This window comes from Schistocerca nitens, chromosome 2 (assembly GCF_023898315.1).
Source record: "Schistocerca nitens isolate TAMUIC-IGC-003100 chromosome 2, iqSchNite1.1, whole genome shotgun sequence".
NCBI classification, from domain to species: domain Eukaryota; kingdom Metazoa; phylum Arthropoda; class Insecta; order Orthoptera; family Acrididae; genus Schistocerca; species Schistocerca nitens.
Genome location: NC_064615.1, coordinates 1,174,877,015 through 1,175,021,193, shown reverse-complemented (window position 1 = coordinate 1,175,021,193; position 144,179 = coordinate 1,174,877,015). Strand labels below are relative to the sequence as shown.

General features: G+C 43.1%; 2 protein-coding genes across 2 annotated transcripts; both read right to left on the bottom strand.

The window, feature by feature from the left end:
• Positions 1-30,382: 30,382 nt before the first annotated feature.
• On the bottom strand, positions 30,383-61,714 carry LOC126234818 (cytochrome P450 6k1-like). Its single transcript, XM_049943563.1, has 4 exons — positions 61,537-61,714; positions 47,295-47,516; positions 41,840-42,091; positions 30,383-32,681 (listed from the first exon to the last, which is right to left on the bottom strand). The coding sequence occupies exons 1-4, from the start codon at positions 61,673-61,675 to the stop codon at positions 32,518-32,520; spliced, it is 777 nt and encodes a 258-aa protein (XP_049799520.1). The 5' UTR covers positions 61,676-61,714; the 3' UTR covers positions 30,383-32,517.
• A 10,519-nt stretch (positions 61,715-72,233) lies between these two features.
• On the bottom strand, positions 72,234-98,509 carry LOC126235636 (cytochrome P450 6k1-like). Its single transcript, XM_049944350.1, has 4 exons — positions 98,402-98,509; positions 88,201-88,427; positions 79,685-79,923; positions 72,234-72,533 (listed from the first exon to the last, which is right to left on the bottom strand). Exons 2-4 carry the CDS (start codon positions 88,418-88,420, stop codon positions 72,234-72,236), a joined length of 759 nt encoding a protein of 252 aa, XP_049800307.1. The 5' UTR covers positions 88,421-88,427; positions 98,402-98,509.
• Between the last annotated feature and the right edge of the window lie 45,670 nt (positions 98,510-144,179).

The following is a 144,179-nucleotide window of genomic DNA, read 5'->3' as shown; positions in this document are numbered from 1 at the left end:
AATTTCTCGTTTCTCACGTAAGTACAATTGGTGCCTATAGTTAATTTCATATAATATACTTTTGGAGTATCCTACGATGGGTGTCAGTGCCCTTTTACAACATGTAAGCACATTACCTGCTCCTGAATTCGGCCCCACACGTTTGCAATACCATGGACACTGCTTTCACAACACAGAGCTGAGACCGAACATAAAACCATTAGAAAATAGCGCGTAATATATGTAAATTGTATTCAAATATATGTGTATTTGAAATACCCTGTATATTGACTAAAACTACCACATAGAGGCACAGATCAATTAATACACTGGTACTGAAGTGAGTGGCAAAGCGTGCTTAAACTATACAGATTCAACTGGTCATTGCGCTGCCTTGGTCAACTGGAGAAAATTGCCCCTTAATAAATACTGAAATTTGCGAGAAAATGAATTCCTGCGAGAGTGTGGAACTCTGAAATATTGCTACGGTGGCACAGCTTTTCGTGATACCTGAGCGGCAGCGTGGATGACTTCGACGCTCAGCTGAGGCCGTAAGTCTGAGCTAGTATCGTGATATTTACTAAAAAAGCGGTCGCGATGAGCGAGTAACTAGGTGCTCAGACAGTCTGCTCGTCGAAAAGCGGTAACCTTCTTTGAACTGCTGAGGCTTCAGAACTTAGCGACAATGATACAACATCGCTCCTAATCTATGGGACATTTTGACACAGAGGTTGGAAGTTTTCAAGTTCCTACAAAGACTTGTTTTTAATGGGAATCTTCATCTTGACAATAATTAGTAATTCTCTAGTGCGCATGAATCATCGGTATCTGTTATCTCACGCCACGCTCTCATCACATAAAACTGAAATACTAATTTGTCCTCTCATTAGCATCTGGAGTTTCTGAATTAATTTTTAGTCTCACCTGTTTCATTTTATATAGTCCAAAACTTGTAAAAAAAATTTATCACCGTTATTAGAAGATGTGGCATGACAGCGTAAGTTTTGGAACTAAAGAAAAATATTCACATTCACCACTGAAGAGCAAAAAGTCATGCAAAACTCAAACAAAAGTGGCAGACGCTTACACAAAATCAGCAAAAGTCGCTGAAGTTGACAGCGAAGTAAGCAAAAATCTGTGCCAGATTCGTAGCTCACAAAACGGGCGATGAAAGGAATTCATCATAACAAATGATTTCATTTACATATTACTTCCAGATCGTGATAACAATTAAATATGGACTAAAGTGGTCGATCAACACGATCTCACTGCACAGCTGCCTATACATGTTGGTCACTCATTTTTATTTTCAGTAGATTACGTTCCATCCATTCTGAAGGTGGCAGGGGTAAAATACAGGGAGCGAAAGGCTATTTACAATTTATACAGAAACCAAACGGCAGTAATAAGAGTCGAGGGACATGAAAGGGAAGCAGTGGTTGGGAAGGGAGTGAGACAGGGTTGTAGCCTTTCGCCGATGTTATTCAATCTATATATTGAGCAAGCAGTGAAGGCAACAAAAGAAAAAATCGGAGTAGGTATTAAAATACATGGAGAGGAAATAAAAACTTTGAGGTTCGCCGGTGACATTGTAATTCTGTCAGAGACAATACAGGACTTGGAAGAGCAGTTTAACGGAATAGATAATGTCTTCAAAGGAGGATATAAGGTGAACATCAACAAAAGCAAAGCGAGGATAATGGAATGTAGTCAAATTGAGTGATGCCGAGGGAATTAGATTAGGAAATGTGAACTTAATGTAGTAAAGGAGTTTTGCTATTTAGTGAGCAAAATAACTGATGATGGTCGAAGTAGAAAGAGTATAAAATGTAGACTGGCAATGGCAAGGAAAGCGTTTCTGAAGAAAAGAAATTTGTTAACATGGAGTATAGATTTAAGAGCTAGGAAGTCGTTTTTTAAAGTATTTGTATGGAGTGTAGCCATGTATGGAAGTGAAACATGGACGATGAATTGTTTGGACAAGAAGAGAATAGAAGCTTTCGAAATGCGGTGCTACAGACGAATGCTGAAGATTAGATGGGTAGATCGCATAACTAATGAGGAGGTATTGAATAGGATTGGGGAGAAGAGAATTTTGTGGCACAACTTGAAGAAGGGATCGGTTGGTAGGACATGTTCTGAGGCATCAAGGGATCACCAATTTAGCATTGGAGGGCAGCGTGGAGGGTAAGAATCGTAGATGGAGACAGATGAATACACTAAGCAGATTCAGAAGGATGTAGGTTGCAGTAGGTACTGGGAGATGAAGAAGCTTGCACAGGATAGAGTAGCATGGAGAGCTGCATCAAACCAATGTCAGGACTGAAGACCACGACAACAAACAACGTTACATCCGGAAGTCTCAATAATAGAAGCAGAGCACTTACTAGTCAAACATAGTCACATTCAAATGTGAACTTACTCACAATTCTTTCCACAAGTCATTTCTGAAACCAGATACATACACTGAAGGTGATGGACTGTCAATGATGCAGACTTTCAAAAGAAAGGGCCAGCAGTAAGAGCCACTCTCTAGTTTCTATGGATAGTCATGCAGACCCTGTTCCGCCAAAGAATTGGTACAGTATAAGCGAACCCAGATATCTTGTAACAGAGGCCAAGTTACTTACATAAAGTTCTCAAACACTACCCATGAAGCTCAAATTACGTGTGTTGGTGAGATTGCTGCCACTAGATTTTTCTTATTTGGTACTCGTCCGTCTCACGATACGAATTGTTCAATATTGCCAGCGTCACTGCTTTGATTGGTATCGACAGAGGCCTTCGCTGCCAGTTTTACTGGCTTCATAATGCTAAAGACATTCCCTGTCCAATAATCGTATTTTATGTGTATCTCCTGTTTTCTCATAGTTGTGTGGTTGTTCACCAAATTTACTAGACGAACTTTGATTACAATATTTGTGACTAGTACACTGTTCCGTGAATCTTTGGTAGTTACCTACCACTGTATGAGGATGTTAAACCAATGAACATATTTTACAGATAATAATGCATTACAGCTATCGTATTAGTTATAATATAAACTAAAACGTTAATCTGCATAATTTCTGGGAAAATATTCTTCAATTAAGTACGAGGACTTGGCCAACAGAGGGTTCTTTAACATGGAATTACAATTCACCACCTATCTCGTACGACATTTAAAATACCTTGGAGAGTTAGTGAGCACTTTCCTGCCTGAATGTTTTCACTTAAAGTCAGTGTAGAGGCCGCTTTTGGTCGTGGTGTTAAGTTCATGCTTTGCAATATTTCTTTAAAAAAACATAAATTTAAGAAGTTCAAAGAACACTATTGAATAGAGAGCTGTAAGTTTTTTAAGACTCTACAAATACAAAAACTATAATCCTCATGGAAAGCGACTGTCCTTTAAAAATGACATCCCCTAAGTTGAGTTTCTCCAAAAAATTATCCCATATTTCATAACTGTGCGAAAATAGGCAAAGAAAACATGTTTCGTTGTTTCGAAACGGCCTATAGTCATGCTTCAAATGTGGTTGAACTGAAGTACTTCAATAATTCTATTGTGTGGTTTCTTCAGTTATGATTGCGATCCCTCTGTAGCCTCAAATTTAGCTTCCCATTACCTATATTTCACTATGTAGATTATTTTTATACGTTATAGAGTTCTTGGAGGTATAGTGAATTACTAAATGAACTGAGTATTCTCAAAATGCAATGACGTTCTATTTTCTTTGAAATATATGTCGATGTTCTCAAAAACTTCTATAGTTGCCATTTCTGTAAAAGGACTGGAACTATATTATAATGTATGACGTGCAGAATTATAGTATTTGCTGTGTTCTATGGATTCAAACTGAAGATCATGGATGTGTCTGAGAAACAACAAAATATCCTAAGCATAAATCTATGGTATAACACGTTAAATGACTTCAGTGCATGAGTCCATATACTTGTCTGATAACAACTGAACTGAGAGACATTAATTTCTGTCAGTCAGTAACGACGAAAAGCTGGACCAATTGTGTATCAGTTCCAAAATATTTTAACTTTTGCATGAATTTTTCATGATATGCACCATTTGCAGCATTTGTGATAATTGTAATTATTGAGACAAATGTAAATAATTCAGACGTCTAACTTTGTTGAAATTCAGATTGCTGTATAGGACATTTCTATGTACTTTGTGTAAAGAACTGTTGATGTACATTACCGTGTCGAATTTTTTTAAAATACTGAGTATAGCGAAAATGGTCTGTCAAGAGTTACTCATGTATTGTATTCTGTTGAAATGCGTGTGTGAAAGACAAATTATACTCTTAAGGTAGTACATGATAATGTTGAGCTGAATAGCATTTATTCTGCTATAAATTTCATGATTACTACTGGAACGTTTATTTTCAACACATAACCACGTGATTACTAAATTTGTGTACCTATAGAGAAACGCTATTTGTGTTTTATCTGTAAGGTACCATCCAAAGTCGTATATAGTGCAGAAGATGAAGAAAACATACAAAAGTTTGCAATGTTTATTTCTTGTAGCTGTTACAAACCGTGAAATATTTATATAATGTTCGAAACATATATTTCTTATACAACACATTTGAGGGTATTGTGAGTCACAGCCACTACTTGGTACTTTTGAATAAAGCGGATCCATGGAGGATAGTGAGTCGCGCAATATATATTTTTGGATGAGTCTTGCATGTGTGAACGGTTTTAAAATTTAAGCAAATTAATGGTGTATCTACGAGCACAATTTAATACTATTTCAATGAACAATTTAAAATTGTTAAATCTGTCCATAACAAGCAGTCTACCTAATTAGTACACATAATTTACGACATATTTCTACAGAACCACATCTCAGACGCGTCAGATCTCTTCTTTTGTGGCTTTCCCACAGTCCATGACTCACTTGCACACAATCCAGGAATCCAAACGTACATTCTCAGAACTTTCGCCTTCCGATTAAGCATGAAGTATGATACTAGTAGACATCATTTGGCCAGAAATGCCCTAGTGTTCTTTTATGCCTTCTTTGTTTCGTCCAAGGTAGCATAATTTCTTCGATTCGTATTCCCAATTCTTATGTTAAGTTTATTGTGTCACATTTCACATATTTCTGACTACTTCTATCTTCCTTCGGTTTATTGTCAATGCCTTGTGAGTGCTCATTAAACTATTCTCTCCATTCAGTATGTCCTGCAATTCTTCGTGACTTTCAACGAGTGTAGCGGTGTCATGTGCCATTCTTAACATTTAAAGCTGTCACCCTGAGTTTTCGTTCCACACCAGTAACTTTACATACGTCATTGCTTCTTAGATGTATCGAGTGAACTTTAGGAGCGAAAGGCTATATACCTGTCCTGTACCCTTGTTAGACTGAACGCTGCGATTTTGGTCTTATATTTTTATTGTTTCCTCTTCGTTCTTGTACGTGTTGCATATCACTCGTTTTTTCCCCGTAGATTACACCCATTTTCATGGGAATTTCGAACGTCTTGCACCAATTTATATTGCGTAACGCATTTTATAGGTAGTCAGATCATAGGAACGTGTCAATTACATGTTCATAAAAGAGGTGTACATGACCTGAGAAAAGGAGGAGGCTGATGAAGTACAAGTAATTGGAGTAGAACAAACATGGACACCTGGAGCAAACAATAATTATTGTAAAAAGTAAGTAAATATATAGAAAAAACATTCCATTGAGGGTAGTCTGCTGCACAGAAACCCATCTCTTGGGTTGTACGAAGCTCATCACAATCGCAGTACTGGGTATTTTCGATGTTGTTCCCATCTGCAAAATTTCATTACTTTAAAGATTTTTTGATAGCCAGGGGCTATTTCACGGATTGTTCCATGCAGAAAAGGTCTTCTGAACTTGACCACATCTCAACTTCAATTTAGTGTTCGTTGTTCTGGTGTGTTCTGAAGAAGGTGTTTCTTGTTTTTACCGCTGGGTAACCGGTCAAATGCCGTTTGGTTGGACGTGAACTTCATAGTCTCTTTGTGGGCAGTCACGGACTGTCTACTTGTCGTTGGAGCCATTTTCTGAAGGTGGTGGAGAGTATTTGAGGGAGTACGTTTAAGACAGCAGTTAATGAGGATGTACGTTTCCTTTTGTGTGACATCATAGTACTTACCGTGGACAGATTTATGCTAGACGAGACACGAATATTACAAGGCATAATAGCGAATTGTCAGTGCTGTTGCTTTCACCATTTGCGGATCACTCTTATTTTAACCTCGATTTTTATGTGGTATCTTGTTTTGCCTCTGACGTTCATTATGGTGATGGAGCAATCCTATTTATAACTCAGGAAATTGTCCACAGTAACGGTGTTGATGTTGAATGAAAATCAAGAATATTTTATTAGGTATTTACAATAACTTAAGGTGCCTAATATAGTGCACCTTCTATTTTCTTTATTTACTTGCCAGATTAGAATCGGGGCAACGCCCCTCTTCATCTGCATCTTTATTACATAAGAGAAAATGCGTTCGACAACATGTTTATTTATAGCGAATAGTGTTTCATAAGAGCTAATGCGCCTGTTGTCGTTCTACATATCATAATCGTACTTGCCTTAAATACACTATTATCAGTTTAATAAGTCACAGCTGCAAAATACTAACGCGAATTCTTTACAGACGAATGGAAAAACTAGTAGACGCCGACCTCGGGGAAGATCAGTTTGGATTCCGTAGAAATGTTGGAACACATGAGACAATACTGACCCTACGACTTATCTTAGAAGCTAGATTAAGGAAGGGCAAACCTACGTTTCTAGCATTTGTAGACTTAGAGAAAGCTTTCAACAATGTTGACTGGAATACTCTCTTTCAAATTCTGAAGGTGTCAGGGGTAAAATACAGGGAGCGAAAGTCTATTTACAATTTGTACAGAAACCAAATGGCAGTTATAAGAGTCGAGGGACACGAAAGGGAAGCAGTGGTTGGGAAGGGAGTGAGACAGGGTTGCAGTCTCTCCCCGATGTTATTCAATCTGTATATTGAGCAAGCAGTGAAGGAAACAATAGAAAAATTCGGAGTAGGTATTAAAATCCATGGAGAAGAAATAAAACTTTGACGTTCGCCGATGACATTGTAATTCTGTCAGAGACAGCAAAGGACTTGGAAGAGTAGTTGAACGGAATGGATAGCGTCTTGAAAGGAGGATATAAGATGAACATCAACAAAAGCAAAACGAGGGTAATGGAATGTAGTCGAATTAAGAAGGATGATGCTGAGGGAATTAGATTAGGAAATGAGTAGTAAAGGAGTTTTGCTATTTGGGGAGCAAAGTAACTGATGATGGTCGAAGCGGAGAGGATATAGAATGTAGACTGGCAATGGGAAGGACAGCGTTTCTGAAGAAGAGAAATTTGTTAACATTGAGTATAGATTTAAGTGTCAGGAAGTCATTTCTGAAAGCATTTGTATGGAGTGTAGCCATATATAGAAGTAAAACATGGACGATAAATAGTTTGGACAAGAAGAGAATAGAAGCTTTAGAAATATGGTGCTACAGAAGAATGCTGAATATTAGATGGGTAGATCACATAACTAATGAGGAGGTATTGAATAGGATTGGGGAGAAGAGAATTTTGTGGCACAACTTGACTAGAAGAAGGGATCGGTTGGTAGGACATGTTCTGAGGCATCAAGGGATCACCAATTTAGCATTGGAGGGCAGCGTGGAGGCTAAAAATCGTAGATGGAGACCAAGAGATGAATACACTAAGCAGATTCAGAAGGATGTAGGTTGCAGTAGGTACTGGGAGATGAAGAAGCTTGCACGGGATGGAGTAGCATGGAGAGCAGCATCAAACCAGTCTCAGGACTGAAGACCACAACAACAACAAAATCGAATGTATAATTTCATTTCTAGTTTGTTTTATGTGGGTTAGTGTGATATCTAAAACAAAGGAATGTACTTAAAGAAAAAAAGTCTAAGGGAATAGCGATTAAATTTGCCGTGACAATTTTTGGTTTTTAGTTGCCCCTGTTCATTGAAAATAATGTCAAGATGTGACACCATGCATGTGAAAATTCCTATTTCCTCTAAAATATATAATAGGCTGTCTTTTCCATGACTGGTGATTATGACTGACAGGCACTGCTTTATGTCACGTGTGTGTCCTCTCTTTTAGTTACGAAATAAATGAATATGTGGCGCTGCCAATGAGATTCAAGTTTTCTCTAAATCTTGCTTTCAGATTTCTTCCGGTGTCTCTGATACGTGTTTTCTCATACTCGCTGTAATTTAACGTATAAATACTGCAAAAGGAAAGTTTGTTAGATTATTCAGTGGAATCACAAAGTTGTGATCGTAAATTGCTGTGCGTTCTTAAGCTCATGTTCAGGTCGATTCTTTCAAGTTCAAATTTGTTCTTATCTGAAAATTTTCCCGAATATGTTGAGACAGTGATTTGAGATTTATTGTTATCGCGTGGCTTTACTATGGTATCGACGTCTTTAAATTTGTTTTCATTCGAGTATAGTTCTTTTATCTAAATTTCATTGACCACAACTGTTTTGCTACTTCTACTAGAGTTTCTAGTTAACCTGCTACTTTTTCTTTCCTTAGTGGATATTTCATTAGTGTTCGTTAACAATTCCGAAAAATCCTGCTTTATGTGATTTTGGTTAGCAAGAACTATTTTGAATTATGCAGTTCTCGACTATATTTTCGAGAAGATCCTGATTAGATGCACTTTGTTCATTTTGTGACTTCAAGATAAAGAAAGAATAAAAGTGTATATACAAGATGAGTGTGAAGTACCTTTATTATTTTAGACCTTAATACCTTAAGAACCGATTTAGATAATAACAATCGCTTTTCAACATGTGACAATATAACTCGTAACGTTTTGTTTCCTCATACATATAATTCAGGCTATGCACCAGCAGTGACACGGACAACGCCCATTTTGTATTCTGTTGCTCTCCGCGTACGCTCTAGGAAGTCCTTAGTTTTGGACATCTGATCGTTTACACAACGCCATAGGTAAAAGTCTAGTGGTGTGAAGTCAGGCAACCTTTCTGGCCACCAAATCGAACCATCTCTTCCATTCGAATTATTCGGACACTTTCTCTTCAGAAGCTGATAGATAGTTAGGGGTGAATAATGTGGACAGCATGCTGCTAAAATATGACGTGGGGTGGAAGGTGTTCCAATTGTGGCACGGCAAAATCCTGTGATATATACAGATAAACATCTGTGTTGACGGTAGACTCAACGAAATGGGAACCCCGTGTTGCACTTGTGCATAACTTCATACCACACACTGACCTTGGGACTGTCCCTTTCCGCTTCGAGCAGAGTACGAGAACACTTTGAATCGTAGATGCACACGTTATGACGATTCAGCTTTTCTAGATAGGCCTACATGAAACGTTGACGCATCAGAAAAATGAAAATATTGTTTGCTTTAATGTTGGCTACCACATCCACTTTAAACGTCACGTCTGCTATGCAGCGAGCTACGTTAATTTAAGTATTAACTGTATTTTTCTTACTTGTCATTTTTTCTTCCGTGTGTTTTTGCTTTTAGGAAGCTTTAATTGTCGAGTGCTAGTAACAGTGTTCCATAGATTTCGTGTTTGTTTTGGATATAGTCAGAGAGAGTCCCTTTAGTCAGACATAGTGCCAGTAGTGCTAGTGTTTGTTTTGAATACAGTTCAGAGACAGGTAGTGCTATTTTCATTGTTTTCTATAAGAAGTGTCTAGTAACCACAGTTTAGTCAACTATCAGCCGCCTTTAGTGAATTAGCAGTCTAGTTAAAAGTTGATTAACTCTCTACAGTAAATTGATTTCTTAGGACGGATAGGATGTGTGACTGCTGTGTAGGGACGCAGGAGGAGCTCGCCACTGTTCGCGAACAGCTGAACGTGTTGATGGTCGCGGTCAGCCGTCTTCAGGCTGCTGCCTCGGAGTGTAGCGGCAGTGGGGAGTCTGGTGCGTCGCATGGTACACCCCAGGTGTTACATGCTTCACCCACTGTCCCTGCTATCGAGACATCTCCGCGGGTACCGGGCGCGGTTGGGCCACTCTCTCCCCAAGGGGAGTGGCGGGTTCAGCTGCGTTCGAGGCGCACGAGGCGGAGGGTCAATGTGGAGGCTGGCCGTGTGGCATCGCCCGCTCTGCCTGTGAGTGGACATGTGGCCGCTCCTTCAACAAGGTCCGAGCAGGCACACGGGGGGAGGGGTTTATTAGTGATTGGGAGCTCCAACGTTAGACGAGTGATGGAGGCCCTTAGGGAAATAGCGGAAAGGTCGGGGAAAAAAATGGTTCAATGGCTCTGAGCACTATGGGACTTAACATCTATGGTCATCAGTCCCCTAGAACTTAGAACTACTTAAACGTAACTAACCTAAGGACATCACACACATCCATGCCCGAGGCAGGATTCGAACCTGCGACCGTAGCAGTCCCGCGTTTCCGGACTGCAGCGCCTAGAACCGCACGACCACCGCGGCCGGCAAGGTCGGGGAAGAAAACCAGTGTTCACTCTGTCTGCTTGCCGGGGGGGGGGGGGGGGGGGGGCTCAACCGAGATGTGTAGGAGGCCCTGCCGGCGACGATAGAGAGCACTGGGTGCACCCGACTGCAAATTGTTGCTCATGCCGGTCGGAGTGGTGTGCGGTTCTAGGCACTACAGTCTGGAGCCGAGCGACCGCTACGGTCGCAGGTTCGAATCCTGCCTCGGGCATGGATGTGCGTGATGTCCTTATGTTAGTTAGGTTTAATTAGTCCTAAGTTCTAGGTGGCTGATGACCACAGAAGTTAAGTCGCATAGTGCTCAGAGCCATTTGTTGCTCATGTCGGCACCAATGACTCCTGCGGTCTGGGTTCAGAGGTCATCTTCAGTTCATGCAGGCGGTTGGCGGAGTTGGTGAAGGCGGAAAGCTTCGCTCGCGGGGTGGAATTTGAGCTAACTATTTGTAGTATCGTTCCGAGAACCGATCGCGGTCCTCTGGTTTGGAGATTAGTGGAAGGCTTAAACCAGAGGCTCCGACGATTCTGCGGAGATCTGGGGTGCAAATTTCTCGTCTTGCGCTATCGCGTGGAGAAATGTAGGGACCCCCTGAATAGTTCAGGCGTGCACTACACGCCAGAAGCGGCTACAAGGGTAGCGGAGTACGTGTGGAGTGCACAGGTGGGTTTTTTAGGTTAGAGAATTCCCTCCCTAGGCCCGACAAAACGCCTCCTGTGACGTGGCAAGGTAGGAGCAGGCAAAATGCAACAAGGAATAACAATATTAATGTACTAATAGTAAACTGCAGAAGCGTCTATAGAAAGGTCCCAGAACTGCTCTCATTAATAAACGGTCACAATGCCCACATAGTACTAGGGACAGAAAGTTGGGTGAAACCAAATGTAAACAGTAATGAAATTATAAGCTCAGACTGGAATGTATATCGCAGAGACAGGCTGGACAGTGAAGAGGGAGGCGTGTTTATAGCGATAAGAAGTGCAATAGTATTGACGGAGATCCGAAATGTGAAATAATTTGGGTGAAGTTCACGGTTAAAGCAGGCTCAAACATGGTAATTGGATGTCTCTATAGGCCCTCTGGCTCAGAAGCTGTTGTGGCAGAGCACCTGAAGGAAAATTTGGAAAATATTTCGAGTAAATTTCCCCACCATGTTCTGGGTGGAGATATTAATTTGCCGGATATAGACCGGGAGACTCAAACGTTCATAACGGGTGGCAGGAACAAAGAATCCAGTGACATTTTCTTAAGTGCTCTATCTGAAAGCTACCTTGAGCAGTGAAACAGAGAACCGACTCGTGACGATAACATATTAGACCTTCTGGTGACAAACAGACCCGAACTATTTGAAACAGTTAACGCAGAACAGGGAAGCAGCGATCATAAAGCGGTTACGGCTTCGATGATTTCAGCCGTAAATAGAAATATTAAAAAAGGTAGGAAGATTTTTCTGTTTAGCAAAAGTGACAAAAAGCAGATTACGGAGTACCTGACGGCTCAATGCAAAAGTTTTGTCTCAAGTACAGATAGTGTTGAGGATCAGTGGACAAAGTTCAAAACCATCGTACAATATGCGTTGGATGAGTATGTGCCAAGCAAGATCGTAAGAGATGGAAAAGAGCCACCGTGGTACAACAACCGAGATAGAAAACTGCTGCGGAAGCAAAGGGAAATTCACAGCAAACATAAACATAGCCAAAGCCTTGCAGACAAACAAAAATTACGCGAAGCGAAATGTAGTGTGAGGAGGGCTATGCGAGGGGCGTTCAATGAATTCGAAAGTAAAGTTCTATGTACGGACTTGGCAGAAAATCCTAAGAAATTTTGGTCTTATGTCAAAGCGGTAGGTGGATCTAAACAAAATGTCCAGACACTCTCTGACCAAAATGGTACTGAAACAGAGGATGACAGACTAAAGGCCGAAATACTAAATGTCTTTTTCCAAAGCTGTTTCACAGAGGAAGACTGCACTGTAGTTCTTTTTCTAGATTATCGCACAGATGACAAATTGGTAGATATAGAAATAGACGACAGAGGATAGAGAAACAATTAAAATCGCTCAAAAGAGGAAAGGCCGCTGGACCTGATGGGATATCAGTTCGATTTTACACAGAGTACGTGAAGGAACTTGCCCCCCTTCTTGCAGCGGTGTACCGTAGCTCTCTAGAAGACCTGGTAGCGTTCCAAAGGATTGGAAAAGAGCACAGGTCATCCCCGTTTTCAAGAAGGGACGTCGAACAGATGTGCAGAACTATAGACCTATATCTCGAACGTCGATCATTTGTAGAATTTTGGAACACTTATTATGTTCGAGTATAATGACTTTTCTGGAGACTAGAAATCTACTCTGTAGGAACCAGCATGGGTTTCGAAAAAGACGATCGTGTGAAACCCAGCTCGCGCTATTCGTCCACGAGACTCAGAGGGCCATAGACACGGGTTCCCAGGTAGATGCCATGTTTCTTGACTTCCGCAAGGCGTTCGATACAGTTCCCCACAGTCGTTTAATGAACAAAGTAAGAGCATATGGACTATCAGACCAATTGTGTGATTGTATTGAAGAGTTCCTAGATATCAGAACGCAGCATGTCATTCTCAATGGAGAGAAGTCTTCCGAAGTAAGAATGATTTCAGGTGTGCCGCAAGGGTGTGTCGTAGGACCGTTGCTATTCACAATCTACATACATGACCTTGTGGATGACATCGGAAGTTCACTGAGGCATTTTGCGGATGATGCTGTGGTATATCGAGAGGTTGTAACAATGGAAAATTGTACTGAAATGCAGGAGGATCTGCAGCGAATTGACGCATGGTGCAGGGAATGGCAATTGAATCTCAATGTAGACAAGTGTAATGTGCTGCGAATACATGGAAAGAAAGATCCCTTATCATTTAGCTACAATATAGCAGGTCAGCAACTGGAAGCAGGTAATTCCATAAATTATCTGGGAGTATGCATTACGAGTGATTTAAAATGGAATGATCATATAAAGTTCATCGTCGGTAAAGCAGATGCCAGACTGAGATTCAATGATTAAATCCTAAGGAAATGCAATCCGAAAACAAAGGAAGTAGATTACAGTACACTTGTTCGCCCACTGCTTGAACACTGCTCACCGGTGTGGGATCCGTAACAGATAGGGTTGATAGAAAAGATAGTGAAGATCCAACGGAGAGCAGCGCCCTTCGTTACAGGATCATTTAGTAATCGCGAAAACGTTACGGAGATGATAGAGTAACTCCAGTGGAAGACTGCAAGAGAGACGCTCAGTAGCTCGGTACGGGCTTTTGCTGAAGTTTCGAGAACATACCTTCACCGAGGAGTCAAGCAGTATATTGCTCCCTCCTAAGTATATCTCGCCAAGAGACCATGAGGATAAAATCAGAGATTAGAGCCCACTCAGAGGCATACCGACAATCCTTTCCACGAAAAATACGAGACTGGAATAGAAGGGAGAAACTCAAGGTACCCTCCGCCACACACCGTCAGGTCGTTTGTGGAGTATGGATGTAGATGTAGATGTAGAAACGGTTCGTGCTGGGTTTGTCCATCGGCTTTAGTGCGTGAAACAGACGCACCTTGCGGCCATTAAGACATGACCAGATTTTGTGCACTAACAATCACAGCATTTTTAGCTCCTTGCACTGATTTTGTCGTACTTCTTGCATACGCTTGTCGTACCTTGTCCACGTTGGCAATCTGCCCCATTTTTATGTAGAAAACTACCTGTTTCATTAGGTCACCTAAGCTAAGGTCAAATAGTTGTTCGGGATAGTGGTTTCCATGAACACTCTGCCCCAGAAGTTTAGATCTGATTTAGTGTCGGATTTTGTCTCGATCAACAGTGAGTTCAGTCCTGTGGTAGCCACATTATTCTTGCCGTCTTTGGCAATGGAGAAATAAAAAGCCGGTTGCGTTATCTTGTTCTATGTTGAAAACTAGCTGTTATTATTGAGTGTAGTTTGAATACTACTTGTGTCTAAAGGTGTAATGATAATTTATGGACACTTTATATTTATAATAACATAATATTTTGCACACAAATATTTCATTTGGAAATGTAACTGAAAATTCGTTTTGCACACAAATATTTCATTTGGTAATGTAACTGAAAATTCGTTTCGCCATTTACCCTCGGATAGGAGGTATGTGCTAATTAATTTAATCCTCTACTGGAAGCAATGTACTTAGACACTCCGTTAATGAAATATTGATCTGCTTGTGCCCCACTGCCAGGCTGGGAAAATTCGTCAGGTCGTAAGTTTCTTAATGGCATTAGCGAGGAACTTCGATTAATAGGCCAGCTGCTATTGAAACTCATTTACTTCTTCTGTGTCTTTACTAGCATGGAAATGTCACAGATTCCCATGCCAGTGAATCACACAGGTCTAGTGCAGGATTTGCTGTATGCATACAGTTGTAGTGCCCACGAACCTCCCTTTTCTCTGTTTCTTTACGTGACTGCAATGTAGCAGTGCTGACCACAGTTCTTGGCCTTAGTTATCTTCCTGGGCAACATATTCTGATGAACAAGACGTGGTGGTATCACTGGTCTCTGCTATCTGTGCCTACCTGCACGTTACGTCAATAACTGTCAGCATTTCAGGCTTCCTGCATGACATTATTGTAAAAATAATGAAAATGCTTGCTGATATTCAGAGTGTTGATATTGTGCTTTTGAAATATGCACAGCGACAAAACCTGAAGACCAAAATCTTCTCCACTTCAGCTCTGTCCTTCATATTTGCAGGTCACTTTGGAATCATCACCTATAAAACTAATGAATTGAGCACCTCAGTAATACACCCGTCCCGAGGGGCGCTCAAGAAATAATGCAGCACATTTTTTTTCTTGGCCAATTTCTGTTGAAAAGGTGCGGAATTTGTTGTGGGACATCGTGGAATATTCCCACTTCAGTCCCAACAGTTTCATGAAGTTGAGATCGGTGACGCCGCAACGCGTAACACTCAACACGTCTGTAACGTGGGTGCGATCCAAGTAGAAAGCTTTAATTGAAGTTTTTTTAGCGAAAACCCTCCATCGCAGATATTCAGAGGCGCTTGCGAAATGTCTACGGAGAGCTTTCAGTGAACAAAAGCAGGGTGAGACGTTGGGCGAGACGTTTGTCCCCATTGCAACAGGGTCGCGCAAACATGTCCGATCTCCAGCGTGCCGACCGGCCGCACACAGCCGCAGGAAACTGAAGATATGACTTCAGAGTGTTCGTCATCACAACAACGGAAACTAACTTCTCCCTCTCCGTGTCATCGCAAGGCCCCACACAAGTCTGTACACCCGAGAGGAGCTCAAAAAACTTCATTGGACTGTTCTTCCTCATCCTCCCTGCAGCCCAGACCACGTACCTTCCGACTTCCATCTGTCTGGCCCAGTGAAGGATGCACTCACTCTGTGGGAAGCAGTACGCGGATGACGGTGAGTTCATGAATCCATCAAGACGCTAGCTCCGACGTCTGCCAGTACAGTGGTACCACGTATACAGGTTCTCCCAGTTAGGTGGAGTAAAGCCGTCGCACTGAACGAAGATTGTTGTTGTTGTGGTCTTCAGTCCTGAGACTGGTTTGATGCAGCTCTCCATGCTACTCTATCCTGTGCAAGCTTCTTCATCTCCCAGTACCTACTGCAACCTACATCCTTCTGAATCCGCTTAGTGTATACATCTCTTGGTCTCCCCCTAATGTAAAAAAATATACGGGAGAAACCAACGTTTCGACCGCGGTTGCAGTGGCCTATTTCTGGGTCTACTAGTGTAATTTGGCTGTACAGAGTCACATACATTATTGTTATTACTGCTCACTGAGCGTGACATTACGTCGCTGTTTTAAAACATCGCTATTGTGACTGGTCTGCTGAGGGGCAAGGAGCGGGAACCTTGTTACAACAGGTTACTATGTTCGAGGCAGTGGGGATCTGCTGCCGTCTATTGCTCCTTGCATTGTGTGCGAATGATGCGTGGGCTCCCGCTTTCCCCCTGCGGGACGCATCACGCGTTGTTGGTGCTGTCTGTTATATTATGAGGCTGGAAGTTAGGATGGGGCAAGCCTGTATCCATCCTCTCTGTCCATGTTGTTACGATGGTTTAATATTTGTTTGACTTTTCTGATCTTGCGATTTATCAAACCAGGGTGCTTTGCAAGTACGCAAGTCTTTTTTAAATTTTATTTCCTTACCGCAATTCCGGTGGAAACGACCTTGCCGCAGTGGATACACCGGTTCCCGTCACATCACCGAAGTTAAGCGCTGTCGGGCTGCCGTTTTTCTGGGTGCACTCAGCCTGGTGATGCCAATTGAGGAGCTATTCGACCGAATACTAGTGGCTCCCGTCAAAGAAAACCATCATAACGACCGGGAGAGCGGTGTGCTGACCCCACGCCCCTCCTATCCGCATCCTCGGCTGACGACGACACGGCGGTGGGATGGTCCCGATGGGCCACTTGTGGCCTGAAGACGGAGTTCTATAGGCCGCAATTCTGGTGGTGTTCGTCCACCGCAGACCTGCTGTGTTGCTTTAGAGTAATGTAACGCCCGTGTTCCCACACGTGCATTATTACTGGCTTGCCAGTCGCACCGATGTACACTTCTCTACACAGACCCCGTGTTTACATGCAGCCTTTAAAGCAGTTATCTTGTGCTGAATCTTGCAGATTCTGTGGCTGACAGCGTGAACACACCCACCCGGCGAAGATGTACGCTCAGTAAGATGTTTTTATCATCATTGTTAATACGGTACCAGTATATCTGTACAACTGACTAAACAAATGAATATTTCTATCGGACTGGGACACGAACCCGGATATCCCCCTTTATGTGAGTGGTCGTCTGAATCGTCCGGGCCGGCCGAAGTGGCCAAGCGGTTCTAGGCGCTACAGTCTGGAACCGCGTGACCGCTACGGTCGCAGGTTCGAATCCTGCCTTGGGCATGGATGTGTGTGATGTCCGTAAGTTAGTTACGTTTAATTAGTTCTAAGTTCTAGGGGACTGATGACCTTAGAAGTTAAGTCCCATAGAGCTCAGAGCCATTTGAACCATTTTGAACCGTCCGGCTACCCTAGCACGCTTCAGGGACAGACGCAGACTTCCATACGTACCAACGTACCAGTGTCTGCTTCTCGCAGTGCTCGTGGAACTGCTCCACGCCCTCACAGGGAGGCAGATATGTCCGAAGGAACATCGCGTCGAACTTGACTGACACTGTCAAACACATACACTGCACTAATGTATGAAATTTTTCACAGTGGGTAAAGGCGCTGTTGGCTACAGTTTCTAAGAAAAAAATGGTTCAAATGACTCTGAGCACTATGGGACTTAACATCTGAGGTCATCAGTCCCCTAGAACTTTTTTTTTTTTTTTTTTTTTTGTCATCAGTCTACTGACTGGTTTGATGCGGCCCGCCACGAATTCCTTTCTTGTGCTAACCTCTTCATCTCAGAGTACCACTTGCAACCTACAGCCTCAATTATTTGCTTGACGTATTCCAATCTCTGTCTACCTCTATAGTTTTTGCCCTCTACAGCTCCCTCTAGTGCCATGGAAGTCATTCCCTCATGTCTTAGCAGATGTCCTATCATCCTGTCCCTTCTCCTTATCAGTGTTTTCCACATATTCCTTTCCGATTCTGCGTAGAACCTCCTCATTCCTTACCTTATCAGTCCACCTAATTTTCAACATTCGTCTATAGCACCACATCTCAAATGCTTCGATTCTCTTCTGTTCCGGTTTTCCCACAGTCCATGTTTCACTACCATACAATGCTGTACTCCAGACGTACATCCTCAGAAATTTCTTCCTCAAATTAAGGCCGGTATTTGATATTAGTAGACTTCTCTTGGCCAGAAATGCCTTTTTTGCCATAGCGAGTCTGCTTTTGATGTCTTCCTTGCTCCGTCCGTCAATGGTTATTTTACTGCCTAGGTAGCAGAATTTCTTAACTTCATTGACTTCGTGACCAACAATCCTGATGTTAAGTTTCTCGCTGTTCTCATTTCTACTACTTCTCATTACCTTCGTCTTTCTCCGATTTACTCTCAAACCATACTGTGTACTCATTAGACTGTTCATTCCATTCAGCAGATCATTTAATTCTTCTTCACTTTCACTCAGAATAGCAATGTCATCAGCGAATCGTATCATTGATATCCTTTCACCTTGTATTTTAATTCCACTCCTGAACCTTTCTTTTATTTCCATCATTGCTTCCTCGATGTAGAGATTGAAGAGTAGGGGCGAAAGGCTACAGCCTTCTCTTACACCCTTCTTAATACGAGCACTTCGTTCTTGATCGTCCACTCTTATTATTCCGTCTTAGTTGTTGTACATATTGTATATGACACGTCTCTCCCTATAGCTTACCCCTACTTTTTTCAGAATCTCGAACAGCTTGCACCATTTTATATTGTCGAACGCTTTTTCCAGGTCGACAAATCCTATGAACGTGTCTTGATTTTTCTTTAGCCTTGCTTTCATTATTAGCCGTAACGTCAGAATTGCCTCTCTCGTCCCTTTACTTTTCCTAAAGCCAAACTGATCGTCACCTAGCGCATTCTCAATTTTCTTTTCCATTCTTCTGTATATTATTCTTGTAAGCAGCTTCGATGCATGAGCTGTTAAGCTGATTGTGCGATAATTCTCGCACTTGTCAGCTCTTGCCGTCTTCGGAATTGTGTGGATGATGCTTTTCCGAAAGTCAGATGGTATGTCGCCAGACTCATATATTCTACACACCAACGTGGATAGTCGTTTTGTTGCCACTTCCCCCAATGATTTTAGAAATTCTGATGGAATGTTATCTATTCCTTCTGCCTTATTTTACCGTAAGTCCTCCAAAGCTCTTTTAAATTCCGATTCTAATATTGGATCCTCTATCTCTTCTAAATCGACTCCTGTTTCTTCTTCTATCACATCAGACAAATCTTCACCCTCATAGGCCGGCCGTGGTGGTCGAGCGGTTCTAGGCGCTTCAGTTTGTAAACGCGCGACTGCTACGGTCGCAGGTTCGAATCCTGCCTCGGGCATAGATGTGTGTGATGTCCTTAGGTTAGTTAGGTTTAAGTAGTTCTATGTTCTAGGGGACTGATGACCTCAGATGTTAAGTCCCATAGTGCTCAGAGCCATTTTTCACCCTCATAGAGGCTTTCAATGTATTCTTTCCACCTATCTGCTCTCTCCTCTGCATTTAACAGTGGAATTCCCATTGCACTCTTAATGTTACCACCGTTGCTTTTAATGTAACCAAAGGTTGTTTTGACTTTCCTGTATGCCGAGTCTGTCCTTCCGACAATCATATCTTTTTCGATGTCTTCACATTTTTCCTGCAGCCATTTCGTCTTAACTTCCCTGCACTTCCTATTTATTTCATTCCTCAGCGACTTGTATTTCTATATTCCTGATTTTCCCGGAATATGTTTGCACTTCCTCCTTTCATCAATCAACTGAAGTATTTCTTCTGTTACCCATGGTTTCTTCGCAGCTACCTTCTTTGTACCTATGTTTTCCTTCCCAACTTCTGTGATGGCCCTTTTTAGAGATGTCCATTCCTCTTCAACTGTACTGCCTACTGCGCTATTCCTTATTGCTGTACCTATAGCGTTAGAGAACTTCAAACGTATCTCGTCATTCCTTAGTACTTCCGTATCCCAATTCTTTGCGTATTGATTCTTCCTGACTAATGTCTTGAAGTTCAGCCTACTCTTCATCACTACTACATTGTGATCTGAGTCTATATCTGCTCCTGGGTACGCCTTACAATCCAGTATCTGATTTCGGAATCTCTGTCTGACCATGATGCAATCTAATTGAAATCTTCCCGTATCTCCCGGCCTTTTCCAAGTATACCTCTTCCTCTTGTGATTCTTGAACAGGGTATTCGCTATTACTTGCTGAAACTTGTTACAGAACTCAATTAGTCTTCCTCCTCTTTCATTCCTTGTCCCAAGCCCATATTCTCCTGTAACCTTTTCTTCTACTCCTTCCCCTACAACTGCATTCCAGTCGCTCATGACTATTAGATTTTCGTCCCCCTTTACATACTGCATTACCCTTTCAATATCCTCATACACTTTCTCTATCTGTTCATCTTCAGCTTGCGACGTCGGCATGTATACCTGAACTATCGTTGTCGATGTTGGTCTGCTGTCGATTCTGATTAGAACAATCCGGTCACTGAACTGTTCACAGAAACACACCCTCTGCCCTACCTTCCTATTCATAACGAATCCTACACCTGTTATTCCATTTTCTGCTGCTGTTGATATTACCCGATACTCATCTGACCAGAAATCCTTGTCTTCCTTCCACTTCACTTCACTGACCCCTACTATATCTAGATTCAGCTTTTGCATTTCCTTTTTCAGATTTTCTAGTTTCACTACCACGTTCAAGCTTCTGACATTCCACGCCCCGACTCGTAGAACGTTATCCTTTCGTTGATTATTCAATCTTTTTCTCATGGTAACCTCCCCCTTGGCAGTCCCCTCCCGGAGATCCGAATGGGGGACTATTCCGGAATCTTTTGCCAATGGAGAGATCATCATGACACTTCTTCAATTACAGGCCACATGTCCTGTGGATAAACGTTATGTGTCTTTAATGCAGTGGTTTCCATTGCCTTCTGCATCCTCATGTCGTTGATCATTGCTGATTCTTCCGCCTTTAATGGCAATTTCCCATCCCTAGGACAAGAGAGTGCCCTGAACCTCTATCCGCTCCTCCGCCCTCTTTGACAAGGCCGTTGGCAGAATGAGGCTGACTTCTTATGCCGGAAGTCTTCGGCCGCCAATGCTGATTATTTATCAAAATTTAGGCAGTGGCGGGGATCGAACCAGGGACAGAAGACGTTTTGATTATGAATTAAAGACGCTACCCCTAGAACTTAGAACTACTTAAACCTGACTAACCTAAGGACATCACAAACATCCTTGCCCGAGGCATGATTCGAACCTGCGACCGTAGCGGTCTCGCGGTTCCAGACTGTAACGCCTAGAACCGCTCGGACACTCCGGCCGGCATAGTTTCTCAATTTTTTGCCTAGTTTGCTTCCTTTTGTTAGGTGAATCGTTCGTCTCTTTCGATTTATGGCTGTAACCGTTAGTCAGAAAAGTTGTACGTACCCTTTTGAACTCGTGTATTCTGTTTTGAGCATCGCTTAGGCGCTGAAGATCGGATAACTACACTTCTGACCGTTAAAATTGCTACACCTCGAAGATGACGCGAAATTTAAGCGACAAGAACAAGGTGCTGTGATATGCAAATGATTAGCTTTTCAGAGCATTCACACAAGGTTGGCGCCGGTGGCGACACCTACAACGTGCTGACATGTGGTAAGTTTCTAACCGATTTCTCATACACAAACAGCAGTTGACCGGCGTTGCCTGGTGAAACGTTCTTGTGATGCCTCGAGTAAGGAGGAGAAATGCGTACCATCACGTTTCCGACTTCGGTAAAGGTCGGATTGTAGTCTATCGTGATTGTGGTTTATCGTATCGCGACATTGCTGCTCGCGTTGGTCGAGATCCAATGACTGTTAGCAGAATATGGAATCAGTTAGTTCAGGAGGGTAATACGGAACGCCGTGCTGGATCCCAACGGCCTCGTATCATTAGCAGTCGAGATGACAGGCACCTTATCCGCATCGCTATAACGAATCGTGCAGCCACGTCTCGATACCTGGGTCAACAGACGGGGACGCTTGTAAGAATGCAGCGGCAGCACTGTCAGTTCGGTGACCATGGCTGCGGTTACCCTTGACGCTGCAGCACAGACAGAAGCGCCTGCGATGGTGTACTCAACGACGAAGCTGGGTGGACGATTGGCAACACGTCATTTTTTTCAGATGAATCCAGGTTCTGTTTACAGCTTCATGATGGTCGCATCCGTGTTTGGCGACATCGCGGTGAACGCACATTGGGAGCGTGTATTCGTCATCGCCATACTGGCGTATCACCCGGCGTGATGGTATGGGGTGCCATTGGTTACACATCTCGGGTACCTCTTGTTCGCATTGACGGCACTTTGAACAGTGGACATTTGAGATGTGTTACGACCCGTGGCTCCACCCTTCATTCGATCCCTGCGAAACCCTACATTTCAGCAAGATAATGCACGACCAAATGTTGCAGGTCCTGTACGAACTTTTCTGGATACAGAAAATGTTCGACTGCTGCCTTGGCCAGCACATTGTCCAGATCTCTCACCAACTGAAAACGTCTGCTCAATGGTGGCCGAGCAACTGGCTCGTCACAATACACCAGTCACTACTCTTGATGAACTGTGGTATCGTGTTGAAGCTGCATGGGCAGCGGTACCTGTACAGGCCATCCAAGCTCTGTTTGACTCAATGCCCAGGCGTATCAAGGCCGTTTCTACGACCAGAGGTGGTTGTTCTGGGTGCTGATTTGTCAGGATCTATGCACCCAAATTGCGTGAAAATGTAATCACATGTCAGTTCTAGTATAATATATTTGTCCAATGAATATCCGTTTATCGGCTGCATTTCTTCTTGGTGTAGCAATGGCCAGTAGTGTATGTTCTTCTGCGGTGGGTTGGCCCACCGTAGTAATACATTACAATAAAGTTCCCGCTCCATCCGTTTGAGAGAGCAATCGCAGCAACGATCTTTTAGAACTGTGATGTAATGTCATGCTCAATGTGCAGCAATAATGAAATCTAATGACTGCACAGCTAAACTATTAAACCCAGAAAAAGGCCTATGTAACCACTGGTGTCTCCAGTATAACTTTTTACTTTATGAAGGGCTACCAAACGCGGAAAAGTTTTATGTCAGCAGACTCTGCCGCTAGAAGCCCACGTAATTATATTTGGCTACATGATCTGCCATGTCTGAACCTTGCGCAGCTATGCCAGGGTGCCTACTTCGAACTGAAACTTGCAGAGATGCTCCGTCCACTACAATGTGTCACAATTCTGTATGTCTTGTCATTTACTAGCAGCCGTCTTCTGAAATCCTGGAGGTACGTATGAATAATCGTGCAGAGATAATGTTTGGCCACAGAGTACGTAGCGTCGCATAAGACACCTCCAGCATTTCTTACGTTGCGTGTGGTCTACTGTTTTTTCCCTAACTCATGCCAACATTTAGTATTTTTCCGTGCAAACAAATGTTTCTGCTAGCTTCTCTATGTGATGACTCCTTTCGCTTAGGTGGTTTGCCGGAAAAACTGTTTGGAAGCGTTCCTAGCTCCACGGCGCTATCGAACGTACAATGGTGTTCAAAATTAAAAAAAACAAACAATTACTTCCCCGTCCCGTGTCTAATTTAGGATATAATCATACAAACTGTCAAAACATGTCCCTACGACCGTGTTCTTCACGGAAGATGGCACTCTGGCCAACGGACACCACGCCAACGACGACGTCAGGGCATCTGGCAAACAGGATAGTGTTTGCCGGGTAGTCCCACATCCACAGTCACATGGTGCAGCAAGGTTCAGAGAAGACGCCTGCAAGACTGTCTGTGCTGGAGGGCCCAGGAAAGATGAGAGCACAGCAGTCGCAAACAGATGTGGCCCGATCGCTTACTGTGAATCGTTCCGTTGTTTCTAGGATGTGCCGACAGTTTATGGAGACCTAAACTGTATCCCTGACACCAGGGCACGGCTGACCACGTGACATCAGAAAGAGAGAACCGTTATTTGGCTGTAAGGACGCGACAGTACTGCCTTGCCACTACACGGCACCTGGAATCTGACCTCGCTGCCTCGACACTTTGAATCGAGGCCAACGGTGAACAGAAGGCTTCGGCAGAGTGGCCTTTTTTGTCGGAGACAAGCTGTATGTGTATCTGTGACTCATCCTAACAGAAGGGAACGTCAAGGGCGGAGTTGTCAACGTACCATCTGCATGGTCGAACAGTGGGCAAATGTTCTTTTTTCACGGATGATTCCCCGTTTGGTCTGGAGAGTGATTCCCGACAGATTCGCATCTGGAGAGAACGTGAAACATGAGTTTGGGATTCAGACATTGTGGAAAGAGGCCGATATCGAGGAGGATCCTAATGGTGTTGTCAGGCGTTCTGTTGGTCACTCAAACACCTCTTCATGAGAGGAACTGGCAAGCTTTAACTGCTGTCAGGTAACGTGACGAAGTCTTGGGATATCATATGTGGTTGTCGCGAGGTACTGTGGGACCAGACTTCGTACTGATGAACAATAACGCTCTGCCTTACGGGATGGCTGATGTTTCCTTGGAAACAGAACATATTCCACTCATTGTGTGGCCTGCTCGCTCTCCCGGTTTGAACTCCATTCTGGGATGCACTAGGGAAGCAGGTTGCATCACGTAAGCATCCACAACCACTCTGCAAGACTTGCGAACAGCTCTGCAGGAAGAATGGGCATTATTGCCTCAACATGAAATTGAAGACATCGTTCACAGCATGCTCAGTGGTTGTCAGGCCTGTATTGTTGCCAAAGATGGTCACTCGCCATACTGACCACGTTAATCAGTTGTTGGAATGTGTATACATATCCGTTAAGCTGAAAGAAAACGAAGAACATTTTTGTCTACAGGTATGCATGTTGGAATTATTATTATTATTATTAGCGAATGTCCCCATGGGAGAACGATAAGCAGGTGATTAACATTTCTTAATGTTCTTCTTATTTTCCCAGTATTTCTTCATTGCCTCCCCAAAGGCCTTCTTCCTTTCTTCGGTCCACTTTGGTCGGAAAGGTTTAGATTCCGTCTCTGGAGTAAACTTCCACTTGTCGATTTTTCTTCTGAATGTATCCCGGTCTGATGTGTTTGTTATGTCAATTTTTGCCTTTTTCAAATCCTTCTTAACTTCAGTTACCCAGGGTATTGTTGCCTTAAGTGATGTCATATAGTCCAATAGACGTTTAGTTAACCTGTTTCCAGGTAATCTGTCTATATGTCCATAAAACTTCATCCGCCTCTTCCTGATATCTGCCTCGATGTTTGATATTTTTTCGGTTGTCTCGGTAGTCTGCAGCCTGTATCCATCTTGTGTGTATCGTGGTCCTAGGATTTTTCTAATAATTTTTCTCTCTACTTTCTTAATTTCGTGTAAATCTAATTTTCTATTCAGGGAGAGTGTTTCACTTGCATATGTGACTGTTGGTTTGATGACTGTGTTGTAGTGTCTGATTTTAGTGCCTTTTGATAGACATTTCTTGTTATATATATTTTGAATAAGTCCGAATGCTTTCTTGATTTTCTGTAATCGGTTTTTTTGTGCTATTTTCTCAAGTCCTGTTGGTTCAATAACTTCACCGAGATACTTAAAGTGCTTGACTCTAGTTATTTCACCATACTTTGTTTTTAGTTTCGAAATATCTAATTTTGAGCAGATGAATTCTGTCTTCTCAAAGGAGATTTGCAGGCCAACCTTCTCAGCACATTCTTTAAGTGTCTCAATTTGTTTTACTGCTGTTTCTTCACTGTCAGTTATAATTGCCAAGTCATCTGCAAACGCTAAATAAGGGATGTTCAATTTTCCTTTACCTCTTCCTAGTTCAATTGGCTTCCACAAGCTTTGTTTCCTTAGTGTTACTTCCCACTCTTTCATAACTTTGTCCAAAACTATATTGAATAATAGTGGTGAGATCCCATCTCCTTGTCTTACTCCTGTTTTAATTGAGAATGGTTCCGAAATTTCCCCTCTGAATTTAATTTTTGATTTGGTTTCTGTTAGTGTTTGTTCAATTAGTTTTCGGGTTTTAGTGTCTAGGCCTCGTTCTTCGAGAATGTGACATAGAGACTGTCTGTCTATGGAATCGTATGCCTTTTTGAAATCAACGAATGTGCAGATTATTGGTTTTGACCTGATTGCTTTAATCTTTAAAATAGTTTTAAGGTTGAATATCTGTTCCGGGCATGATCTATTAGGACGAAAGCCTGCTTGGTAATCTGAAATTGTATGTTCTAGTTGTTCTTGTGCCCTCTTTAGGAGACATGCAGATAGAATTTTGTAGGTAACTGGTAAAAGTGAAATGCCTCTGTAGTTGTTTACGTCTGATCTCTCTCCCTTTTTGTGCAATGGGTGAATTAGTGCACACTTCCACTCCTCTGGGATATTTTCTGTCTGCCAAATTTCTTGGATGATGCTAGTGATCTCTTTTAACGAATTTGGACCAAGGTACGGCGGAACTGGCGGAAGAGGCAAGCATTATCAACAAGATAAAGCATATTGAAAAGCCCAGACACGTCTGTGTGGCAACCACCGGTACTCTGGCCAGCGTCTGTTCACCATGTGAGGTGCGGCTGAACACCAAGCTCCAGGAACTAACAATCCCTGGTTCTAACTACCCAGCATTAGCTGGAACTTAATTACAAGCAGCATGTTGGAATTATTTATGTTCAGTATTTTTTACACTGTTTCTACTTTACTATCACCTCTTTATAATACACTGAAGCGCCAAAGGAACTGGTATAGGCATGCGTATTCAAGTATAGAGATATGCAACGGGCAGAACACGGCACTGCGGTTGGCAACGCCTATATAAGACAACAAATGTCTGGCGCTGTTATTAGATCGCTTAATGCTGCTACAATCGCAGGTTATCAAGATTTATGGGAGGTTTTAACGTCCTGCTACAGTCGGCGCACGAGCGATGGGACACAGCATCTCCGAGGTAGCGATGAAGTGGGGATTTTCCCGGACGACCATTTCACGAGTGTACCGTGAATATCAGGAATCAGATAAAACGTCAAATCTCCGGCATCGCTGCGGCCGGAAAAAGATCCTGCAAGAACGGGACAAACTATGAAGGTTGTGTGTGTGTGTGTGTGTGTGTGTGTGTGTGTGTGTGTGCGTGTGTGTGTGTGTGTCTCTCTATTTACATTATGGTCTGAAATTCACATTAAACATGATATTCATTCTCTACCATGTAGACGTTAGGTTGAACCACAATATAGTCAGGAATGGCGACATATAGAAACTCTATCACCAGTAACCTTTCTTATACTAGTTATTTCTTTCTAGTGACGAAACAAACGCTATGTCGGGTCACAGGACACTTGTTACATCTTTTATTTGAGTTCTGTATGTCGATAAAACTGGTTCTGAACTGGGAAAGCAACTCAGACCGCCCTTAACGCGACAATACAGCTCGACTACAATTTTTCTTTGTTCAAAACTGCAGAATCGTCAACATCTCCACACAATGCGCGTGAATGTGTTCGAATCCTGGCTCGGCAGTAATGTTTTCATTATGTATTATCAAGCTCTAGCATGAGAACACCTATCTGCTGGTGGATAATAATTTTGATTTTTAATGTATTTTCATTCGTTGTCAGCATTAACGATATCTGACGTTTTTGACTCCCAGTGAGACACAGAACTATTTGCGAGGTCACTGTGAGTTCAAGGATGTTATTCCGAGCTGCTGATGGAGAAACAGTCAACAACGATATGTGTGGGGTTCGATTCCCAGTCAACACTGAACTCTTCGTCATATTATTTGTAGTTCAAACATGCTCACATGTCGCTGCTGGTGTTACCCATATTTAACGTTCGGTTTCTGTAGAATGTAACAGCACTAGGTGCCGGGTTGGAGTCGCGGGAAAGAAAAAATTAATGTTTCGTATCGTCATTCCAGTTAAAACATCTACCTACTGCCGAGAAAGTCCGATATGCCGCAGTTGATTGTGCTTCTATAATAATCCGATTAGGTTCTGGTTTCGAATCCCTGTCCAACACAAAGCTTTACCTCACGGCATTTCAAGTAAGTTACTTGTGAAGAAGAAATACTTAACATCTCTCGTAGTTCGTTAACAAGGTAGCAATTGCCGTCCGTTAAAAATGTTTACGTTTAGTAATTTAAAGTTGATATTTAGTAACGCATACTGTCTAAAATCGAAGTATATATCTCTCTATATGGCTAATCAGGAATGACTGTTAGTTTCCATCAGTCACGAGATCTTCGATTAGTCTGCATGACCTGGGTTTGAATCCATATGCAGAACGAGACGGTTCGTTGTGTTATTTGAAGCTCATACATATTCTCAACTAGCTGCTCGTGAGTAACTAATATTTTTAATGTCATTTGGTGTTAAATAATAAGTACGGTATGTTACTTTGAAGAGGAAACCATGAATACGACGAACTTACTACGTGCATTACCTATCTGACGTAATAATGGGAGTGGTAACATTTCAGGTAAGTCATTTATTGTAATAAATGTGAGTTTACAAGCCTTAAGGACAGTCTTATCTGTGATAAGGTGTTACTTGATATTTGTAGTATCGTGGTATTACTTTACATCTTGAGTTATTGCAATACAGAGCAGTGTTTTCTAGTGGTGACTTGTTGGAACCATTTTCAATAGTCAAACGACTACCCAGGAGCGATTAGAAGACCTGCTAGACAGTGGCGTAATGCGGATTGCAGGCGAATAAGGCGAAATGCAATTCAGGTCGTTCGGATACTTTTGAGCACGACTGTACATAACGCAGTAGGTCACTATCGTGCACATCCTGTAAATTGCATCGAGCATCCTTGAAACTCGTTTTTGTATCAATTGCGCCTTGTCCTCCCTGAATATCCATAGTTTTTCTTACGATCTACACGATCTTACTGCTGCGGATTTATTCTAAATCTGTTCATAATTGTTTTTTTATTATTCTGCGAATGATATTCCATGTGCTTAACAACGATATCCCTTGACAGTGTTTCACTGAAGACGGGATATGTGGCTCCTTGTCAGACGATGATGGTCAACTACAGAGCTCGGCACTTGTTTCAAAATAAGTTTCACTTGTTAAGCACGTACCGTCATCATTGTACTACAACATAGTCCGCGCAATCGATTGTATATGACGCTACACATTTCACTGACTCGTCTTGTAGAAAAGCCAGTATTTCATGTGTCACTCCTTTATAACTCTGTGAAATTGCTTGGGTTCCTTTCTGACGAATTGTCAACTTCAGCTACTGCTGTTTCAGATATAATGTAATGTTTTGTTTATCGTTGACATTGCTCTGCTTTGTATCAGCACCACTAGTACTGTAGCAGTGTTGCGAGTTACTCGTTGAATCAGCAATTCAACAACACTCCGTAGCTTCATGTTGTGCTCCATTGGATACCTCCAGTCCCACCCCCTGCTGCCATAGCGGCTATTATTGTGGTCTCACGGTAGACAATATGTGGGGCGTCGAATGCCATATTCATCATTGGCCTTTTGCTACCATGTATTGAAGAGGTTACTTGTAAGTGTCCTTCCCCTACATGACGATATCGCAACAGCCTGGTCCACTCCGCCATGAGGAGATGGCCAGACAGAGCTGTCCGCAGTGTGTTCCACTGACAGCTAGTCTGCTACTTCTAATATTACCACCAGGCCATAGTCGCCTGTCTCTGAGACTAATTATGTTGCAGACTGTTACAACTGACGGATATGGTGAAGGAATTTTATTTGCTGGAAAGATCTAGGGTCATGTGATGGTGGCATTAGTTTCGGTGCTGCAGTAATAGGTGAATTTGACCCCACATCCGAAGTCATTGATGCATACAACACTGTTGCAGCACTAACAACGAGCAGCGACCTATCACTTCAGGCGATGCCACTTCTGTATGAAGTGACGACCGTTATGCAAAGTCACATTTGAAGGATTATGGTAAATACACGTTAAAGAATCAGTTTTTCATTTTCTTCTTTTAAACTTATATTTTCTTTATTTTTTACCCAATACACACACAAATATTCTCTCAATTAATATTGCCACCAACACATAATATTTTTGCTTTTACTAATCCTTATGACTATTGCCATTGTTATTATTACTTTATTCTAATTATTATTGTGCTGAAAAGTAGTAAATTGTAAAAGCAAGTGCTCTAGACACGACCTGTTACACAAATGTATTCAGTAGATCAAAAGTAAAAAAATATTATTAAAGTAACTACAGAATGGGACGTCCTATTGACATGTAATTAGTGCTGTCATTGTCAGAAAGGAAACGAAGGAATGGATTTTAATTCTAGGAGTAAAGAAATAGAACAAATAACAAGAAATCATTTTGTAAAAGTGTCAAATGTAGAGTGTGGTATCAAGTATGAAACTAGAAAACAACATAAATGGAACTGTATTGAGTTTTCAACTTTATTTGTAGTTTCTTTTATTTAGTTATTTATTTATTTTTTGAGTCCTCAGCTTTCTGATTGGTTCGATGAGGATCGGCACGAATTCCTTTCTTGTACCAAGTTTTTCGACTAAGAGTAACAATTGCGCCCTATGCCTTCAGGTATTTGTTGGCTGTATTCCAGTCTCTGTCTTCCTCTACAATTTTTAATCTCTGCAGCTCCTTCTAGTACCACGGAAGTATGGGGAGTTCGTAACGATCAATATCGACTGCGCACACATTCACCTTAGACTGACAAGTTTTCTTTGGTGTGATGATCCATCTCTGCTATTAAAGAGCGTCTGTCAATGTCCTCCGTATGTGACTTACGTTAACTTGCCTCTACAACTGTCTGCAATAGTCGTAATAAAGAAATACAATTTCATTCTCTCAACCGCAAACATTATTCTAGACTACACCAATTTCGTACGATAGTTATTCCCTGTCCTCTTAGCACACATACCACCATCCTGTCCCTCCATCATGTCATTACGTGTTCAATTCATGGGTCCAAATGCTCATTTTACTGCTTCTGTAATTCATTTAAACTTTCAGAAAGTGCTTCTCATTGTTGTGCATACTTAACACTCTCTCTCGGATCGCCACGGCAAGCTGCTGTGTTTATTATTGTTATTACTGTTATTATTAACATTTTACCTACAATAACAGTTATTGTATGGGTCACACACATTTTACTGAGTCACAGATGTATGTAATGGGCAGACGACTGAAAACTAGATACAACGAAAAAAAGTAAGAAAATTGTTTACTATTTCATAACCAATCACCCTAGATGTTAATACATTTATCAAACCGTGAGAAAAGACGGTGAACGCCTTCGTGGAAAAATGTTAGCGATTGACCAAGAGATCTTAATTGCACCCAGGCGTGTGCCCCGTCGTCGAAGCAAATCGACGGCCGCGAATGTCATTCTTCAGGGCTCCAAAAGTGTAGCACTCGCATAGGGAAAGATCATAATTGTATGGCGAATGTGTAAGGTCTTTCCAGCGAAACTTCTACAGGCATGCTTGGTCCGAGAAACTCACGATGACCATTTATTTTCTTTGGGTACCACGACCGACTGTTGATTAACTTTCTGGAACATGGAGAAACAATCAACACACAGCGGTACGTGGTAGACGGACACCATTATGTTTCAGGTTAATAATACCCGCTCACATGTTGCCAAGACTGTATCGACTGCACAGCAGAAGTTTCGCTGGGAAACCCTTAAACGACTTCCATACAGTCCCGATCACTCCCGATTTGATTTCCATATTTTTGGATCCGGGAGAAGGACATTCGTGGCCGTCGGCTATTTGCTTCGGACGAAGTGGTGGACGCCTGGGTTCAATCAGGGCTTCGTAGGCAACAGCAAACATTTTTCAATGAGGGTATTGACCTCCTTGTCTCACAGTGTGATGAATTTATGAACAGTTATCGCCATTAATTTTGAAATAATGAACAGTTTACTTACTTTTTCAACCTCTCACCTTTTCATTGGACTGCCCTTATATAAGAAGTAGTTTTTAGAAGCTACACTGGTAAAGCTTGGTATGGTTGAATGATGGATACAGCAGTCTTATCTGATGCAGTTAACTAAACCGATAATATTTTTAGTCACGGACAGGTGAGTTGAAAACATTGTGTACTCATGCAAAAAGTTGCAGTTTATTTCCAGAATGGTACAATCTGCTTGTGGAGGCAGAGAGAAAGTTCAGTGATCTGAATACGAGAGTTGAGCCTGCGTTGAGCACTGTGCAGCAATCACTGTAAGCTTTGGCGACACTGTCCGTAATGGGAGGAGCAATATAAATGTGTGAAAATGGCTTTGTAAGTGTATTTTATTATTAAAAACAGTACTGCTGCAAAGTAATCAGACGATTCAGCCACAGAGTGTCTTTAAGATTCTGGCTGGCTGGTACTGAATTTCCAATCATCGTTTCACAAATTTCAGTTCGATTTCCTTTGTGGGCACGAGCATTAGACCCCTGCTGTTGTAGGTGACGTGCCTGGTCGTCCTCTCCGTAGGTCGCACGCTGCACTTGGACAGGATGTTCACAAGTCCCACTTTGGTCTGCAGCAAACCGAGTCTCTTACCTGCAAAGTGAAAAGAGAACGTCAGATCTGTTTGCCTATAACTTTCGTCAGATTAAGATTCCAGGTATCTGGATAGCGCATGGGATTTGACAATGAAATAATTCAAATACATGTTTTGCCTTTGCTCTTCAGGTACTTTAGAAATATGAAAATGTGTACAACTTTTAAGTGCATTAATCATTCTGAAAATTGCAGAACTAATAAGAATAAATGTGAGTGAAGCGAACATGCAACTAGGAATTAGGTACAGGAAAATACAAGTTATTAGAATTACAGATATGTGCATGATCCGTGATTTTGGGAACTTAGAACTATATTATGCCCCGTGTTGTAGATTATATCTTAGGTACAGTTCACAGGAAGAGATTCTCATGATCTTGCCGGTGATTTTCCTACGACATCATTTGTATACGAGTTCAGAAACTATCGAAAGTTGTTGATAAAGCATTAAACCTTTCGACCAATACGATTACTCAGTGAACATAAAAACAAACGGAGGTCGGCCCCGAACAAGCTGAAATACTAAATTCACCGACACGAAATACACTAAGATTCCGCTGTCAGTACTGGTATGAAAACCGAAATAATATTTATTGAGGTAAGTGATCGTAGAATAGCAAATCAACTGATAACGACCAACAGTGGAGGAGCCATTGGGCTTGGTGAAGTAGGCTGTTGTGCATTCGTCGTTTATAGGTATGGCAGGCCTATCAGGAGCCAACCTCCAGCCCTTGTAAACAGTTCCCACAAGATGTTACCTCCCACTACGTGCATACGTGGGCCCTTGTGGCAAGGGGGACGGCGTTCGAAAATATTCGCATCCTGCCACAGGGCAGATGAAAGGTTCAAACACACATGCGCACGTCCTGATGCAGATTTATGTACGTCTCCCGAAACTGACGGAAAAAATAGCAACACCAAAAACAATTAATGTACAGTAATGAAATTTTTGGAACACATTTGTCTATGTAACGTATTTAAGTGCTTAACATTGCATGATCACACGTTCATATAAGCGATAGATATGCCACTGCAAATGTGAAATGCTGGTACAATAATACCCGGCGTAATCGTCAGAATGTTGAATGCAAGAATGCATGTATTGTGTTGTACAGGTGCCGGAGTCAGTTTGTGCTATAAACTTCCATGTCCGTTGCACTTGAACTGTCAGTGCAGGGACGGTTAATGCTGTTTGTGGATAACGCTGAAGTTGTTCGATGATGACTCATATGTGCTGTATTAGAGACAAATTTGGTGATCGAGCAGGCCACGGCAACATGTCGACACTCTGTACAGCGTGTTGCTCTACAGCAGCGGTATGTGAGCGATAGTATCCAGTTGAAAACCCCGTGGACTGCTGCTCACGAATTACAGCACAGGCTGGTTGCAGATCCTCGACTGGTCTCCTTCCGACATAGAAACAGCCATCAACGGCACCGATACAGAATCAGCTTTCATCGGGCCTCTACCCTGCCCTCGAATCAGCTCTCTATTGACACCAGTGAAGCCACAAGTGGCGCCGATTTGGAGTCAGTGCAACGTAAGCTACAACGCGTCTGGCTCGAGTCTGTCCTTGAAGAAAATAGTTTGTAACAGTTCTTTGTGCCACTGTGATGGCAACTGCTGCTCAGATTTCTGCTGCAGGTACAGTACGATGCACCAGAGCCATACGCCGAACACGATGGTCTTCCCTCTGCGTAGTGCTACATGGGCTTCTGGAGCCTGGTCTCCTTGCGCCCGTACATTCTCGTGACCGCCGCTGCAAGCAATCATGTAACGTGGCTACACTCCTGTCACGTTTTTCTACAATATCGTAGAAGGAACACCCAGCTTTTCATAGCCCCACTACACGGCCGCATTTAAACTCAGTGATGTGCTCAGAACGGCGTCTTTGTCGCCTGAAAGGCATACTTGACTAACATCAACCCACCACGTCCAACCTCAAAGGTAACTGACACTCACGACTGTTACAGTGCGCATTTAAAGCAAACCTGATTTTCATCGTCGTAGTGGCGCTACTAGCGCTCTCTAATGCGACTGGAGTGAAATCTGAACAGACTCTGAGCATAGCTGGTGAATTAAATAAAAATTTAACTTCTACAGGGAATCATATAACTCTCATGGCAAATGCCTTTCCGAGATTGATGTCTGGAATGCTCCTGTGTGATACAGAAAAGGGGGAGATTGAATTAATAAATAATTCACTGAAGTACTCTCGTGGTCATGATGGAGTGCGTAGGAGAATATTAAAGTACTGTGCTGCAAACGTTATCCCTGTATTTATCCACATTTGTAATTTTTCCTTGAGGAATGGTTGGTTTCCTGAACGATTAAAGTACTTTTTAGTGAAGCCGCTTTATAAAAAGGGAGAAAAGGATAACGTAGACAATTTTACATCAATTTCTACGTCATCACTGTTTGCTAAAGTTATTGAATAGGCTGTGTATGTAAGGATAATTGATCATTTTATATCACACGATTTGCTATCAACTCTAAAGTTCGGCTGTAGAAGTCGCTTAACAACTGAAAATGCTATATTCTCTTTTCTCTGTGAGGTACTGGATGGGTTAAACAAAAGATTTCGAAAGCTTGGCATATTTTTTGATTTAACTAAGGTATTTGAATGTGTTGATCACAAAATATTGCTCCAGAAGTTGAACCAGTATGGAATACGGGGAATAGCTCACAATTGGTTGACCTCTTACTTTAGCAACAGACAGCAAAAAGTCATTACTCACAGTGTCGAGAATGGCTGTGACGTGGGGTCTGAGTGGGGTGTGGTCAATTGGGGATGCCCCAGGGATCAGTGTTGGGGCCACTCCTGTTCCATATTTACATAATCGATGTGCCCACTAGTATTATGGGTAACTTCTAAAATATTTCTGTTTGCTGATGATACTAGCTTGGTAGTAAAGGATGTTGTGTGTGACATAGGCTTGGTTTCAAATAGAACAGTTCATGACCTAAGTTCATGGCTTTTAGAAAATAAACTAACGCTAAATCTCAGTAAGGTTCAGTTTTTACAGTTTCTAACACAAAATTCAACAGAACCTGACTTTTTAATTTCACAGAATGGGCATATGATTAGTGAAACTGAACAGTTCAAATTTCTAGGTGTTCAGATAGTTAGTAAACTGTCGTGGAAAGCCCATGTCCAGGATCTTGTTCAAAGACTTACTGCTTCCATTTTTACTATTTGAACGGTATCTGAAGCGAGTCGTCGATCGACACGAAAATTAGTCTACTTTGCTTATTTTCATACGCTTATGTCGTATGGTATTATTTTTCGTGGTAACTCTTCCGATTCTAAAAGGATATTTTTGGCTCAGAAACGGGTGGTTCGGGCAATAAGTGGTGAAAGTCCACGAAGCACTTGTCGACCCCTGTTCACGACTCTGGGTATTTTGACATTGGTCTCTCAATATATATTCCTTACCGTCATTTCTTGTCAACAATATTAGCTTATTCTCAAGAATAAGCAGCTTTCACTCTGTTAAAACTCGGCAGAAATAAAAAGTGCATTTGGATCGGTCTTCCTTAACTCTTGTGCAGAAAGGTGTGCAGCATACTGCTGCATCCATTTTCAATAAGCTACTACTGCAATTCAAAAATCTTAGCAGTAATCACGCGCTTTCAAATCGAGCACATCAGTTGATGGAAGAGATTGCCAGAATTAAAAACAAAGAGTGACAGAGTAGAATAATACTATTTTGGTTACATAAGGGTCGCGGATAACTCCCTGTGCCAAATATGTCCAGTTTTTCGAAACATATTTGTTTAACGGGTGAAAAATTTTGCTTCAGTTCTGCTGCACAGCCCAAATTTGATAGTATACAGAATAAAAATGAAGCAGAAATAAAAAGCGGCCAATGCAGCAAACATTTCTTTCATTATGATCGGGACTGAGCTAGGTGGCGCAGTTATTAGCACACTGGACTCACATTTGGGAGGACGACGGTTCTAACCCTCGTCCGGCCATCTTCATTTAGGTTTTCCGTGATTTCCCTAAACCGCTTCGGGCAAATGCTGGGATAGTTTCTTCGACAGGGAACGGCCAACTTGCTTTCGCCATCCTTCCCTAATCCGATGGGACCGATGACCTCGCAGTTTGGTCCCCTCCCCCAAATCAAAAAACCAACCGATCGGCACGACTTGTCAGTGACAGTTTCAAAACTCACTGGAACTGCCGCTGTCAATGACTGCAGGTCCATTTCGTCCAGTCTTCGCACAGGGTACGGCGTGCAATGGACATTCGAAATCGTACACTCCGCATAGGTCCATTGTTCACAGTGGCACGCAAAGCTGAACATCTTCATTGTGCCAAATGACACGAAAACTAGTGAGCAACTGACTCGAGGAGAATAGTGCGGTCCGACGGGTCGCGAGTATGTCTCTTTTGAATGATGGAAGGAATCGAATACATAGTCTTTCGAATGAAACATTTAAGTCCCTGAATATAGAGGCAGGAGGTAGTTCTACAGTTTTTGGGATTGTTTTTCGTACTGTGACTTGGGCCCACTAATATAGCATATCGTGAGTATGAACCAGGATGTATATTTCAACTTGCTCGGTGATCAGTTGTTCCCGTTCCTTGTCCATGTTCATTAACAGTATGCTGTGGACTCTCCAGTCCCCCAAGATTACAATAGCCGTGTTGACGGGTCCACATACACACTTTCCGCCTTTGTTGGATTTTCACGAATCCTAATACACCTCGACTGGTCCGTTCAATCTCCCAAGCACTTAGTGTCATACAAAAGTCTGCGACTGTTTTGAACAGCAGGTGAAACGTAGAAATTTCCTGAAATTTAAGAGTATTACTGGCTCCAACCCTCAGTTAATGGCATTAATTTCTTCATGTGTGGGTGTCAAACCTCGATGTAATTTCTGAATGCTAAAACTATTTCTTGTGTCCACCGTAGGCTGTCTGTATTTTACTATACAGTCAGAAACTGGTCAGTAATGTAGGCCTAATACATGGTGTAATGAAGTTCGTACGTGCGCAAAAAATTCTGACGACATATAAATTCCAGAATGAGATTTTCACTCTGCAGCGGAGTGTGCGCTGATAAAACTTCCTGGCAGATTAAAACTGTGTGCCCGACCGAGACTCGAACTCGGGACCTTTGCTTTTCGCGGGCAAGTGCTCTACCATCTGAGCTACCGAAGCACGACTCACACCAGGTACTCACAACCTTACTTCTGCCAGTATCTCGCCTCCCACCTTCCAAACTTTACAGAAGTTCTCCTGCGAACCTTGCAGGACTAGCACTCCTGAAAGAAAGGATATAGCGGAGACATGGCTTAGCCACAGCCTGGGGGATGTTTCCAGAATGAGATTTTCACTCTGCAGCGGAGTGTGCGCTGATATGAAACTTCCTGGCAGATTAAAACTGTGTGCCCGACCGAGACTCGAACTCGGGACCTTTGCCTTTCGCGGGCAAGTGCTCTACCATCTGAGCTACCGAAGCACGACTCACGCCCGGTACTCACAGCCTTACTTCTGCCAGTATCTCGCTTCTTACCTTCCAAACTTTACAGAAGTTCTCCTGCGAACCTTGCAGAACTAGCACTCCTGAAAGAAAGGAGTTCGAGTCTCGGTCGGGCACACAGTTTTAATCTGCCAGGAAGTTTCATATCAGCGCACACTCCGCTGCAGAGTGAAAATCTCATTCTGGAAACATCCCCCAGGTTGTGGCTAAGCCATGTCTCCGCTATTTCCTTTCTTTCAGGAGTGCTAGTTCTGCAAGGTTCGCAGGAGAACTTCTGTAAAGTTTGGAAGGTATGAGGTGAGATACTGGCAGAAGTAAGGCTGTGAGTACCGGGCGTGAGTCGTGCTTCGGTAGCTCAGATGGTAGAGCACTTGCCCGCGAAAGGCAAAAGGTCCCGAGTTCGAGTCTCGGTCGGGCACACAGTCTTAATCTGCCAGGAAGTGACATATAATTTGTTTCAGCGCTGAGAAGTCAAGAAACGGCTTTATTGGGATGTTTCCAGAAACTTGTAGATCAAATACTCGCCATTATTAAGAGCAGATGAGCTGATTTATGGTATTTGCAGGATGTCTACTGATGGTGACATAGTTTCATCTGTATCTGCATCTACATTTATAGCTAGATACATACTTCGCAGGAAACGGTATGTTGCGTGGCGGAGGGTAACTTAAGCACTACTAGCAGTATTCATTCCTTTTCCACCCGCAAACAGATCGATGGAAAAGCGACTTTCTACATGCCCCCATATGGACCCCAAGTTCTCCTATCTTCATGGCCCTTACGCGAAATGTACGTTGGTGATATTAGAATCGGTCTGCACTCAGCTTCAAATGCTTATTCTCAAAACTTTTTCAATAGAGGTCCAGGAACAGAACCTCATTTTCCCTCCAGGGTTTACTGCTCGAGTTCACGAAGCATCTCTGTAATACTCGCCTGTTGTTCGGTAACAGATCTAGCAACCCGCTTCTGAATTGTTTCAACGTCTTCCTTTAACCCGGCTCGGTGGGAAACCTGAACATTAGAGCAGTGCCCAAGAATGGGTCGCATTTGTGTTGTACACTGAAGTGCGAATGAAACTGGTATAGGAATGCATATTCAAATACAGAGATACGTAAACAGACTAATTCGGCGCTGCAGTCGGCAACGACTATATAAGACAGAAATTGTCTGACGCAGTTGTTAGATCTGTTACTGCTGCTACAATGGCACGTTATCAAGATTTAAGAGAGTTTGAACGTGTTGTTATAGTCGGCGCACGAGTGATGGGACACAGTATCTGCGATATAGCGATGAAGTGCGGATGTCCCATACGACCATTTCACGAGTGTACCGTGAATATCAGCAGTCCTTTAAAACATCAAATCTCCGACATCGCCGCGGCTGGAAAAAGATCTTGCAAGAACGGGACCTACGACCACTGAAGAGAATCGTTCAACGTGACAGAAGTGCAACCAATCCGCAAATTGCTGCAGATTTCAATGCCTGGCCATCAACAGGTGTCAGCATCCGGATCATTCAACGAAACATCATCGATGTGCCTTTCGGAGCCGAAGTCTCACTCGTGTACCCTTGATGACCGCGACACAAAGCTTTACGCCTCGCCTGGGCCCGTCAACACCGACATTGGTCTGTTGCTGACTGGACACATGATGCCTGGTCGAACGGGGTCTCGTTTCAAATTGTATCGAGATAATGGACGTGTACTGGTGTGGAGACAACCTCGTGAATCCATGGACCCTGCATGTCAGCAGGGGACTGTTCAAGTTGTTGGAGGCTCCGTAATGGCGTGTGGGTTGTGGACAGTTGGAGTGATTGGCTCCCCTGATACGGCTAGATACGACTCTGACAGTTGAAACGTATGTAAAGATCCTGCCTGACCACCTACATTCATGTCAATTGTGCATTCCGACGGACTTTGGTAATACCAGCAGGACAATGCGACACCCCACACGTCCAGAATTGCTACAGAGTGACTCTAGGAACACTCTCCTGAGTTAAAACATTTCCGCTGGCAACCAGACTTCCCAGATATGAACATTATTGAGCATGTCTGGGATGCCCTGCAACGTGCTGTTCAGAAGATACCTGCACGGGTCATGGTGTCTGTTACCTCCAGCACTACTTTAGATATTAGTCGAGTACATGCCACGTCGTGTTGCGGCACTTTTGCTTGCTCGTGGAAGTCATACACGATATTAGGCAGATGAACTAGTCTTTTTGATGTATCAAGTGTATTTGGCGTCCCCTTTAAACATGAACGACACTTTCGTCAGATTCTCCCAATAAACCGAGGTCGACCATTTGCCTTCCCTACTACCGTCCTTACGTGCTCTTTCCATTTCGGGTCGCTTTGCAACGCTACACCTACATATTTAATCGATGTGACTGTGTCAAGTAGTATACTACCAATGTTGTATCCGAACATTACGGGATTGTCCTCCCTAATTATGTGCATTAACTTTCATTTTTCTATATTCAGAGCAAAGTGCCATTCATCACAGCGATTAGCGATTGTGTGCTCCTACAGTTTCTCGACGACGACACCTCACGCCTTACAACACAACGTCATCAGCAAACAGCCTCAGACTGCCACTCTTCGTGTCCGTCTATCAACTTCCCCGCGCACTCATGACGATACCCCTGTTTCGATGAAGACTGGTCGCCGAGGACGACGTACTGAGTTTTGTCACTTAAAAACCTTTCAGCCACTCGCATGTCTGGGCGCCTATTCCAGATACTACTACCGTCGTTAAACGTCTGTAGTGGGTCACCGTGTTAAACGCTTTGCGGAAATCTAAGAGTAGGGAATCCACCTACTACCCCTAATCCTTCGTTTGCAGGATATCATGCGAGAAAAGAACAAGCTGAGTTTCCCCTGAGCGTGCTCGCTTTGTCTGGTACCTTTCATCCAGTGTGCCTATTATAACTAAAGAAAATATGTGATTCAAACTTTTTCTATTACATGGTAGTATTTCTAACGTATGATACTTCATTCTCTGTGGTAAACTTTGAAGTAGTTCAGTTCGTCATAAACACTGATAAGTGGATATAAATCCAGCTCTGTAAATATCAAGCAAACAGTCTACTCGAGGAAACCTTTCAAACTATAGTGTATCTGATCCAGGAAAACACACAACAAACCAACTAAACTTAGGAGAACGAAAAACCAGTCCAAGCTTCAAATATTTACTTTTTATTCATTCGACGATTAATTTCGGGCCGAGACCCACTTCCAAATCATCATAACATTGTCGAAAATGGCAGTTGCGAAGATTTTAAAAATGTCCAATGAAGATTTTCAGTGCATACAGGTAACTGTTCCCTGTATGCACTGTAAATGTTCATTCTACATTTTTTGACATATTCGGAGATGGCATTTTCGACAATGTTATGATGATTTTAAAATGAGCCTCCGTCCGAAACTAGTCATCGGAGGAATAAAAAGTGAAAATTTGCAGCTCGGACTGGTTTTTCTTTCTGCTGATTAACACAAGTTGCTGACGTAATCTACTCCAGCATCCTGAAAGCTCGTAAAATAAACTTAAGTGTAGAGTACATTTCTTTATCTATGTTTTATTGTCTACACTGCTGATACTTCTAGCTATAGTTGTGTACTTATATTAATCTGTATCATGAACAATGATAGAACAACTGTAGGCAACAAACCAATGCAGATGTGAGGCCCGTCCCCGAATGGAAGGTACACGTAAGGGTTCCTCTTGGCCTTCTGCTCTTCTGAGAACCTCTCGGGGTCGTAGCGCTCTGGGTCAGGGAAGTGCTCCGGGTCGTAGTGGAGGCCGAAGAGGCTGACGAGGATTCCCGTTCCTCTGTCCACGACGACGTCGCTGTCCGGGATCCTGTAGGGCTCCACGCAGTCGCGGTTCAGGAAACACAGCGGAGGGTACTTCCTGAGCGTCTCTGCCAGAAAGCAAGAAGAGGGCACGGAGTCAGAGGCTACTCGCATCTAGAGTTAAACAGCACAACTCACCACTGCAGTGCCGGCTGACACCTGTTGGAGGGGTCAATCCGGTTCTCATACAGTATGGGCGAAGGTTCACTATTGTGACTGCTAAACTTTCGGAATACTATATTCTTTCATACATAATAATCTGTAGGACAAGACAGTAATGTACATACGTGTGTACACCAGTGTCAAACTGTTCAAATAATTACTGTCCTGCAACTAATTTGGACAGCTCTATATCAATATCCATCAGATTCTACAAGTTGAGAATATTGCATACCATGTATGCGTTCTTTTCAATTATGATGCATAACATGTTAAATCTATGGAAGAAAGTGGGCTGGGAACATGGTATATCAGCTAGCTAAATACGCCGATGATCGCAAACTCTTATAGCCCTCCGAAGATTTCGAGAGCTTTGTGGTGTCAACCTAAAGTAAAAATATTAACGTTCGTGAACAGATGTCCCGCAGTAGAATTCAAATTCGAAACTTTTGTCCAGCTCAAACAGTTCACTTCCCTTGTAATTCGATGTCGTCGATTGAAAGAGACCTTCGTAAATCAGTCGAGTTCCTCTGGACGAAGATCACAAACGTACAGTAGCTTAGCGAAATTTTCACCCAAACCTTTAGACGGTGTGTCAGTATCTCAGTTCAAATACTGAACAGTTCTGCGGTGAGACCATGTGACTAGTCTCCGTCAGCCATTTGGATCCACCGCACAGACCCAGTACAGACGTGAAGGCAAGATCATACCCTCGTGCTTCATACCATGCCAACCGGGCGACTATCACGTCTGTTTCGAGTTGTGGCCATTCCATTTATGCAGAATACTGGATCAACTACAGGCCAGGAAAGTACGAGAGAGCGTCTTTCTTGTCTTCGAAACACAATCCCGTCCGTCTGGTATTCCTGCCGTTTTACGCGACAACGCCGCCAAATTTAACTCTTCCAGCAGGCGCCCGTTTCCACTTCACATCTGCAGTTGAGGCCTCGAATCACTCAATGGCACCAGCTTTAAAACTGACACAGCTTCAACCTGTCACAAAAGGCCAGTTTAGTAAATATTTACCATCCTACTTGAGACGTCCTTTTCAGCTTAATTCTATTCCATTTATACTCATCTAATTTACATTTGTCTAAAATGAAAGATACACAGAAGAGCCAAAGAAACTGGTAAATCTGTCTAACATCGTCTATGGCCCCGCGAGAGCACAGAAGTGCCGCAACACGACGTGGCATGGACTCGACTAATGTCTGGAGTAGTGCTGGAGGGAGCTGACACCATGAACCCTGCAAGGTAGTCCATAAACCCGTAAGAGTACGAGGCGGTGGAGATATGTTCTGAACAGTACGTTGCAAGGCATCCCAGATATGCTCACTGGAGAGTGGCCATCGGAAGTGTTTAAATTCATATGGATAACATATCTAAATATTTACAAAAACCAAAGCATTCCCGTCGTTATTCTACAGGAGATGTTGGTTCACTATCTCCATCTTTAGAAACTCTTGATCGTAAATATTCTCCGATTTTAGATTCAGGCAGAAAGTACGGTACACAAGCACTATGCAAGGCGGAAGTTTCTTGTGGTCATTTAGCTTTTCTAGGGCCCCTTTCGCTACCTCTTGCAGCTCATGAGGGTTTGTCAGTGTTTAACTTCATTCTTCGTTTGCAATCCGGTTATCAGTTTTAAATTTAATGTATATTTGACAATTCTCTTTTTTTGTTACAAGGGAACACAGGTTTAAATATACACTCCTGGAAATTGAAATAAGAACACCGTGAATTCATTGTCCCAGGAAGGGGAAACTTTATTGACACATTCCTGGGGTCAGATACATCACATGATCACACTGACAGAACCACAGGCACATAGACACAGGCAACAGAGCATGCACAATGTCGGCACTAGTACAGTGTATATCCACCTTTCGCAGCAATGCAGGCTGCTATTCTCCCATGGAGACGATCGTACAGATGCTGGATGTAGTCCTGTGGAACGGCTTGCCATGCCATTTCCACCTGGCGCCTCAGTTGGACCAGCGTTCGTGCTGGACGTGCAGACCGCGTGAGACGACGCTTCATCCAGTCCCAAACATGCTCAATGGGGGACAGATCCGGAGATCTTGCTGGCCAGGGTAGTTGACTTACACCTTCTAGAGCACGTTGGGTGGCACGGGATACATGCGGACGTGCATTGTCCTGTTGGAACAGCAAGTTCCCTTGCCGGTCTAGGAATGGTAGAACGATGGGTTCGATGACGGTTTGGATGTACCGTGCACTATTCAGTGTCCCCTCGACGATCACCAGTGGTGTACGGCCAGTGTAGGAGATCGCTCCCCACACCATGATGCCGGGTGTTGGCCCTGTGTGCCTCGGTCGTATGCAGTCCTGATTGTGGCGCTCACCTGCACGGCGCCAAACACGTATACGACCATCATTGGCACCAAGGCAGAAGCGACTCTCATCGCTGAAGACGACACGTCTCCATTCGTCCCTCCATTCACGCCTGTCGCGACACCACTGGAGGCGGGCTGCACGATGTTGGGGCGTGAGCGGAAGACGGCCTAACGGTGTGCGGGACCGTAGCCCAGCTTCATGGAGACGGTTGCGAATGGTCCTCGCCGATACCCCAGGAGCAACAGTGTCCCTAATTTGCTGGGAAGTGGCGGTGCGGTCCCCTACGGCACTGCGTAGGATCCTACGGTCTTGGCGTGCATCCGTGCGTCGCTGCGGTCCGGTCCCAGGTCGACGGGCACGTGCACCTTCCGCCGACCACTGGCGACAACATCGATGTACTGTGGAGACCTCACGCCCCACGTGTTGAGCAATTCGGCGGTACGTCCACCCGGCCTCCCGCATGCCCACTATACGCCCTCGCTCAAAGTCCGTCAACTGCACATACGGTTCACGTCCACGCTGTCGCGGCATGCTACCAGTGTTAAAGACTGCGATGGAGCTCCGTATGCCACGGCAAACTGGCTGACACTGACGGCGGCGGTGCACAAATGCTGCGCAGCTAGCGTCATTCGATGGCCAACACCGCGGTTCCTGGTGTGTCCGCTGTGCCGTGCGTGTGATCATTGCTTGTACAGCCCTCTCGCAGTGTCCGGAGCAAGTATGGTGGGTCTGACACACCGGTGTCAATGTGTTCTTTTTTCCATTTCCAGGAGTGTATATTAAAAGTTGGTCGTCATGCCCATTCCTGAAATGGCTGTAATTATGTTCTCACAAAAAAAAAAAAAAAAAAAAAAAAAACAATACAGACAATTTCAATGTGAAACTAAATGCTGAAATTACACTCCTATCCAGTATCACACAAATCATAAACATTAATTTAAAACTTGGAATGCATACAAATTAGTGATTGTCTTTTTCATTACTTGTATCACTTCCGGAAGTACTACAAATGTGAGACTTCGAAACACACTCCGCCACACTTAACATTCAGTGGACATGCTAAGAAGACACTCTAAGGGAAAAAACCACATACTACGAAGGAATTTTCCGAATGGGACCAAAATGGGTAGATGAGATGTACTTGTACAGACAAAGAATTTCAGTACAGAAGAAGTAGATTATTTATTCAGTAGAAAGAGCTTCAGAAACTGAGCAAGTCAATAACGAGCTGGCCCTTCTTTGGGCCTTATGCGAGCGGTTATTCGGCTTGGCATTCATCAACAGACTGGTTGGATCTCCTGTTGAGGAATGTCGTGGCAAATTCCGTCCAATTGACGTTTTACAAATGCTGACCTGGTTAGAGGCCACTACCCACAATGCTCCAAATTTTCCCAATTACAGAGAGATCTGACTACCTCGGTGCCCAACTTAAGATTTGTGAAGCACGAAGACAAGCAGTGGAAACTCTCGTCGTCTGCCGGCGGGCATTGTCTTGCTGAAAGATAACGCCACCATATCTTGCCGTAAAGGCAACCAAACGGGGCGTAAATCTCGCCGAGGTACCGCTGTGCTGTATGTAAGGCTGCCGCGGATGACAACGAAAGGGGTCCAGCTACGAAACGAAACGGCACCATGATCACTGTAGCTCGTTAGCCATATGGAAGACCACAGCCCGTTTAGTATCCACCCACTAACTGGACCGTCTCGAGACACGTCTTCGACTCAATTTCATTGACTGGAGTAGAAGTGTATTCAGTGATAAGTCGCGCTTCGAACTGAGCCGTGAGACCAGCGCAGACGTGTCTGGAGGAGCCCCAAGGTCGACGGTATGCTACTCCCCGTTTTGTTGCACTTCATGGCAAGTCATCCTGGCCTTACATTTCAGCAAGATAAGGCCCGTCCGCACACAGCGAACGTTTATACTGCTTGACTTCGTGACTGCCAAACCCTATCTTGGGCATCAAGGTCACCATATCTCCCTCCAATTGAGAAAGTTTGGAGCACAGCGGAAGGCGCCCTCCCACGAGATGGGGATGTTGACGACCTAACGCACCAATATGACAGAATTTGATACGACATCCCTAAGGAGGCCATTCAGTAACTCTGTCAAACAGCACCAAACTTACACAAGGACCAGAGGTGGACCAACGCTTTATTCACTTGTTCATTTGTGAAGATCTTTCTCTTGAATAAATCATCAAACTTTCCGAAATTGTAATCATTTGTTTGCCTGTCATGTACGTAACATCTACCGATTTTGCCGGCCGCGGTGGTCTCGCGGTTCTAGGCGCGCAGTCCGGAACCGTGCGACTGCTACGGTCGCAGGTTCGATTCCTGCCTCGGGCATGGATGTGTGTGATGTCCTTAGGTTAGTTAGGTTTAAGTAGTTCTAAGTTCTAGGGGACTTATGACCACAGCAGTTGAGTCCCATAGTGCTCAGAGCCATTTGAACCATTTTTTCTACCGATTTCCATCCCCTTCGGATAATTCCCTCGTGGTGCGTCGCTTTTATTTTTTTCTTCCTTAGTGCGTATTACTGAACACAGATATCTCACTTCTTAGAAATCCACAAATCTGTTAACAGATGTCGGGGCAATATACATTGCACGATATGGACTGTTTATTCTCCTGACAGTTACCTGTCTCGACTACAAGAAGCAAAGTGAAACTCAAAAATGACAAAATTGTACATGGTCCCCGTTTTAACTCTAGCGTCCATGTCACTACAGAATAAAGGTAGAAAGTTATGAAACTTACCAGACACCACTTTGTCGAGATAGGACATCTCCGCTATGCCGTCGTACGTAATATTGCCGTCATGTCGCTGCAGCACAGAGTCTATCTCCAGCTGCAGATTACTTTGGATGTCCTCATGCAGCGCCAGTTCGTATAAGCTGTAGCTGATTGTGGACGCCGAAGTCTCGAAGCCCCCAGCGAAGAAGCCAAGACATTCTGCCGCCAGGTCCTCCAATGAAAAATCTGTAGTGGCGTAATGTTTTGATTCTGTTAGTGATTAAGAAGAAACACCGACCTTTTAGTGAATCTACGGTGTATTGATTTTGATTTATTGTCGTATTGTAATATAGCGCCGTAACATTACCTGAGTGACTCCTGTCTGTGTAAATGGGTAAGTTCTCTTTCTTCGCTGACAATGTCACATTTACAAAAAAAAAGGTTCAAATGGCTATGAGCACTATGGGACTTAACATCTGAGGTCATCAGTCCCCTAGAACTTAAACCTAACTAACCTAAGGACATCACACACATCCATGCCCGAGGCAGGATTCAAACATGCGACCGTAGCGGTCGCGCAGTTCCAGACTGTAGCGCCTTTAACCGCTTGGCCACCCCGGCCGGCGATCACAATTAATATTACCTACTTCTGGGAAGTGATGTAGCGGCTGTATTTTATTACTAATAATGGGTAGTATTCACCCACTTTAATGTTGTTTCACACATGTTCAGAGCACTTTACGAAGAGAATGCTCTCGTCATCTGACTGTCAAAACTGAACACACGCAGTTAAAACACTAAAGCTCTAACACCACATTTCCGGCGTTCAGGAAGTAAAATGAAATAAAAATACAATGGGCTGTGGATCTATCTACATCCTCATTTAAGATCGTTTCTTTCTGTCCCTGACTGTGACATCACACTCAGAATATACGCACAATGCCGTGCCCATTTCAGCTGTAGGTTCTAGGAGTCTCCAGTTGATGCTTCACCTAGTGTCCGGATGTTATTGCTGTCTCCTATACACGAGGTACAACTGAACGCTATCTGATTAATAGTATCCGTACATCTGTTAGTGGACATAATATAAGGTGTGTGCAACCTTTCTCTTGGTGAAATCTTGATCCCTGCTGGGGGCACCCTCAAAGGCAGCCCATTTTTCCACCGGTGCGTAGGCCAGAGAAGGAAGCGGCGAAGGAGTGACGTGCACATTCTAACTCATCCTAAAGGTGTTGCATTGAGTTCAGGTCTGGTATCTGGGCAACTCAATATACTTCTGGAATGTTATGTCATTTCCTCGCAGGTACAGGTTTATGACAGTCTGCATTGCAATGCTGACGAAATCATCGCCTCCCAAAAGTTCCTCTATTGTTCGCAGTTCACAATGCTGTTTTTGTCTTCATGTCCTTCATGATTTAGCGTTTTTTTAAGCGCGATAAGGAGGACACATACCAAACACGCGAAACATCCCTATACCGTAACACCACCTCCAATGTGCTTCTCTCTTGGCGCTATATTTGAAAGGAGGTCACATTATGCAGGCTTTCGCCAAACCCATTCATCGGATTTTCAGATGGTCTAGCGTGACTAATCGTTCCAAATCAGTCGTTTCCAGTCATCCACCGTACACCACCTACAGTGTCGCTTATCTTTTACTACAGAAAAGTGTGGGTTATGAGGAGCTACTTGACTTTTATAACCCGTTCTTTTAAATTCCCTACTCACAAGGGAACCTCCCCATCGCACCCCCCTCAGATTTAGTTATAAATTGACACAGTGGATAGGCCTTCAAAAACTGAACACAGATCAATCGAGAAAACAGGAAGAAGTTGTGTGGAACTATGAAAAAATAAACAAAATATACAAACTGAGTAGTCCAAGTGTAACATATCCAACATATTGGACTATATAACACGAAGAGCGCCGTGGTCCCGTGGTTAGAGTGAGCAACTGCGAAACGATAGGTCCTTGGTTCGAGTCCTCCCTCGAGGAAAAATTTTACTTACTTTATTTTCGCAAAGTTATGATCTGACCGTTCATTCATTGACGTCTCTGTTCACTGTAATAAGTTTAGTGTCTGTGTTTTGCGACCGCACCACAAAACCGTGCGATTAGTAGACGAAAGGACGTGCCTCTCCAATAGGAACCGAAAACATTTGATCGCAAATTCATAGGTCAACCGATTCCTCGACAGGAAAACACGCCTGAAATATTCTATACGACACTGGAGATGGCATGTGCGTCACATTACAGGAATATGTTGTCGACCCACCTAACTTGCACACTTGGCGAATGGGTAAAAAGATTCTTCTACCTTGCCCGATTTAGGTTATCTTGTGGATGTGATAATCACTCCCAAAAAAGTGATGAAAACATTGAGTTTGTCGCATAAACGGCAACAAATGAATGCAACAGTTTCACAGTCGCACAGTTTTCCCTGTTCTCTGTCAAAACAAACGTTTTTAAAGTTTTCAAGTTTTTCCGTGTGTAGACCGTCAAATCCTGCATGTGTCCAAGCACATCTGAAAATGTCCTGGAATTTTGGAGAGCAAAGTTGATCATGTCTGAGTGCACGAACTTTGATAATTGTCTGAAAATTAAAAATTAAAACTTTTCACTCGAGGGAGGGTTGAACCAGGTACCTTCTGTTCCGTAGCTGCTCACGGTAACCACGGGACCACGGTGCTCCTCAGTGAACAGATACCTTGTTTGTTGTGGTCTTCAGTCCTGAGACTGGTTTGATGCAGCTCTCCATGCTACTCTATCCTGTGCAAGCTTCTTCATCTCCCAGTACCTACTGCAACCTACATCCTTCTGAATCTGCTTAGTGTATTCATCTCTTGGTCTCCCCCTACGATTTTTACCCTCCACGATGCCCTCCAATACTAAATTGGTGATCCCTTAATGCCTCAGAACATGTCCTACCAACCGATCCCTTCTTCTGGTCAAGTTGTGCCACAAACTCCTCTTCTCCCCAATTCTATTCAAAACCTCCCCTTTAGTTACGTGATCTACCCATCTAATCTTCAGCATTCTTCTGTAGCATCACATTTCGAAATCTTCTTTTCTGTTCTTGTGTAAACTATTTATCGTCCAAGTTTCACTTCCATACATGGCTACACTCCATACAAATACTTTCAAAAATGACTTCCTGACACTTAAATCTATACTCGATGACAACAAATTTCTCTTCTTCAGAAATGCTTTCCTTGCCATTGCCAGTCTACATTTTATATCCTCTCTACTTCGACCATCATCGGTTATTTTGCTCCCCAAATAGCAAAACTCCTTTACTACTTTAAGTGTCTCATTTCCTAATCTAATACCCTCATCACCCGACTTAATTCAACTACATTCCATTATCCTCGTTTTGCTTTTGTTGATTTTCATCTTATATCCTCCCTTCAAGACACCATCCATTCCGTTCAACTGCTCTTCCAAGTCCTTTGCTGTCTCTGACAGAATTACAATGTCATCAGCGAACCTCAAAGTTTTTATTTCTTCTCCATGGATTTTAATACCTACTCCGAATTTTTCTTTTGTTTACTGCTTGCTCAATATACAGATTGAATAACATCGGGGAGAGGCTACAACCCTGTCTTACTCCCTTCCCAACCGCTGCTTCCCTTTCATGTCCCTCAACTCTTATAACTGCCATCTGGTTTCTGTACAAATTGTAAATAGCCTTTCGCTCCTTGTATTTTACCCCTGCCACCTTTAGAATTTGAAAGAGAGTATTCCAGTCAACATTGTCAAAAGCTTTCTCTAAGTCTACAAATGCTAGAAACGTAGGTTTGCCTTGGTTTGCCTTTTCTTAATCTTTCTTCTAAGGTAAGTCGTAAGGTCAGTATTGCCTCACGTGTTCCAGTATTTCTACAGAATCCAAACTGATCTTCCCCGAGGCCGGCTTCTACTATTTTTTCCATTCGTCTGTAAAGAATTCGTGTTAGTATTTTGCAGCGGTGGCTTATTAAACTGATTGTCCGGTAATTTTCACATCTGTCAACACCTGCTTTCTTTGGTATTGGAATTATTATATTCTTCTTGAAGTCTGAGGGTATTTCACCTGTTTCATACATCTTGCTCACCAGATGGTAGAGTTTTGTCAGGACTGGCTCTCCCAAGGCCGTCAGTAGTTCCAATGGAATGTTGTCTACTCCGGGGGCCTTGTTTCGACTCAGGTCTTTCAGTGCTCTGTCAAACTCTTCACGCAGTATCGTATCTCCCATTTCATCTTCATCTACATTCTCTTCCATTTCCATAATATTGTCCTCAAGTACATCGCCCTTGTATAGACCCTCTATATACTCCTTCCACCTTTCTGCTTTCCCTTCTTTGCTTAGAACTGGGTTTCCATCTGAGCTCTTGATGTTCATACAAGTGGTTCTCTTATCTCCAAAGGTCTCTTTAATTTTCCTGTAGGCAGTATCTATCTTACCCCTAGTGAGAAAAGCCTCTACATCCTTACATTTGTCCTCTAGCCATCCCTGCTTAGCCATTTTGCACTTCCTGTCGATCTCATTTTTGAGACGTTTGTATTCCTTTTTGCCTGCTTCATTTACTGCATTTTTATATTTTCTCCTTTCATCAATTAAATTCAATATTTGTTCTGTTACCCAAGGATTTCTACTAGCCCTCGTCTTTCTACCTATTTGATCCTCTGCTGCCTTCACTACTTCATCCCTCAAAGCTACCCATTCCTCTTCTACTGTATTTCTTTCCCTCATTCCTGTCATTGTTCCCTTATGCTCTCCCTGAAACTCTCTACAACCTCTGGTTTAGTCAGTTTATCCAGGTTCCATCTCCTTAAATTCCCACCTTTTTGCAGTTTCTTCAGTTTTAATCTACAGGTCATAACCAATAGATTGTGGTCAGAGTCCACATCTGCCCCTGGAAATGTCTTACAATTTAAAACCTGGTTCCTAAATCTCTGTCTTACCATTATATAATCTATCTGATACCTTTTAGTATCTCCAGGGTTCTTCCATGTATACAACCGTCTATCATGATTCTTAAACCAAGTGTTAGCCATGATTAAGTTGTGCTCTGTGCAAAATTCTACCAGACGGCTTCCTCTTTCATTTCTTAGCCCCAATCCATATTCACCTACTACGTTTCCTTCTCTCCCTTTTCCTACACTCGAATTCCAGTCACCCATGACTATTAAATTTTCGTCTCCCTTCACTATCTGAATAATTTCTTTTATTTCATCATACATTTCTTCAATTTCTTCGTCATCTGCAGAGCTAGTTGGCATATAAACTTGTACTACTGTAGTAGGTGTGGGCTTCGTATCTATCTTGGCCACAATAATGCGTTCACTATGCTGTTTGTAGTAGCTTACCCGCTTTCCTATTTTCCTATTCATTATTAAACCTACTCCTGCATTACAGATACCTTAATGTGACATATCTTGCACACGGACTACTCAGTTTGTATATTTTGCTTATTTTTTTCATAGTTCCATACAACTTCTTCCTGTTTTCTCGATTGATCTGTGTTCAGTTTTTCATGGCCTATCCCTGTGCCAACTAAATGTGAGGGGGGTGCGATGGGGAGGTTACCTTGTCAGAGTCACTGTCCTAGCTGGGCTGCTGATAGCACTTCGGAACTCTCGAGCATTTCGTTCCACTCCCCTCCTGCTCGTTTCTACAACCACCCTGCACAATGTTGGCCGGTCCCTGTCCATCAGTACATGAATTATAACTAGTCTTTGTTTATCTGTGACTGATTATTTGCGTCCTCTGTTTAGAATCATATCACCAACAGTCAACTTGAGCAGCTTCCGAAACGCTGAAATGTCTCTTGTGCATTTGTTTCTCAGATGACATCCAGTGGTATGTTGGAAGTCAATGACCTCTGCTGACCGACCCATCCCGCTGTTACTACACTACTCGCCATTTAAATTGCTACACCTCGAAGATGACCTGCTACAGACGCTAAATTTAACCGACAGGAAGAAGATGCTGTGATATGCAAGTGATTAGCTTTTCAGAGCATTCACTCAAGGTTGGTGCCGGTGGCGACACCTACAACGTGCTGACATGAGGAAAGTTTCCATCCGACTTCTCATACACAAACAGCAGTTGACCGTCGTTGCCTGGTGAAACGTTGTTATGATGCCTCGCGTAAGGAGGAGAAATGCGTACCATTATGTTTCCGACTTTGATAAAGGTCGGACTGTAGCCTATTGCGATTGCGGTTAATCCTATCGTGACATTGCTGTTCGCGTTGGTCGAGATCCAATGACTGTTAGCAGAATATGGAATCGGTGGGTTCAGGAGGGTAATACGGAAAACTGTGCTGGATCGCAACAGCATCGTGTCACTAGCAGTCGAGATAACAGGTAGCTTATCCGCATGGCTGTAACGGATCGTGCAGCCACGTCTCGACTCTGAGTCAACAGATGGGGACGTTTGCAAGACAACAACCATCTGCACGAACAGTTCGACGACGTTTGCAGCAGCAGGGACTATCAGCTCGGAGACCACGGCTGCTGTTACCCTTGACGTGCATCACAGACAGGAGCGCCTGCGATGGTGTACTCAACGACGAACCTGGGTGTACGAATGTCAAAACGTCATTTTTTTCGGACGAATCCAGGTTCTGCTTACAGCATCATGATGGTCGCATCCGTGTTTGGTGACATCGCAGTGGACACACATTGGAAGCGTGTATTCGTCATCGCCATACTGGCGTATCACCCGGCGTGATGGTATGGGGTGCCATTGGTTACACGTCTCGGTCACCTCTTGTTCGCATTGACGGCACTTTGTACAGTGGACGTTACATGTGTTACGACCCGTGGCTCTACTCTTCATTCGATCCCTGCGAAACCCTACATTTCAGCAGGATAATGCACGACTGCATGTTGCAGGTCCTGTAAGGGGCCTTTCTGGATACAGAAAATGTTCGACTGCTGCCCTGGCCCGCACATTCTCCAGATCTCTCACCAATTGAAAACGTCTGGTCAATGGTGGCCGAGCAACTGGCTCTTCACAATACGCCAGTCATTACTCTTGGTGAACTGTGGTATCGTGTTGAAACTGCATGGGCAGCTGTACCTGCACGCGCCATCCAAGCTCTGTTTGACTCAATGCCCAGGCGTATCAAGGCCATTACTACGGCCAGAGGTGGTTGTTCTGGGTACTGATATGTCAGGATCTATGCACCCAAATTGCGTGGAAATGTAATCACATGTCAGTTCTAGTATAATATATTTGTCCAATGAATACCCGTTTATCATCTGCATTTCTTCTTGGTGTAGCAATTTTAATGGCCAGTAGTGTAATTCTGTACTGACAATACATTACTTCGCGCATCAGTTTGAACATGTGTGTCCACCTCTCGTAAGATCTAGTGGTCAAGCTCGCATGTCGTAGGGGTGTACAGATACATGTGGACAGGTGGTGAATGAACAGCAGTTGCTGATGCTTCTGCTGGGCCCTGTTGCTGTCCACAGTTGAAGAACACACGGCCTCGTCCTCGGTTGTAGAGTGTGAGCGATGGTTAAGCACCGAAATGGGCGATCTTAAAATTAAATGAGGGCCAATAGTGCAATGCGTCTTCAATTTATTTCATGAATCCCACAATGGATTGTTAGAGCTTTAGTTTTTAAACCGTACGAGTCGAGTATTGACGACCTGATAATGATAGTACTGTGTCTGTAGACGTGTTTTTGTGTAACGCACGTTTTAACCAGTTGAACGCTATAAATTGTTACTGAATGCCTCATTGTGTGGGAACTGCTAGTGCTGTGGTTAAAGTACGTTTGGTGAGTGACCTAAGATTCTGCTTGTGGCATACATACACAACTGTTAACAACATACACAACCACTGACACGACTCAAGGGGCAGAGCCACTATTCCTGTTCTGCCACTTGAGTGATTCCTACCTGACACATCCACGAGGCGGGAGTGGGCACCCTACACATCAATAGGTTGAAGTGATAGAATGGCTGAGTTCAGGCAGGGACTCAATTTCGTGGGAAGTAGATCGGTTACAGCTGAAGGGGTACAGAAGGAGACATCGTGTTATACGGCGGTTTATACCCAAACTGTCGCGCAACAAGTTTCATAACGTTGTATGTACGTCACCATTTAATGCTACATCATAACTGAAAACCGCAAATTATTTCTGTGAGGGGCCTGTTACTGTCTGCAGCCTTGGAGAGCTTTTCTAGCTTGCTCGCAACGTGGGAGTTTACTTAAAAGGGCGAGGGAGAGTCACAAATATGTTTAGGGTTGAAAGCTGTCCTTCAGATGAGGTAGGTGAAGCAGAATTCTCTTTGTTCCACCTCTGCACACCAGGAAGCGCAGAGATCCAACTATCATAGGTAAAACTGTATTGTTCAAGAAACTAAGAGGAATCCTTTTAGAAAGTATAAAATCTCAGCCAGGTGCAGCCTTCAGAGACGGCAGAGCATGCACGATACCTGGCATTTTCCTTAGAAGCGACGCCACCGCAGGAATGTTTGATTAAAATCCTTGCAATGGATTTTCCGATAGGCTCATATTTATTTCTGCAGAATGTGACTTACCTACATACATCTACGTGCAAGCCCTTTTATTTATCAGTTTCAGAATCGTGTCATGTAGTGGGAGAGGTTTCGTGCTTTGCTCCCCATAGCACAGCATAATTGGTTAATGATAACAAAATCGGCACAAGCAGGAGCTTGTTTTGCTTATTTACAAAATTATTATTGGTTGAGATTCGTAACGTGTACTGCAGCTGGCTGGTGCGATTGCTACACTGGCAAAAAATGCAAAGTTCCACAGGGTTAACATATACAACTCTTGCTACTGGGAGATGGAAGAGTAAAGACTTGCTGACATATGACCAATGAGACGAGGCTTGCCTGGTACAGAGGGCGAGCGGGACTCCGAACTGCCATGCTGCTGTCGCCTTCCACCTCCATACCGTACAAGGGTAGCACGATAGAGCCGGCGATGCGATCACCGAGTAGAGGGGGAAGTGGCGCTAGTTAAGCTTCATCAGGAGGTACTGCACAGTTTTTACATTTGCAGCCACTTAGTTACTTTAATCACGCACTTCAGTGATTCTACTGATGTTCATACTTATACTGCTGGGTTACTTTTTGAAACCATTAATCATTCTTGGATTCGCTGGCCATATTCACGGTTTATTCTCATGATTACTGTTTTATATATTGTGCTCATCGAAATATGCTGAGATTAGAGTTCACAGTTACAATCCCTTGTCCATTCACTAAATGTTCATGTACTTATCTGAATGGGTAATTCATGTGTTGACGCTTTATAGTAATGAAGGAAATTGTTACAGTGCCCACTTGTTTCTGTTGTAGGTAGATGAGCTCCTTCATTAACATTTCCATGTGTGTTGCAGTGCCCATATTTTCGTGCTTTATTTTTACGTCCCTATTAGGTATGAGACAATAAGACATTTCCATTGCACGACATTGGTATTTCATTAAATATTGCGTGTTTACACAGGAATTTGTTGACCCTTTGACAGGATATTTTCAAAGTGTAGGACCCTCTGATGCAGGTGGTCAAACGTTTCTTCAATCAACGAAAGAAACAGGATTCTGAGCAGATGTCTAAAGCTATTAATGTAATAACGGAGAAAATTCTGGGACACATTTCCAAGCTGCAAAAATATTTGATGTCCCTCGGACTACACTTTTTCGTCTGGATAAATCTGAAACTTCTCATGAAAAGTATGCAACTGCAACAGATTTAGAAGATACAACCGTGCTGCCGGTGAATCTCGAAGAGACGCCGGTTGTTTGCTGGCTACACATGAAGTGTCTTTTCTACTGAAATCTTCCCGCTCCATGGCTACTGTGTAGCAACCTTAGTGATGAAGTTTCAGTAAGAAAAACAGTGTATGTTGCAACTCAGACTGTTTTTCTTACTGAAAATCTTTTCTAAAGGTTAAAGAGAAGGGAAATTCTCCGGATGCATATCAGCTGGGCATCGGGAACGATATCAACAATCATTTTGGTAGCAGTGTCATTGAAGGAGAGGACTCGCTGACAAGGTTTTTCAGGAGGCACATAAGCATTTTATCAGTTCAGAAGTCAACTCGGATATCACAGGTCACTGGCTCTGGAATCAGCCGATAATGAAAAAATCTTTCGATATTCCTCATGAACGGCTTCTTTAGCACAGATTCCCTACTGAAAGATTATTCAGTGTAACGAAAAAGTTTGTCGGTCGTTCAAAGCAAACTTCCCCACATCGTACGCCATAAGGGGAAATGACAGATACGAGCGTCATTGTACGGATGAGCACTGGTGGTTCTTCCTCCAATGATTATCTTCCTGAAGAAGACAATGAACCAGCAATTAATGAGAGGAGCATCAGTTGCGTCTATTTCTGCTTGTCATTCCAGTGGCTGAGTAGAGAAATCTGTTCAAGTAGCGGTTTGCACATTTTATTTACGAAACCTATCTGAGTAAGGAGTCCCTTGTGCTTCTCGTCCTAGATGGCCATTACAGTCACAGCAATAACGTTGAGGTAATTGCACTCCCTAGGAGTCATATAGTTCGTCCAGTTAACCTCCCTCCTCACTGCACTCATGAGATTGAGCCACCGGATAAAGCGAACATGGGATCCCTCAAGACCTACTGCAGCGAATGGGCACAAGACACAACACTGGGACCATTTGATGTTGCAGAAGAATTTGGTCGAGCCTGTCAGTGGGTTCAGGGTCACTAGCAGTTTCCCTGTCAACAAAAAAGGGTTCAGAGAACATGACTTCGTTGCTAAAAACGATAGATGTCGCGAGAATAGAGCTACCCAACGTCCTGTCGAGTGAGAAAGCCAAGCGGTGCTGAATGCGCATGAAACTAAAGCAGGTTAGTAGAATTAGAATTATTTATTGCCTGTTCAAACAAAGCCTTGATAAGCTATTCTACAATGCTCAAAACAATCTACACTTCATGAATAAAGACACAGCATTTTCCGTTTGCCACAGTCGTCTGCTGTCCCAGTTACTGTGGAGTTCCAGTGACATAGCGCCTACACAGCAAAGAAGAAGACATGAAACTGCGAGACACCAAAAGTTTCAGAGCAGGCCTTGACATTTCTCCAGTCCGCAGCTCGTGGTCTCGCGGTAGCGTTCTCGCTTCCCGAGCACGGGGTCCCGGGTTCGATTCCCGGCGGGGTCAGGGATTTTCTCTGCCTCGTGATGACTGGGTGTTGTGCGTTGTCCTTAGGTTAGTTAGGTTTAAGTAGTTCTAAGTTCTAGGGGACTGATGACCATAGCTGTTAAGTCCCATAGTGCTCAGAGCCGTTTGAACCATTTTTTTGACATTTCTCCCTATAAAGAAATGGAACCCTTACTTGAAGCAAGAGGTTCTAAACGCCCATAGACATCTACCAGAAATGATTTTGGGGCAAAGAGAATCTCAAAGGAGCTTGAAAAGAGAAAATAGCCTCAAACCACTGACTTCAGTGATTCAGACATAGTGGAACTGCTTGACTCCACTAACAAAGAGGAGGTCAGGATGCATTCTGCAACAGGAAGTGAAGATACAGAATGCATTTTGTGAAGCAAAATTTTCCACGACGTTGTGGGTAATACCTGGTACAACGAATACAATGCGAAGGCGCATTTAAGGTGTCACGGTTGTGGTAAAGATCAGTATATTTATGATGTTTGTGCTTCAAAAAACATTTCATTGACTACAGTTTCTACTGTTCCATATCCCCGTCGATACTCCATAACCCTCACATTTATCTGTCTTCAGTTTTCTGATATAAGGGACGTTCAAAAAGAAACGAGTTGGAGGCATAATTGCAGAAACCAGTACCTGTATGAGTATTGCCCCTGGCTGTTGAGACACTTCTCCCACTGTGACACAAGGCGGTGAATGGCTATCTCATAAAATTCCCGGGACTGCGATGTTAACCAGTTCCGCACTTACAGCTGGACGTCGTCCAAGGTGAATCTTTGCGCCTCAGAGACTTTTTAAGGGGACCAAAAATGGCCTTATCACAGGAAGAGAGGTCCGGAAAATTGAGAGTGGCCGAGAAACTCCCATTCGAATTTCTGCAGGAGTGGCGCGACTGTGTTGGCCGTATGAGTCGTGGAGCAGAATGACCCCGCGTGTGAGATTGTCTGGTCGTTTTGATTTGATCGCTTAGCGAAGGTTGCTCAAGGTTTCCGAGTAACGCTGGGCATTCACTGTTGTCCCGTGCTGCAGGAAGTGAACCAGAAGGGGGCCATCTTGGTCAAAGAAGACACGACGTCCAGCTGTACATGCGGAACTGGTTAACATCGCAGCCCCGGGAATTTTATGTGACAGTCATTCCCCGCCTTGGGTGACAGTGGGACAAGTGTCTCAACACCCAAGGTGAATACCTCTAACATACAGGTACTTGTTTCTGCAATTATGCCTCCGGCTCATTTCCTTGTGAACGCGCGTTATAATAATTTACACATTTTATTTACGAATTAGATATATTTGGACAGTGATTGAAAGAGATTAATTTCCAATAAATCTATGTTAGAACACTTTCTTGTGGATAAATATCCTATAAGTTATTTACATAAAAGAAAACTGTATTTCATAACCTCCTCCTTTCCTCTAGCCGTTGTGCACAGTATGTGTGTCTGTGACGAAGTATTCCTGAGGGCAGTCAGATCGCATAATAAACTTATTATCTTTGGGGATTTATTCACTTTATATAGAGGATATCTTAGGGCAATTTCAAGGAGAAGTTGAACGACAGCCGCCACAAACAATAGTTTTAAATAACTACGTACAACACATAACGTTTCAATGTGAGAGAATAAAATTCGTTAAGCTACATGGATGATTGAACAACATGTTCTAGGAAGACAAGAATAAAGAAAATAATAAAATCCCACTCTTATTATTTCACCAGCTTCGACATAACTGTTTCGGTCGTTCAACTTAGACTTATAAGAAATGACAAACTGTCTATTGGCTTCTGTCTCGGGTTCTTCGGCCGACGTTCATCTAATGATTTTTCTGACGTTTCGCCAGCACGAGTGGCTGGCATTGTCAAAGCTTCACCCTCCATTGCCGGTGGTGAACTGGAGCCGAGCTCGCGGGCGCAGGCTATATGTACCTGGCGCGCCAACGTCCGAGGGCTTCTCCGCGGTCATTTCCGGTGCGGTTCTCCTCTTGCTACCTGCGACGGTCGTTCGCTGCAGTACGGGAAGCCAGGATCCGTTGACCTTAAGGCTTTCCTCTTTCTTGTTCAAACTGTTCGCGTGTTTTTGTATTTCTACAGCTTCTCTGAACAAGCGCGTGTGATAGTGCTTCTCTACAGCCAGAACTTCCGTGTCGGCGAATTTTATTACATGGTCGGTCTCATTCAGTGCGTGCTCTGCCACGGCCGATTTCTCCACCTGCCCCAACCTGCAATGTCGCTTATGCTCTTTGATCCTGGTGTTAATGGATCGTCCAGTCATTCCGACATAAACTTTTCCGCATGTGCATGCACATGCGGAAAAGTTTATGTCGGAATGACTGGACGATCCATTAACACCAGGATCAAAGAGCATAAGCGACATTGCAGGTTGGGGCAGGTGGAGAAATCGGCCGTGGCAGAGCACGCACTGAATGAGACCGACCATGTAATAAAATTCGCCGACACGGAAGTTCTGGCTGTAGAGAAGCACTATCACACGCGCTTGTTCAGAGAAGCTGTAGAAATACAAAAACACGCGAACAGTTTGAACAAGAAAGAGGAAAGCCTTAAGGTCAACGGATCCTGGCTTCCCGTACTGCAGCGAACGACCGTCGCAGGTAGCAAGAGGAGAACCGCACCGGAAATGACCGCGGAGAAGCCCTCGGACGTTGGCGCGCCAGGTACATATAGCCTGCGCCCGCGAGCTCGGCTCCAGTTCACCACCGGCAATGGAGGGTGAAGCTTTGACAATGCCAGCCACTCGTGCTGGCGAAACGTCAGAAAAATCATTAGATGAACGTCGGCCGAAGAACCCGAGACAGAAGCCAATAGACAGTTTGTCAACAAGTGGCCACGAAAGCCTCAACAATTTTATAAGAAATGGTTCAAATGGCTCTGAGCGCTATGGGACTTAACATCTATGGTCATCAGTCCCCTAGAACTTAGAACTACTTAAACCTAACTAACCTAAGGACATCACACAACACCCAGCCATCACGAGGCAGAGAAAATCCCTGACCCCGCCGGGAATCGAACCCGGGAACACGGGCGTGGGAAGCGAGAACGCTACCGCACGACCACGAGATGCGGGCAGACTTATAAGAGTTAAACTCACCGATTCGTTCCGTATTTTTTCCTATTTGCGGTTTGTCTCCATCACCGAATCCTTTATTTTTAATTTGCATGAGAAGATTAAAAAAATCGTTCCTGGTCACGTTGTTCTTCTCCCTGTATTCTACATTGTCTGCTATCATTTTCCGAAAAGGAATGCTAGCTTCTTTGAAGCTACCCTTTATCCTGAAAGCAGAAATGCTTAATATCAACTACGATATTGATCGTTTTGCACAGCAAATAGTTAAAAAAAAAATTCAGATGTGCGTGAAATCTTATGGGACTTAACTGCTAAGGTCATCAGTCCCTAAGCTTACACACTACTTAACCTAAATTATCCTAAGGACAAGCACATACACCCATGCCCGAGGGAGGACTCGAACCTCCGCCGGGACCAGCCGCACAGTCCATGACTGCAGCGCCTGAGACCGCTCGGCTAACCCCGCACGGCAATAGTTTTAACATATAACACATAAAGTAGTGAGGCAACAGTACTATGTTACGAACTAAATTATTTGCTCACTGAACAAAATGACGCCAGAGAAACAAAGTAAAAAAGTTTCCTGCGTCAATGTTCGCTGTCACTCTAATTGCAGAACGCAAAATTTGAACTGTTGCGAATGAAAGCCAAGAGAAATTATCTGCTAGAAACTGCAGATTCGAAACAGAGAGAGCATTAAATGTTTGTTGTTGTAAATGGGACCGCAAAGTCACTGCCCTACATTAACCCTAATCTATGAGTTCATTAATTTACAGACCGTGTATCATAAATATATTCATTGTGGAGAACTTCCTCGGATATGGAACAAGCCAAATTAAATATTAACAAGCTTAAGTAGACAGTGCAGGTAACCTCAGTAGATGGGATATTTTCAGAACTACATACAAAGCTACGCTATTGGCTTCTAGCGATAATGCACAGAGGTGAAAAAAGTCATGGCGTACGTCCTATTATCGTGTGGACTTGCTTTTCTAGTCGTAGTGCAGCAACTGGACGGTGCGTGGATTCGACAAGTCGTTGGAAGAAGCTCCCTGCAGAAATACAGACTCTTGCATCATGTACAGCCATCCATAATTTCGAAACGAATACCGCTCCAGGATTTTATGCCGGAACTGGCATTTTGATTATGTCTCATACATATTCGATGGGCTTCATGTCGGGCGGTATGGGTGGCCAAACCGTTTGTTTGAAATATCGACAATGCGTTTCAAACCGACCGTGAACGATTGGGACCGGTTACATGTTTTGGAACATCCAGCTCATGAGTGGCTACAAATGTTCTCCACGTAGCCGAACACACCCATTTTCAGTCGATCATCGGTTCATTTGGACCGGAGCATCCAGTCCATTCCACGTAAAGACAGCCCACACCGTTACGGACCCACCACCAGATCGCACACTGCCTTGCAGATACCTTGGGTCCCCGGCTTGGTGAGCTCTCCGTCACACTCGAATGCTACCATCAGCTCTTACCGTCTGACCTGGCCACGGTCTCCCAGTCGTCCAACGTCCAACCGATGTGGTCAAGAGCCCAGGAGAGGCGCTGCAGGCGGCGTCGTGCAGCCAGCAAACGCACTCGCGTCGCTCGTCTGATGCCACAGCCCACTAATGCCAAATTTCGCCGCACTGTTCTAACCGATACGTTCGTCGTACGTCCCTCGTTGATTTCTGCGATTATTTCACGTTGTGTTGCTTGTCTACTAGCACTAACGACTCTAAACAAACACCATAGCTCTCAGTCATTAAGTGAAGATCTTCGGTGAGAAGTAATACCTGAAATTTTTGTATTCTCAGCACACTATTGACACTGTTGGTCCTGAAATACTGAATGCCCTAACGATTTCCTAAATGGGATATCCTATGCGTCTAGCTCAAACTAGCACCATTCTGCATTCAAAATCTGTTAATTCGTGCCAGATTCACGTCGAAAACCTTTTCACCTGAATCACCTCAGTACAAATGACAGCGCCACCAAAGAACTGCCGTTTTATGCCTTGTGCTCCCGATATATGAGGTATATGAGCATACCGCTGTCTCAAGACCTTTGTCACCAAAACGCAGAACAACAGATGGAAGATATGTGCCACGTGTAATATAATGAAAAACAACAATATCTGGAAAACAGCAATGAGACTGAGACATATTGTACCATTCTGCGTTAAAGGTGAAGGCTGAAGATACATTTGTCATTTCATAAAGAATTCTGAGCAAATCGTACGGGAGAAGGAAAAGATACTGATATTTGAATAACTGAACACAAGAGCACACAGGCACGCAAACACCAGTGTTGTAGAAGCGAAGTAGAACGAGGATATAATTAGAACCCTGTTCAGTCAACATATCTACGCAGATCAAATAATTTCATTATTTATCAGTTCCAAAGCTTGTAATTAAATAATATAATAATTACAAAAGAAAAAATTACAAAAGAAAAATTCAGAATAGGTATCAAAAACCTATTGAGAAGAAATAAAAACTTGAGGTTTGACATTGTAATTCTGTCAGAGACAGCAAAGGACTTGGAAGAGCAGTTGAACGGAATGGATGGTGTCTTGAAGGGAGGATATAAGATGAACATCAACAAAAGCAAAACGAGGATAATGGAATATAGTCGAATTAAGTCGCGTGATGCTGAGGGTATTAGACTAGGAAATGAGACAAAGTAGTAAAGGAGTTTTGCTATTTGGGGAGCAAAATAACTGATGATGGTCGAAGTAGAGAGGATATAAAATGTAGACTGGCAATGGCAAGGAAATCGTTTCTGAAGAAGAGAAATTTGTTAACATCGAGTATAGATTTAAGCGTCAGGAAGTCGTTTCTGAAAGTATTTGTATGGAGTGTAGCCATGTATGGAAGTGAAACTTGGACGATAAATAGTTTAGACAAGAAGAGAAAAGAAGCTTTCGAAATGTGATGCTACAGAAGAATGCTGAAGATTAGATGGGTAGATCACGTAACTAAAGAGGAGGTATTGAATAGAATTGGGGAGTAGAGGAGTTTGTGGCACAACTTGACAAGAAGAAGGGATCGGTTGGTAGGACATGTTCTGAGGCATCAAGTGATCACCAATTTAGTATTGGAGGGCAGCGTGGAGGGTAAAAATCGTAGAGGGAGACCAAGAGATGAATACAATAAGCATATTCAGGAGGATGTGGATTGCAGTAGGTACTGGGAGATGAAGAAGCTTGCACAGGATAGAGTAGCATGGAGAGCTGCATCAAACCAGTCTCAGGACTGAAGACCACAACAACAACAACAACAATAGTTACGAAATTAGTGATCCCAATAGGTGTAGGCAAAATATGAATAATAATAATGTTAAAAAGTGAAAAATAGCTCGGTCAAATGTTTTGCGAAATGTTTTATCTAAAGGAGGAAACAAAATAGATTAGAGAAATATCTGACGCACCGCATTAGCAGTACCCGACTTTGACCATCACTCGAAGGCGGTTCCAATGAATCTCTAATGTGTTTCATTTCTTACCTTTACACGATTAATATCACAAAAGATTTGACCGATTTTTTTCAAATATCCTTTTCATTTTAAAGTTTTGTTCAGGAAGAATGATCATTTAGAGACGTCATCTGTTTTCTCAGCGTCTTCTGTTCTCTGTTTTTGATTCGGAGAAAATCATTTCGATAGTTAAATATCACACGAGTGTGAAGTTTTATGCGCAAACTAGCGAGGCCTCGAAAAGACCAGCGGAAAGATATTTCTACCGGAGCCTAAAATAGGTGAGTATGCTCCTCTTAAAGATCCTGACTGAAAAGTCGGGTACCAGTTGCCTCATTCTATCTCCCTCACCACCTTTCAAAATTTTCCCAAACATCTGGCATGCAAACATGTTCGCGCTCTCTGTGACATGTTACTCACCGCTCACTCTCACAAGCTCTAACAGTTCGGCCATCACAGTGAGTCGCTCACAACCATCCACCCCCGATTGCTCATTCTCATTGACTCATTCGGATCAACTCATTGTCATCATATTTCTGTGTCTTTCTGTCACTATCTCCTATCTCACGACCTCAGTCTCCTTCGTTCTGTCCTCCTATTACTGTCTCCTCTAATCACCACTGTCTCCTCTCGCTCTCTGTTGCTGCTACTCTCTCATTCATTTCTTCGCACTACTGCTGTCTGTTCCCACTGTCACAGTCTCTCTCGTCATCGCTGTCATTCTCTCTCGCTATCACTGGGTCTCACTCATTTCCTCCTTCTCTTTATTCGTCTTCCATTAGCTCTGTCTCCGTCAATCTTTTCCTATCACTGTTCTGTAATTGTCAACAATGTTCCACTGCCACTGTATCCCACTCTCTCCCTCACACTGTCACTGGCTCCTACGTTTTTTCTATACTACAACCACTGTATACGCTTGCAGAATTTCTTGCTTTTCCCTCTCTATCCCTCTGCCACTGTGTCCTCTCTCAGCATAAAAAACGGCGAATATGTTCGCATGCCAAAATCTTTGGGAAATTTTTAAATGTGCTGAGGGAGATTTAGCCAGCTGGTATCCCACTTTCCAGCCATAGTCATTTAAATACGAGCATATATTGCTTCAATAGGAGCACTTTCCCGCTGGTTCCCTTCTTTTACCTCCTGCAGCAGGACATGCCACTCATCTGAAAAGAACTTTACGGGCCACTAAAATACTACGAGTTTAATTATGTGAAACTGAAATAACGAAACACTAACTTTGCATCTCGCACCGGATTTTATGTGTAAATAAATTTTGCATGTGCTTCAGTACAACATCACATGGTTCCCAGAACCTTTCTGATAGTAACGCAGACACTTCTCAGTACATTTCTCCGTGTTACACAGACTGCAGTCTTGTGGGCACATTATGATATTGGGCGAGAAAAGATCAGCCCGTACATATTATGAAATAAATGTCTGAGGTAAAAGACCATGCTGAAGGCTCATACAGCACTGTTCAGGAGGAGGTGGCGAACACAGAAACTGGAGCTGGGGAACTATGATGATGAATTAGGAATTAGTTGGAAACTACTGGTCACGGATTTCCGAGAGACTGTCATGCCACCACTCACTAGCCACTGTGGCTGATGTCGTCATCCAAGCTCAGTTCGACTCCATGCTTTGCTGGGTAAGAGTCACTGTCGCTTCTAGAGATTGTAGATCTGTGTTCAAATTTTGGCATCCTGTGTACCCATGTGGATAAAAGAACGGTGTGAGACGGTGTCTGTAACCCGCGTGAAGCATAACGTACCTGAAATGACCGTTGTTACGCCTCAAAATATTCGAAGATTTCGTGCACTACAACAACGAAGCGCATCGTGACCTGCCAGTCATCAATCCGGAACATTAAAAATCTCTCTCAGGTCTTTGCAGGGGATTATGAACGAGGATTTAAAGTTTCATCCCTACATTCTGCGAGTAGCTCGACAGTTACGGCTGCGAGATAAAGAGAGTAGGTGCAATTTTTGTGCATTACTGGACTGAATCGACCAGGATAACAGATTTCAGACAAATCCTGTGATGTCTGAAGAGGCAAACTTTTATCTCAACGAGCTTAATGGTTGATGTTTGATGTCGAAATTTTTTGGACACAAATCATGGCCGGCGGGCTCACCTGACCTTTCAACCGTTGAGTTTGTTCTGTGGGATCATCTCAGTCACGAAGTTTCTTTACAGCGACTCATAGTGGGCGAGAATGCTGAAAAAATGGACGTAAAAAAAAGGTTCGGAGTAAGGAGCTGAATTTTAAATCCTACTCGGCATTCATTTGTGAGACGCGCGCCTATCTAGCCGGCCTGGAGAAGTACTGCGCCATTCGGATGACATATTTTTGTTCAGCGGAATCAGACCCAAATGTTTTAAACGGAATGTATTCCAGGCGGTAAGTAGTTAATTACCAACTCTTATTTTACTATCTGATCTTTTATTAGCAACTGGTTTTTATTAGTTGACTTTTGCCGGAATGCAATCAAAGAATTTGTAAAACCTCGAGAGAAAAGCAGAGTTAAGGTTTAGAATCCTCAAAATCCCACCCTTTGTTTCATTCTGTTCTTATGTGTGTACTAGTATCTTCTCGAATCAGTCTTAAAATCCAGCTACCAACCCCATCTCGAGCTTTGAGTCATTTTTTGAGCGACAATAGCAAAATGCCGTTATTTACAATGAGAAAATACAATAGAAAATTTTAGTAAAACACCAATAAAACACATATGCACACGTGATAATAGGATTCTTATTTCTATAACATTGCTACACTACTGGCCATTAAAATTGATACACCAAGAAGAAATGCAGATGATGAACAGGTATTCATTGGACAAATATATTATACTAGAACTGACATGTGATTACATTTTCACGCAATTTGGGTGCATAGATCCTGAGAAATCAGTACCCAAAACAACCAACTCTGGCCGTAATAACTCCCTTCATACGCCTGGGCATTGAGTCAAACAGAGCTTGGATGGCGTGTACAGGTACAGCTGCCTATGCAGCTTCAACACGATATCACAGTTCATCAAGAGTAGTGACTGGCGTATTGTGACGAGCCAGTTGCTCGGCCACCATTGTCCAGACGTTTTCAATTGGTGAGACATCTGGTGAATGTGCTGGCCAGGGCAGCAGTGGAACACTTTCTGTATCCAGAAAAGCCCATACAGGACCTGCACCATCCAAACGTGCATTATCATACTGAAATGTAGGGTTTCGCAGGGATCCACAGGTCTTAACACATCTTAAATGTAACGTCAACTGTTCAAAGTGAATGCGAACAAGAGGTGACCGAGACGTGTAACCAATGGCACCCCATACCATCACGCCGGGTGATGCGCCAGTATGGCGATTACGAATACACGCTTCCAATGTGCGGTCACCGCGATGTCGCCAAACACGGATGCGAACATCATGATGCCGTAAACAGAACCCCGGGTTCATCCGGAAAAAATGACGTTTTGCCAATCGTGCACCCAGCTTCGTCGTTGAGTACACCATCGCAGGCTTTCTGTCTGTGATGGAGCGCCAAGGGTAAACGTAGCCATGGTCTCCTAGCTGATAGTCCCTGCTGCTGCAAACGTCATCGAACTTTTCGTGCAGATGGTTGTTGTCTTGCAAAGGTCCCCAACTGTTGACTCAGGGATCGAGACGTGGCTGCATGATCCGTTACAGCCACGCCGATAAGATGGCTGTCATCTCGACTGCTAGTGATACGAGGCCGTTGGGATCCACCACGGCGTTCCGTATTACCCTCCTGAACCCACCGGTTCCATATTCTGCTAACAGTCATTGGATCTCGACCAACGCGAGCTGCAATGTCGCGATACGATAAACCGCAATCGCGATAGGCTACAATCCTTCCTTTATCAAAGTCGGAAACTTGATGGTACGCATTTCTCCTCCTTACACGAGGCATCACAACAACGTTTCACCAGGCAACGCCGGTCAACTGCTATTTGTGTATGAGAAATCGGTTGGAAACTTTCCTCATGTCAGCACGTTGTAGGTGTCGCCACTGGCGCCAACCTTGTGTGAATGCTCTGAAGAGCTAATCATTTGCACATCACAGCATTTCCTTCCTGTCGGTTCAATTACGCGTCTGTAGCACGTCATCTTCGTGGTGTAGCAATTTTAATGGCCAGTAGTGCACTAAGCGTATTTTAAAAAACAAATATAATTACTACAATTTTATCAGTCGGTCAGCAGTCTGAAGATGCGCAGGAATCAACAAACAAGTTAATAAATTAATATGTCTAAGCTTTGCACCAGTGTCCTCCTGTGTGAGAAATATAGAGGGTGTGTTCCGGAGACTTTTGGAAACAACAGATTAATATATTTCTGCTTTGCGGAAACCATCTACGAGGAAAGTGAAAATTCTGTCGTCGGAAGCTGTTGCCGTCTTGGTACCTGCTACAGAGGATTACGAGGGATCAGATGCTGAGGATGATGAGATGCAGAGGTGTGAAACCGGAACTTCCCTATAGATGGTGCTGGCCGTCAGTGTAGGGCCAGTGAGACCGAGTCTGCAGCACCACTGCTTCCTGTAACGGCTGGCGACGAATATGAACACACAGTAGCCCAAGTTCCAGACATCATTATTTGTTTCAGACACGTAAAATTGTTCAGTTCTGTGCCTACGAACTACGATTTGGGGACAGAATTGGTTTCCTGTTATTATTTGAAGAAAACGAATGCAGGATCACATCGAATGCTTGCCGAAGCTTTCGGCGAACATGGTCTTGGGAAAACTCAGTGTTTCTACTTGTTCAAAAAATTCCAAAGTGGGGATTTTGACGTGAGGAACGACGAGGGCGGAAAACCACTGAAAAAGTTCGTAGGCAACGAATTGTGGGCCTTATTGGGTGAAGATGATATTCAAACTCTACAATAACTCGCGGAACGCAGAAAGCCGACTCTCTTCAGTTGAAAGATATGGGAAAGGTGCAGTAAGTTGGAAAATAGGTTCAGCATGAACTGAATGAAAGCAAGCCACACTTCTGAAGTCCTGCTCTCCAGATACAAAAGAAATCTGGTTGTCCATCGAACAGTGACAGGTGATGAAAAGTGGATATGTTCTGAGAATCCTAAGCGTCGTAAATCACGGCTGAATCCAGGAAAACTAGTGATATTCACTGCCAGACCAGAATCGCTTTGGAAAGAAGATTGCGCTCCGTGTTTGGTGGGATCAGAAGCCGGCAGAAGTGGCCGCGCGGCTATAGGCACTACAGTCTGGAACCGCGCGACTGCTCCGATCGCAGGTTCGAATCCTGTCTCGGGCATGGATGTGTGTGATGTCCTTAGGTTAGATAGGTTTAAGTAGTTCTAAGTTCTAGGGGACTGATGACCTCAGAAGTTAAGTCCCATAGAGCTCAGAGCCATTTGAACTATTTTGGGATCAGAAGGGAGTCGTCATCTATTATGAGATGCTAAAACCTGGTGAAACGGTTAACACTGATCGCTACCAACAGCAAATGAACTTCCGGAATATGGGAAAAGGCAGCACAAAGTCGTACTGCTGCATGATTACGCCCCATCACACACAGCAAAACGGGTCAGGGAAAGGATCGAGGGGTTCAGTTGGGAAACATAAGGGCATGCGGCTTATTCTCCAGACTTTGCTCCGTCCCATTATCGTCTGTTTGCATCACTGGGACAATCTCTCGCTTAATTTGTATGAAAATGTGCGAAAATGGCTCGATGACTGGTTCGCTTCAAAAGAAGAACTGTTTTTGGCGTGGCATTCATAGCCTGCCGGAGAGGTGGAAGATATATATAAACAGCAATGGTGATTATTTTCAATAAAATATTGTTTATCAGTTTTAAACAGCAGACGTGTAATTATTGCAAACAAATTCCGGATTCATACATCTACACCTGGTACAAATGTTAGTGAGTAAGAAGATGAAGAGGGAAACGCAAATGGGGAGAAGAAGCAAACGAGAAAGAACATTAAGAAGACTTATAAAACTTTTCAGTTATTGTTATTAATACACATCTGTAATGAAGACAGTTTTTTAATAAAGTGCACTTTTAAAATTATAAATGTTCACCGGTAACTTTTTTCAATTTATAAATTTTTTTCATATTCTTTTCTTTATACGGAAACAAAACATTTTGAATTTTTCAATTTTAATATAAAATCGTTATTAGAAGGGTCACAAATCCAATTATACCCCTTTTTTGCCATATTGGAGCAGTTCTGAAATTCTGATCTGGTTTTCAGGATTCTGGGCCACTGTGTGAGTCCACAATGCTGAGACAGAGGCAGAGGGACAGAGAGCTTCTCTCAAGACTTGACTCAGAAAGTAATGTAGCGGTACACGAACGTCTTCAGCAACGCATCGCCAATGATGAAAACCATTTCAGTGATGTACTTTTTAAGAAATAAACTTGTGTTTGGCTCTTGAGAACAGGGAACGTGTGTAGAACAACTATCTATAAATTATATTGATATAAATATATCGTGTAGCTTGTAATAACAAAAAGAAGATGTATTCTTTCCCATGGCCCACAAACACACAAAGTAGCTACAGTCACGTTATTTCCCAACCTCCCTCATACTCCCGTATAAATGGCCAGCCGTATTGGTTTAAGACACTCGTATAAACTGGTATTCATGGGACAAATCATTGCTGTGCCTCTTCGATTCTTACGTAAGCTAGGCCTTACTGCTATCCACGTCGCTCTGCATCCAGAGAGCACGGTGTTGAGGAAACATTCATTTGACATTGTTGTTGTTGTTGTTGTGGTCTTCAGTCCTGAGACTGGTTTGATGCAGCTCTCCATGCATACAGTAAAGCTGCATGCCTTCGGGAAAAATTACGGCTGTAGTTTCCCCTTGCTTTCAGCCGTTCGCAGTACCAGAACAGCAAGGCCATTTTGGGCAGTGTTACAAGGCCAGATCATTCAATCATCCAGACTGTTGCCCCTGTGACTACTGAAAAGGCTGCTGCCCCTCTTCAGGAGCCACACGTTTGTCTGGCCTCTCAACAGATACCCCTCCGTTGTGGTTGCACCTACGGTACGGCTATCTGTATCGTTGAGGCACGCAAGCCTCCCCACCAACGGCAAGGCCCATGGTTCATGGGGGGAGGCATTTGACATTATCCTCCGCTTTTACAATAAAAAAATTTCCTTCGGCTTCCAAATCAATTATAATTTAAGCAGTTTAATTACTACAATAAAGCTTTATGATCTATAACTCAACCACTCCCATGACTTTATAGGCATAATTCTATACACGAACAATTGATATGACCCAAAGGACTTGCCTTAGTAAGCTGGCCAGCCGTGGAGCCATGAAATTTAGTCTGACGCTGAGACTCGATACGAGACCGGTTGCGAACGCCCTGCTGCTCCAGTCGCGGAACACGGAGTTGGGGTTTCGCTGGGAGTCCGACGAGAGGCCGAAGCCTACCGAGACGATGGCGTCAGTCGTAAAGCGAGACGCCACCTCGCGCACCTCCACAGGGTCTCCGCGACTCGCCATCTCCGTCGCTACATCAGCCAGCTCTCGGCCGCATTCCTGGATCAGCTGTTGAGCACAGCCCACTTGAAATCTATACTTCACAATAGTCACAAAGTAAAGATTCAGTCTCATACATTGCTGGTAGAATCAAAACGTACAAATTTTAGATATGACTGAGTGATACAGGTACATGCTCTTAGTACAAATCCTTCATGTTGACAGGAATGATTCCGAGCTATGGATGTGGCAACCTTTGTACCTCAAAGTACAGGTTGGATGTATTAATTAAAGACTTGTTTGTATACCTGTATACAAGGCGAGGTGGGCTACAGAATGGTGTGGCAACTCTCGTCGTAGGAAACCTGGATAGAAGCAAACATTTTTGTATGTCCATCCTTGTGATTGGAGGTCTGGGGGACTCCAGCCATGTTGTTGTTGTGGTCTTCAGTCCTGAGACTGGTTTGATGCAGCTCTCCATGCTACTCTATCCTGTGCAAGCTTCTTCATCTCCCAGTACTTACTGCAGCCTACATCCTTCTGAACCTGATTAGTGTATTCATCTCTTGGTCTCCCTCTACGATTTTTACCCTCCACGCTGCCCTCCAATACTAAATTGGTGATCCCTCGATGTCTCAGAACATGTCCTACCAACCGGTCCCTTCTTCTAGTCAAGTTGTGCCACAAGCTCCTCTTCTCCCCAATTCTATTCAATACATCCTCATTAGTTATGTGATATACCCACCTAATCTTCAGCATCCTTCTGTAGCACCACATTTAGAAAGCTTCTTTTCTCTTCTTATCTAAACTATTTATCGTCCAAGTTTCACTTCCATACATGGCTACACTCCATACAAATACCTTCAGAAACGACTTCCTGACATTTAAATCTATACTCGATGTTAACAAATTTTTCTTCTTCAGAAACGCTTTCCTTGCCATTGCCAGTCTACATTTTATATCCTCTCTATTTCGACCATCATCAGTTATTTTGCTCCCCAAATAGCAAAACTGCTTTACTACTTTTAAGTGTCTCATTTCCTAATGTAATTGCCTCAGCATCACCCGACTTAATTCGACTACATTCCATTATCCTCGTTTTGCTTTTGTTGATGTTCATCTTATACCCTGCTTTCAACACACTGTCCATTCCGTTCAATGGCTCTTCCAAGTCCTTTGCTGTCTCTGACAGAATTACAATGTCATCGGCGAACCTCAAAGTTTTTATTTCTTCTCCATGGATTTTAATACCTACTCCGAATTTTTCTTTTGTTTACTTTATTGCTTGCTCAATATACAGATTGAATAGCATCGGGGATAGGCTACAACCCTGTCTCACTCCCTTCCCAACCACTGTTTCCCTTTCATACCCCTCGACTCGTATGACTGCCATCTGCTTTCTGTACAAATTGTAAATAGCCTTTCGCTCCCTGGATTTTACCCCTGCCACCTTCAGAACTTGAAAGAGAGTATTCCAATCAACAGTGTCAAAAGCTTTCTCTAAGTCTACAAATGCTAGAAACTTAGGTTTGCCTTTCCTTAATTTAGCTTCTAAGATAAGTCGTAGGGTCAGTATTGCCTCACGTGTTCCAACATTTCTACGGAATCCAAACTGATCTTCCCCGAAATCGGCTTCTATCAGTTTTTCCATTCGTCTGTAAAGAATTCGCGTTAGTATTTTGCAGCTGTGACTTATTAGACTGATAGTTCGCTAATTTTCACATCTGTCAACACCTGCTTTCTTTGGGATTGGAATTATTATATTCTTCTTGAAGTCTGAGGGTATTACGCCTGTCTCATACATCTTACTCACCAGATGGTAGAGTTTTGTCAAGACTGGCTCTCCCAAGGCCGTCACTAGTTCTAATGGAATGTTGTCTACTCCCGGGGCCTTGTTTCGGCTCAGTTCATTCAGTGCTTTGTCAAACTCTTCACGCAGTATCATATCTCCCATTTCATCTTCATCTACATCCTCTTCCATTTCCATAATATTGTCCTCAAGTACATCGCTCTTATATAGACCCTCTATATACTCCTTCCACCTTTCTGCTTTCTCTTCTTTGCTTAGAACTGGGTTTCCATCTGAGCTCTTGATGTTCATACAAGTGTTTCTCTTATCTCCAAAGGTCTCTTAATTTTCCTGTAGGCAGTATCTATCTTACCCCTAGTGAGATAAGCCTCTACATCCTTACATTTGTCCTCTAGCCATCTCTACTTAGCCATTATGCACTTCCTGTCGATCTCATTTTTGAGACGTTTGTATTCCTTTTTGCCTGCTTCATTTACTGCATTTTTATATTTTCTCCTTTCATCAATTAGATTCAATATTTCTTCTGTTACCCAAGGGTTTCTACTAGCCCTCGTCTTTTTACCTATTTGATGCTCTGCTGCCTTCACTATTGCATCCCTCAAAGCTACCCATTATTCTTCTACTGTATTTCTTTCCCCCATTCCCGTCAATTGTTCCCTTATGCTCTCCCTGAATCTCTGTACAACCTCTGGTTCTTTCAGTTTATCCAGGTCCCATCTCCTTAAATTCCCACCTTTTTGCAGTTTCTTGAGTTTTAATCTACAGTTTAAAGCAATACATTGTGGTCTGACTCCACATCTTCCCCTGGAAATGTCTTACAATTTAAAACCTGGTACCTAAATCTCTGTCTTACCATTACATAATCTATCTGATACCTTTTAGTATCTCCAGGGTTCTTCCATGTATACAATCTTCTTTCATGATTTTTGAACCAAATGGTTCAAATGGCTCTGAGCACTATGGGACTCAACTGCTGTGGTCATCAGTCCCCTAGAACTTAGAACTACTTAAACCTAACTAACCTAAGGACATCGCACACATCCATGCCCGAGGCAGGATTCGAACCTGCGACCGTAGCAGTCGCACGGTTCCGGACTGCGCGCCTAGAACCGCGAGACCACCGCGGCCGGCTCTTGAACCAAGTGTTAGCAATGATTCAGTTATGCTCTGCGCAAAATTCTACCAGGCGGCTTCCTCTTTCATCTCTTAGCCCCAATCCATATTCACCTACTATGTTTCCTTCTCTCCCTTTTCCTACTCCCGAAGTCCAGTCCCCCATGACTGTTAAATTTTCGTCTCCCGTCACTACCTGAATAATTTCTTTTAGCTCATCATACATTTGATCAATTTCTTCGTCATCTACGGAGCTAGTTGACATATAAACTTGTACTACTGTAGTAGGCGTGGGCTTCGTGTCTATCTTGGCCACAATAATGCGTTCACTACGCTGTTTGTAGTAGCTTACCCGTACTCCTATTTTTTTATTCATTATTTAACCTACTCCTGCATTACCCCTATTTGATTTAGTATTTATAACCCTGTATTCACCTGACCAAAAGTCTTGTTCCTCCTGCCACCGAACTTCACTAATTCCCACCAAATCTAACTGTAACCTATCCATTTCCCTTTTTAAATTTTCTAACCTACCTGCCCGATTAAGGGATCTGACATTCCACGCTCCGATCCGTAGAATGCCAGGTTTCTTTCTCCTGATAATGACGTCCTCTTGAGTAGTTCCCGCCCGGAGATCCGAATGGGGGACTATTTTACCTCCAGCCATTGAATTTTTTAATAAAGCCGTTCGTATGACATCATTTATTGTATGGCTACCAGATTCGGTGCTTCAGTTCACCGTCTTCATGCATTAGTTGATGCTGAGGGGGTTAACACCATTCATATACACGATGCATCAGTGGTTAGCCTAACTGGTTTTCACCGACCACCTTTAACTGCTATGTTATCTCTCCAACATTCAACTACAACTGGTTTTTGCAGACTACCTGTAACTGCGATGTTGTCTCTCCAACTAGGAACTACAGTTGATAGTGGATGGTTGGAGAGACAAACTGGCGGCTACAGTTAGTCTGCGAAAACCAGTTATAGATGTTGTCCACTAATACAGCGTGTACACAGATGGTGTTAACCCCTTCAGCATCAACTAAGACCTGTAGGTGTTGGAACATCATAATGATGGCTGTAGGTGTTTTACTTTATTCCAAAAGCCTAAATGGTTAGGGAACAAGAAACACAGCAAATGGAAGATTTACTTAGCTTCTGTTTCTCCAAACAAACGTAGACTCATTACAAATATACAGCAAGAAGTGGAGTATCAACAAGGATGAAGCTCATTGTACTGCGCATGAGCTACAGTGTTACTGCAATGGGCGCCAATTGTGAGTGGGTTGAGTGGCTACCGACGGCCATCCTATGCTGTGGCAGCAGAGGGCACTCAGAGTACAGAGCTGCTGGAGGTGTATCATAGTGGGAACTTCCCAGTGAATCTGCTACATCCTGCATGACAGCTGTTGGCGTCTCTCACAGACTTGCAATTCCATTGTTGTGATGCCCATGGTGTGGTATCGATATGTCATGGCACACTACTACAGGCTCACAAATGCCAGATAGAAAACTTTTTCTCATTTTTGTTCATACAACTGAAATTTGTAGATGATTATGTAAATCAAATTTTGTAACAATAGCTGAAATGAGAATATAGTGTGTAATTTTTATACACTGTCTAATGAAAAAGCATAGCAACCAGGTGGGGAGGAGTAAACGAAATTAAACTTTGTGGGGTTGGTACTTGGCAGTATGTGCTTGTCAGTATGACATTGCACCCATTCAGGCGTGGTTGCATGTACTAATTCGGTTGAGACGGGGTGTTATAAAGCCATTGTATCCTCTCTTAAGATAAACTGGCCCACATCTTTTGTCACTGATTCTTGATATCCAGGAGTAACACCACTGCACTTTTCCAAGACCTCTCCCACATCACTACCACACTCACTGAAGACGGCAATCTGGGGCAGTGCAAAACAACATTTCATCACTCAACACAATGCCACACCATTCACTCAACACAAGAGCCAGACCATTCATCAGTCATGTTTCCCAATCGCAGAATCATTCCAAACTCAACCCTTTGCATTGTGGTGTTGCCAACAACCTATGCTGAGATGGTCGTTCGCTAGTCTGGCTGCTGCTAGCCACTGGCCAAAGTGATGTTATGATCCAGAATGTTACAGGGAGAATGTTATTTGTTCTCAGATGTCAGGCACGCATGTGTATGTGTTGAAGCTATGCTTGGTGCACAATACAGCGATCCATCAATTTTGTAGGCAGATGTAGTCGACTGGAACATCATCATGAGTACACCTGCCTTTGCGTTCTCATGCAGTCCAACAATGGGCCATTGTCACATCGGATTTCCCCACAAATACAGATACTATACTGTTCGAGCATTGTGGACACCCACGATGAGGCCACTTTAAAAACCTACAAGGTGCCGACAACGCTGCCACATATGAGTACTCGACATCCCCTTGTCCTCCACAGTGATTACTCAACATCTGAAGGTGTCCCGGCCCCTTTGTATCCTACCTACTTATATACCCTACGCTAAACATGAACAACAGTGATAGTCAGGTGACTGCTCGACCTGTCACCGAGAATAATTGCCACTCTAATCGTTGTATAGCAACCGGTAGTGTGTACATCTACGAAGTTATATTGACATGTGACCATGTCTCGTGTGTGTCTCAATTCACATCAAACACAGTGCAATTGATACTTCCTGTCTGGCCATGATGTTGTTCTTTGTACTAAAGAAGTAATCTTTTTCCGTATCTACCAATGTTGTTCATCCACTACGAGGATTAAATCTTTACTTCGGCTGTGATAAGCTTTGCTGGCATTTCAATGGAAATGAAAAGAATGGTGTTAGGCAGGCCATTATATACTGACAGAAAAAATTCGCAAAACCAAAATATTTATGTAGAGTAATGAAATTTTCTGAATATATTTGTCTGGGTAACATATTTAACTGATTAACATTGCAAGATCATGGTTTAATGTAAGTGTGAGATAAGTCATTAAAAATGAGAAATATTGGTACATTAATAACCGATGTAAACTGCATGAATGTTGAAGGCAAGTATTCAAATGCCAATGCTTTGTGATGTACATGTTCCAGATGTCAGTTATGGGATAGAGTTCCATGACTGTTCCACTTGGTTGGACAATACAAATACTGTTAATGCTGGTTGTGGATAAAGCTGGAGTTGTCCAATATGTTGCATATGTGCTTGAATGGTATCAGGTCCAGTGATCGAGCACGCCAAGACAATGGGTCAACACTCTGTAGAGCATGTTGGGTTACAACTGCTGTTTGTGGGCGAGCATTATTCTGTTGGGAAACACCCTTGGGAATACTGTTCATGAATGGCAGCACAACAGGTCGATCCACTGGATGGACATACAAATTGACAGTCAGCGTGCGTGAGATCACCACGAGGGTGCTGCTACTGTCACACGAAATTGCACCCCAGACCATAAATCCATGTTTGGCTCTAGTGTGTCGGGCATGCAGATGGGTTGGTTGCTGGCCCTCAACCGGCTTCCTCCTAATCGACACACAGGTATCACTGGCACAAAGACAGAACCACTTTTCAACAGAAAACAGAACAGACTTCCACCCTACCCTCCACTTAGCCCTCACTGAAGTCGCATATGGTGGCGGTTTGGGGTTAGTCCGATGTACGCTACAGTGCGTCTGGCTCTGAGATGTCTTTGAAGTAACCGACTTGTAACAATTGATTGCATCATTGTGCCGACTGCTGCAGTACGATGCACGTTCAGCACGACGGTCTTCCCTCTCGGTAGCGTCATCAGGCTCTGCAGAGCCCGATCTTCTTACGACCGAACAGTGTCATGAGCTACGCTGCCAGCAAGGTGGCTGGCTATATTCCTGCCAAGTCTTTCTGCAATACCGTAGATGCAACATCCTTATTGAAAATCAGTCACGCGTTGTTAATGACGTGTTTGTCGTTTTAAAGACATTTTTAACTGACATCAAGTCATCGTGTCCAATCTTTTAAGATAACTAACGCTTATGACCGTTGCAGCGTCTACTTAAGGTAAACCTCATTTGTAGTCTCACCATAGCGCTATCAGCGCCACTCTTATGCGACTGGCGAAAATTTGAATAGTCATAAGCTATCAGACGTAGAAACAAGCCTATCAAGTTTTGTTTATGTTACACAACTCCTTCTTGGTGTCTTGGTTTTTTCTTCCGTCAGTGTAGGACTCATTCCGTATTATTGCTGCATGTCTTTGCTGTGTTCTGTTTAAGTCGGAACCAAATAAGTACGTAACTCTGTAGTGTGTATACCATTATCATTATTCAACTCACCTGGAACAGGCCTTTCAGTTTGCCGGAGCTGAACGCAGGCGTCAGTTTGGCCCTGCGATGGTGCCACTCCTGAGCAGGCAGCCAGAACAAGTGCCTGTTGAGTGGCTCCTCGTCGTCCATGAAGATCCCCCGCTCACGGAACGAGGCGAAGTCCTTTATCAGAATGTGGCGAACAATTTCAGGATCCCGTACGAGAAGCACAGGACGGAGTATCGAGTAGAGACCAATGAATCGTTTTCCTAAAATTATGGAAATAAAATACTGTGTGATTACCCACCAATTCGATCCACTTTTGCCACGAAGGGCAAATACATTTCATGTTGCAGAAGCTATTGAAAAAGCACGCCAAATTTAAAAGATCCCAAAATCCTCAAGATGTGCTAAGTTCTACAGAAGCTATAAATTCGTGTGTCTATGGAGTGTCGTCTCTGTTGTGCAACTATACATCCTGTCAGGATGACCACAGTTCGTAGTAACTGAGGGAAAGTCACTGAATAAAACGGTAGTGACATCTGGCGTCCCCCCAGGAAGTATCCTGAGAATTACCTATTCTATTCGGATACCACATACTCTGTGCCTTCCAAATAACATTTTAAGCACCTTACAGTAGTGTTTGTAATGGGCTGCTGTAGCTCAATTGTGACTGCTTCTAGCATTTTCATGTAATTCCCACTTTCTTATACATAATATCCTTATCATACTAAACAGGCTCAGGCTGCCTTTTACTGCTACTACCCTATTTAGAAAGTTCTAATGGAAAGCAACTTCAAAGAGCGTGAGAGATGTGTTAAGGAAAGCATTATACCGGGTGATCAAAAAGTCAGTATAAATTTGAAAACTGAATAAATCACAGAATAATGTAGATAAAGAGGTACAAATTGACACACATGCTTGGAATGACATGGGGTTTTATTAGAACCAAAAAAATACAAAAGTTGAAAAAATGTCTAACAGATGGCGCTTCATCTGATCAGAATAGCTATAATTAGCATAACCAAGTAATACAAAGCAAAGATGATGTTCTTTACAGGAAATGCTCAATATGTCCATCATCATTCCTCAACAATAGCTGTACTCAAGGAATAATGTTTTGACTAGCAATGTAAAGCATGTCCGGAGTTATGGTGAGGCATTGGCGTCGGATGTTGTCTCTCAGCATCCCTAGAGATGTCGATCAATCACGATACACTTGCGACTTCAGGTAACAACAAAGCCAATAATCGCACGGACTGAGGTCTGGGGACCAGGGAGGCGAAGCACGACGAAAGTGGCGGCTGAACACACGATCATCACCAAACAACGCGCTCAAGAGATATTTCACGCGTCTTGCAATACTTTTTTTTCATTATAATAAAACCACATATCATTCCAAGCATGTGTGTCTATTTTTACCTTTGCATCTGCATTATTACGTGGTTTATTAAGTTTTCAAATTTATACTGACTTTTTGATCACCCTGTATTTGTCATCTATCTTATCAGCACTATGAACATCCTGCCACTCTTGTTCCTTAATAATGTTTAAAAACTGTCTGTTGCCATTGGATTAGATTTTCTATACAGTTTTTAATTATACAGAACATTTGTTTGAGTACAAAAACCTTTTAGTGTTAAAATTTCTGCATCATGGTCAAGGCCGTTCATCCTTTTAGAAACGGAACGCCAATATAGTAATGAAAAATGAATAAAAATATTGTCTTAGTTGTGCTACTGTTCCCCTGCGTCCTAATTATTTTAGTAAAAATCCTTTTGACCATGTTCTTATTTCTATTCCTTGCATTATGCTTTTCAGGTATCGAAGTATGTTATGCTTTTCTTTCCATCTCTCAGAGAAGCACTTGTATACAACGTCCTCAATTATTTCTTGGATGTACTCAAACTTCTGTCTTTCCCTACAGTTTTTACTCTCTACAGAACTCTCTAGTACGACGAAGGTTACTCCCTGACTTCGCAACATACGATGTATCATGCTAATCCTCCTTCTAGTCAGTATTCCCCACATGTTCCTTTTCTAGCCAATTCTGCGGAGAACCTCCTCATCCTTCATTTTAACGGTCCACCAAATTCTCAACATTCTGTTGTAGCACCACATCTCAAATGTTTCGATTCTCTTCTGTTCCGTTTTTCCCACTGTCCACGATTCACTTGCATATAATGCTGAGCTCAAAACGTACATTCTCAGAAATTTCTTCCACAAATTAAGACCTCTGTTTGGTACTAGCAGTCTCCTATTGGCCAGAAATGTCCTTTCTGCCAGTGCTAGACTGATTTTTATGTAATCCTAACTCCTTCCATCATGCACATAGGTAGGAGAAAAACAGGCCAGACATGGTGAGATACCACGTCTCGAAAAATGCAGAGAACAAAACGTACCTGTCTGAGTTGATTCATTCGTTGTTGATAATCGCACTGGAGCATTCGATTCTAGTGAGAGCGTCTGATTAATTTGAAGAAAGGCATGACGTCGTTTTTAATATAATTTGTAGTGAAAGTTCTAACGTTATGTCACAGTGTAAATCGGCATGGGAAAATGGACTAGGAATCGTGATGAGAAATTATGATTCATGCGAAGTCTTCAGTAGCAACTAAACTGAACCATACATTGCCATTTAAATCAGGGACCAATTTATGAATCGTGACACTGACGGCATCCTCTGGAGAACTCGGAACACCGATATTGGTTTAATCGGGACCGAGGACGAAACCTGCAACAAGTCTAGGGAGGTGACTCCTGGTATTCTACATCTACATTCTGCGAATTAAGCAAAGTGCATGGCAGTCGGTTACGTCCCATTGTACCAGTTACTACGGCTTTTTTTCTCGTTCCATTCACATATGGAGTGCAGGAAGAAAGATTGCTCAAATGCTTCTGTGTGTGCTGTAACTAATCTAACTTGTTTTCACAATCCCTGTGAGAGCGACATGCAAGGTATTGTAGTATATTCGTAGAGTCATCATTTAAAGCTGGTTCATGAAACATTGTTAGTAGACTTTCTCAGAAAAGTTTCCGTCTTTCTTCGCGAGTCTGCCATTCAGTTCATCCAAGATCTCCGTGACACTCTCCCATGTGTCAGACAAACCTGTGACCATTCGTGTTGCTCTTTCCTATATAGTTTCAATACCCCCAGTTGGTCCAATTTGCTAAGGTCCCACACACTTACTCAATACTCCAGTATGGATCACTTTGAAGACCGAATTTCCCTAATATTCTACAAACAAAACGAAGTCTGCCACCGGTTTTACCCATGACTGAGCCTATGTGATCGTTCCATTTCGTGTCCCTAGTAGCGTTAAACGCAGGTATTTGTATGGCTTTACCGATTTCAACTGACTCACTGATATTATATTCATAGGGTACTACGATTTTCTGTTTTGTGACGTGCGGAGTTTCACATTTCTGAACATGTAAATGAAATTGCTCTATTTGGACCTCTGTGAGATCTTATCAAGGTCTGAACGAATATTTGTGCAGCTTCGTTCAGACTGTACTTAGCTGTAGATAACTGCATCATCTACAGGAATCTGAGATTATCATAAATATTGTCCTCAAGGTCATAAACACACAACGTGAACAGAAAGAGACCCACCACTCTTAGTTGATGTCCATTAAATACATCATTCTGCGTCCGATATGCTCAACCTAGTCACAAATTTCGACTGATGTTCCATAAGATCTTGTTTTGATAATATGAGTAGATGTGGTACTGAGTCAAATTCTTCTCTGAAATCGAAAAATTTGCCCATCAGCCCGACTGCCTTGATCCATGGCTTTCTGGATGTCGCTTGAGGAAAGTGTGAGTTCGATTTCAAATGGATGGCACTGGAGAGGTTGTTCTGTTCGAGATACTTCACTGATGGAGCCTCGACTGCCACAGCGTCGTAGGGATGGACGGCGGTGTGGAAGGGGTGAGGGGGGGGGGGAGAGAGAGTGAGCACTGCCTTCCCCTTCCACAGTGGTCCAGGCGGTCAGTTCTTCATCGCGGCCGATAGCCGATCGCTCGGTGAAATATAGAGCTTTTTGGGCGCTAACAGCCAGCAATATATCTGTGGAATATTTTGCTATAATTTTCTGAGTAATGTGTAAGCACAGCAGTAGTATTTAATAATTTAATAAAAAGCAGTCTAGATCACATCATTTTGGTTTTGTTTTTAATTCCGTTAATCCGTTTCGGTCTATACGAGCATCTTAAGACTAAGGGCTCCGAATGACAAGGGGCTGCCATGTGGTACCGGCTGCTAGCTGTCACGAACTGCGACACTGAATCTTTCGCTGGCATCATCGAGGGATCGAGACAGACTTCGCACAGTTCACGGGCGCCAGATATGAAGAAGCAAGAGTCGAGATGAAAGGAAGTATAGCCTGAACCGAGGATGCGGAGAAATGGAGCTGTTCAAGGCATAAAACACTTAATTCTGCACTCACTATTACTTTACCAATGTAACTCATTTTGAAAAACTGTCCGACTACGACAGCGCTTCGCCAGATTACAGTTCTGCCAATAGATGCTATAAAACAGAGCGCTGGAATTCCACAATTAATAGGTTACATTTCATTTACGGATAATCGGGCGGATGAATTACCAGAATAAACACGTGTGGGCAGATAGATATCTTCGGAACATCGTGGAACAAAGCACCTGTTTCGGTTGAGCACTCTAATGACCTCGACGTCGACGGGACGTTAAAGCCCTCTCTTTAGTGTCAACGGGTGGTTAATTTTGGGTGGCAGATTCAAGGGCCATACGTACACTTTACTGGACACGTTAACAAATGTTCTTTATTACCAATTTTACGCCTCAGATTACCTGCGTTATTGTAGAGCTGCACAATGGTGCACTGCCAAATTTTCTACGCCTTGTAGCGCAGTACATACCGAGCGCTGGGAGACGTGGGGCACACACACTAGCATTGTCTCCCCTTCACCTTAATTTAATCCCTTATATTTGCGGCTACAGGTCATTTAAAAAGCACTGGTCCCTTGAACACCCAGTGACAACGTGGGATACACCATTAATCCCCACGTGTTGTCTGTCACACCTCAGAGTTTGGTAGTACTTGTTGCTTCATTTAAAGTAACATACTTACAGAACTATGCGGACACTTATACCTTCACAGTTGTCGGTTAGTGAATGTGTGGTTGTTTCGTTGCAGTTTTCTTATTAGGTGCAACTTTGAGGCTTGCGACTTTCTGCGCGTGGTCTGAGGGACCAAACCTGGGTATCAGCTATGTGATCGATGGCTGGTCCTTCCCGAGGGTTGAAGGTGAATGATCCCGGTTTTGACCACAAAATACTGCAATGGTTAGAGGAAGAAGTAAGTGATTGTGACCAAGAATTCGTTGTACACACTGATCATGATTGGGCATCTCAACTAGAGATGACCGACGATGAGAGAGACCATAATGAAGATGCAAAATGCACTCAGTATAGCTGTTGTCGTTGAACTCGGTTACGGTCTGTGCCCATTTTTTTACGAAATCTTTGACATTACAGCAGTAAATGAATATGTGGTGTACGGCTCTTACAAAAGCAATTCCCCAGTTTCTAGAATAAATTTCATGGAAGTGCTTGAAATGGAGCTCGTTAGTCCATTTACGGAAATTCGAGTTACTGACAAACATCTGACCGTTGAATCTCTAAACTTTACTCGGAGAACAACCATGCTTTGAAGAGAAACTTCAAGAGTGGGAAGTGTGCTGTACGTATCCTTCCAGCAAATGAAGAAAACGATATACAAGTGCAGTTGTTGCGCGAAGCCTTCATTTCAGGTATGCAATGTAACAAGTTTGCTGAATTGTCACCATACATGAGGATATGTCTCTATCTGTGTATGTGTGATAAGCAATGCGAAGAAGACTTGTAATTAAGTATAATGAAAGTATGTAATAAATCCAACCAACTGAATTTATAGTTGTAAAATGTTGCTAGCAGTTTTCTTGAATAAATATATTAATTCTCAACTTCTTATTTAAATTATATAAATGTGTTCCTAAACTAAGAGTTTCTATGTATAATGAACAAAAAGCAGCGTTAAAAACGTAATGCATTGGGCTTTTTCATATGTATGTAGTCAATTTTTTTTTTTAAAGTTGGAATGGTGTAATTCGTGTCACATGCATTAAGGCATAAATAGATCAATGTTGAGAAGTTCCATGGCAGTTATCTGATTTCTTCGTATTAAATATTTTTGAGGTCTCCCAGACCACTCATGGGTACTTCCGTGAATGATATTATATGTTAATGGTTAAGGGTTAAGAGGACCGTGAGTTTCATAAATGTGACCAAATATGAGGGCAGAGAGACAGGTACGTCCGCACTAACTCATCATTGTTTGAGAAGGAAAGCCTGGAGGTGTGTAACGACAAGTGATAACCACACCTGTAATATCGGCAGACACGGGACTGTAATAGCACGGCATGACCCATACGTCAGCAAGTATACCATCTGCTCAAACTTTCCGAGATACCACTATGAAAGGCGGAATTCATCAACAGATATCACGAGAAGCGCACTCGCCAGTATAAAAGGAGGCAGGAATTATTGAGTTGCAGGGATGTGTCGGTCAGTAGCATTAAGCGACTTGGACAGTGGCTCGGTCACTGGACGTCACCTGAGTGACCGAAATAACAACGACAAGCAAGCCAACACCAGGCAGACGCCATATGCTGACGGGCGGGAATCGTCGAGCACTGCGGAGAGTGGTTGTAAAAAATCGCACGAAATGAGCGGCAAGAATCACTCTTCAGTTCCAGAACGCTACCAGCAGTACAACTAGTGCCATAACTGATGATGATGATGATGTTTGGTTTGTGGGGCGCTCAACTGCGCGGTCATCAGCGCCCATACATAGTCTCAATTTTCACACAGTCCAATTTTTTCACGTTCCCGTCTAACTACTGTCACGAATGATGATGACGAAATGATGAGGACAACACAAACACCCAGTCTCTAGGCAGAGAAAATCCACAACCCAGCCCAGAATCGAACCCAGGACCACGTGATCCAGAGGTAGAAACGCTAACCACTAGACGACGAGCTGTGGACAGCGCCACGACTGTACCTTAGGATGGAGTGCAGTGGTCGAGCAGCTCCACATATGCCACACGTCTGTAGTCAGTGTGACAGTCGATGACTGGGAGCGATGATTCACGCTATACCCTGTAGCAGCCCGATGGAAATATTTTGGTTTGGTGAATGCCTAGAGAAAGTTGCCTGCTATCATTAATAGTGGCATATGTAAAGGACAACTGAGGCGGGGGGAGGGGGTGTTATTCGCGTTTAGGATGTGATATCCTTATTGCGCTTAAGAAGATCTAAAGTCGGAAGAGTGTGAATAGCATTGTGTACTGCGCACAGTAGGGCAAATGGTCGCAGTCGATAGTTTGTATCAGCACGACAGTACAACTCGTCATAAAGCACGATCCGTGCAGCAGTGGGCCGTGGACGATAACATCGCTGAAATGGACTGCTCTGTCCAGAATCCAGACCTGATACAAACGAGCCACCTTTGGGATGAGCCAGAACGTCGACTAAGCGCCACACGGCAGCGCACAAAGTCACTAGTTTCTCTAGTTTCGGCTCTCGAGGAAGAATGGACTGCTGTTCCTCCACAGCTCACTGGAAGTGTCCCCAACAGAGTTCACGCCTCCGTGAACGAAAATGGTGGACACGGCTCGTATCAATGTCCAATTTTGATCAGATAGTGTACTTTTTTCCGGACATGTGGTTATACGACCACGTTTGTAGTTTTTAGTTGTACTAGTTCCTCCAAAAGTGTATCATTCATTTTTTAAACATTTTTGTGAACTTAACGTATAACTCCGTGTAGTTCCTCGAAGATCTGTTGTGTCATTCCATGATCTTGGCAAGCTAGTGTTACATATAGAAATTATTTAACTTTCATCTAATGTAGTACAACCTGAAGGTATCGTTGCTAAATCATTTCAGAACAAGCTAGTGACTTTAATCTTTATCTTATTATTCTTTCAATAATCCAGGACAAGGGAATTTGTTCCTATTAAAATTATTATGTACATGTCACCTATTATCAGCCACTGAGTGTGCTGAAGTAATTACAAATTACGTTTTAGTCCTCAAACGTACCATCTGCAATATGAGACTGGCTGACGTGGAGTCCCCCGAATATCTGTTGTGTCAGTCCATAAACTTAACACGATAGTGTTATATCTATGCATTATTGAACTTTTCTCTAATTGAATCTGTCGTACAACCTGAAGATAGCATCGCTGAATTATTTCATAACAAGCTACTGAATTTAATCTTTATCTTATTATTCTCTGAATAATCCACGAGAACTGAGTTCCTATTAAAATGATTATGTAGTTATTACCATTTGTCAGCTACTGAGTGCTCTGAATGTAATTACAAAATATGTTATCATCATTAGATGTACCATCTGCAGTATGAATCTGTCTGAGTAATACGTAATAATAATAAAAATAGTAGTAATAATAAAACATAACCCACTTGAATAACGTAGCGGTAAACGGACACTCACCTCTTGCCCTCTCGTACAGCTCACGGAGAACATCCCCAAAGAACTTCTGGCCCAGAAGGCTGTGCCCCAGATTACCGAATGGGAAACTCGGCTCCAGATAAGGGACGCCCTTCTTCTTCCAGTACTGGTATCTCCACTGGAAGCTCAGGTAGGCGGCCAGCAACAGCGTTGACAAAGCGAGCGCCAGCTCCAGCAGCCAGCTGTCCAGGTACACGCCCATTGTGACTCTGTAAACAAAGCGTTACGTCACCACAGCTGAACGCTGGAGCACTGAATGACCATCGAACTAAGCCAACGTTGACGAAGGGCGAAATAGGGGTTATTGGCGTGCGGCACTACCTCTGAATAAAAATAATAGTCCGTCGCTAGGTAGTTTGAAGGCTCCTAATGTATTCAAGGTCTACATTGCATTGTTGACCACGTCACGCAGATCCCGTAATTGTGCTCCAAAATGTTTACTGTTTTTAGTGGATGTTCCTCTTTAACACAGCTGTATAAGTGGTGCAAAACCGGGGAACTGCAAAATCCATGCAGTTTGCACGTTTGTATACATATATAGGATGATTATAATTAAAGTTCCAATTTCAAGATGCTGAAAAAAGACACTGCTCAGAATGGCGTCAAATTTGACAGGAATATTACAGAAGAAGATGGAAACTTCATGGAAAAAAATTTTTTCCCACTAGACGCCACTGTAACCGTCGTAAAGTAAATGGGTTCCTCTACAAGTGACAGATAAATCACAATACGACGGCTATGGTGTGGCTTGCATATGAAACCAGCCGTACTGTGCATTGTGCATCACTTCGCAAGTTTGCCATTGTACAGCCCAAGCGCTGTTAGTTAGGAAAGCCCACCCACCACGGCAAGGTCGAACTTCTACTAACTTACTAACCACCTTCCACACGGAACACGTCCGTATCTCATCACTGACTTCTAGTATCAGCCGCACGCAGTTGACATCAACAAGTGTATGGGTCTGAAGATGACGTTGTTACAACGTTGAACCTAGATGCCAATACAAAATCGACACCTTAAATACAGCTGGAGCAGTTTCTTCACTTTTAATATAAATTTATACCATCTGACGTTCCACTGTCCTCCATTTCAACTTTGGATGTATGAAGACCTATTTTATGCCTCGCCATTGCATTCGATTTTTCAGATTTTTTGAAGACATGTATCAAACTCTGCAACTGCGAAGTACCTTAGCGTGTTTGTTAATAAAAGCATAGTAGGAATTTGTTTAAAGTAAGTTACCTACACACATTTCCACTTACAGCCACTTAATGGAGACAGGTGGTTTGCATCTCCGAACGAATACAATTCGCTACAAGAACTGCTTCAATGGATTACGTCAGCAAGAATGAGACACGGAACAGGTAGGAGGATTTCTAAACGTCAGTTCACTAAGAAGATCCAGGAAAGGGTTAACTGAACTTCTGCAGTCGTGAGTTGGAATGAACGATCAGTTACATAGCCTACACCACTCATACTGACAAGCGGCTCGAGTGAGAAATATCTACGGAGGTTTAGTACTACGGACGGATCTAGTACAGGGACCTTTGCCATACCAAAAGCAGATATCCCAGTTTCGAGTTCTGGTTCGGCACAGTTTTAATCAATCGCTATTTGTTGAAATCGAGTGTCATTCCTATTTCCAAGTCTGTATAATAGGGAAAACTATTACCAGTTCAGTAGACCGATTAGTTCCGCACACTTAATGAAAGACTGCATAAAATTCTTTAGGTTCCAATGTGAAGACAAGTTAAAATGAATCCAAAAGGAAGACAAAACTAAATAAGGAACCTCAAGTTAAGCCTGTTTTATGCTTAGATGGGCGCCTCATTGTGCTGACCGGTGCTGTTCGATATATTCATTTCCGGTTGTCATATGGATTTACCTTACGTGCAGTTTGCCAAAGGTATATATTCAGCAAAGGCAAGCAGCGAGAATATTCCGTAAATTAACTAGCTGCACATCTCTTAGAAGGCTTTTTAAGGACCTTCGGATTCTTACATTCCAGAGTATTTCCTCGTTAACGGTTTATGTTGCTGATAATGAAAATCAGTTTTAGACAATCTGTAACGCACATAGTTACAATGGTAGAGCCAAAAATAATTTTCACGTGGTTTCTGCCTCCTTGTCTAGTTTCTTATCCAATTGTATGCATCAGGTTTCCATCAGATATGTGGAAGATTCGAAAGCCTTCAAAGGAAAATAAAAAAAAAATAGCTCATCGGTACCTCATTATCTACATTCAAGGATTGAAACATTTTGCAGCTACACGGAGAACAGCAGTGTTGATCGACAAGCTGAATTACAAGTATAAGTATATTAAAAGCAAGACTCTGCATTTAATTTTGATGGAAACCTTTTTTAACATCTAAGTAATCAAGTAAACACGACGCTACCTGTGAGAGATAAAAACCGGCCATGTAATATAAATGAGAGGCAGAAACTTATTTAAAGTATCGGATTTCTTTTAAAATTAATTAGTTAAATTTAGATGAGGTAATCACGAATAGAATTCAATAGACTGAACCGCCAGAGAAACTGGTATACGGATGCGTATTCAAATACAGAGATATGTAAACAGGCAGAATACGGCACTGCGGTCGGCAACGCCTATATAAGACGAAGTTCAGATGGTTCAAATGGCTCTGAGCACTATGGGACTTAACTTCTGAAGTCATCAGTCCCGTAGAACTTAGAACTACTTAAACCTAACTAACCTATGGACAGCACACACATCCATGCCCGAGGCAGTATTCGAACCTGCGACTGTAGCGGTCGCTCGGTTCCAGACTGAAGCGCCTAGAACCGCTCGGCCACTCCGGCCGGCATAAGACAAAGTGTCCGGCGCAGTTGTTAGATCGGTTACTGCTGCTACAATGGCAGGTTATGAAAATTTGAGTGAGTTTGACCGTGGTGTTATAGTCGGCGCACGAGCGATGAGACACAGCATATCCGAGGTAGCGATGAAGCGGGGACTTTCCCTTTTGACCATGAATATCTGGAATCCGGTAAAACATCAAATCTCCGACATCGCTGCGGCCAGAAACACTGCCTCCAAGGACGGGACCAAAGGCGACTGAAGACAATCGTTCGAAGTGACGGAAGTGCAATCCTTCCTCAAATTGCTGCAGATTCCAGTGCTGGGTCATCAACAGCTGTCAGCGTGCAAACCATTCACCGAAACACCATCGATATGGGCTTTCGGAGCCGAAGGCCCACTCGTGTACCCTCGATGACTGCACGACACAAAGCTTTACGCCTCGCCTGGTCCTCTCAACACCGACATTGGACAGTTGATGTCTGGAAACATGTTGCCTCTTCGGACGAGTCTCGTTTCAGATTGTGTCGAGAGAATGGACGTGTACGGGTATAGAGAGCCCGCCCGGTTGGCCGCGAGGTCTAATGCTCTTCTTTCCGAGGGGAAGGCGTGTCGGTCTCCGGCACGTATCCGCCCGGAGGATTGGTTCAAATGTGTGTGAATTCCTAAGGGACCAATCTGCTGAGGTAATCGGTCCCTAAACTTACGCACTACTTAAACTAACTTATGCTAGAAACAACACACAGACCCATTGCCGAGTGAGGACTCGAACCTCTAGCGGGGACGAAACAGTGTCGAGGGCCGTGTGCAGGCCAGCCTGTGGATGGTTCTTAAGACGGTTTTTCATCTACTTCGGCGAATGTGGGCTGGTTCCCCTTATTCCGTCTCAGCTACACTACGTCGGCGACTGGTACGCATTCACTGTTACCACATTCGTGCACGCCATAATTACTCTACCATGCAAACATTTGGGGTTACACTCGTCTGGTGGGGGGGGGGGGGGGGGGGGGCTGGGTCCACTGGAGGCCGAACCGCACAATAACCCTGGGTTCGATGTGAGGCGGCAGTGGGGTGGTTGTGAACCACTAAGGGCTACGTCGGGGAAGCCTCTCCGTCGTTTCTAGGTTCCAGGTTTTTTACAACACAATACGGGTATACAGACAACCTCATGATAACATGGACCCTGCATACGAGCAGAGGCCTGTTCAAGCTAGTTCAAATAGTTCAAATGGCTCTGAGCACTATGGGACTGCTGTGGTCATCAGTCCCCTAGAACTTAGAACGAATTAAACCTAACTAACCTAAGGACATCACACACACCCATGCCCGAGGCAGGATTCGAACCTGCGACCGTAGCAGCAGCGCGGCTCCGGACTGGAGCGCCTAGAACCGCACCGCCACCGAGGCCGGCACTGTTCAAGCTAGTGGTGGCTCTGTGATGGTGTGGGGCTTGTGCAGTGAATGTGATATGGAACCCCTGATACGTCTAGATACGACTCTGACAAGTGAAACGTACGTAAACATCCTGTCTAATCACCTGCATCCATTCATGTCCATTGGGCATTCCGACAGACGTGGGAAAGAGCAGCAGGACAATGTGACATCCCACACTTGACATTGCTACAGCGTGGCTCCACGAACACTCTTCTGAGTTTAAACACTTCCGCTGGGCACCAAACTCCTCAGACATGAACATCGCTGAGGATATCTGGGATGCCTTTAAAGGCATTGTTCAGAAGAGATCTTCACCCTCTCGTACTCTTACGGATTTATGGACAGCCCTGAAGGATTCATGGAGTCAATTGCCTCCATAACCACATCAGACGTCGTGTGCGGCACTTCTGCGTGGTCGCGGGGGCTCTACACGACATTAGGAAGGTGTACAAGTTTCTTTGGCTCTTCAGATCAGTTCACCGCATGGCAGCATTTAGTAGAAAAGCTTTAATTGCACTTAGTATCCCCCTAGCACTTATTACGCCAGAAGTGGACTCTAACAATTAACATTTGTTAAAGAAAATGTGTTAATTTCGTGCCTAAATGTTTGTGGGACCTCATCGTTCAGAATATCTGAATTGGATCAACTTTCACGGGTCATCACACGAATGACGTTCATCAGTACCACATGGCGCCACCAGGCTCGCTGCCTGAGTTCCGAAAGTCGGAATCGCTTGTTAAGACAACTGTAAAGGATCAAACATTTTGTCAAACTTCACTATGCTTGGCAAATATTCGATGCAATTTGACGTGTTTGCGAGAAATTTTGATTGACAAAAAGTTTGAGAAGATGGCGGATGTTGTTTGTGCAGACGTTTCGCCATATATGCTTAGTGAAAAATATATCTCACTGCATCGTGAGTTTCCACTTCTATGAGAACTACGATCATATATACAAACAAAATAGCCCTGACAATTATCTAAGTGGTAGAGGTACTACCTCTTTCCCAGCCATATATTACGCATGAAGAAGTTATGAACAAAAGAAGTATCTTACGCACGGCCGATGTGAGCTATATATTCTCAAGTTGTGGTAATTTAATGACCTGTCATTAGAATACTAAGTAGGAGATAATGTTTCACATACTTGTTTCTTCTTTTTCAATGAGGGCGGCCGCTGTGGCCCAGCGGTTCTATGCGCTTCAGTCCGGAACCGCGCTGCTGCTACGGTTGGAGGTTCGAATCCTGCCTCGGGCATGGATGTGTGTGATGTCCTTAGGTTAGTTAGATTTAAGTAGTTCTAAGTGTAGGGGACTGATGACCTCAGATATTAAGTCCCATAGTGGTTAGAGCCATCTGAACCATTTTTTTTTTAATGTGAGGACGAAGTAACGTTAAATAAGTTATTAAACGTTTCCCTGTCTATCAGCCAAAAGTTCAATTAATCATCGGGTTCTGAGTGAAACATTACCATTAACAGGTTTCCAGCTGAATATTTCTCATTTTAAACCATTCCCGAACGAGCCTCATGTTTTCTTCTTCTTTAAACAGAGTGCCATAGGCAGTGTTGTAAATGCTTTATCTGCATTTGCAGCCATTCCCACTAGTAACAAAATGCAGCACACACGGAAAGTGTCTGCTCAAAAGTAAGGTCAAATTGACAAGCTTTCTTAGTACGTGTACGGGCTTGCTTGACAAATCAGCGGCTAGATAAGAGCGAGCTTCATAGCTCTTTTAGGAGGGACTTAATAAGTTTTAAGAAGTTTCATTGTCCAATTGGAGAAATTTGATGTAATCATCGGGTTCTAAGAGTAGTATTTCCTTTAGCGTATTATTGTGGGTAAATCTCTCATTTCAAGAAGTTCCCTGGATGAGAGTCTTGTTTTCTTCTCCTTGTTTGAACACAGTGGCGAAGTCAACGCCAGGGCTGCTTTGTCTAAATGTATGACCGTTCTCATTTCTCTGAGTATACTCACGAATACGAATAGTGTCTGCTTCAAAGTGGGATTAAACTGACAAACATTGTTTGAACGTGTACGGTCTTGCTTGTTCAAATGTGTGACCAGATAAGGGCGATTTTGTCAAACACGTTTGATCGTTTACGGGGGCCTGTACTCGTCCCTACAGCGTTCTACATTGCTGCTTACGAAGACTAGTTATTACACTGAGCGTTTCAATTCAGTGTTAACACTGGCAAATAAAAAGTACAAAATAAAGCGAACGTCACACCAGGTTCGACTAGCGGTCCATCTAACACACGATCTTAATCCACCGGGAGGTTTCCGATCACTGCACACAGCGCTCAGAGTGAAAATCCATCCTGGGATAGCAACTGAATTCACAAACAGATGTCTATTTTGCTGCTGTAGCCATCTACCGAGAACGATATTACTTATCGAATGCATTCTTTCTAAGGTTTAAGTTTTTAACAAGACGGTGCAACTTTCGTTGGTACAACTCAATACTACGAGTGATTAATATCAAGATTTCCAAAGCCCGTAGAACATTATTAAATGGCACGCTTTGTATTCTATCGAACCCAATACCAATAACTATTGAAACCAAGAACATATTGAATTGATACACTCTAATTAAAACTAGAAATTCTAAACAAACATTGGAAACTGCTGTACATTGGAAAAACTGGCCACTTCGCGCAGATATCGTCCTCGTCAACTATAGTAGTAGTAAAAAGAAATACTCGATAGGAGTATTAACAGACGGGAGAAAAACAGCAGGAACATGATCATACATAATAATTTTCATAAAAAAACACGTTACTTGGCTTACAAAGAATGGCAGCAATTCCCGTAGTAACACAACAATATACTCTCGAGGGAATCCAAAGAATCGAGTGTAGTTTACTTAAAGAAACAAGAATTACTGTTAAGGTCTTGCAAAATGGAAACTAGATTACAGGCATCTGGTGGATTAGAGGTCATGCAGACATGTACGGAAACGAACTGGCAGAGCACTTCGTCAAAGAGACATCTACGTAGATAATAGGAGGTCGTTTCCCGCAGCATACGTCCCATTACTTGCGTGAAACATGTTATAACAGCTCTGGAAGTATGGCAGAAAGAACGGTAACGGACCCAAAACGAATGATTACAGAAGAATACGATCCAAAGTGCACCTATGACTGACTATTAAATTTCCAGTATCTCCTAACTTCACAGTGATACTACAAAGGCACAAAAAAGTGAATACCTGTCATCATAGATTAAGAAAAACTCTCGATACCATGTGTCCATATCCATGTACTAGAGGCAATTAAATTTAACTTCGCTCACAAAGTTTCAAAATAAAATCGAAACTAATTCTAGTACAACAACAACTGTAACAATTCAATATAACCAATACCCGTTTTGTATTATAGCAATGGTCGATTATGACATGAATTAACACACGTAGTACTACACTTTGTAATGGAATGGAACATAAGTAATTTGTAATTGGATTACTCACCTTCAAGAGTAGATCGAAACGAATAACGCTAGCTTGATCGTCGCACAGTTCGAACAGAAAACAAATTCGCTCTCGTTACAATATCTAAATATAACAGAATGGAATGCTCTTGCCTCTTGCACGGTGCAGCTGTTTTATATGCTACTGCAAGTTAGTGCACAGCGGAGCGTTATGTGGTTGGTGGAAGAGAGGGGGGAGGGGGGGGCGGGGTAGGTACTGATGCGTAACCATGACGGTGCCCGCTATAGCGCGTGTCATTGTGCAATCGCAGTACGGCGCAATTACATCGGCCGCCTGATACAGATGTTGATGGATCGCGCAATACATCACAAATTTTGAGAGGTCGTAGTATGGACCAGAACAAAACAAAAATGTCCATTAAACATTGCCTCCAAAATGCATTTTTTAACAGTTGCGAACACTTTTTCATCTTCACTACTGCGAAACACTCATCTCTTCTAATGCCAACTCTTTCCGCATCTACGTGGATACTCTGAAAGTCATATTTAAGTGCCTGGCAGACGGTTCATCGAACCACCTTCGCGCTTCTCTATTGTTCCAATCTCGTATAGCGCGCAGAAAGAATGAACACCAATATCTTTCCGTACCAGCTCTGGTTTCCCTTATTATGTCATGGTATTTTCTTATTACGAACGACAAATTACCCTGTACTTGACCACTGATACTAAAACTCAAAAATTCATCCGAACAGGCCCTGCAGGTGCAACGGTACCGACCAACCGTCGTGTCATCCTCAGCCCACTGGCGTCACCGGATGCTGATATGGAGGGGCATGTGGTCAGCACACCGCTCTCCCGGCAGTGTGTCAGTTTTCGTGACCGGTATCGCTACTTCTCAGTCAAGTACCTCCTTAGTTTGCCTCACAAGGGCTTACTGCACCCCTCTTGCCAACAACGCTTAGCAGACCGGACGACCCCCCAGCGAAGTGCTAGCCCAGCCCGACAGCGCTTAAATTCGATGATCTGACGGGAACCTGTGTTACCACTGTTGCAAGGCTGTTGGCTGACCACAGATACAAGAAGCGCTAAACATCTGCTAGTCGTGTTGTTCAAACCGTATTTACAGCTCTGGGTAAGAGCACTGCATATATTAATTGTTAGGGAACCATGGACCTTGCCGTTGGTGGGGAGACTTGCGTGCCTCAGCGATACAGATAGCCGTACCGTACGTGCATCCACAACGGAGGGGTATCTGTTGAGAGGCCAGAAAAACGTGTGGTTCCTGAAGAGGGGCAGCACCCTTTTCAGTAGTTGCAGGGGCAACAGTCTGAATGACTGATCTGGCCTTGTAACACTAACCAAAACGGCCTTGCTGTGCTGGTACTGCGAACGGCTGAAAGCAAGGGGAAACTACTGCCGTAATTTTTCCCGAGGGCATGCAGCATTACTGTATGATTAAATGATGATGGCATCCTCTTGGGTAAAATATTCCGGAGGTAAAATAGTCCCCCATTCGGATCTCCGGACGAGGACTACTCCAGAAGACGTCGTTATCAGGAGAAAGAAAACGCGTTCTACGGATCGGAGCGTGTAATGTCAGATCCCTTAATCTGGCAGGTAGGTTAGAAAATTTAAAAAGGGAAATGAATAGGTTAAAGTTAGATATAGCGGGAATTAGTGCTCTGCTGTTTGACAGTAACAGAATAATGTGTTCCCATGTGTTTACTGCACCCTGTTGGTCGTTCATCGTAGCGAAAAGCTTACAGTGAAGGAGATGTGTTTCGCAATACCGAAAATGAAAAAGTGCTCGCTGCTCTCACGTTCTGCATCATAGTGCCCATGTTTACCCCAACTTTTTTCGTTGTATTGGTTCATACAGACACCTCTCAGAATGTGGCATACTTAGTTTTAAAGCGATCTATGTTGAAGAAGGCTGTGAGAGATTTAAAGATGTTGACGATTGTCCAATATTTTACGCAATGCAAATGGCGGTATTGCACCATTCACGTCAGTTCCTCCGGAGAACGACAGACATTCAATTGTCTCTGAACGATTTTTCGCAAAAAACTGAAAGATGGGACTGATAAAATCAAGTACCAATTTGAGGAAATGAATTTCCTAACTGATTAGGACACGCCAGACACTTCGTTGTCCACGATAGGGAACCTAGCTGAAGTTCGCAGTATCATGTCACGAGAAATGTTTACTTTGCTTGTAGCAGTTCTCAAAACCGGTGAATGCAATCAAGTTGGCTTTCCATCGAGCACACTTGTCTATTTTTCTTGTAACATTTATTACAGCAGAGACATAAGATCATGTTAGCTGTCAATAAGCATAAGAGTAATTGTTTTATTTTGTTTGCAACAGCTGGGTGATAGAGAAATACACAGAAAGCATATGTACGCAACAAATTGTAGTTATTTGTTGTTGTGATTTACGAATCTAGGGGCTTACACGAAAGAGTCTTTGATCCACTGAAATGTTCACAGAAAGCTTCTCAAACCTGTTTCAGCCGTTCTGCGTAGTTGCTGCTCGTGTTTCCTAGGCGAGCAAGACAGCTGCAGCACACATTCACATGGTCGAGCGCCGATGTGTTCACTGTGAAAACAAGTTCTAACTGGAGTAGCACGGACGTAAATATCCCGCACTAGTATTGTACGTTTCTAGATCTCGCACTTTCACGCAATACCTCTACAGTGACATAATGTTATTGTGTCAATAATATTGGGCGTGTGAGGGCCGCTTAAGTCCTTATGATAACGTTATCTCTGGTCCCTAACCAAACACTGCACATATAGGAACGGCTGTTCAAACACTCTCAAATTCTGAATGTCAGCTGCTACCTGAACATTTTCTGACGATGTGAATATGGCATTAAAGGATGTTTTAACAAAAATTCATCTGATTTCATAAGCTGTCTTCTGCACCGCTGAAGATAAAAACTTCTGGTGAATTTTAACATACTAATCGAAACTGAGAGTGCGTGTTGGCGTCAGCTGTAAGTTCTCAGTTCATCTGGTTGCCGGTATGGGATCTCCCTTAAGCCGTCCTCTCACCGAACGTGAAAACTCATACGGACGAGGAGCTGGCGGGGAATTCCACGTTCCACTACTCTGTAAAGCGTGCAATGAGGAATCTGGCATTTCAAATTTTGCCTCGTTGAGAGGAACACGGCCAAGGCGACACCACTTTTACATCGTAAACAGATCTTAGGGTTAATCATATTGTACGGAGTTTGTATTTTTCTATGACTATGTCTCCACGCGTCAGCAAATTGTGGATTCCTCGAGTCGTTTTAGACACGATTTCTTACAATGAAGTGACAGCAAACCACATATCGGTAGTTTAGGTTTCACGTGTCTAATATTTTTAGTGTCATAACTACTGTCCTATGAGAGTATACCATTTAAACGCTACGCAAAATGATGACATATTAGAAGCGCTTCTGTTTCGAACAATCTGTAGTAGCTAAAGATCAAATAATAACATTTGCAGATACAGTCTTTATCGAGTGTACCCCGTATAGGGCGGCAGAGGTGCCGTATCGAAACTTAGTGTAGCTGATAAAGACAGCAACTATGATGTGCAAAGAGGAAGGTAGCAAGAAACCCCCACTCGTACTAAACCTAAAAAAAAGTCTCGGTTTAGCCGGTGAGTCCATAGATGGTGGTACAAGGGGCGTACAGTATAACTAGCCACACTTTCCCAGCCGAGTTTTGTGATAATTAAGCCACTCCGTCCTAGAGCTGGCTTTGTGACCCGCCACGTAGGAATTCTTCCTACCTGTTATGTGGACATGCTATCGTAGTTTTAGGTCCCCTTGTAGAGCTGTAGCAGCGCCGTCGGATTCTCAAAGTGCCGTACTATGGCCGTGGTTTATGTTTTATGTAATCAAGCGGGAAGAAGTTTTTGTGCAAATAATTTTTACGCAGGATCCCATTACGGTGAGCTTATTTAAGAAACACCGTAAAATGAACTTCTTCACACTGATTTAAGCTAACTGTAAATGGTACGACAGCATTGTCTGCAGCATGACTAGACTGAAAGGCATCCTATGGACACCACTACTATCTTGCACAGTCTGCAATTTGAGGAACAATTTCTACAGTTCGTGTGCGATCGTACATCTTTGCTTATGCCAAAATTATTCATTTATTTCTTAATATTAACGATGCCTGCCTTTGTGAAATTACTGAAAAATAGTGTTTATGACACGTAGACTTCTCCTAATATCTGAGTGGCAAAAGTAACTTTTGTTAGCAAATATTTATTGATAACAATTATGTGGTGTCACCGCCAGACACCACACTTGCTAGGTGGTAGCTTAAATCGGCCGCGGTCCGTTAGTACATGTCGGACCCGCGTGTCGCCACTGTCAGGATCGCAGACCGAGCGCCACCACAAGGCAGGTCTCGAGAGACTGACTAGCACTCGCCCCAGTTGTACGACGACGTTGCTAGCGACTACACTGACGAAGCCTTTCTCTCATTTGCCGAGAGACAGTTAGAATAGCCTTCAGTTAAGTTAATGGCTACGACCTAGCAAGGCGCCATTTGTACCATTGCATGTATCTCAAGATAGTCTCACTTGTATCATCAAGAATGCTGTATACCAAAGGACGATATAAAAGTTAAGTGTTCTAGTAGCTACGTTCTTTTCTTTATCACATTCATTACGAATCCTGTTCCAGACTTAACGCCAGACGGCGTGAGTTGACGCGTGCCCTTTCGGCTACTTCACTGTGGACTGGCTGCCTTGTCAGTCCACTACATTGGCGACGAGGATGGGATTCTTCGTCCACCGGTATTTGCAAGTACGCATCTGCTAGGTCCAACTTGGAAAAATATTTTCCCGGGCACAGTTTGTCAAAAAGTTCTTCCGGGCGGGGTAATGGAAAAGTTGCAGTCACAAGTTGTGGATTCACAGTTGCCTTGAAGTCCACGCAAAGTCTCAATTTTCCGGAAGGTTTTTGCAAAATTACTAAGGGTGAGGCCCAGAGAGAAGCCTGCACACGTTCAATGACACCTTGTGATTCTAAATCGTTTAATGTTCTGGTAGCTACGTTCTTTTCTTTATCACATTCATTACGAATCCTGTTCCAGACTTAACGCCAGACGGCGTGAGTTGACGCGTGCCCTTTCGGCTACTTCACTGTGGACTGGCTGCCTTGTCAGTCCACTACAAATTACTTGATTCGCGCGAGAATAAATGTACTTTCCCTACAAATCTCTTTGCTGACGTCACGAGCGATTTCTGCATCGGCACCTCATTCCATTGGCTCTGAAAGCGCCAGATAGACAACCGCCTCTGCTAACCACTCTGCGAACCGTACGTACTGCAGCACTGATCCATTCATTTCATGTGCAAAATAGCAAAATTGGAAATAAAGTAAAATGCGCTGTGATTTGTAAATAAGGGGTACATCACAAAGTAGTAGGTTCGTGTTCACTTACTACGCAAATTTATTTTTCAGCCATTTTTTGTAAAAGTTAATGGGTCTTTCTAATTCATTTAATTGAAGTATTATCTGCACTAATCTACGTTATTTAGTACAAAATATGTATTTGCGACAGTTCTTGTTTCAAGAGCCAACGACTATTATTTCCACAGTGGCCAGAAATCTTAAGAGATATCTTTTTAAATGAGTGTGAGCTGATTCGAAGACATCTACTCTTCCACTCAAATGAAATTCGGAAGGATGTCGATCCTGGACCCTCTGTAATGGAGTACGTTACTCCAGGCTGATGGTGGTCAAACGAACATCGAGAGTACGGATATTGTGAACGTGCAACCGGACAGTAGATTTACTACACTCAATTTGAAACTGAAAATGGGATGAAGATCCAGTTGAGTTAACGTTTACGTATAGCTTCTGGTAGCAAGTATCTCAGATCACTGTACAGTACAACATGGTCCAGAATCTTCTTTGCCATCTTTTCCGCTCTTCTATGACAATCTCTAATAGAATTAACGCTGCTGTTTTAGGTGCGTCGGTTTCCGTTAATAATCTGTGTGATTCGCGCTCCAGATGCAGGCGGGAGCGGCCGCGGAGGAGCGCTCACGTCACAAATCACGTTGACGAGCACGTTCCGTGAGATGTAGCAGGTCGTTTAGGAGCTTGCACCGACCACGGCGGACACCACGTCTGACGCGCTTCGCGACGAGAAACGAGGACGGTTTTATGCAGCTGCCTCACCCCTTCGGTCGTTCATTACACAACGTCCTTCGAATCGAGCTGGCGATAACATTACAAGAAAGGTTGATTTGCGTTCTCCGTTTCAACAGGTGCAATTTAGTTGCAATACGCACCAGGCCGACACTTGGAAAATGGCTAACTCCCGGACTGTACGAAGAAATGATTACGGCAGACTAAGTGCATAGTACTGATTAACGCGCTTTATGTTACGAACACTGAGGCGACCTGCCCATTTGCCCTCGGGTAAACAACCAGTAGTTTGGATCAACCAGTAGTTGTTGAATGCTTTCAGCTGTAGGAGGTGCAGTGCGGCGCTCCCGCCAGAAACCAGGCCTCTCTGTTGTAACTGAATTGCACCTCTTCAAGCATCTTTCGTTCTTACGTTATCACTTACTCGACGCGACGCACATTGAAAAATGTACGAGCGGACGAACTAGTTGCGCAACGCAGATCAGTATCGGAAACTTAAAACTGGAGCCAGGGTAAGCATTTAGTCACGACCTTCCATTCTTTGAAGAATCCAACTTCCGTGTATAAAACGTAATATCTTGTAAAAGATGTGTTACACAATTATATAACTTTGCAGGCACATTCACTGGTATCTGCTCACATTCACTGCCAACTGTCTTATGGTTAGAGTTACTGTTAAAAAAATAATAAATTAAAACATCATACCCGCTGCAGCAGTACCGCTATACGAGGGCTTTTCGGAAAGTAAGGTGCGATCGGGCGTGAAATGGACACCACAGAGAAAATCCAATACAGCTTTGCAAAGATGTGTTGGGCAGTGTGTCTAGTATGCCCATCGATCGCGCCACATCGCTCTTTTCAGTTTTGGGCGCACAGTGAGTACATAAACATGCCTAGGCCTAGCTACACAGTGTGTCCCCCCCCCCCCACCCAAGTTAGAGATTTCGCCTGAAGTCATGCAGCCCAGATAACACAACTGTCATGCGGTTCCTTCTTCATGACAATTCTCGGCCGCACTCTGCAGAGGCAATGAAGATGCTCATGCAGCGGTTTGGTTGGGAAGCTTTTGATCAGCCACAACACAGCCCGTAACTGGATGCCCCTGAGTTTCATCTCTGCTCACATCAACCGCTGGCTATAAAAACAACTTTCTGACGCAGTCAACGAGCTGTAGACAACCGTAGAGAACTGGCGGAATGTACAGGCGGCTGCAGTACAGGGTACTGGGAAGGTGGTACAACGCTAAGACAAATCTGTAAGTCGTAGCGGCGACTATGAAGAGAAGTAACTGGAAGATGTAGCTAAGTGTAGCAAATAAAACATTTTTGATTCTTACAGTGGTTTCCATTTTACGACGTACTGGACCTTACTTTCGGAATAGTCCTCGTATAAATAGATAAAATGAAGTAAGCAATAAAATTCTTCCTTTCATCTTTTTTTGGATTGGGGTGGGGAGAGTGACAGTGAGAAAAGTTAATTAAATATTTCAAGTTATGAATTAAGTTTCCTGGAAGTCGTTAAGTGCACTCATTCTTAAATAATGGATAAATTTATCGCTGGTAATTTCCCTGTCACGTATCATGTTGCCTCTAGAGATATACACAGATTCTACCTGTAACTGTAATACTTGATTTATTGTGTTGAACCTTCAACCTATGATTACACTTTGTGGTGACATATGCCATGGGAGACCTTCTAATATCGTTCCCGGCCTCCTATTGTCCGACGAAGTGCAGTAACTCGACGTGGGATGGACGCATCAAGTCGTTGGAACACCCGTGCAGAAATATTGAGCCATGTTGCCTCATAGGCGCCCATACTTGCGGAAGCATTGCCGGTTCAGGATTTTGTGCACGAAATGACCTCCAGATTACGTCCCATAAATGTTCGATGGGATTCGTGGCGGGCGATCTGAGTGACCAAATCATTCGTTCGAACTGTCCAGAATGTTCTGCAAACGATTTGCGAACAGCTGTGTCCAGTTGACATGGAGCATTGGCATCCGTAACATGAACTCCATGGGATGGCTGAAAATGGTCTCCAGGTAGCCAAACATAACCATTTCTAGTCAACTGTCGTTTCAGGTGGATCAGAGGATCCAGTGCGTTCCACTTACACGCAGCTCACACCACTATGGAGTGACCACCAGCTTACACAGTGCCTTGTTGACAACTTCGGTCCACGCCTTCTTGGGGTCTGTGCCACACTAGAACCCTGTCATCAGCTCTTTCCAACTGAAATCTGGTCCCGTCTGGTCAGGCCAAGGTTTTCCAGTCGTCTAGGGTCCAACTGATACGATGACAAGCCCGTGACAGGCGCTGTGGGCGGTGTCGTTCTGTTAGCGAAGGCACTCGCGTCGGTCTTCTGCTGCCACAGCCCAGTAACGACATATTTCGCCGCACCGTCCTGACGGATGAATTCGTCGTAAGTCCCACATTGATTTCTACGGTTATTTCAAGCAGTGGTGCTTGTCTGTTAGGACTGACAACTCCACTCAAACGTAACTGCTCTCGGTCGTTAAGTTAACGCCGCCAGCCCCTGTGTTGTCTGTGGTGGGAAGTAATGCCTGAAATTTAATGTTCTTGGCACTCTGTTGACACTGTGGATTTCCGAATACTGAAGTGCCTAACGATTTCCGACATGGAATATCACGTGAGTATAGTTCGAACTACCATTCCGCGTTCAAAGTCTGTTAATCCCGTCGTCCGGCCATAAGCACGTCGGAAACTTTTTCGCGTAGATCACCTGAGTAAAAATGACAGCTCCACCAATGCACTGCAGTGTTATACTTTGTGTACGCGATTACTACCGCCATCTATGTACGTGCAAATCGCTATCCCTTGATTTTAGCCACCTGACTCTAGCTCTTAATCAGTGGGGTATGATAGTATTTACGTTCATACATTCTGTCAATAATTGTGTGAAATACTGCAAATCATATCTTTGTTTCCCCTTGAAGCCGTTGGGAATGCAATCTGTAACAGAGATTGTGCCTCTGTTTAGTGTGTAAGATAAAATTCATGGCAATCTCTTATTTTCATTAATGCAGAAGATTAATCTTTTTTTAAACACTTTTCACTTGAAAGGATCGTCTTCTGGAAGTTTCATTGTGAACATGCGATTCATACATATAAGTTAGGACTATGTGCCGAACCGACGAATACTAGAAATAAGCAATTCGCCTTCCGACGACAGTGCAATGAAGGCCTCATCTTGCCACTGACTTCTCGTCATTCCTTCATTATTCGGAGTCAGTAACAAGCCAGTGACAATGCCCCGGTATAAGATACGTTTTGAAACAGCAACCAACCCCTAAATTCATGATATATTTTAAAACTGTTTTACTGCATGCGGCTAAGAAATACAAAATTTTAGAAGTAAAAGCAAATTAGTACGCAGTGTTCTCATTGAATATACAGAGGTGACGAAAAATGTTTTCTAAGCTCTTCATAACTGTATATGCCATGCACAGTTAGGATACTCTACTTGGTGAATATGTTAAGTAATTCGGTGTTTAAAGGAAGAGATCTGATCCGAACGTTAGTAAGTAAGCATTCAATGTTATGTATGTTTTGCTTTCCAAACTAATTGTTTATTTGTATTGCTTTCGCCATGGTTACGCTTCAAAAGCTAATGTGACTTTGTGATTTTGTAAGAAAAACTAATTAATACTGGAAATTGGACAGCCAACTGGCTGACGGGATTGAGAAGAAATGGACAATATCACGGATCAAGAAACGAGATACAAAAACAAGAAGGTGAGCCAAAAGAATTGAAAACCTGTTATTAAACGTATATACCAACGGTCTTACCGCAATGGTAACACCGGTTCCCGTCAGATTACCGAAGCTTGGCTAGAGCATGGATGGGACAGCGTCCAGGTCTGGCGAGTGCCGTTTGGCAGGCGAGGTGCACTCAGCCCTTGTGAGGCCAACTGAGGAGATACCTGATTGAGAAGAAGCGACACCGGTCACGAAGACTGACAACGGCTGGGAGAGAGGTGTGCTGACCACGTGACCCTCCGTATCCGCATCCGGTGGCGCCTGAGGGCTGAGGATGACACGGCGGCCGGTCGCTACCATTAGGGCTTCAAGGCTTGTTCGGATAGTGTTCTTTTCTTGTTTGTTGTTTTATGTAAACACATGATTCTACAAAATAGTTTTACAGCCTGTTGTTATTTTACGTTTAGAAAGAGTAACTGAGTTAAAACATTTTCTCATGTTGGACCAAACTGAGGACTCTCTGGTGTCTCCCTCTAGAGGTCACTGCCCAATTTGTGAGGAGTTCCACTTACTTTGTTGGAGTTGGTATGGCGCAATATTTACAGACTGAGGGCATTACATGGCTTCCAATGTGTCTTATCTTTTGAAACTTCCAGGCAAATTAAAGCAGTGTGCCATACCGGCAGTCGAACCTGTGACAATTGCCTTTTGCGGACAAGTGCTCTACCGATTGAGCTATCCAACCTTTGATTCTGAAACATCTTTTTGTGACACATTTATCGTTCCATAGTGGCATTTGATCTATATTTAATTCTTCTTCATACACTTAATTTGGAAAGTAGTAAAAGTTTCCGTTAAAGGGAATATTTGCTCATACATTTCATCTGGAAACATCTCATCGCTTGGTTCACAAATTTGTAAAATGTCCTTTATTTGTCACAGTATCAAACTAAAACGCGAAAGGCAAAAGTCCCGATTTCGAGTCTCGGTCTGGCACACAGTTTTAATCTGCCAGGAAGTTTCATATCAGCGCACACTCCGCTGCAGAGTGAAAATCTCATTCTGGAAACATCCCTTAGGCTGTGGCTAAGCCATGACTCCGCAATATACTTTCTTCGAGGAGTGCTAGTTCTACAAGGTTCGCAGAAGAGCCTCTGTGAATTTTGGAATGTAGGAGACGAGGTACTTGCAAAATTGAAGCTGTGGGGACGGGTCGTGAGTCGAGCTTGGGCAGCTCAGATGGTCGAGCATTTGCCCGCAAATGCCAAAGACTCTGAGTTCGAGTCTCGGTCCGGCACACAGTTTTAATCTTCCAGGAAGTTTCATATCAGCCACACTCCGCTGCAGAGTGAAAATCTCGTTCTAAAGCGCCTCAGATCAGTGCACATCAGTTGTTTGCTGTGTATGCAATAGGACTATCCATCGTAAAACAGTCCTAATGAAAGAACTTTGGCAGAGTATGTACTCCAAACGTATATCGTCTTACTGTTTAAGTGTAAACATAAATTACTCACTCACAAAACTTATACCACTAATTTTTCCACCAGTGGATGCTTTGTGGCATTGCAGGTCAAGAGAAAATCCATAACATACCATAATTTTCTGATGTTATATTAAAATGAATTTTTAATTTCATTGTATCTTATTTTTATTGGTTTGGTGAATGAGAGTGTGAAGCGTCATTTATTCATCAACTCATACAAATAAATCGAACATTTGTAAAATCGTAATTTTGTTATTTAACTTAAGGAATAGCTAGTGCACACAGTCAAAGAATGCTAGGAATCATTATATTGAAGATCAATATTGAAACAAAATGTTCATAATTGCATCCGTAAGTTTCTATATTAAGTTTATACTATCCGTACGTCACCCAATACAATCCAGTCTACTAAATGAAGGCGTCTGATTGTGCCGTTCCCCTATGCTTCAGCCTCGATGTCGACAAGGTTATTCTTCGATGGGAAGAAGAGCGGATGGAAGTGACAGACAGTAATTTCCTATCTTCGTTGTCCTTATGCGTAGCGTATATTGGCGGCAGTGGAATCGTTCTGCAGGCAGCTTCAATTACCGGTCCTGTGAATTTTCTCAGTAGTGCTCCTCCAAAAGAACGTCGCCTTCACTCCAGAGATTCCCATTCGAGTTCCCGAAGCATATCTATAATACTTGAGTGTTCATCGAACCTACTGGTAACAAATGTAGCAGCCCACCTCTGAACTGCTTCAATGTCTTTCCTTAATCTGGCATGGTACGGATCGTAAATTCTGAAACAGTAAGCAGCAATGGCTCGCACTAATGTCCCGTATGCGGTCTCCTTTACATCTGAACCGCACTTTGCTGAAATTCTACCAATAAATCGAAGTTGACCATTCACCTTCCCCACTAAAATCCAATTAACGCCAAGCTATTTAATCGACATGACTGTGTCAATCAGCACACTACTACTGCTGTATTCGAACATTATGAATTTGTTTTTCCAACTGATTTGCATTAATTTACATTGATCTGCACGAAGAGAGGCAGTAGAACCTCTCGCTCTCTGCGGCAGGTATTATCTTGCTGATATGTAAGCCCAATGTGGCTCGCCATAAAGGGCAACAAAACGGGTCGTAGAATATCGTCGACGCTCCAGTGAGCTGTAAGGCTGCTGCGGATGACAACGAAAGGCGTCCAGCAATGAAATGACATGGCAGGCACCGCAGAACATTACTCCTGATTGTCAGTCCGTATGGTGGTCGCCAGGAAGGAAGGTGTCCCACTACTTTGTGGTCGTCTACAAACACTTCTTCACTAGTCATCGGGCTCAGTTCGAAGCGTGACTCATCGCTGAAGACAACTCTACTCCAGCCAGTGAGACTTCGGGCCGAATTTACTCGACATCACAGCAGACGGGATTGTTGGTGTACAGAGGTGAACAGTAGTCGATGCTAGGGTATGCCATGAGCTCGGCCTCCTTTCTGTGAACCGCCTATTAATGGCCCTTGTGAACACCGAAGCGCCAGTTCCACCTCGAATCTACGATAATTATAAATCCGCGTCTCCGAGAGCGTCTCTGATGATTGATTGGTCTGCCGTCTCTATAGCTCGACCGCTTCCTCCCTGACGCTGTCTTATGGCGTGGTTCACCCTTTCTGCTTCGAATTCTGCCTCGGGCACGGATGTGATGTCCTTAGGTTAGTTAGGTTTAAGTAGTCCTAAGTTCAAGGGGACTGATGACAGATGTTAAGTCCCATAGTGCTCAGAGCCATTTTTTTGCAAATGTGAAATGCTGGTACATTAACAGCCTGTGTAACCCCCATAATGTTGAATGTAAGCATGCAAACGTGCATGCACTGTGTTGTACAGATGTTACTGCCGCCGACTTACATTTCGCGGAAAGACCACAAAGATAAGATAAGAGAGATTAGGGTTCGTACAGAGGCATATAGGCAGTCATTCTTCCCTCGTTCTGTTTGTGAGTGGAACAGGGAGATAAGATGCTAGTTGTGGTACGAGGTACCCTCCGCCACGCACCGTATGGTGGATTGCGGAGTATGTATGTAGATGTAGATGTAGATGTCAGTTTTTTTCGATGGAGCTCCATGCCTGTTACACTTGGTTGGTCAATACAGGGAAGGTTAATTCTATTCATAGTTGACGCTGCAATTGTGGTTCGATGACGTACCATGTGTGCTCGATTGGGGACATATCTGGTGACCGAGCGGGCCAAGACAACATAGATCATGTTGCGTTACAATAGACGAATGTGGGAAGGCGTTATCCTGTTGGAAAACTCCCTCTGGAACGCTGTTTGTGAATGGTAGCACAGCAGGTTTCATCACCAGATTGACGTACAAATTTTCAGCCAACTTCGTCGAATAGTGGCATAACTCCTGTTCAAATGTCGAGCGATTCGCCGATTACCCTAATCGACTTTTTTGAGTCCAGCTACGCGTAATCTCTCAAATGCTAACATCTACGTGTATTGTTCACGCATCTACATGCAAGGCGTAGATACTGCCCAACTAAGTACACGGAATGAACTTCGGAAGATCTTTGTGCCCTGGTATCGATTTGTCCCTGCTTACTATCCTTGCCAATTGCGCGATGGAACTGTACTGCAGCGTCACACATTCATCCATCGTCCCACGCTATCGATGAATATCAGTTTGTTCAAATGGTTCAAATGGCTCTGAGAACTATGGGAGTTAACTTCTGAAGTCATCAGTCGCCTAGAACTTAGAACTACTTAAACCTAGCTAACCTAAGGACATCACACACATCCATGCCCGAGGCAGGATTCGAACCTGCGACCGTAGCGGTTGCGGGGTTCCAGACTGTAGCCCCTAGTACCGCTCGGCCACCCCGGCCGGCAATATCAGTTTGTGATCAATTCCCAATACTCCTTCGCGGTGTGTCGCTTTTTTGTCTTAGAGTGTATTTAGTACAAAATGATAACTTACGATGAAAATTCATATTTTACGTAGAACAAAGAAAATGATATTGGCAAGAGAGCTATACATGAAGGGCCTTTAAACCCAGCTCATGAGTTAGTAGTAAAGTAATATTGATCTTCTGCAGACAGTTCTCCTTGTAAGAACGACTCTCGCTTTTAAACACACTGTACTGTTTCATGTAGTATTTCTGATTGAGAGAAACCACAGCAGCGCGTTATTCTTGAAAGAGAGAGCATTTCAGAATATTTATACAGCAAGATGTCATAGTACTGCACTCCCGTTGCTCTGAGCAGCAGATGAGCCACAATTAGAGTGATATTCGACGGCGTCGCTCGTCCCCGTAGCGAACTGCAGCAGTATGATGGTGTAGGTGAGCACAGTGGCCCGAAGCCCGCCAGGAGACGGGCGTCCACTGTGCACATCGCGCATGCGCTGAAGGCCACCGGCTTCGTCTGCACCTGACGCGATAGCTGGCGCAGATGTGTAGACAGCTCCTCGGGTCCCCTACCTGGCGAAAGGAAGGAATTCGAATTTGAAGCTGGTCACTTAAGGAGAGTTTTTAGGACGCCGCGTACTTGACGGACACCGCACGCAGTGGCATCGTCTTCACTGCAGTCCCCGTTACTTGAATTTGAAACGGGTATTATTAGATACGCAAGTTGCCACCCCTTCGTGCGAGTGGAATTTCCTAGCGTTGCAAGCATCTGGGTACGTAATGATGGTGTCATAGGCAATGTTAACTACTATGAAACGCCAAAGAAACTTGTCTAGACATGCGTATACGGGTTATGTAAACAGGCAGAATACGGCGCTGCGGTCGGCAACGCCTATATAAGACAGAAAGTGTCTGACGCAGTTGCTAGATCGGTTAATGCAGCTACAATGGAACTTTATCAACATTTAAGTGAGTTTGAACGTGCTGTTATAGTCGGTGCACGAGGGATGTAACACGAAGTCTCCGAGGTAGCGATGAAGGGGGATTTTCCCGTATGACCATTTTACGAGTGTACCGTGAATGTCACGAATCCGTCAAACATCAAATCTCCGACATCGCTGCGGCCAGAAAAAATCCTTTAAGAACGGACCCAACGACGACTGAATCCATTCGTTCAAAGTGGTGGAAGTGCAACCATTCCGCAAAATGCTGCAGATTTCAATGCTGGGCCATCAACAAGTGTCAGCTTGCGAATCACTCAACGAAATATCATCTACATGGCCTTTCGGAGCTGAAGGCCCACCCATGTACCCTTGATCACTGCACGACAAAAAACTTTACTACTGGCCTGTTCCCGTCAACATCCACATTGGACTGTTGATAACTAGAAACATCTTTTCTGGTCGGACGAGTCTCGTTTCAAATTGTATCGAACGGATGGACGTGTACAGGTGTGGAGACAACCTCACGACTCCATGGGCCCTGCATGTCAGCAAGGGACTGTTGGAGCTGTTGGAGGCTCTTTAATGGTGTGGGGCGTGTGCAGGTGGAGTGGGGACTGTTCGAGCTGTTGGAGGCTCTTTAATGGTGTGGGGCGTGTGCAGGTGGAGTGATATGGAACCCCTGACACGTCTAGATGCCAATCTGACAGGTGACACGTACGTAAGCATCCGATCTCATAAGCTGCACCCATTCATGTCCATTGTGCATTCCGACGGACTTCGGAAATTCCAGCAAGATAATGCGACACCCCACAGGTCTGGAATTGCTAGAGAAGTTTAAACACTACCGCTGACAATCAAACTCCCCAAACATGAACCTTATTGAGCATATCTGGGATGGCTTGCAGAGTCCCGTTCAGAAGAGACCTCCACCATCACGTACTATTACAAATTTATGGACAGCCCTTCAGGATTCATGGTGTCAGTTCCCTCCAGTACAACTTCAGACATTAGTGGAGTTCGTGCCTCGTCGTGTTGCTGCACTTCGGCGTGCTCGCATGGTCCATACACGATAATAGGCAGTTTCTTTGGCTCTTCCGTGTAGAATACATTGTTTGGAGTTTTGTGGTTATCGGGTTAAAACAAATGGAACGAGAGTTTGCACAAGCATGCATTTTTAAAATATTTGTCAGTTGATTTCTCAAAAAAAAAAGTGTTCTAGACTCAATTTTTAAAGCCAGTTTGAAAACGACTTTCATTTTCTTTTATCTTGTACGATTTTGTCTCAAAATAATATCACTAGTTTTAAATATTTTACTCCCTTTGTCAGAAAAGTTCTAAGACAGGTTCTTTAAAAATAGAAAACTGCTCTACCAAGTAATGATCCTAGCTCCTATCGAAGTAGTTCCTTTGGCAATCTATACACAGTTACCAACATTTGTGGAAGTTTTGGAAACAAGCAGGAAAATTTTCAACTGCGATGCTTGTAAGCTGACCTGCAAAACAGCCCATTGGTTATCTGCGATATCTTGATGAAGCTTTCCTTTCAGAATACGGCGGATGTGGGATGATCACAACATAATGTCTGGTCAGATACTCGGTAACAGATAAAGCAGTTTGGGGATTGCTTTGTAATGCAGTAAGTACCAGTCGTCAGGATGCCGCAAAATAGGGCGGCGATGTCGAATTGCTTATCGCAAACGTTTCAGGTCTTCGAGGTAATGAGTTTGGTTCACTGTTTGATCTGGAGGACTTTATCAAAGAATGTGACCAAAATTATCTTTGTTCTCGAAGGCTGTCGTCTGCCTTATTGTGACGTTACTGATTCAGGATTCCGCCATTCAACACTTTGATGCGTCATGTGAGGTGCTTCCTGCGAGGGTCATACTGGTAGCACGCACTTTCATCCCCAGCAGTAGTCTTTGACAGAAATATGGGATCACCCCTGGCTCTATCCAGTAGGTCAGCAGAAATTCTTCGTCTTTCCTCTTTCAGTTCGTCTGTTAGTTTGTGAGGAACGAGTTTTGCATCAAGTTTCCGTTTACCTAAACTTTCGCTTAAAATCTTATGACACACATCACGATTGAAATTAAGATATCGCACGCACAGTTACTTGGCGGTCTTCTTGCAGTATCTGGGATCGTCTTGGACTGAGTGAGTGCCACTTGAAAACACGACTTATTGCTTGCCTGATATGATTGCTCAGTTGTTGCCCACGTTTCATTAGGGGCTTTCCCGAGCTTAACGCAGAACTTAATGTTCACTCTTTGCTTACAACCAGCATCCATTGGGTCACCATATCTAATGCCCCATGAACCCAAACAGTGTGTTGTTCAGACCAGGACTGCCATCTAGTGACTTTGCGCAGAAAAATGGCGAAGATCATTTCAAGGACGCACACATACCAGGTAACATAAAACAACATTTGTTCCTTTGTAGTACTGCAGACTCAGAAACAAAAGAACCTGCCGTGATACTTTTCTGAAAAACGGAGTAGTAATTTAAGCACAAATTTTGAAATGAAATTAAAATCGAGGTCTACATTTCTGTAATTATTGTGTTATTTTTCGAAGACACATTTTAGAATACCTCAGACAGCTGCCTCAACAAGATTACAAATACTCTGATAGGTCTAATTTTCGAACTACTCCATTTTTTATTTCCTGATGAAACATTCACCTTTCCAGCTCCTCTTCAATAGCCAATAATAATAGGCCATCATACTTTCATGACACTTTCCCTCGTACCTCTTGTCTAGCTCCTAAATATCCTGAGATGAACATATATGAGTTCCTATTGGTATTTATATAACAGCTTCACCACTAATTCAGTATCTAGCAGGAAGGATTTTAAAATTGGAAATATCTTCTTTATTTTCTTCGTTGTAAATTTTATTATTTTATTTTTTGTCTCTGGGTGTCTAAATCTGTTACATGGTTACATTATTTCAGTGTTTATATCCTCTAAGACAAAAAACGAGGCATCCGAACAGAACGGAAGGTGGCGCAGGTGGTGTGAATTTACACACAAACAAATTATAAAGCCAGAAAAACTGGCTGATATATTCAAGAGAAAGATCTTCACAAACTGATCAGGTGAGTAACACGCTGGTCCACTTCTGGCCCTTATGTAAGCAGTCGATCGGTTTGGCACTCATTGACTGAGTTATTGGATGTCCCCCTGAGAGATGTTTTGCCAAATTCTGTCCAATCTGCCTGTCCGAGACGCCTCCGGAAAAGTGTTCGCTGATCTTCAGAGCTCAGTTCGAAGTGAGACTCATCACTGAAGACAGTTCTATTCCAGTCAGTGGCATTCCAGACCGAACACGTGCCTGGAGACGCCCGCGCTGTCGCCTGCCATATGGTTCGACGGCAGCATCCATTTTGTTGTCATTCGCGGCAGTCTTATAGCGCAGCGACACGTCGACGATACTCTGCGCCCCGTGTTGCTGTCCTTCATGAGACGCCACAGTCAAGCAACATGGTGTCCGCCCGCACACGGCCACAGTTTCTACTGCTTCTTTACGTGCTTCCCAAACCCTGTCATGGCCAGCGTGGTCGCCGGATCTGTGTCCAACTGAGAAAGTTGGGAACAGCACGGCTAGGGCTGACTAACTAGCTTGGGATTTAACAGTCTTAAGTACCAGTTGGACAGAATTTGGCACGATATCCCTCAGCAGGACATTCAGCAACTCTATCAGCTACATCTACATCCATACCCCGAAAGCCACCTGACGGTGTGTGGTGGAACGTACCTTGAGTACCTCTATCGGTTCTCCCTTCTATTTCAGTCTCGTACTGTTCGTGGAAGGAAAGATTGTCAGTATGTCTCTGTGTGTGCTCTAATCTCTCTGATTTTATCCTCATGGTCTTTTCGCGAGATATACGTAGGAGGGAGCAATATACTGCTTGACTCCTCGGTGAAGGTATGATCTCGAAACTCCAACAAACGCCCGTACCGAGCCACTGAACGTCTCTCTTACAGAGTCTTCCACTGGAGTTTATCTATTATCTCCGTAACGCTCTCCCGATTACTAAATGTTCCTGTAACGAAGCGCGCTGCTCTCCGTTGGATCTTCTCTATCTCTTCTCTCAACCCTATCTGATACGAATCCCACACCGGTGAGCAGTATTTAAGCAGTGGGCGAACAAGTGTACTGTAACCTACTTCCTTTGTCTTCGGGCTGCATTTCCTTGGGATTCTTCCAATGAATCTCAGTCTGCCATCTGATTAACCGACGATTAAATTTGTATGGTCATTCCATTTTAAATCACTCCTAATGCATAATTTATGGAATTAACTGCTTCGAGTTGCTGACCCGCTATATTGTAGCTAAATGATAAAGGATCTTTCTTTCTATCTATTAGCAGCACATTACACTTGCCTACATTGAGATTCAACTGCCTTTCCCTGCACCATGCGTCAATTCGTTGCAGATCCTCCTGTATTTCAGTACAATTTTCCATTGTTACAACCTCTCGATATACTACTACATCATCCGCAAAGAGCCTCAGTGAGCTTCCGATGTTATCCACAAGGTCATATATATATATATATATATATATATATATATATATATATATATATATATATATATATTGTGAATAGCAACGGTCCTACGACACTCCCCTGCGGCGCACCTGAAATCACTCTTACTTCGGAAGACTTCTCTCCATTGAGAATGACATGCTGCGTTCTGTTATCTAGGAACTCTTCAATCCAATCACACAATTGGTCTGATAGTCTATATGCTCTTACTTTGTTCATTAAACGACTGTGGGGAACTGTCTCAAACGTCTTGCGGAAGTCAAGAAATGCGGCACCTACTTGGGAACCCGTGTCTATGGCCCTCTGAGTCTCGTCGACAAATAGCGCGAGCTGGTTTCACACGATCGTCCTTTTAGAAACCCATGCTGATTCTTATCAATCGGTGCCAAGCCGAAAAACTGCATGTAAATGGGCGAGAGGTGGACCAACACTTTTTTCTGCTGACCTTCGTCCAATAAGGATAATATCATCTCTGTAAAAATTTCACAGCTGATAAGCACAGCATTCATAACGGAACTGAGCAATATAAAGACGTTCGAATGTGACATGTTGAATAATTGGTGGAAAAGGCAATACATTATTGTAGAAAAAAATCTTTCTTGACAGTACGACTAGAAGGAGGAGTTAGGAAGGACTGACTGTGCAGGTTACCAAGCTTAAGTAGTTCAGAATGTGTCTTGGAAGTGTAGACAGATCACTCGCCTTCGTGCTGTGAATAGGTGGAGAATGTAACTAAATTTTGGACTATTTTGTTTTAAACTTTATCTCAGTACTGTTAGGGCAAGATTCCGAACAATTAATTTGAAATGCTACTAAACTGGCAGTACACTAGTCAAATATTCGATCAAGCAGTCGTCCTTGTGAAAACTGAAAGTCTGTTTTCACAAAAATGACGCAATGCAACCTGTCTCGCATTTTGTAAAGTTAGTGAGTGCTTAGCCAAGAAACAGTACTTCGGAGCACCTGTATATTATGTTCTATTTCAGATTGTGATCTTTATTTAACTATCAAAACAGCTATCGTCATTTTGCTGATATCCAACATGTTGCAAGAGGCAATATCATCACATCGACGGCAGAGTGATTACCGAATTGCAGTTCTCGTGAACATGCTGCATGCGTTCCTGAGATGGCAACCCCCAAGTAACCAGGGCCTGTCACTCCTGGGACCCTGCATTGGCCACTGCTTACCAGATCGGTGGCGGGACTTCTGACAGTCTTCCAACGCCAGCACATACTGCTGTGCTTATTGACTAACACCACCGCCACTGGTGCACGGGAGGGCTGTCCAGTGGCTCTTTTTCTCATAATCGCTGCAGGCACTTCCAGGTACCATGTGCCTTACCTATCCTTTTGGGAACAGACTCAGTTGACTGCACAAGTTTTGAAAGTCCAGTACACTCCGATGGATCGCTCCACCAGAGCGGGATCGAGGCATCTCAGTGTGGTGAGGAGGCATAGTCTCAGGCTATGGCTTCACCTTCCAGATGGCAGCCTGGAAGACAGGAGCAGCAGCCATGCCACATGAGTCAGCCTAATTCCACCGCATCATTGCCAAGCGGCGTCGTCCGAGACTAACGAGAAGACACAGGTCTGTATATCTGAATGTGCAGGTATTAACTTGCTGATCATGTTTTATTAGCAATGAAAGAAGCTCTACAAATTCCACAATACTATCCTGGCGACATAGAGGTGCCAGTGCTCGGTATCCATACAACCATATACACTGATGGAAAAAATCAATACCAAAAAATAATTAATGTTGTAAGACGTCGTGGTCTCTTGAACTTCATTGCTTACATATTCCGCACTCACAACCATATTCCGCACATCAAGACGCTTCATTCGAACCCAAACTCGATAAGACAAAGTCAATGTTGTATGAATTCATGTAAACGATAAGCAAATAACAACTAAGTGCACTGTGGTTGATATACTCAAGGCTGGCGTAACCACATACAATCCAGACACGACGGTCACAGGAGCTTTTAGTTCGAGAGAGGCAGACCGCACGCCGGGAGGCTGGGAGGCCGGTCCCTCCTGAGGACGAGTCAACGTCGGCCGCCCGTTGAGCAGACAGCGTTTGCCCGAGTGAAAGGAAGAACGACCACGTGTTCGGCTTAAAAGCAAATTCCGCTACATTGTGTGGGAGCGCCCAGCCTACGCATTCTGTACAAACAGAGCACGCAGTTTCAGAGCTTTTCACAAGGAGACAGCAAACGCCAAACGCCGATGCTACAGATTTCCGGATTGGTCGCCTTAAACGAAACGTCATTCATCCGTTTTAGAAGAGCAATGCTGATTGGCAGACTATATTTCTGACGCCTTGAGCTGAAGGAGTAATGGAAGAGACCGAAAGATATACCCCTTCACTTCCGGCGTGGAGAGGGGCCGTTCTGTTGTCGCTCTTGGAGCAAGAACACGTAACGAGAGCGTGAGCGCTCGTACGTGTACGCAAAGTGCGAGGAACAAGTCTCTCCTCACTACTTCACTGGGAGAGTACCTCTGTCGAGACCTAATTGAAGTGCGACTCTGTATTGATTCCTTTCGATTAAGCGTTGTTCACTGTGTTGGCCGCCACACTTATTGTGCGGTGTGAACGGACAGAGTTGTAGTTAAACGCCTGCGAGCGAATTTTTGAGTGGCATCGCAGTGGACTGGTTATCTGAACGGTGAAGCACGCCAATAGTTAGACTAGGGGCTAATAGGAGTCCTTGAATTCATCAAGGTGTAGGGAGAGTTTGATTGGCGAAAGTCAATCCAGATAGAACGAGAGTTATTTGTCAGCAGCGAGCAGCGCAGACAGCAGTCATTGCAGCTTACGGTATTGTGCGCTACAGCTCTTGCGAGCCGCATATTTCCTCCATAACAGTACTCTTCACTGTATTTCACATGTGACAGTCTCGACCGTACCTAGCAACATTATTACGAATAATTATTCAAGTTGAGTAGGCGCGGCTCTCAGCCATTGTGCCAAGTCAATAACAATCTTAAACTTAGTACAGAAATTTCATTAGCGAATCCTATCCTTAAGAGGTAACTTCACATTCCGAAAAGAACCCAGAAATAACTTGTTCAATTCATAACTAAAAGTGCCATTGTGATTTCTCAGAATTTTTGCAAAATAAATAATAATTTTCGTTACTTTCATGTTTTTCTTACACTAACTAGCACTACTCCAGTACCCAAGTATCACACTAGTTACGTAAGAAATTTTGTAAATTTTTGTGTCATTTCCTTACAGCGGACGACACCCAGAAGATATTTATTGCTGAAAGTTTTTCAGGCATTTCTCTTCAGAACTTTAGGAGCGCCTGTAGTAGTGTGGGGGTGGAAATTGCATCTTGCAGGAGCGACAGGGTAAAGGGTACATCTCAGATTAATCCGTTGTGCAGAATGACAGAATAGCACCCACACGCTCAAATGTAGAGTAATGAGGCTTCGTGAATATATTTATTTAGGAAATATATTTCAGTGATTAACATTGCACAATCACAGATTAATGCAAGCTCGAGATAAGCCATTGCAAATGCGAAATGCTGGTAAATTAATAACCGCTGTGAGCGCCGGGTTGTTGAATGTAAGCATGCGTACATGCTAGCGTTGTTCTGTACATGTGACAGATTTCAGTTTGTGGGATGGAGTTCCATGCTAACTGCGCTTGTTCAGTCAATATAGGGACGGTTGATGTTATTTATTGATTTCTCTGGAGTTGTCGTCAGATGATGTCCCATCCGCGCTCGACTGGAGACAGATCTGGTGACTGAGCAGGCCAAGACAACATGTCGACACTCTGTCGAGCGTGTTGGGCTACAACAGCGGTATGTGGACGAGTGTTATCGTGTTGGAAAAAGTCCCCTGGAATGCTACTCTTAAATGGCAGCAGAACAGTACAATTTTGCAGTCTGGGAGCGCGGGGTAACCACTAGAGTACTCCTGCTCTCATACGAAATCGCCCACCACATCACAACTCAAAGTGTAAGTCCAGTATGTCTAACCCCCACAGACAGGATGGGTGGAGACCCTTCACTGCCCTCCTTCTAACCAACAAATGGCCATTACTGGCACCGAAGCAGCACCATCTTTCAAATGGTTCAAATGGCTCTAAGCACTATGAGACTTAACATACGAGGTCATCAGTCCCTTTGGCTTAGAACTACTTAAACCTAACCAAGGACATCACACACAACCATGCCCGAGGCAAGATTCGAACCTGCTACCGTAGCAGCAGCGCGGTTCCCGACAGAAGCGCCCAGAACCGCTTGACCACAGCGGCCGGTCAGCACCGTCTTTCATCATAAAACGCGACACAACTCCATCCTGCAGTTTGACACCACTGAAATCGCAAATGGCTGTGGTTGGGAGTCTGTGGATCCACGCTAGAGAGCATCTAGCAGTGAGGTGTCGGAAGTAACTGCTTTGTAAAGGTCGTTGTGTCGCTGTGGTGAACTGCCGCTCAAATTGTTGCTGCAGATGCAGTACGGTGGGTCGGTGTCATACGCCGGACACTGTGGTCTTCCCGCTCGGCAGTGCCACGTGACCATCCGGAGCTCGGTCTGGATACCGTACACTTTCGTGACCACCGCTGCCAGCAACCATGTACAGTGGCTACACTCCTGCCAAGTCTTTCTGCAGTATCGCAGAAGGAACATCCAGTTTCTCATAGCCCTATTATTCGACGTCGTTCAATATCAGTGAGGTGTCGATAATGGCGTCTTTGTCGGGTTTAGTTACTCAAGGGCAACTAACGCTTATGTAAGCTAGAGTATGTATTTAAAGTGAATCTGATTCGCATCCTCACAGCGGCGCTATCAGAGGCACTCTTACGCGACTGACGCGAAATTTGAACAGACCCCGTCTTCCAGATGTAGAAACACACCTACCAACGTTCGTTTATGTCGCACAACTCCGTCCTGCTGTTGACACTTTTTTTCTGGCAGTGTAGACATAGTCGCTGGAATTAGAGTCAGCATGTAGTTAGGACGTTGTAAGTCCCTACAACTTGCCTCATCTAGCACTAAGTGCTATGTAGTTGTGGTTACAATATTTTTTGTTGTCTACGGTCAGTTACTTTTAGTCCAAGGCACAAAATGTCTCCATTTTTGCTGAAACGTTACTCTCCAATGCTTTTCATTTGCTTGTACGTCCCGCTTATATAAAAAACAGGGCATTTTCGTGTTCCCAGCCTGATGTCATAATAAAAATATTTTAACAAAAAATAAAATAAACTTTGTCCTATTTTGAAAAAGATTTAGGTCTTAGAAGAAAACTATTTTGAAATTAACTTAAATTTTAATTAAGAACAGCATTTCGATAACACGCTTGTCTATAATTATTAAGGAAAAGCTGACTGCAATTCCATGAGTCCATGGACACGGAAAGGCAGCAATAATAGAGAAATAAGTAGCGTATCCGAACGTTTTGCTGTCTGTAGACAAAGTAAATAGGAAAGAAAACAAATAAAAATTTTTAAAATAATTTGGTGTTGAGAGAAAATAAACAAATACTTTAAGGTTTACTGACGATAGTCAGATTGTGGCTGGGAGTTGAATGATAGGTTCAATGGAAAGGATACTCTAAAAACAGGTGGTAAAATAGACATAAAGCAAACCAAGCGTAATGGAGTGTAGACGAAGTAGATATGAGAAGATTTAGAATCTAACATGAGGTGCTAAAAGTAGAATACAAGTTAGTTCACCGAGCGAGGTGACGCAATGGTTAGCACACTGGACTCGCATTCGGGAGGACGACTGTTAATACCCGCGTCCGGCCATCCTGATTTAGGATTTCCGTGATTTCTGTAAATCGCTCCGGGCAAATTCCTGGATGATTCCTTTGAGAGGACACGGCCGACTTATTTCCCCATTCTTCCCTAATCCGATAGGACCGATGAGTTTGCTGCTTAGTCCCTTCCCAAAATCAAGCGACCAGCCAAGTTAGATCATTTCGGAACGAAAATAACTGACATGGCAGAAGTAAAGAGGATTCAAAATGCTTAATAGCAAGTTGAGTCCTCAGAGAAGGAGTTTTGATATTTGTGAATCTTAGAGAAATTATCTGAAACACTTTATTATGGAGATGACAACTTGTTTGGAAACATATGTTACTGATTTCTAATGGTTTTTTGGAGGAATTTTTCAATGTAACCAGTTGCACGAGCAAGAACGAATTGTTTTTCTGACAGAACTATTAATAGTATGAATCTCTCCCTAGGATAACTAATAACATTCGTTATTAGTGTTAATGTGATCTCTTTCATTTCAGTATGCACAAATAACACAGTTGGTTGGAGTGTTTGTAATTTTCGTATCGAGAGAATTTCGTAAGTGTTAGGGTTTCCTTATGCTGTGCAGTCTCTTTTAAGAATAATCGATTTTTCAAGAACGACTTTCCTTGAAGTTAAACCCTCCTCCATCATTCTTAGTTATATTTTGAATGTACTTGAGATATGTGCATTGCAACATTCGCCACAGGCAGCCACATATTGTTTCTGAGACCCATAAACAAATTTTGTAGGGAGTAGATTATTTTTCTTCAGCTACTGGATTTATCAATTTAAATTTTGCTTTCGAGAACCTCAGTAAACCAGACACAAAACAATACACTGAGCAAGAGGTAAGTTAATTTTATTCCAAGGTAGATTTTGCTTAACATTCCTATGAGAAAATACTTCGTTTATGAGGTGTTGTGCTAAGCAAATAGATTAAGTAGTGAACCGTGTAGGTAATACAGTTATTTTTGTTCTGAGTTGAGCTGTATTTTATTGTTGTGGACTGCACGACACGCAACTATCATAATGTAGTTTAGTAATGAATTTCCATTTAATGGTTTTCACTCAGTAAACACTTGTTACGTTTGGCATTTAATTAGATGAGTTTCCATTATTTCAAATTCAATATTTCACGGAGTTCATAGTTTTGTGCCACGACGCTGTTCAAATGTGCAACGCAAGGTCAACCCACAGTCAGTATTGATTAGCAGTAGAACACGATATCCAAAACACACGTCACACTAGGATAAAGGTTTTCAGAAACGAATATTCAGTATTCTCTGTCTTAGATAAATTTTTATAGAAAGCTTACAGCGTGAATCAATATCGCCGTAGACGAACTACTGCCTCCTCAGGCCCATTGCAAGATTATCATCAATATAATGCCATGCAACTGGATGAGGTCGCGCTTCCAGCTCCTAATCCGTGTCTATTACGGTCATCAGCGCGGTGTATCAGGTAGATGCAGGACTTGCAGCTGAAGCAGCTGAAAAACTACGCCCAATCAACGAATAGAAAAAAAATGTCGTCTGGGGGAAAAATAGTTTAGTAGCAAACAATCTAAAAGGGCTTCTCAGATTGTATCCAAACTTGTTTATACAAATCAAGAACAGCAGACGACCTATAACACTTCCATGGAGACGCCAGATATTATTTCTGTTTTACTCGAAGACTTCCTGGCAGTTACTACAAACTACCACCTTTCTGACAGGCAATCACAAATCTGGTCGCACAATTGAAGCGATACTCCGTAGGCGTTTATTGATAAATGAAGAGTATGAAGAACAAATATGATGTGTGAGTGTGTGCCATATGTAAGGGCAACGGCCTTGCCGCAATGAATACACCGGTTCCCGTGAGATCACCGAAGTTAAGTGCTGTCGGGCGTGGCCGGAACTTGGATGGGTGACCATCCGGACCGCCATGCGATGTTGCCATTTTTCGGGGTGCACTCAGCCTCGTGATGCCAATTGAAACCATCATAACGACCGGGAGAACGGTGTGCTGACCACACGCCCCTCCTATCTGCATCCTCACCTGAGGATGATACGGCGGTCGGATGGTCCCGATGGGCCACTTGTGGTCTGAAGACGGGGTGCTGGAGCCATATGTAAGTGCAGCAAAACCGTATTTAGAGATAAATGGTTTCCTGGGGGTATAACATCCTGGAACGGGCGGGGTGGAAGTGAGAAACATGAAGGTGAAAAGGACTATGGTCATGCACTTCCCCCTTCATATGTCTGCAAAATGAAGATCCCGCGTTATATTCGCCATTATCTCTACTGCACTTTATCAGAAAAAGAGAGTACAGTATGTTTCACAAAGTTATACCGACCCTTCCGCAGCTCGTGTTATAAATCATTGGTGAGACAATTCGCACCCACTCCTAATATGGAGGTGTTGATTTTCCATAAAGTGTATTAAACACTACAAGGAAAACGGATATGGGCTGCTAATACTACAAAGGAAAGAATAGTGTACTGACAGATTCTACATAAATCTCAGGACACTGTTCTTCACTGGTACAGGGGAAATTGCTTTTTAGTCGTCCTGTACGGCAGTTGTGGCGATCTACCCGGAATGCCGACCTATTCGTCCACGAGCGCTGCTCGTTTACCACTTTACAGACTCACTATACCTCCTCTAGTATTTCCTGTCCGGTTCTGTTATTCAACTGAACAAAATAACTTCACAGAGCTTGTGTTTATATGGTGGAATTATTTTCAGTTTACTAAGTTAGTATTTATATGGTGTTGTTAAGTGAGCTGTTTCTTAAAATACGTTCCTGTGTAATGTTGGAAGGCCGGCGATTGAGTTGATAAATGTGGCACCTTGCTGTTGTGTATCATTGACTTCATATTATTAAGCCATGTAACCATGTTGTAATTACTTGGTGGTAAACTAGTGAATTACCGGAAAGGTACTCCACTTGTCTCACCGTTAACAGTGCAACTGGTAGAATGCATAAATCCCTTCCATTGAGGAATTGCTGGCACATGTAGAGTGGGCTGCACTGGGTGGAGCCACTTACCACTCATCCACTGCATATATTGCAACCTGGGTGTCAAAGTGTCTGATGGAACACGACAGATGTCATTTACGTTTAGAACAGTAATCTGATGATATGCCTTGGTTGACTTGTCTTGAAATATCTTAAGTTCCATAACACCTACGTGACCTACTTCTGTTACAGAGGGAGCCAATATAAGCCTCTGGGTCTCTTCTGGTTTTAGGAGAGTTGATCCGGGGTGTTGCATTTCACACCCCTCATGTTGTCACGTACATACGTTAGACTGTCGGTACTGTCAAACATTAGAGCCTTGAAGCAAGCTTTGAAGAACCACCAATTTAGTAAGTAAAAGAAGTGTGAAGTGTGGAAATTGTAGAGGCGGATGAGGGATGAGTACAGTAAGCACGTTCAAATGGTTGTAGTTGCAGCACGTAGGTTCCACTGAAGAACGGAGCGTGTCTGATACAAGTCCGCCAATATAGTAGAAAATAAAAAATACGCTCTATGGTGCAGCTAGTCAGTGTATATATATATATATATATATATATATATATATATATTATGAATTTGGCCAGCTATGGACCGCATACAACTTAAGACTTATGGTGTTTCTTTTTCTTCCGGTCTTCCCAGTACTTCTTCATTTTCTCGCCAACTGCTCGTCTCTGCTCATCTGTCCACACTCTCTTGGGTCGAGGTTTTGGCGCATCTTCTTCATAGTTTGCGTTTTCTATAAGTAGCCTAAAGTTATTCACGTATTATTTCTTCTGTAACACCTATTTTGTTGGCGTCTTTCTTTACTGCTTCTATCCATCCTACAGTGTTTTTCAGCTTACTAACGTAATTAAAAATTTTCTTTGTAATTCGTGTTTCTTCCATTCTTTTTAAATGTCCATAAAATTTTAGCCGTCTCTTCCTCATTGTATCTATGATCTTTTCTGTATTTTTGTATAGGTCTTCATTTCTCCTTTTAATCCACCTTTTTTCCTTGTTTTTCTCAGGACCTAGAATTTTTCTTAATATTTTTCTCTCTCTTTTTTCTAGTTCTCTTAATTCGCCTTTCTTATTCAATGTTAGGCACTCTGATACATATGTTGCTTGTGTCCTAATAACTGAATTATAATGTTTAATCTTTGCTTGTATGAATATTGATTTCTTATTGTAGTAGTTTTGTGTTAATTTATATGCAAATTCCAACTTTTTTATTCTTTCTTTATTTTTTGTGTTATCCAGTCCATTGGCTTGGATCCACTCCCCCAGGTATTTGAATCTATCAACTCTTTTAATTTTTCCATACTTTGTTTTCATGAACTTTTCTGTATTATGTTTGTGTTCTATATACTCGGTTTTTTCGTAGGATATTTTTAGCCCAGTCTTTTCAGCAATCTCGTGTAACATATCAAGCATAACTGTTGCGTCTGTTCGGTTTTCAGTTATCAATGCCATATCATCCGCAAAGGCTAAACATTTTACTTCAAATTTGTTCTTTCCTTGGTCCATGCTTATACCCTTTGTGCTTCTGTTTTTTAATGTGTTTTCCAATGTTTTTACTACTTTATCTAAAACCAAGTTAAAGAGAATTGGGGACAGTCCGTCACCTTGTCGAACTCCTGTTTTGATTTTGAATGGTTCAGAAATTTCGCCTTGAAACTTAATTCTTGATGTTGTATCTGTGAGCGTTTGTTCAACAAGTCTTCTGGTGTTTTCATCTATCCCTGATTCATAAAGTATCTGGAATAGTGTTTGTCTGTCAACTGAGTCATAGGCCTTCTTGAAGTCTACGAAAGTAACTACTGTATTTTTATTTTGTATAGCTCTCACTATCAAAATTGTTTTTAAATTAAGAATCTGTTCTGCACATGATCTACCTTTTCTAAATCCTGCTTGATAATCTATATTAGATCCTGCTTGTTCCTCTATTCTATTTAAAAGTGCTTTAGAAAGTATTTTGTATGTCACTGGTAACAAGGATATGCCCCTGTAGTTGTTGGTGTCTGTTTTATCTCCTTTTTTATGGAGAGGGAGGATCAATGCTTGTTTCCAGTCACTGGGTATGATTCCTTTTGTCCAAATGTCTTTAATTCCTTTGTGAATTTTCTGACATGCGGATAAGCCCCCTAGTTTCCACATTTCTGCCACTATCCCATCCTCACCTGGTGCTTTGTTATTCTTCAATGCTTTGATAATCTTTTCTATTTCTTCTACTGTAGGTGGTTCCGACGGTGGATTTTCATGTTGTGGTTTTTGAAATTGTAACCTGTCATTAGGCTCCTCACAATTTAATAGATTTTCAAAGTATTCAGCTAAGATTTGGCAGTTCTCTTTATTGCTTAAAACCATTTTTCCATTTTTATCTTTGAAATGTAAACTTGGTGACTGGAATCCTGTTAAAACTTCTCTGAAAGTCTTATAGAAGTCTCTAGTGTTGTTCCTTTTGAAATCAGAATCCATTTCTTCTAATCTGTCTTTGTCATATTTTCTTTTCACTGATCTGATGATTTTTGCTGTCTTTTTCCTTTCTTCTTTAAACTCTTCCCAGTATTCGTGTTTCTTATTACTGTTCCATTTTTTCCATGCCTTTAGTCGATTGTCAATTGCTTCATCACACAGCTCATTCCACCATCTGTGTTTTGGTATTCTTCGGGGCTGTCCTATTTCTTTAACTGACTCTATCATTGTTTCTTTAATTTCTTCCAATTATCCATTTTTCTTGTGTTTAGTATATGACAGAATTTGTCCTGCTTTTGCAGGAGAAATTTAGTGTTTACTCTTGGAAATCTTCTTGGTTTTGGTTTAGGTTTGTTTGGTTGGAACATGGTCTTTATTTTTGTCAGATAATGATCTGAGTCTATGTTTAGGCCCTTCCTAACTCTGACATCCAAGATTTCCTTGTAGTTGCGAGTCGTTATTGCCACATGGTCCAACTGATATTCACCTTGATTTGGATTAGGTGATACCCACATTTTTTTCTTTCTTGCAAGTTTCCTGAAACATGTCGACATTAATTTTAGATTAAACTGTCTACAAAAATCTATGAGTCTTTCCCCATTTCTGTTGGTTCTTGCATGTACTGGATAATCTCCAACTACTGATTTAAATTTTATTTCTTTGCCAACTTGTGCATTAAAGTCTCCCACTAAAATTTTGATATGTTCTTTTGGTAATATGGATGTTCCGTGTTCAAGCATTTCCCAAAAATCTTCCACTTTGTCAACATTTGTTCTGTTATGTTGGTTAATAGGTGCATGTGCATTTATAATAGTGTAGCGTTTATTGCCTGACTTGAACGTCAGAAATGAAATTCGTTCTGATGGGGAGCTAAAATTAGTTATTGATTCCGTAAGTTGCTTATAGTCGTATTATTGGAATTTTTAATGGCTGGTTTTCCTTTGTAGATCCTGTATCCATCTGATTCAAATGCATTTTCATCCAGATACCTTGTTTCTTGAAGAGCTAACATAAGTATGTTGCGTTGATTGAGAGCGTCCGTTAGGTGTTTTAGTTTTCCAACTTTCATAAGTGTGTTGATATTCAGAGTCCCCAGTAGATGTTTTTTCTTGGGTCTTATCTTTGAAGAAGTACTAGGAAGCTCCGACTCTTCCTTACATGATGTTCTAGGCTCTCCAGAATCCAAAGGCCTAGTTGCACCGCCATGAATAGCGATGGAAGATTGGTTACTTCCTGGAGTAGTTTCCATTTTGAAATTTACCATCATGTCTTAGGTTAAAGTTTGGTTTGGGGAAAGGTAGTTGAACCTTTCGATGATAAAAATTCAAGCATTTAGCATAGAATTATAAGTGAGGCCGCCACTAACATGTGGGACAGACGCCTTTTGCAGCCGTCCACTGTGGGAACAAACGCTACAGTCTGGTGCTTTTATATAAAAGCCTGCCTCTTCCGCCAGTTCCGCCGTTCTGATGATCATCGCCGCCTTCACTGCCGTTGAGGTCTTCACCGTTTCCCTGGCTAGGGACCCTCACGAGGTACTATCACCCGGGCCAGGTGAACCAAGTTTTTTTAACGAGGTGTTACTCCTCCCCCTCCTCCTTTTTCAACCGGGCTTGGGACCGGCTTTGGCGGTCAGTGTATATGTATATACAATAGCACAGTAGAAACATGTTTATCAGCAGTTTACAGCATACATCGACAGACACTCTTTGGATTTGCTAATTCTAAAATAATTGCGAGTACATACCTGCATTATTCCGCAGCAGGCAGTCGTCAACGATTTCTGCAGCCCTTTTCACCTGCGAAGAAGTTGACTGAGATACAACAGCGAGGGTGACCATTTTTATCGCACTCATGACTGCAGGACCTACACAGAAGTAGATGGAACTCGGCAGGGTTGACCGCAAAGATATTACTGCTATGGTGAGAAACACGGTCTCAATGACTAAAGCAGTATTCTGAACTACAATCATCCCAATCGACACACCACACAGCTTATTCGACGAAGATGCCAGCTTCGTAAGTTTCATATGCAAAATTTGGAAGTCCACCACTCGATAATGAGTGAACAGTAACGGTCGTTGTCTGATACATAACGGCTTCACTACAGAAGAATTTGTGACTGGGCTACGGATCCTATATGTTTGAAAGATATTGTTAAAGTCTCTGGACATGACGCGATTCAGAAATACGAATCTTCCACGCATGAGGAAACAAACCACCACGAATTGTAGTGCCGCCAGAAAAGTTATGGAATTGGCTGCCATAGTTGCTGTGAACCAAGTGGGAATAGAGAAGAAGACTGCGGAGACACTCGTGGCAATGTAGAAAACGAGGCCAGCTGACAATGCAGTTGCCAAGAAAATCTTGGTGTTTTGGTCTGACCGCTCCAAGCTGTAACCTAGCAGCGAGTCTGTGTAGGCCACATCTTGGAGCAGGTCAGAAAACCCGTCACCACGGGCCACCAAGTTGACCAGCAGAATGACAGCTGTCGTCAGCGTGGTCACTGAACGGGTGAACGCTGCAGAAATGTTCCAGTTGTACCAGCGAACTATCGTACCATTGTTCACTGCGTCTTCTATGCCAGTGTGGCTCAGGTATAGGAATGCCACCAGAACGGCGAACGTATAGCCGCGAGAACAGCAGTCGAACAGCCGGGAACCTCGGGGTCGTTAAAGCGGCAGCCCCACCAATGCAGAGACCAGCTGCAGTGGTCGCAGAATCCTCAGGACACCTGCTGTGCCATCTGGCTGGAGGCGGCTGCCCATAGCGGCTGCTCCAGCGACGCTTGACGCTCAAGATTCAGACTGTGGGTGAAAAAATTCTGTGTCTATCACAAATACAAGATACGCGCTGCTGCACAAGAAAGCCTTCGCCCAACTTGCCAGCAGATCCCTACAGGTCTTAAACGTTCAGTAGAGGAAACATCGTTTTAATCATCTTAAGCACGTATTGAAATTACTGTCTAATTTATGCCTTTGCATCTTCTCACTCACCCGATAATTGCGTCGGTTCTCAGTTCTAGGTGTTCCCACGTCAAGTCTCCACGTTCGATAAGTCGATTGATGAGCTACATAAGATTCCACTGCAGGGTACTAACGCTAATGAAGAGCACATGTGGCACTGTGAAATACGTCACTTATCTGCTGGCCGACAGTTGATCCCTTTTCGAAGTAATTGCTGTTTTCTTTGCAGTGAGCACTAAATTGTAGATCGAATTTAGCAAACTAAAAAAATACTATTCCATCATTTTCCCATAAAGGTTTGTTATGCTTATAACAGAGGAATAATCATTTGCAAAATACGTATTTTAACAAAATGGAACATTCTGAAATCGATTTACAGAGACAAAAATGTACGGTAAATCACTCTACATAATCGGTTCTGGAACTTTTTTTTCCGTAACAGAAGTCCTCTGATTGATGTGATGGCGCCCAAGACGAATTTCTCTCCCGTGCAAACCTCTTCATCTCACAGTAGGACTTGTATACTACTTCCTCAGTTGTTTGCTGCATGTATTCCAATCTCTGTCTTCCCCTACAGTTTTTACCCTCACCGCCTCCCTTTACCAGCACGTGAGTTAGTCCTTCTAGTCTTAACACACGTTCTAACATCCTGCCCCACGTATTGTCATCCTGACACCTTTCTTGTCAAAGTTTTCCACACATTCTTCTGTTTGCCAATTCTCTGGAGAACCTACTGTTTCCTATCAATTTCCGCTGGAGGGCGTTCCTGCAGTGTACATACGACGTAGGGCAACTCCGATGCTGGTATATGAGCACCGACAAGTAATCAAGGGATTATCGTGGAATTTGTGTATTTCCGACGTGCCTGTGGTGAATGCAGAAACGTGAACTGTGACGACGTTATTACCAAATGCGTCGAAACTTCACCGTCGTGTTGATATTCTTTTTTTGGCTGCTAATTTATAAATGCCGGCAGAAATGCGTTGGAGAAGGAAGAGTGTGTATGGGGCAGCATGTCTGTCGAAAAGTACCTTTTGGAATGGTGATCCAAGTTCTGTGGTGGTCGCGGTTCGACACAAGGCGCCGGTAGATCTCGGACGACAACCTCATCCATTACAAATGAACTCGGAGACACTCGAGCACCCGCCCTATATCTGCCCATACCATTATCACGTTGTTGGACCCCTGGAAAAGTCCTTGAAGGATTGAAGATTCCCGGCCGACGAGGATATGCAGCATGCAGTTACTTCACGCAGCAGGACACGCTGTCTTACCAAACGGGTATTTTCAACTCCGTGAGTCGGCTGGATGATTGCCTCAATGTCCATGGCGATTTTACTTGATTGTCATACCGATTTTGGTCTGTATAGCTTTCGAACGGAAACTTTTTGTATCACCCCTTACAATTCTCAACTTCCCTCTACAGAAACACAACTGAAACGCTTTATCTTCCTTTCCAGTTTTCCTACAGTCCGCAATTTGATTCTATACGAAGCTGAAAACTGGCGTTCTACGGATCGGAGCGTGGAATGTCAGATCACTTAATCGGGCAGGTAGGTTAGAAAATTTGAAAAGGGAAATGGATAGGTTAAAGTTAGATATAGTGGGAATTAGTGAAGTTCGGTGGCAGGAGGAACAAGACTTTTGGTCAGGTGATTACAGGGTTATAAATACAAAATCAAATAGGGGTAATGCAGGAGTAGGTTTAATAATGAATAAAAAAATAGGAGTGCGGGTTAGCTACTACAAACAGCATAGTGAACGCATTATTGTGGCCAAGATAGACACAAAGCCCATGCCTACTACAGTAGTACAAGTTTATATGCCAACTAGCTCTGCAGATGATGAAGAAATAGATGAAATGTATGACGAGATAAAAGAAATTATTCAGGTAGTGAAGGGAGACGAAAATTTAATAGTCATGGGTGACTGGAATTCGTCAGTAGGAAAAGGGAGAGAAGGAAACATAGTAGGTGAATATGGATTGGGGGGAAGGAATGAAAGAGGAAGCCGCCTTGTAGAATTTTGCACAGAGCATAACTTAATCATAGCTAACACTTGGTTCAAGAATCATGAAAGGAGGCTGTATACATGGAAGAAGCCAGGAGATACTGACAGGTTTCAGATAGATTATATAATGGTAAGACAGAGATTTAGGAACCAGGTTTTAAATTGTAAGACATTTCCTGGGGCAGATGTGGATTCTGACCACAATCTATTGGTTATGAACTGCAGATTGAAACTGAAGAAACTGCAAAAAGGTGGGAATTTAAGGAGATGGGACCTGAATAACTGAAAGAACCAGAGGTTGTAGAGAGTTTCAGGGAGAGCATAAGGAGACAATTGACAGGAATGGGGGAAAGAAATGCAGTAGAAGAAGAATGGGTAGCTCTGAGGGATGAAGTGGTGAAGGCAGCAGACGATCAAGTAGGTAAAAAGACGAGGGCTAATAGAAATCCTTGGGTAACAGAAGAAATATTGAATTTAATTGATGAAAGGAGAAAATATAAAAATGCAGTAAATGAAGCAGGCAAAAAGGAATACAAACGTCTCAAAAATGAAATCGACAGGAAGTGCAAAATGGCTAAGCAGGGATGGCTAGAGGACACATGTAAGGATGTAGAGGCTTATCTCACTAGGGGTAAGATAGATACTGCCTACAGGAAAATTAAAGAGACCTTTGGAGAGAAGAGAACCACTTGTATGAATATCAAGAGCTCAGATGGCAACCCAGTTCTAAGCAAAGAAGGGAAGGCAGAAAGGTGGAAGGAGTATATAGAGGGTTTATACAAGGGAGATGTACTCGAGGACAATATTATGGAAATGGAAGAGGATGTAGATGAAGACGAAATGGGAGATAAGATACTGCGTGAAGAGTTTGACAGAGCACTGAAAGACCTGAGTCGAAACAAGGCCCCGGGAGTAGACAACATTCCACTAGAACTACTGATGGCCTCGGGAGAGCCAGTCATGACAAAACTCTACCATCTAATGAGCACGATGTATGAGACAGGTGAAATACCCTCAGACTTCAAGAAGAATATAATAATTCCAATCCCAAAGAAAGCAGGTGTTGACAGATGTGAAAATTACCGAACTATCAGTTTAATAAGTCACAGCTGCAAAATACTAACGCGAATTCTTTACAGACGAATGGAAAAACTGGTAGAAGCCGACCTCGGGGAAGATCAGTTTGGATTCCGTAGAAATGTTGGAACACGTGAGGCAATACTGACCTTACGACTTATCTTGGAAGAAAGATTAAGAAAAGGCAAACCTACGTTTCTAGCATTTGTAGACTTAGAGAAAGCTTTTGACAATGTTGACTGGAATACTCTCTTTCAAATTCTGAAGGTGGCAGGGGTAAAATACAGGGAGCGAAAGGCTATTTACAATTTGTACAGAAACCAGATGGCAGTTATAAGAGTCGAGGGGCATGAAAGGGAAGCAGTGGTTGGGAAAGGAGTGAGACAGGGTTGTAGCCTCTCCCCGATGTTATTCAATCTGTATATTGAGCAAGCAGTAAAGGAAACAAAAGAAAAGTTCGGAGTAGGTATTAAAATTCATGGAGAAGAAGTAAAAACTTTGAGGTTCGCCGATGACATTGTAATTCTGTCAGAGACAGCAAAGGACTTGGAAGAGCAGTTGAACGGAATGGACAGTGTCTTGAAAGGAGGATATAAGATGAACATCAACAAAAGCAAAACGAGGATAATGGAATGTAGTCAAATTAAGTCGGGTGATGCTGAGGGAATTAGATTAGGAAATGAGACACTTAAAGTAGTAAAGGAGTTTTGCTATTTAGGGAGTAAAATAACCGATGATGGTCGAAGTAGAGAGGATATAAAATGTAGACTGGCAGTGGCAAGGAAAGCGTTTCTCAAGAAGAGAAATTTGTTAACATCGAGTATAGATTTAGGTGTCAGGAAGTCGTTTCTGAAAGTATTTGTATGGAGTGTAGCCATGTATGGAAGTGAGACATGGACGATAACTAGTTTGGACAAGAAGAGAATAGAAGCTTTCGAAATGTGGTGCTACAGAAGAATGCTGAAGATAAGGTGGGTAGATCACGTAACTAATGAGGAGGTATTGAATAGGATTGGGGAGAAGAGAAGTTTGTGGCACAACTTGACTAAAAGAAGGGATCGGTTGGTAGGACATGTTTTGAGGCATCAAGGGATCACAACTTTAGCATTGGAGGGCAGCGTGGAGGGTAAAAATCGTAGAGGGAGACCAAGAGATCAATACACTAAGCAGATTCAGAAGGATGTAGGTTGCAGTAGGTACTGGGAGATGAAGAAGCTTGCACAGGATAGAGTAGCATGGAGAGCTGCATCAAACCAGTCTCAGGACTGAAGACCACAACAACAACAACGAAGCTGAAGTCCAAACGTACATTCTCAGAAATTTCTTCTTCAAAATAACACCGATGTTTGATACTTGTAGACTTCTTTTGAGCAGGAATGTCCTCTTTGCCTGTATTTGTTTTGTGTATCACGGATTATTTTGCTTCAAAGGTTGCTTCGTCTGTTCAGCGGTCCCCAGTTTCATTTTAAGTTATAGTAAACCTCTTTTCTGCCAGTCCTCATTACTTTCATCTTTCTTCGTTTATTCTCAAGTCAAATTCTATAGTCATTACACTGTTCATTCAATTCAGTGCTCCTACAATTCTTCTTTACTTCCATTGAGCGTAGCAATGTCATCAGTAAATATTATCATTCTTAGCCTTTCACCCTGAATTTTAAACCCACTAATGATCCTTTCTTATACTTCTGTCATTTGGTTCTTCGATATACAGACTGAACAGTGGGGCCGAATGCCTGCGTTCCTGTGTTACAGCCTTTTTAATCCGAGAACTTCATAACAAACCCTTCGTTTTATTTTCCCCTCTGTATTTTATTCTTGTTAGCAACGTGGTTGTCGTTATCTCCTATTTATTTTAGAAAGTTAGGACAGTTATCTCTCTCTACCTTCAGTTTATTTGACTGGAAGTCTTCTAATGCTTGTTAAATTCTTACCCTAACACCGGATCCTCTATGGCTTCCATGTCGACCCCCATTTTTTCAGTCACGTCATCAGGCAGTTCCTCCTACTTCCCCTGCGGAGGCCTTCAACGTAGCTGACTTGATCCGCACATCTGCTCTCCCAACAGTGGACTTCCTCTTACTCTCTTACCGTTCACCATCTAGCTTTTAATCTCACCGAAGATTGTTTTGATTTTTCTATTCGATGAAGTAGTTGTTTCGACGAACATTTTTTTCAATTTCCCTGAGGACTTTTAAACTTGGATTCCGTGCCCTTCCTATTTTTTAAAATATATTTTCGTCCGTCAAAAGTCAACAACCGTCTGAAATAATCTCATATCTCACGGAACGTTAAAACCTGTTCTATCATACTGTTCCCTTTCTGTGTAGGAACACTATTTATGAGTATTGTAATCGTTTTATCTATACTGTAGTAGATTTGGAGATATAATAAAACGAAAATCGTAACCTACAACTGAATTATTCTCCAGGTACATCGTAATGGTATGGTTTGAAAAAGTTGATGTGAAAAAAAATTGTTGCAAGGAAACTAGTTAAATTTCGTACGAAAATATTGGTAAGTATGAATAATAATCCCCTTAGTACAGCCGGCCGGAGTGGCCGTGCGGTTCTGGGCGCTACAGTCTGGAGCCGAGCGACCGCTACAGTCGCAGGTTCAAATCCTGCCTCGGGCATGGATGTGTGTGATGTCCTTAGGTTAGTTAGGTTTAATTAGTTTTAAGTCCTAGGCGACTGATGACCTCAGAAGTTAAGTCCCATAATGCTCAGAGCCATTTGAACCCCTTAGTACTATAGTGACTGGTGAGTGCACGTAAGTGCCATATTCCGTTTAACTTCAAATGGTTCAAATGGGTCTGAGCACTATGGAACTTAACATCAGAGGTCATCAGTCCCCCAGAACTTAGAACTACTTAAACCTAACTAACGCTAAGGACAACACACACATTCATGACCAAGAGAGGACTCGAAACTCCGACCGGAGGAGCCGCACGAACCGTGTCAAGGCGCTTAAGACCGCGCAGCTACCCCGCGCTGCATGCTGTTGAGGAATCATCTCCAGGCAGGCCTTCGCAAATACGATGGGTTTACCCAAAAAAACCGGAGTATTTTTTTAAAAGCTATATATTTTCAAATTGTTTACAAATCAATCCTATACCCTTGAAAATACTTTCCATTACAACTAGTAATTTGTCCCAGCGGGGTTTCCACTGTTCAAAACATTTTTTGTAGTCATCTTTGGAAATGACTGACAGCTCCTTCCTCGTTTTTTTTTTTTTTTTTGGCGGCTTTAGTGTTATCAAATCGGTGTCCTTTCATTCCCTTTTCATGCGTGAAAAGAAAAAAAGCCGCACGGAGCCAGGTCAGGCGAGTAAGGTGCGTAGGGCAACGGAACCACGACATTAGCAGCTAAAAACTCTCTGATCGAGATGGTTGTGTGCGCAGGTGTGTTGTCGTGGTGGAAGACCCAGTCATCTGTCTGCCACAAATCGAGTCTTTTTTGACGTATGTTATTGCACAGTCTTCTTAAAACCCCTTAAACGGTCTGTGAACACAAACTCTCGAATTTTTTCAATACTTTCGTCGATTCGGCCAGTTGATGGACGTCCAGAACGAGGTATGTCGCCACTCGGCATGACGCCATTTTTAAATCGAGTAAATAACACGTACACTTGAGTTTTTCCCATACCACGATCTCGGTAAGCTGTTTTCAACATTAAAACAGTTTAAGGAACATTATTACCGAGTAGTATACAAAATTTCACAGCGGCTCGTTGTTCACTTGCCATCATAAAAAAAGAAACAAGAACAGAAACGCGCTAGCAAAAACAGTCACAGTAGATGAACAAACGAGCCTAAGTGGACAACACAGGTGGCACTGAACTGGCAAAGAGTTGCCTCATAGACGACTAGCGGAAAAAATGTGTACTAGACAAGCTCGGCCAACCACATTATTATTCCGGAATTTTTTTGGGTATCCTCTCGTAAGCAAGGGCTATGGTGACCAGCCACCTACGTAATTCTGTATTGCTGGTGCAGTCCTCTGTAATGTGACGTTCTACTGTTAGTGACTGGCTGAGCTGCTGCTTTCTGCAGTACAATGCCGCATTTCTACAGCCAGCTACGGACGAGAGAATATATCCCATCTTGACATCCCGCCGAAGCGAGTATAAATGCTTCCAGGTCAGTGGGTAGCAGTAGTCTTACTCCGCTGTCCTTTAGAATGGCGCACTCTTCCCCCTTGCGCTCGTTGCAGTGCTATAAAAGTCATCACACAGCTTGCCACACACATCCTAGAGGGAAGTGGTCATCTTGCACAACTGATGTCATCCGGCTGTAGCACCATAAATTTCGAACGATCGTGTTTTGTAAAAGGGGTGATTCTGGACGATATATCTAAGAACAAAAGGAGATTATAATGTAACGACTACATAATGCCTAACTACACCACGAAATTTTAAAAAAATTCTTGATTATATTCTACCCTAAATATCGATAATACACTATGATATCAAAAGTATCCAGAAACCACCAAAAACATACGTTTTTCATATTAGGTGCATTGTGCTGCCACCTACTGCCAGGTACTCCATATCAGCGACCCATAGTCATTAGACATCGTGAGAGCAGAATGGGGCGCTCCGCGGAACTGACGGACTTTAAATGTGGTCAGGTGATTGGGTATCACTTGTATCATACGTCTGCACGCGAGATTTCCACACTCCTAAACATCCCTAGGTCCACTGTTTCAGATGTGATAGTGAGGCGGAAACGTGAAGGGGCAAGTACAGCACAAAAGCTTACAGGCCGACCTCTTCTGTAGACTGACAGAGACCGCCGACAGTTGAACAGGGTCGCAATGTGTAATAGGCAGACAGCTATCCAGACCATCACACAGCAATTCCAAACTACATCGGGATCCACTGCAAGTACTATGACAGGTAGGCTGAAGGTGAGAAAACTTGCATTTCATGGTCGAGCGGCTACTCATAAGCAACACATCACGCCGGAAAACGCCAAACGACGCCTCGTATGGTGTAAGGAGCGTAAACATTGGACAACTGAACAGTGTAAAAACGTTGTATTGAGTGACGAATCATGGTACACAACGTGGCTATCCGATGACAGAGTGTGGGTATTGCGAATGCCCGGTGAACGTCACCTGCCAGCATGTCTAGTGTCAACAGTAAAATTCGGAGGCGGTGGTGATATGGTGTGGTTGTGTTTTTCATGGTGGGGGCTTGCACCCGTTGTTGCTTTGCGTGGCTCTCACAGCTGAGGAGTACACTGATGTTTTAAGCACCTGTCCATAATTCACGGCCTGTGGCGGAGTGGTTACATGACAATAACATCGCTGTAATGTACTGTCCTACACAGAGTGCTGACCTGAATCCTATAGAACACCTTTGGGATGTTTTTGGAACGCCGACTTTGTGCCAGGCCTCACCGACCGTCGTAGATACATCTTCTCAGTGCAGCGCTCCGTGAATAATTGGCTGCCATTCCCCAAGAATCCTTCCAGCACCTGATTGAACGTATGGCTGCGAGAGTGGATGCTGTCATCAAGGCTAAGGATGGGCCAACACCATATTGAATTCCAGCATTACCGATGGAGGGTTCCACGAACTTTTAAGTCATTTTCAGACATGTGTCCGGATTCGTTTGATACACAGTGTATCTTAATCGATAGTAACCTGTGGATGAAGCTTGTGAAAATGTGATAGTGTCTTTACTCTGAAAAATCTTAATGTTTTATGTATCTGTATAAATTACTAATTAGCATACAATGAAAAATTAGTTATTAGTGGTAAATGACTGTTCAAATCCCATGGGAACTTCATTACATCAGATTCACTAGTGTAAGAATGTCCCACGTAAGAAGGCAAACCACAGTGAGTTTTCCTTTGACGCGTTTTTGGATGACATTGGCACCCTAGCGGCCGAAGGCAGACCCTAACTGGAAGCAGAAGGACGACAGGCACCAGACAATGAAGCCGTGCGGTCGATGTGTTAAAGCGTACTGTGGTGTCACTGCTAGACACCACACTTGCTAGGTGGTAGCTTAAATCGGCCGCGGTCCATTAGTACATGTCGGACCCGCGTGTCGCCACTGTGTGATCGCAGACCGAGCGCCACCACACGGCAGGTCTCGAGAGACGTACGAGAACTCGCACCAGTTGTACGACGACGTTGCTAGCGACTATACGGACGAAGCCTTTGCTCTCATTTGCCGAGAGACAGTAGAATAGCCTTCAGCTAAGTTCATGTCTACGACCTAGCAAGGCGCCATTAGCCTTAGATAGCTTGTATCTAAAGAGTCGCACTTGTATCGTCACAATCTCCAGATGTCTCATCAAGAACGATGTATACAAAGGAAGGATTAAAAGTTAAGTAGTCCAGAAGATACGTACTTTTCTTTATAGCATTCATTAAGTCTCCTGTTTCAGACCTCACTCCATCCTTCGTGAGTTAGCGCGTGCATCTTGGCCGCCTCTTTCAATTAGTGTGCGTAGTGTTGGCAAGTCTGCCGACACTACACGTACAATGAAAAACAATCTCGTGATTGCGTTAAATCTCTGATTAAGACGTCAGTAAAGTGGCGTGCCGATACTTCGATCAGTTATAAGCCCTCTCAAAGTAGTGTTTGTTGCGGACGCCAGAATCTGCTAGTATTTGAGCAGCCCACTTCGATTGTTTTCAGATGATGCTGTTATTTATCGTCATGTGAAGTCGTGAGACGATCAAAACAAGTTGCAAAGTGATTTCCGCAAGAATTGTGCTGCAAAAAGTGTAAATTGACTCCAAATACTGAAAAGTGGGAAGTCACACACATGAGTGCTGAAAGAATGAGCTAAATTTCAGTTACAGGATACATCATAAAAATCGAAAGGCTGCAAAGTCAACTAAATGCTTACGGACTGCATTTACGAATAACTTAAATTGAAGCGATCAAATTAGTAACGTTTGGGGAAAGGAAACCAAAGACAGCCATTTACTGGCAGAACATTTAGAAAGGTCAAAAGGTCTACTAAACAGACGGCTTGCGCTACGTTTTTCCACCATCTTCTGCAGTATTGCTGCACGGTGGAGGATCCGCACGAGACAATATTGACGAAGGACATCGAAAAATATCAAAAAGGGCAGCTCATTTTGTATTATGGCGAAATAAGAGAGAGAGTGCAACGGAAATGATTCACGAACTGGTGTGGCAATAAGTAAAAAAAGGCATTTTCCTCTGCGGCTGGACCTTCTCATGAAATTTCAATCGCCAACTTTCTCCACAGAGTGTGAAAGGGTTTTATTGGCGGTCACCTATACAGCGAGAAATTATCATCAAGCTAAAATAAGAGAAATCAGAGCTCGCGATGAAAGATTTGAGAGTTCGTTTTTCCGGGACGCTCTTCGAGAGTGGAACGGTAGTAAAGTAACTCAAAGGTCGCTCGATGAACCCTCTACTAGAGATCTAGTGTGAACTGCAGATTAATCATGTAAACGTAGATGTAGATTTCGGAATATGCTCGTACATGTTGCTGAAGTAATCGTGCCACAGTTACATCAAGAACAATGGGTCTGAGAGCCTTCATGGTGAGCTCTAACTGTTTTATTAGATACATGAATAAGTTGTGTAGCACTGTTGACCACTGCCAGTTACGACTAATCAATTGCTGCAGTGAAGGAAGTAACAACGATGTCAGAGCATTGAATATCTGGAACAATATAATATGTTAACGGTCAGAAGTTGTGTGTTTCAGTATCACCCCCAGATTAGTAAAATCGTGTTTCCCTGATCATTTTACAAAGAGTTTGTTAATTCAGTATGCGTTAATATCTGAGACGACTATATTGAGATGTCGGTCATTTATCAAAGCACATACTGGTATTAATGGTCAAAAAGGAGAATACTAATTTGGCTTCGCCGCTTTGTAACTTTTCATGGTTATATTGGTTGCGAAACATTTGCAGGTTTGTCATAACTGAATTTTAGTACTTGATTTCGTTTCAGAATTCAAACATGAAAGCTACGTAATGAAGGTCTTGCTGACACTCATCTTGGTTTCAAATAACTTTGCAATAGTAAAAGAAATGCTTGCATTAAAGGGGTTCAGTATAGATCAGAACAATTTTAAAAAATTGCCCCATCAGGGCCTGCGACTGTTATACTTTATTTTTAATATTTATTTCGGAGGACTATACTAACGGTATCCTAGCCGCCGCTCTCGTCCTGATGCTATACGTAGTCACTGTTTGATTGGTAGATATCATTAAAGAAGAACACGATACTGCAGGTAGAAAGTGCAGTGAAGTCTATTATATACATGTGTGGGTGGGTGTGTATTGTAGTTAAGAAAGCAAACCCCATATCCACCCGACATTTCGGAATTAAGTATACATTAACCCATAACAAAAGTTTCAGTTAAGATTTACACACGGTTGATAGAAGACTATGTTGCTATCAATACCTTCTCTTATAATTTTAGTAACAATTGTTAAGTCCAAGTGCCGGCCGAGGTGGCCGTGCGGTTAAAGGCGCTGCAGTCTGGAACCGCAAGACCGGTACGGTCGCAGGTTCGAATCCTGCCTCGGTCATGGATGTTTGTGATGTCCTTAGGTTAGTTAGGTTTAACTAGTTCTAAGTTCTAGGGGACTAATGACCTCAGCAGTTGAGTCCCATAGTGCTCAGAGCCATTTGAACCATTTTTTGTTAAGTCCAAGTGGTTCTTAGAAATAGTGAAAACTCTAAATTAATGGTTTGTTGAGAGTGTTAAATTTATGATACTCTCGGGAGTGAAGGTCACGCCGACAGAAGCAACTATCCATTCGAAGCATAACAATTTAAAGACAGAAATATACATACTCTTACAGGACGGGGCTACACGTGGCTGTTACCGTGACAGAGTAAACGTGGCATTTACAAAGCTAAATATTTTACTAGAGATAACATGGGCAACCTTACAAGGTGATAGCCTTCTGTCCAAAAAATGTATGGAGACGGCTGTCATCTGAAGCCAGGAAACCCTGGTATGCGCCTGATGGCAGAAAAAAAAACACAGAAGTGCTGTGCTTGGAAGCCTGGTATGCCTTTGCCTTGATCTGGGCAGTACGGTCTTATTCATGCATGTGAACCATTCAAGAAAAACTTCGTGATATGTTATTCATTTTAAGCACAGCAACCTGATGCATTTTAAACAGGCTGTGTTATTTTCGCGAACTGAAAATGTGCCAACGACCCGCAAACTGCACGGAGACATTAAGATGCTAATATACAAACTTTACCTCTTATTGCTCTATTTCGAGTCTCTCACCCATCTCAGTCATATCGATACTGACGTTTTTGTTAACAAGTGAAACCCTATTGACCAAAAGTAGAGCACTTTTTTCCTCTGACTTTATGTTAAAGTTTCTGGTTTCTTAGCCATACGAAAAGCTGTCAGTTATTGAGACCATTTAGGTTTCTTCTCGGCGCTATAATTATGGATAGCACCTACTGCTCATCTACACATCCATTATTAGCATTACTTAATCTATGTTCATTGTGACTTTTGATTCACGAATATAAATAAACTCGAATAGATTGTTTCTAGGGCTACACGGTACGGAATCTCATTCCCTGAGTCCATTTGTTGAGGAACTGACAGGGGCCTATGAATTAGCTTCACAACTTCAGATTAGGAAAAGACCGAACACCAGCCGTAGTGTGAAATACCTCCACTGATTAGCTCCAGCTTGTGGATGTCTACAATCATAATATGCTGACTCCTTTTGACACTCATTTGTCTATAGTGTTAACATACTGCACAATAACTTATATATTTTCGAGCATAAATGGAGACTGAGTGTAAAAAATAACTTCCGACTTCTTTGTTCTTGTTGTGTGATTACAGAAAATGTTTAGCCCTATCCACAGACGCGGTGGTCGCAATACGTTTTACCACCTCACTACACGGTACAACAATTAAACAAAACAAACTCTCATTTGAAAACCGTTCAGTCACAATGTTACTCTGTTATGCCTTCTTTCCTTTCAATACAAGCCTAATTAATCCATCGGAAGAGTCCCTACGTACACGTTCCCGTTAAAGAATAAAACCGGGTCACGGAGTTGAGCGAACTGTACAAACTTTCTGTCTTTACTCTGCTTATACTTTTTTCCTCTGGGATAATAACTTGGACCGTGCAGATCGTGTGTGTTAATGACTCGGTAGACAATAGGCACCATGAACTTCCGCACATGATGTAGTTACTAAGTCTCTGCATAAAGCTACGTAATGTTAAGTCCTACACTTTTTGATCAAAAGTATCGGGACACCTGGCTGAAACTGACTTACAAGTTTGTGGCGTCCTTCATCGGTAATGCTGGAATTCAGTATCGTGTTAACCCACCCTTAGCCCTGATGACAGCTTCCACTCTCGCAGGCATACGTTCAATCAGGTGCTGGAATGTTCCCGGGGAATGGCAGTCCATTCTTCACGGAGTGCTGCACTGAGGACAGGTATCGATGTTGGTCGGTGAGGCCTGGCACGAAGTCGGCGTTCCAAAACATCCCAAGGGTGTTCTGTAGGATTCAGGTCAGCACTCTGTGTTGTTCGTCCACTACAGGGATGTTACTGTCGTGTGACCACTCCTCCACAGGCAGTGCATTACGAACAGTTGCTCGATCATGTTGAAGATGCAATCGCCATCCCCGAATTGCTCTACAACAGTGGTAAGCAAGAAAGTGCTTAAAACATCAATGTATACCTCTCCTGTGATAGTGTGACGCAAAACAAGGGGTGCAAGTCCCCTCCATGAAAAACACTACCACACCGTAAAACTACCGCCTCCGAATTTTACTGTTGGCGCTACACATGGTGGCAGATGATGTTTGTTGTATTCTCCAACGGTTTATTGAACGTAACTTCTTCTACAATAGCTGGCTGTACAATGGATGTAGACGTCCGTCGATCTAGCCGGAGATGTGGTTCCTCTCGGTCGGCTGGTACTTCGATCGGCGGTGCAGTATAGCGGTTTCGGTTATATCTTCTCGGAGACTCTGCTATTTTTTTATTTTTTTTATTTTGGTCATCAGTCTACTGACTGGTTTGATGCGGCCCGCCACGAATTCCTTTCCTGTGCTAACCTCTTCATCTCAGAGTAGCACTTGCAACCTACGTCCTCAATTATTTGCTTGACGTATTCCAATCTCTGTCTTCCTCTACAGTTTTTGCCCTCTACAGCTCCCTCTAGTACCATGGAAGTCATTCCCTCATGTCTTAGCAAATGTCCTATCATCCTGTCCCTTCTCCTTATCAGTGTTTT

Excerpts from the sequence above, each read along its gene's own strand:
- LOC126234818 (XM_049943563.1), bottom strand. The coding sequence starts at position 61,675 with ATGATAGCAGACAATGTAGAATACAGGGAGAAGAACAACGTGACCAGG. Across the intron at positions 47,517-61,536 it reads AAAAAATACGGAACGAATCG|ATTTTTCATTGGAGGACCTG; the intron begins GTGAGTTTAACT and ends ACGCCACTACAG. Across the intron at positions 32,682-41,839 it reads CGGGCCTCACATCTGCATTG|GTAAGAGACTCGGTTTGCTG; the intron begins GTTTGTTGCCTA and ends TTCACTTTGCAG.
- LOC126235636 (XM_049944350.1), bottom strand. The coding sequence starts at position 88,420 with ATGGGCGTGTACCTGGACAGCTGGCTGCTGGAGCTGGCGCTCGCTTTG. Across the intron at positions 79,924-88,200 it reads GCTGTACGAGAGGGCAAGAG|GAAAACGATTCATTGGTCTC; the intron begins GTGAGTGTCCGT and ends CCATAATTTTAG. Across the intron at positions 72,534-79,684 it reads AACTGAAAGGCCTGTTCCAG|CTGATCCAGGAATGCGGCCG; the intron begins GTGAGTTGAATA and ends TGTGCTCAACAG.